Source organism: Lithobates pipiens, unplaced genomic scaffold, assembly GCF_037356315.1.
Source record: "Lithobates pipiens isolate NorthernLeopardFrog02 unplaced genomic scaffold, aLitPip1_a1.2 Scaffold_22, whole genome shotgun sequence".
Taxonomy (NCBI): domain Eukaryota; kingdom Metazoa; phylum Chordata; class Amphibia; order Anura; family Ranidae; genus Lithobates; species Lithobates pipiens.
The window spans coordinates 291,704,334-291,848,512 of record NW_027507784.1 but is presented as its reverse complement, the minus strand read 5'-3'; positions in this window follow the sequence as shown (position 1 = coordinate 291,848,512).

Below are 144,179 nucleotides of genomic sequence, written 5' to 3'. Positions count from 1 at the left end.
AGAATGGCACGGGCAGGCATATGGGCGTATATATAAGTCCCTGCCTGCCCGCGGGTGGGGGGCCCGATCGGGCCCCCCCCCGGTGCCTGCGGCGGTCGGCATTTCTTCGAGAGCGATCCGGGATGAGGGGGCGGCCATTCATTCATGGCCACCCCCTCGCGATCGCTCTCGACGAATGGAAATCCCCCGTGACATCACTTCCTCTCCTGTAATGTAAACACAGGAGAGGAAGTGATGTATTCTCTCCTCCGTGTCGGTATTTTCCGTTCCGACACGGAGGAGAGCGGATCGGTGAGTTGCACCAACACTCTACACACACAGTAGAACATGCCAGGCACACTCACACCCCCCCTTTACCCCCCGATCACCCCCCCAATTACCCCTGCCCCCCAGTCACAGTGACACCAATGTCATTTTTTTTTTTTTTTTTTTTTTTTTTTTTTGCATTGGTGTCATTTGTGACTGTAATAACTGTTAGGGCAGTTAGAGTTAGCCCCCTTTAGTTCTAATGTACCCCCCTAACCCCCCAATAAAGGTTTAACCCCGTGATCACCCCCCGTCGCCAGTGTCACTAAGGCTGGGTTCACATTGCAGCGGTTTATGAGAACGAATGTGATTCGCACCGCACTGCAGTGCAAATCACATCCGATCTCTGTGCGATTCGAGTTCAGCCATTCGCCGCACCCGCCGCACCCGCCACACCTGCCGCACCCGCCGCAAATTCGCACGGGACCCTTTTTTTGGCCCGCAGCAGAATCGGATCGCATGGGTGTTCACACCATGCGATCCGAGTTTGCAGATCGCACTGCGATATGCGAACTGATCTGGGGGTGTCAGTAACATTTCACTGACACTCCCAGCAGTTCGCATAGGGCAGTGTGAACTGCCGCCGGGAGGCATGCGATGCGGGAACCCGCCGCGGATTCGCGGCGTTTCCGCATCGCTCCAGTGTGAACCCAGCCTAATAAGCGATCATTTTTCTGATCGCCGTATTAGTGTCACAGGTGACGCTAGTTAGGCAGGTAGGTATTTAGGTTCGCCGCAGCTTTTTATAGCGCCAGGGACCCCCATATACTACCGCATAAAGCCCCCTGATTGCCCCCTAGTTAACCCTTTCACCAGTGATCACCATATAACTGTTACAGGTGACGCTGGTTGGTTAGTTATTTTTTTATAGTTTCAGGGCACCCGCCATTTATTACCTAATAAAGGTTTAACCCCCTGATCACCCGGCGGGTGTCATTTGTGACTAATAACTGTTAGGGCAGTTAGGGTTAGCCCCCTTTAGTTCTAAGGTACCCCCCTAACCCCCCCAATAAAGGTTTAACCCCGTGATCACCCCCCGTCGCCAGTGTCACTAAGGCTGGGTTCAGATTGCAGCGGTTTGAGAACGGATGTGATTCGCACCGCACTGCAGTGCAAATCACATCCGATCTCTGTGCGATTCGAGTTCAGCCATTCGCCGCACCCGCCACACCCGCCGCAAATTCGCACGGGACCCTTTTTTTGGCCCGCAGCAGAATCGGATCGCATGGGTGTTCACACCATGCGATCCGAGTTTGCAGATCGCACTGCGATATGCGAACTGATCTGGGGGTGTCAGTAACATTTCACTGACACTCCCAGCAGTTCGCATAGGGCAGTGTGAACTGCCGCCGGGAGGCATGCGATGCGGGAACCCGCCGCGCATTCGTGGCGTTCCCGCATCGCTCCAGTGTGAACCCAGCCTAATAAGCGATCGTTTTTCTGATCGCTGTATTAGTGTCACAGGTGACGCTAGTTAGGCAGGTAGGTATTTAGGTTCGCCGCAGCTTTTTATAGCGCCAGGGACCCCCATATACTACCGCATAAAGCCCCCTGATTGCCCCCTAGTTAACCCTTTCACCAGTGATCACCATATAACTGTTACAGGTGACGCTGGTTGGTTAGTTATTTTTTTATAGTTTCAGGGCACCCGCCATTTATTACCTAGTCTCACTAGTGTACCCCTAAATTTAGGGGTGTCTACTTTCCAAAATGGGGTCATTTGGGGGGGGTTTGTGCCATCTTGGCATTTTATGGCCTTCAAAACTGTAACGCCCTTAGAAAGCCTGAAGGCGGTGCTTGGATTTCGGGGCCCCGTACGCGGCTAGGCTCCCAAAAAGTCCCACATATGTGGTATCCCCGTACTCAGGAGAAGCAGCAGAATTTATTTTGGGGTGTCATTTCACATATGCCCATGGCATGCGTGAGCAATATATCATTTAGTGACAACTTTGTGAAAAAAAAAAAAAAAGTTTGTAATTTTCCCGCAACTTGTGGCAAAATATAAAATATTCCATGGACTCAACATGCCTCTCAGCAAATAGCTTGGGGTGTCTACTTTCTAAAATGGGGTCATTTGTGGGGGTTTTGTGCCATCTTGGCATTTTATGGCCTTCAAAACTGTAATAGGTAGTGAGGAGTGAAGTCAAATATTTACGCCCTTAGAAAGCCTGAAGGCGGTGCTTGGTTTTCGGGGCCCCGTACGCGGCTAGGCTCCCAAAAAGTCCCACATATGTGGTATCCCCGTACTCAGGAGAAGCAGCAGAATTTATTTTGGGGTGTCATTTCACATATGCCCATGGCATGTGTGAGCAATATATCATTTAGTGACAACTTTGTGAAAAAAAAAAAAAAAAAAAAAAAGTTTGTAATTTTCCCGCAACTTGTGGCAAAATATAAAATATTCCATGAACTCAACATGCCTCTCAGCAAATAGCTTGGGGTGTCTACTTTCTAAAATGGGGTCATTTGTGGGGGTTTTGTGCCATCTTGGCATTTTATGGCCTTCAAAACTGTAATAGGTAGTGAGAAGTGAACTCAAAAATTTACGCCCTTAGAAAGCCTGAAGGCGGTGCTTGGTTTTCGGGGCCCCGTACGCGGCTAGGCTCCCAAAAAGTCCCACATATGTGGTATCCCCGTACTCAGGAGAAGCAGCAGAATTTATTTTGGGGTGTCATTTCACATACGCCCATAGCATGTGTGAGCAATATATCATTTAGTGACAACTTTGTGTAAAAAAAAAAAAATAATTTTTTTTTTGTCATTATTCAATCGCTTGAGGCAAAAAAATAAAATATTCAATGGGCTCAACATGCCTCTTATCAATTTCCTTAGGGGGTCTACTTTCCAAAATGGGGTCATTTGGGGGGGTTTTGTACTGCCCTGCCATTTTAGCACCTCAAGAAATGAGATAGGCAGTCGTAAACTAAAAGCTGCGTAAATTCCAGAAAACGTACCTTAGTTTGTAGATGTGACAACTTTTGCGCAAACCAATAAATATACAATTATTGACTTTTTTTTTACCAAAGACATGTGGCTGAATACATTTTGGCCTAAATGTATGACTAAAATTGAGTTTATTGGATTTTTCTAATAACAAAAAGTAGAAAATATCATTTTTTTTCAAAATTTGCGGTCTTTTTACGTTTATATCGCAAAAAATAAAAATCGCAGAGGCAATCAAATACCATCAAAAGAAAGCTCTATTTGTGGGAAGAAAAGGACGCAAATTTTGTTTGGGTACAACATTGCATGACCGCGCAATTACCAGTTAAAGCAGCGCAGTGCCAAAGTGTAAAAAGACCTCTGGTCATTTACCAGCAAAATGGTCCGGTCTGAAAGTGGTTAAACAGCAGAATTGTCAGTCTGAATTTTTTTTTTAATTTTAGATACACTAGCGTATTTAGATGGAGTTGGCTAATAAATTAAAGCTGAACTCAAGCCCACCTTTTTAATCAATTACTTCAACAGTTTTATTTTTCCTTTTGGGATAAAGGTTTTACATAAATGAATAAACGCTCATTATTGCAAACACTTCTGTCAGTGTAAAAGCAGGACTAAAGTATATATTTTTTTTTAAATTGTGAGCAAGCAGACTGTTTATCGCAGAAGAGACATGCCATACCAAGATATTTACCCATAAGGCTGCGTTAAACACAATGTAAAACAACAAAGCTGTGCTCTCCTGTCTTTATTCTGTAGAATCTTCCTTACAAAAACATGATGGCTTCTTATTGATTCTGGGCCATTCTAAAATGTAAATAGCTAGATATCTGCTTTTAGTTTGTGCATTTTTCTAAATGTTTTTTCCACTATTGAGAAAGGATAATATATTTTTTTTGCTAGTTTTTAATCTTTGTTGTAATTTTTTATAAATAAAATCTAGCATTCTATGTTTGAAATGCCAACAAGACCTGTCAGACATTCAGTTTTCAATTTACAAATTTAGTAGGGGACCACGGCCTGATCCTGCTTTGCAAATGAATGTATTCCAGGCTCCTCAGCTGTTCAGTCTCCTTTCACTCTCTCTGAGCTGGCTTTGTCTGGACTTCCTTTCCCCAACGTCCCCTCAGTATAAAAAGGTACACTCCCATTGTGTAGTAATTAAAGGTTTCACATTTATTGCATAATATCCACTTACGGTACATTAAAACTTAAAACAGTGCGCTTTAAAAGATCATTCGACTGGGCAGGAGCCTTTTCTGCGTGCATTCCAGGAAATTTGTGAAAAACGCACCAAAACTCACGTCAATAATTCTTAATGGTAAATATACTTAGTAATCTATGCTGGGTATTCACCTCTCTTCTTTAGGACTTGTGTTCTGGGGTCATACTAATCTATTATAGGCTCTATTAAGATTTTTCATACCTTTCCCAAGGTTTAATTAATCTGAAAACCCTGTTTGGGTTTGTCCGCTATTTGGTAGGTGGATGTTTCCCCTATTACTATGGTGGCTTTTGGCACATATGGTCCAGGCATGCACGACTCTAATATGATTACTTTTTCTTCCCTCCAGCCGCTGCCTTTTTTACCCTCGAACCTAACTCCTGGGGGGAGATATTGTGGAATATTGCTCTAGTTTCCTTCTGTTCTGGATTGTGTGGATCCTGTGTGTATTTGGTGAATTATGTGCATGTCAATTCTTATATTTCTTCCAAATATATTTCTGTAAATGATTATGTTTATTGTTATTTTCATTATTTAAAGTAAACTCCCCTACTACTCCTGAAGAAGCGGGGTTAACCGCAAAATGCGTTGAGGCATCAAGCCCGTGGTGGAAGCCTCCCCCACAAGCACAGTTCTGTCTGGATTTCAATATTGTGAGTGTGACTGCTTAAAGCACTGTATGGAGTTATTGTAGGGTTGCCACATCAGCCCTTTAATTCAGGACACATATTAAAGCGGGAGTAAACCCAGTTTCAAAAAACACTTACATGCCGGAAATGCTAACTTTCACATTGGTCGTGCTCTCAACCAAACTTTCAAACCATTCAATGGCTGGTTTCATAACTGATCACATGTGCAGCATTATGGCAGTTGAAGAATCATTAGAGGCCAAGATGGCAGCTTCCTTGACTGAAAATGATAGAAGGGCTTACTTCCACTTTAATTACACAGGTTCTGAGGCTGATTTAATGCAGATAAGGCACCGAGTGAGTTTAATTACCACCTTAATCAGCCACAGAACCTGTGTAATTAATGTGTGGATTAAAGGGATGATGTGGTGGACCTGAGTGTGGGTGGGGGCGTGACCGGATGGAGAAGGAGGAGGTTGTGCATGTGTGAGTGAGTCGGAGCCTCGCCTCGCTCTCCCCTCCATGCTGGTAGCATACCGCAACGAGCGGCGTCTTTCCCCGCTGACCCGCCGACCCTCTCGCTTCTATCAGGATGGATGATGGCCGGGGAAAGCGGCGCTTAGCTGATCGAATGACCGGACATCCCCCCCTGCCTATTGCTACGCTATGCAGCAGTGAATGCGTTCTGTAGGAGTTCCGACGGAGGTGGGCGGTTTAGTAAAGGAGACGGCTCCCTCTCTGACTGTCACTGAAATCCTGGATTGGGCTCTGGAAGATGAGATCAGCGAGGGGAGGTGGAGAGTAAACTTCTGGTACGTGCAGCAGTGGAGAGACACAACGGGAGAAACATACAGACAAACTTAAGAAACTGGTGAGAGTGAACTGCCAAGCAGGGTGGTGAGTGTGAATTATCTATGCGAACTGTGACTAAGATATTGTATACAGGAGAAGGAAGATGGATAAGTTCTATTAACTCCCACCGTATATATTTACCTGCCTGATGTTTCTTCACTGCCTTAACCCTGAAACCTAAGAACTCTCTGCTTATAAGAATATTGAGAACTGTAAAATTCTTTCTTGGAAGAGATTCTTTACCTGTTTTAAAGTGCCTGTTTACATACTTAAACATATCGGTTGGAGCAGGAGTTACTTGGATCTATTGGGAACTATAGAGGTCTCGGTATAGTTCAGAGTGTACCTTATAGAGTGCAAATTACGCGGTGTGTGCTCTTCCATCTTTTGGCCCTTCTTTTCTCCCGCCCCCTGACGAGAGAGCCTGCTATTAACTCTTACCGTATAAATTTACCTGCTTGATGTTTTTTCACTGCCTTAAACCTGAAACCTAAGAACTCTCTGCTTATAAGAGTATTGAGAACTGAAAATTCTTTCCTTGAAGGGACTGTAACCTGTTCTAAAGTGGCAGTTTACATATTTAAACAGATTGGTTGGAGCTGGAGTTATCTGGATCCATTGGGAACTATTGAAGTCTTGGTATAGTCCAGAACGTGCCTTATTAAGTGCAATTTACGTTGTGTGTGCTCTCCCATCCTTCGGCCCTCCTCTTTTTCCCGCCTTCAGGTGAGAGAGAAACCAAATATACATATATATTTTGGGGATATTATCCTGGAGCAAAGTAAAGCTATTATGCCATCGCACCGTGCGACTAAAGCAAGTCAAGCAGCTGCAGCCGCAAAACTAGAAAAGTATGCCCATAATCCGGGTCAGGGGCTTAGTCAGACCCCCCCAAAGGGTCCGCAACAAGGACAGCAACTCCAAGCTAATAGGCTATCAGGTGCTAAAGGCACTAGGAAAAGCCACGGGCCAAGCCTTCCCCCAATGGCTTTGGAGGAAAACGAGGAAAGAGTTAATTCCCAGGGCCAGGTCAAAGATGTGAGTCTAGAGGGGGCAACTGGGTCACTAGAGGAGGGTCTGCAGGGAAGACTTGAACCAGAACCTGAGCCAACACTAAAAGAGGTTCTGATGGCAGTCAACCTTTGTAGAGAGTCCCTGGGAGGAATGAGCACCCAACTCATCTCCATCCAGGAGGAACTATCGTACACCAGACAGGATATCCAAGGGATCCAGGAAAGGACCACAGCCCTAGAGGATCGGTTGGGCCGGGTTGAAGATGATTTGGCCCCTTTGATACGGGAATTCAGGTTAATGCAAGAACAGTTAACAAAACAGGATAACAAATTAGATGAAATGGAGAACAGGATGAGGAGGAAGAACATCCGGATAGTAGGTTTGCCAGAACTTTGCGAAGGTTCAGATCCTATAGCTTTCCTGGAGAAATGGTTCAGGGATACGTTTGGCCAGGATATTTTTTCCTCATTGTTTACCATTGAAAGGGCACACAGAGTTCCCTCAAGACCTCCACAAATGGGTGCCCCTCCAAGACCATTTTTGGCCAAGTTACTGTTTTTTAAAGATAAAGAGACTATCACCCGCAAAGCTAGGGAGAGGGGTAAGATTGTATATAATGGCTCTCGAGTGTCGATTTTTCCGGACTTTTCTCCAGACCTTCAAAGAAGGAGAGTTAAATTTGGGGAAGTTAAAAAGAAGCTCCGCCAAATAAACATGACATATGCGTTATTATATCCAGCAAGATTACGGATAAACGCCCCTGAAGGGACTATAATATTTGATAATCCTGGAGGTGTGGAGGAGTGGTTGGAGACCCACCCCCGGAGACTTTAGTAGTAGTGGACTTTCGGATTTGATCTGTTTTCTGTTCCCCCCCCCCTCCCTGTTTTGGAGGGGGGGGGGAGAGGAATGTGGGTTCAAATGTATTCTTTTTTGGTATGTTTTCTTGTTTTTTTTTTTTTTTTTGATGTGGTGGAGGTGGGAAGAGGGAGATAATTTGTGAGATGATATTTGGAGTATGGGGGGGGGGGGGGAGAGGAGAGGGTGAGCTGAGGGAGGAGAGCTTCACGCATGCTACCCCTCTGGCTGGAGGGGTTAGCGGGGTGCTCCCCTCTTATATCAGTCGTATGGGGTAATATTTTTGTTTGGAGATTTTTGGGGGGGAGGGGAGGAGTGGGGAGGTGGTGTGGGCAGGGAATAGTGTATAAGGAAAAGATGTGGAGTGATTTACAGGCAAGGTGTGTATGGGAAGGTCACAGAAGGAGGCGCCAGGAGATGCCTAAAGAGGCAATGGGAGAAGTGTGTGAGAAGGGGGAGTGGTATGGGTGGAGAGAAAGAAGTATATGGTGTTTAAGGTTTGATTGGCAGGTGGGAGAAGTGTGGAAGAGGTTTATTTTAGTGAGAAGAGCATTATATAGAGCACAATTATTTATAATGAAACAATGGGTAAAAGTTTATCACACAAAATGGAATAACAAAGAAGGGTTACAAACATATTTATTTATAAGGAAACAATGGCTAAAAGTCTATCACATTAAATGGAATAACAAAGATGAGTTACACAAACCAGTTTTTAGGTATTGGCACTATAATTATCAATGAGTGAACGCACAGTGTTAAGGGGGAGAAGTCTTACTCTATACTCCTGGAATGTTAGAGGGATGGGAGATCCGAAGAAGAGGACAGCAGTTAAGTTAACGGCTAGGTCTCATGGAGCAATGCTTCTTTTTCTTCAGGAGACACATTTTACAAAAACTACTACTACACAGCTGGGGTGGGGGGAATATCATATTCAATACCATTCGTGTTATACCTCCTTTTCCAGGGGGGTTAGTATTCTTATTAAAAGGGGGGTTTCATTCAATTGCTTCCAGGTGAAGATTGATGAGCAAGGGAGGTATATTTTTTTATATGGTAAACTAGAGGGAAAGACTTTGATTTTGGCCAATGTTTACATACCACCACCTTCCACTATGGATATCCTATATGACTTGGTTGAGTTTGTGCTGGACAAGCCGGAAGTCCCATTGATATTAATGGGAGATTTTAATATGGTTATGGATAAAATACTGGATAGATTCCCCAATGGGAGGATTCAGCAAGGGGGCATAAGTGAGAACCGCCTATCGCAGTTCATGGGAGAAATGGGTCTGAAGGACCTTTGGAGACTCCAGAATCCAAAATCTCGAGCCTTTTCGTGTTTTTCCGCCACGTATTCAACCTTGTCAAGGATAGACATGATTATGGGGAATGACGAGGCAGTGGTACTAGTAAATAAAATAAGCTATATGCCAAGAAGCTTATCGGATCACTCAGCAATAAAGAGCTTCTTGGATATAGGAGAGAGAAGTCAGCAAAGAGGGTAGAGATTCAGTCCCACATGGTTGGAGCTTATGAGAGAACCAAAGGAAGTATTAAGCTTACTTAAAGAATACGTAGATTTGAATACAGGTTCGGCCTCGACAGGGATAGTATGGGATGCATTAAAAGCCTACCTCCGAGGTCTTTTAATACAACAGATTTCTAAAATTAAAAAACTGTTTGGGGAAAGGGAAGAGAATGCCTCAAGGAGAGTGGTAAACTCAGAAATTCAGTATATAAAAAACCCAACACTAGATAACCAGGGACAATGGCTAAAAGGGCAGCAGGAATATCGCCATATAATGCTGGAGAAGGCTGAAAATAAATTCATATTTCAGAAACAACTAGCATTTGGGGAAGGAGAAAGGGTAGGTCGGATGCTAGCATACTTGGTGAAAACAAATTCAACTCCGTCCATGGTATCAAGGATTAGTATGGTAGAAGGTAGGATATCCACAAATAAATCAGATATTTTAGAGAGATTTAGAGCGTATTATGAGGACCTATATCAATCCAACCAGGCCGAGATGAGGGAGGAAATGGACACATTTTTTAGCCCACTGGTAATCCCCCATCTTTCTAAAGAAGATGGGGATATTCTAGATGGCCCCATAACGGTTGAAGAGATTCGGCGTATAGTACAAGAAATGGCAGGTCAGAAAGCTCCAGGCCCAGATGGCCTCCCGGTGGAGGTTTATCGCCACTTTGGCGAGGTGTTAATCCCGGAGCTTTTAAAAGTCCTTAACTGGGCGATAGAAGCAGGAGAACTCCCGCCCTCAATGAGAGAATCAAATATAATAGTGCTGCCAAAGGAAAACAAGGACCCCCTTGTTCCCTCATCATACAGACCCATCTCCCTGTTGAATCTGGATGTAAAGATCCTAGCTAAGGTCTTGGCAAATAGATTGAACGGAGTGATAGGAAAAATTATTCATCCTGATCAATCAGGATTTATTCCTGGGAGATCCACGAGTACAAATATAAGACGGGTTTTTTTTAATCTCCAGATACCAGTGGACGGAGATGGCCAGAGAGCTGTTTTATCCCTAGACGCTGCTAAGGCCTTTGAATCACTAGAGTGGAGCTATCTGTGGAGGGTCTTGAGGGAATATAAGGTGGGCCCGGTATTTATAAAATGGGTTAAAATGCTATATAGATCCCCGGAAGCAAGGATTAGAATAAATAATGAGAGTTCAGCCGGGATCCGACTGAAGAGAGGTAAGAGGCAGGGGTGCCCCCTGTCTCCCCTCCTGTTTGCTATGGCGATCGAGCCCTTGGCTATATCTCTGAGATCAAGTATGAGGATAAAAGGCTTTAGGAGAGGGGAGGAAGAAGAAAAAGTAGTTTTATTTGCAGATGATCTCCTTCTGTTTCTCGGAGATGTTCAGCACTCAATAGGGGAAGTGATGTACAGAATTACTAATTTTGGACATCTTGCGGGCCTAAAAATAAATTGGGATAAATCCTGCATACTGCCTATAGACCCATTGGATAGCCCCCTACCGTGTGAAGCTGCACATATCCAGATAGTGAGTAAGATGAAATATCTGGGTATCTGCATTACTAAAGATCTTAAACAATATGTGGTAAATAACCTGGCCCCACTGTTATCCAAATTTAAACAAAAAATTTATATATGGAAGAAATTACCACTATCAGTAGCGGGTCGATGTAACCTTATTAAAATGATTTTTCTGCCGCAACTTCTCTATGTTTTACACAATTCTCCAGTATGGATACATAAGGACTGGTTCTACAAGATGGACTCCATATTTAGAGAATTGATGTGGAAGGGGGGACGAGCACGTATTGGGTTAAAGACTCTGCAACTTCCAAGTAACGGGGGGGGAGTTGCGCTCCCACACCCGTTCAATTACTTCATAGCAGCTCAGCTACAACATCTGGCAGGAGAGGATGTAGAGGGGGGGGGGGGGGGTGGAAAAAGGGAACTCCCCTCGAACAACTACTCGGAAGATCACTGGTAGTGGCAATAGAGGCAGGGGTTGTTATACAAGATGTCCCTACTCTAGGATTAATGACAAAGGTGTGGGAGATAACCAAAAGAATACTGGGTTATAGGGGATTTACAGAATACTCCCCCCTATTGTTAAGGAATCCAATGTACATAATGATAATCAGAAAATGTCTATTTGCTTATGTGTATACATGTTCCTTACTTATTATGTAGTATACAGATTGACTTTATGTTCGGAGCCAAGATGGCGTCTACCCCCCACATCCCCCGCGTTAGAAGAATTCATTTGAGATAACAGAACCAGTTTCAACCAAACTTCAAGCATCAAGTTTCTTCATTTCTCTTGTATTGTAACCAATGAGATGTACCAATTAGACTGACATAGCAATGACGTATCTTTCTGTATAAAATATTAACACCGCCCACGAATAAGTCAGTATTTAGAAGTAGCCGAGCTGAACATGTCTCAGAGAGTGTTTACTTCTAATGTGCATGCACATTTATACTTTTTAATTAGGAATAGCAGCAGATAACCAAGAACTAATTTATAGTTCTAATCCATCACACTATGGGCAAACAATAAGTTGGATGAGGTTTTAAAAATAGGACAAGTAAGGGAATGGGAAAGAAGGGGTATACATTTTGTTCACCAGATTTACCAGAATGGTAGAATGAAACAATTTCAAGAGTTAAGGAATCAGTTTCTAATTCCGAAAAAGTCCTTTTTTAGATATTTGCAGATCAGGCACGCTCTGGAAAAGCAGTTTGAGGGGGCAGTAATAGTATGGAGCGAGATACCCGTAATTGAGGACACACTGCGAGCAAAATCGGGGAAAGGTTTAATATCTAAAGTGTAAAAAATAGGAAAGAATGGGAGACTGATGTGGGTAACATCTCGGAAGACCAATGGGAGAGGATTCTCGAGTTGGCACCCTGGGTGTCCAATTCTCCATCTCAAAAGTTTTCACATTTACTTCTATTGTATAGAGCGTATTACACCCCTAAGAGGCTGGCTCAGTTTGGTAGAAGGAGTGATGCAGCATGTCCTAGGTGTGGAAGGACAGAAGGAGACATGTTCCACATGTTCTGGAGATGTCCTAAGCTACATCGGTATTGGAGGGAGGTGGTGATGATAGTTAGTAACGTTTTTGAGACGGTAGTAGAAATGGAACCGGTGGGATGTGTACTGGGATGGATCAGGGGGAGTAGTGACCCTAAGGATAGTAACTTAGCAAAATTAAGGTGTCTTTTTCAAGCTAGAAAACTTATAGCCCAGAAATGGCAATCCTCTACACCCCCTACGAGCGGAGAGTGGGTGCAAAATATGAACAGGGTTATCCTTAAAGAAAGAGTAGCATACATGAGACAAGGAGGTATTAAAAAATTTGACAGGATATGGTGTGTAAAAATGATGAATGATGGTATTTTTTAGCAAGAAGGAAGTATGAGGAGTGGGTGTGCATGAGTGGGGAAGGTGATGAATGTAGGAAAGGGAAGGGTGGGTGAGGGATATGTAAAATTGGTATTGTGTCCTTACTTGTCTTTTATTGGAAGGCTGTACGTGTTGTTTGAATTGAAAAAGAAATTAATAAAGATATAAAGTTAAAAAAAAAGGGATGATGTGGCAAACCTAAGTTATCGTCCGACATGGGTGATATCAAAAGGGAGGTTGCTGTTTTTAGCTTGCATTGTGTTTATATTAAGAGACTTGTCTTGAAGTTTTGTGTTGTTTTTAGCTTTGGTCTACGCCTTGGCATCTGAAAAATGCATCTTCCTCTATTCCAATTTTTGCTACAATTTGTATTGGCTCCCCAAACAAGGTTAGCAGTTGAACATTTTTTGCATCAAAACACGCATTACAAAAACAGGCTCACTGCCAAAAAAAACATGTTTGTTGTCTTTTGCTGAAGTCCATTGAGGGGCACAGGAATAGTAGTATTCATAGACAAAGGGGTTAAATGCAGCTGCATTCAGAAAATGGACACTGGAAAACACAAAAATAGGAAGGCTAGCCCCTTTTAACCCTGCCCACAGCTCAGTTTTAAGACCAAGCAGTATGTAGGGCCAGGAAAACAGAGAGATGTCCCTCAATGAACTCAAACAGAAGATTTTACGGTAAGTAAAAAAAAAAAAATTTCATTATCTTTCATTGAGGGACACATGAATGCAAGTATTCTTTGATGTATGGCAGAGATAGGCAACCTTGGCCCTCCAAGACCCTGACAATTACAGGCATGACTCCTAGAGGCAGAGGCATGATGGGATTTGTAGTTTCATCACAGCTGGAGTGCAAAGGTTGCCTACCCCTGATGTATGGGATGTCCAAAAGCAATACCACTGAAAGCTGGGCAATAGTCAGAGAAAAAAAGGGGGGCAACTGAAAAAATACATCAACAGATATACAGTCACAGTAAGTCAGAGTAGGTATGGCTTGAAGAAGGTGTTCTTTAAAGACATTTCCTACATTCCAGCCTGTAGCCAAGTGGCCTACACATTTGCACAGACATAAGTACCATGTGTGAGACTAATTTAGATTCCTGCAAGAGACCAGCAGAGCTGAAGTGAAGGACTTCCTGTAGCTTCCTGCTAAGTTGCAAAACACAAGAATTGTCCAAGGTATCAGGGAATCTCTGTTAAAGAGGAAGTAAACCCTGATGAGTTTACTTCCTCTTTCATTCCCTGTAAAGGCAAAGCATAATGGACTACTAGTAGTCCATTATGTGTCACTTACCTGACACAGGAGCCAGCGATGTCACCGCTGTCCCCTGTAGTTCCGAGCGTCCATCTTCTTGGTGGGTCTCGCTGCTCCGGCGCTGTGATTCACCGGAGCAGCGATGACGTCACTCCCACGCATGCGCAAGGGAGCCGAGACTCGCGGCATTGCCGTCATCAACGATGCCCCGCTCAGTGCGCCTGCGCGCCGCTGTCTACGGCGCATGCGCCATAGATAGCGGTGCCCGTCTTCGGGCAAATATCTCCTAAACCGTATAGGTTTGGGAGATATTTCTTGGACCTACAGGTAAGCCTTAATCTAGGCTTACCTGTAGGTCAAAGTGGTTTGTAAGGATTTACAACCACTTTAAAGGAGTCAATCTATTCTGACATATTTTGTAGACATGTGCATTCGTTTTCGTCTGAATGCATTTTCGGCCGAATTTCAGCTATTTTCGTTTTCGTTTTGACAAACGATAACGAAAGCACAAAATCCGAAAAACGAAAGATCCGACATAAATAAATGCTTTATTTTCGTTTTCATTGTTACAACAGTTCGATATAGAATAGGAGATTCGACATGACTCTGACGATAACAATCTGTCTATAGAACCTGTGGTCGAATGTGCTTAACCTTACCTCTATTAGTCCAAGATTATATAGAGAAAATATTCGACAGAGAAAAAAGATTTGACAGAGAGAAAAGATTCTGCAAGTTACTGTCCTAAAAAGTGTTTGGGGACCCGGGTCCTGCCCCAGGGGACATGTATCAATGCAAAAAAAAGTTTTAAAAACGGCCGTTTTTTCGGGAGCAGTGATTTTAATAATGATTAAAGTGAAACAATAAAAGTGTAATATTCCTTTAAATTTCGTAGGGGGGGGGTTGTCTATAGTATGCCTGTGAAGGGGCGCATGTTTCCCGTGCTTAGAATTGTCCCTGCACAAAGTGTCATTTATGCAGGAAAAAAAGTCCTTTAAAATCACTCGCAGCTATTATGAATTGTCGGCTCCCGTAATACAGAGAACACTCATTGAAAGTCATTGATAAAAAAATAAATAAATAAATAAATAAAAAAGCGTGGGGGTCCCCCAAATTCAATTTCCAGGCCCTTCAGGTCTGGTATGGATATTAAGGGGAACCCTGCCTCAAATTTAAGAAAAAATTTGACGTGGGGTTCCCCCTAAATATCCATAACCAGACCCTTCAGGTCTGGTATGGATATTAAGGGGAACCCCGCATCAAATTAAAAAAAAATTTGACATGGGGTTCCCCCTAAAAATCCATACCAGACCCTTTATCCGAGCACGCAACCTGGCAGGCCGCAGGAAAAGAGGGGGGGACGAGAGAGCGGCCCCCCCTCCCTCCTGAACCGTACCAGGCCACATGCCCTCAACATTGGGAGGATGCTTTGGGGGTCCGTGACCCCTCAAAGCACCTTGTCCCCATGTTGATGAGGACAAGGGCCTCATCCCCACAACCCTGGCCGGTGGTTGTGGAGGTCTGCGGGCGGGGGGCTTATCAGAATCTGGAAGCCCCCTTTAACAAGGGGACCCCCAGATCCCGGCCCCCCCCCTGTTTGAAATGGTAAGGGGGTACAAAAGTACCCCTACCATTTCACAAAGAAAGTGTAAAAAATGGTTAAATAAAACAAACACACTTTTGAAAAATTCCTTTATTAAAAATAAAAAAAAGATTCCAGCGGCGGTAATCCACTCTTGCTATCCAGCGACGGACGGTCAGCTCTCCATCGATGTCTAATGTCATCCAGCGCAGCGCAGCATCCTTCTTCTGTCTCCGTGGAGGAGACACTACAGACATTCCGGCGGCTTGACGTTTCTTATATAGGGTGGGCGGGGCCACCCGTCACCTGACCCCGCCCCCCTCTGACGCAAGGGGAAACCCGGGGTTCCCTGTGACGTAGGGGTGACCCGCACCCCTCTGATGTAACACAGGCAGGTTTCCGTTACATCAGAGGGGGGCGGGGTCACCCATACGTCATGGGGAACCCCGGGTTTCCCCTTGCGTCAGAGGGGGGCGGGGTCAGGTGACGGGTGGCCCCGCCCTCCGTATATAAGAAACGTCAGCGCCGGAATGCCTCCAGTGTCTCCGTGGAGGAGACAGAAGAAGGATGCTGTGCTGCGCTGGATGACATTAGACATCGATGGAGAGCTGACCGTCCGTCGCTGGATAGCAAGAGTGGATTACCGCCGCTGGAATCTTTTTTTATTTTTAATAAAGGAATTTTTCAAAAGTGTGTTTGTTTTATTTAAACATTTTTTACACTTTCTTTGTGAAATGGTAGGGGTACTTTTGTACCCCCTTACCATTTCAAACAGGGGGGGGGCCGGGATCTGGGGGTCCCCTTGTTAAAGGGGGCTTCCAGATTCTGATAAGCCCCCCGCCCGCAGACCTCCACAACCACCGGCCAGGGTTGTGGGGATGAGGCCCTTGTCCTCATCAACATGGGGACAAGGTGCTTTGAGGGGTCACGGACCCCCAAAGCATCCTCCCAATGTTGAGGGCATGTGGCCTGGTACGGTTCAGGAGGGAGGGGGGGCCGCTCTCTCGTCCCCCCCTCTTTTCCTGCGGCCTGCCAGGTTGCGTGCTCGGATAAAGGGTCTGGTATGGATTTTTAGGGGGAACCCCACGTCAATTTTTTTTTTAATTTGACGCGGGGTTCCCCTTAATATCCATACCAGACCTGAAGGGTCTGGTTATGGATATTTAGGGGGAACCCCACGTCAAATTTTTTCTTAAATTTGAGGCAGGGTTCTCCTTAATATCCATACCAGACCTGAAGGGCCTGGTAATTGAATTTGGGGGACCCCCACGCTTTTTTTTTTATTTATTTATTTATTTATTTTTTTATCAATGACTTTCAATGAGTGTTCTCTGTATTACGGGAGCCGACAATTCATTATAGCTGCGAGTGATTTTAAAGGACTTTTTTTCCTGCATAAATGACACTTTGTGCAGGGACAATTCTAAGCACGGGAAACATGCGCCCCTTCACAGGCATACTATAGACAACCCCCCCCTACGAAATTTAAAGGAATATTACACTTTTATTGTTTCACTTTAATCATTATTAAAATCACTGCTCCCGAAAAAACGGCCGTTTTTAAAACTTTTTTTTGCATTGATACATGTCCCCTGGGGCAGGACCCGGGTCCCCAAACACTTTTTAGGACAGTAACTTGCAAATTAGCCTTTAAAATTAGCACTTTAGATTTTGAACGTTGGAGTCCCATAGACTTTAATAGGGTTCTAAAGTATGCTATATAGTTAGCTCCGTCGAATCTTCTTTATACATTCGACAGACACCATAAGCCTTCCAAGACAGATTCGACCGTAATTCATGTGGATTTTCGGACGAATGCAATTTTTGAACGAAAAACGAAATAAATAAAAACAAATTTCGGGAGTAACTAAATAAATTAAGTTTTCAGACGAAAACGAAATTCCGAAACGAAATATTTTACTCTGCACATGTCTAATATTTTGACACAGTAGGGTCACTCCAGAAGAAAACCTAGAGACCTTCCAGTTGGCTCAAAACTGGAGATACAAAAGGACTCCGGCTGAGCATCAGTGAATTCTCAGAAGGTAAAGGCATCATTCACTAAGCTAAGGAAATGTTTATTTAGATGAAGGACTGGTTAGTCTATAGAGCAGTGATTCTCAACCAGGCTTCCGTGGAACCCTAGGGTTCCTCCAGAGGTTGCTAGGCGTTCCTTCAGCATTGGGCAATTTCTGCCTCTCAGATAAGTTCCCACTCACACCATTGCTCTTTTTAGCTATCTGTAAGGAGGTAATTCTTCCCAATGACCACAAATGTAAGGACCATTCTCCCCCTGACCATCACACTAATGTATCATGAGTTGTCGATTTTTTAATTTTTAGCAGGGGCTCCCTGAGACTGTAGAACTATTTCAAGGGTTCCTCTGTGTTGAAAAGGTTGAGAAAGGCTGCTATAGAGGGAAGAGACCAACTGTCAAGGAAATCCCAATAAAAATAGAAATAATTCCTGTACACATTCAGGCCTAGGATGCCTCCAGTCCTAAAATAGAAAGTTTTCCAGAAAGTACTGGAAATGTTCTTTGGTTAGAAGCAGATTTAAAAAAAAAATTCACAGGAATCCAAGGCATAATAAACCTAGTCAAAATTAAATGGGCCTAACCATATCTGGATCATCAATGGCACGATTAAACATAGCTCCTACGGGATTAGAATTCGAAGTGTGATTCTGAATCAGAGATACTGGAACACTCTAAGCCCTTGTACACATGGTCGGGCATTCCGACAACAAAATCCGTCTGATTTTTTTTGACGGATTTTGTCCGAAACTGGTGTTGCATACACACGGTCGGACAAAGTTGTGGGAAAATCCGATCGTTTGGAACGTGATGACGTTCGTTCGTTACGGTGTATCTACGTTGAGGCTAGTAGCCAATAGCTTTGGTCTCGTAATTTGATCTGAGAATGCGTGGCACTTTGTCCGATCGGAATTCTCTACAAGGATCATGTTGTCGGAAAATGTTATATCCAGCTCTCAAACTTTGTTGGTCGGACATTCCGGCGGAAAAAGTCCGATGTAACCCACACATGGTCGGATTATCCGACAGCATGGCCCGATCGGACCTTTTCCGTCGGAATTTCCGACCGTGTGTACAGGTGCTTAGGTGTAATGCCAGTGGAGCAAGGAACGCAAGCTACTGAAGAGGTAGATGGGAAACATTTAAGTCACTTAAGGACAGAATGTTCCATTACACTATTACAGACAGCCCAAAAGTAGGACATAAAGTAGATATGAAATACCCTAGACAGGATCACAGTATCAGATGAAGAGGAGAGTGTGTCAGAGATTAAAAATGCTTTAAATGGTGGATAGCATCTTGCAGAAGAACACTACTCAAATAACATTGGCCTGAAAGAAAGACAATCTGAGACATAGCTAACTAATCAGAGAGTGTACCAGTTGTCTGATAGAGAGCAACTTTTAACTAAACAATGTGATATTGGGGAATTCGGCTTAGTGGTAGAAGCATTTTGTAGTGAGTCTATGCCAGTCCGAACAGTGGTTTTAGGATTTTAATACTTGCCAGCCCACTTTTATTAAACAAATTAAAATAGAAGTTCAAAATAGGACAGTTACCCTTGCAGGGGAATTTCACCAGCAACCAATAACTCAAAATACCTAGCAACCTGGCACCCTCTTCAGCAGCAATGCTACCTATTTCAATGGTCCCTCAGACTGTCTCACCCAGCTTTTCTGACTCTCTGGGATCTCCTGGCTCACTCAGTCTGTAATTACTCCCTGGGCTCTCAAGAAAGTGTTTTCCTGACACCCCGGGCTCTCTCACTTCTCCAAGACCTTCGGATTCCCTTAGTGCCCTGAACTTGCCTAGTCATCTCAGCTCTCACAATCCTCCAGACTCCCTTAGCTGTTCCAACTCTCTCAGTCCTGTGGATAAGGAATCTCTCCTCCAACATGGAGAGCTGTCTCCTGAGTAGAGCACCTAAATGGGCGTACACCAGTTTCTTGGATAGAGAACACATCTGTCTCTTGGTAGGAACCCTGCGGTAAGGTCAGGTCTTTACTTATAACAAGTGTACATACCTGCACACTCACACAGCCTGCAGGTCTCCAATAAGACCTGGACACAGAACTGAAGACTCCATCTCACCCATGACTCTCTTTGAAGCCTTAGGACTCTGGACCCTGATCTTGAATTACAAAATCTGGAGAAAACTGAAACCCCAGTCTTCTCTGCTCAGACACAATACTCTGGAGCCTCTGCACTCTGCACTAGTGTAAACCCTATGTCACTTTTTCCTATACTCACACTTTGGCAGGGCCTAGCACTGCCACGGGTGCCCTATGGAAAAAACTATGCTCAACCTTGATAGTAGCCAGCATAACTAGACACACACAATAGTGCATACTCACAGTCCAGGTACAGAAAAAGCTGTATTGATATTCAATAGAAAACACTTTACAATTGACTGTACAATGCCAGCCAAGCATAATATTCGTTGTTTTATACCGAGACACAGATGCCAATTACAGAGGCATACTGTCCAGGGTTGGGACAAGGGGTGGGCAGGAGGGGAAGTTGCCCCTGGTGCAATGGTTTATTGCAGGGGTAGGGGGCACCCTGACCCTAACCCTAAGGGAAAAGGGGGCGCAGTTTGACATCTTTGCCCTGGGCACTGGATGACCTTGTCCCGGCATTGATACTGTCAAGGTGTATTTAGGAATATAGGTATCAGAGATTGTAGTACACTGAGCATGTATTCCACTCCACAGTACACAATGGTAAGGAAAGTGCCTCATGAAGAGCATAAGGCTCAATTTCATAGTTTTTAAAACGTGTTGGGATCAGCGGAAATACACCATACAGGTACTGTTGCTCTGAAGTTGAAGAGCACTCTGTGGCTGATTAAAAAAGTACACTAGGGAAATTGAAGATACACCAAAATGCACTCCTGCTCTAAAACTGAAGAACACTCTGCAGCTAGCTGACACAACGTCATATACTAGGACACTGTTTGCCCCTACAAAAGCATACTTACTGAAGTATACTTATACGTGTAATTATCAGAGACTAATTAAGTTTTTGGCTCTGCTGTACCCTGCTGAGCAGCAATTCATGTTCTAGGTGTAGACAGGTCTCCTTAATCCTGGTGGTTCATTGCTCTTGCCTGCCTCTGGAGGAAGCCTCCAGAAATAGAGTAAGCCACTTGGCTATGAATATTAAATTGACCTCAGCCAATCCCTGGGAGGTAGGCTGGGGAGAAGATACATATTTGGAGTGTCTATTCAGAGGTCTCTTTCTTGGAGACTCTTCCCTGGAAGGCAGCATGCGTTTCTGAAGAGCTGTTGCACATACACACGCACCCACACAGGTTGAACTGGATGGACTGGTGTCTTTTTTCAACCTTACCAACTATGTAACCATATGTAGCATGTGCTTGGTTGAGATCCCCAAGGAGTCTGGATTAATTTGCTGGAGGAAGCTGTCTGTGGAAACTTGGCTGGAGAGGTGGAGGTCATTTGGCCTGAAGCTCCAGATTTGAACTACTTTTTGATGGTAAACACCAGAGGTTGCTGATGCGTACTGAAACAGTTTTTATAGAGTTTTAGATAGCTGGCTGTCCCCTTTTTCTCTTACTGCTGTAACCAGGATCTTTAAGGAACATGTCCTTTTAGAACTGTGAGTGCCAGGCGTATCCTACACCCTCAACCATCTTCCCATCCGTGTTCACATACTACCTTAAATCTTCAAAAATAAACCACTAGGATGGGCCTGCATTTTTTTGGTGTCCTCTGGAACTGGTATCTGGGTCTGGCAGCCTCTGAACAGATAAGGGAGGCCTGGGCTTTTTCAAGCGGCCCCTCCAGGGGGTATGCACTACAGTGTGATGCACCAAGATGTACTCTTATGCCCCGTACACACGATCTGACTTTCCGCCAACAAAACCGTAGATTTTTGTTAGAAGGATGTTGGCTCAAACTTGTCTGCATACACACAGTCACACAAATGTTGGCCAACAATTACGAACGTGGGAACATGGTGAAGTAAAAGACGTATGGTGAGCCAAGAAAAAGGAAGTTAAATAGCAGTGCGGCATCTTCTGCTTGATTTCTAAGGTTGCGTGAACTTTTGTGCGTCAGACTTGTGTACACACAATCGGAAATTTGGACAACAAAGTTTTGTTGGCAGAAAATGTAAGAACCTGCTCTCAAACATTTGTTTAATGGAAAGTCCGACAGCAAATATTCAATGGAAAATACACACAGTCAGACTTTCCGACAACAAGCTCACATCCAACATTTCCCGTTGGAAAATCTGACCGTGTGCATTACTCTCTAAATTGAAGAGCAGTACACTGGGGTAAGGAGGGGACCATGCACAGGGTGTTACGTTTAATGTCACATATGAGGATATTGCCACTTATAGAGGCATATGAGAGATGGTGGGAGCAGACTTTGTGGTATATCAAACATGAACTTATGCTCTAAACTGTAGTGCACTCTGCAGCTAACCAACACAGTACATAGTGGTAAGGAAGACCATACTAACAGAGCTCATTGCCCCAAGCCCACATTCCAGTTAGACTTTAAGGCCCTCCAGTGGGCATTACTCACAATGGAGTGTTGAAAGGCAGGGTCACAACAGAGGCTCTTGGCCTGTAGAGCACTCTGTGGCTAGAAAGCCAGTAAATTAGATGTCTGGGGATAACTACAAGTAAAGTCCAGTGCCTGAAGGTCACAATAAAAACAGGTCAGGGGCAGCACAGTGGTATAGTGGTTAGCACTCTCGCCTAGAAGCAAAAAGGGTCACTGGTTCAAATCCCAACCTCGACACTACCCACCTGGAGTTTGCATGTTCTCCCTGTGCCTGTGTGGGTTTCCTCCGTGTACTCCAGTTTCCTCCCACACTCCAAAAACATGCAGGTAGGTTAATTGGCTTCTGTCCAAAATTGGCCCTAGTATATGAATGGGGACCTTGGATTGTGGGCTCCTTTAGGGTAGGGACTGATGTGAGTGATCAATGTACAGGGATAGAGACAATTGTAGACACTCACTCAGGTTGAACTGGATGGACTGGTGTCTTTATTCAACCTTACTAACTATGTAGGTCCCGCAATCTTCAATCCAGTGGGGTCAGTACAGTCTCTGAGCTATTGCTAAGGATTAGACAGTCTGGAAAGCTGTGGTGGAATGACTACCACAAACACCACACATGCTTGGTTGAAGTAATAGTCACTGTCACTAAATATTCAGTATGTCACAGGATAGTGAAGGCAGAAGAATCAGACTGATGAGTTAATCTGTCTTTAACTTGCATCCTATCAGTTTGTTCCTTATTAGCACATGAACAATGCTGCCTGTTGCTTCACCCTACTCATGTCTGTGCTCTGCTGTACTGGGGATTGCAAGAGGGTGTTATGAGGTTAATTTCAGGTGGTTAAACTGCTAAAAAAAAACTCTAAAAATACATCTAATTATGTATATAATGATTACAGAGCTGCATTCTAATGCATTATACATTTCAGATCTAATGCATTATAAACAAAAATGCCTAAATAGTGAAAATCACGTTCAGTAGATCCATATATATAAGCAGCTGAATGTAAAATATTGGCTGCTTGGGCCGGTCCCTAATTTATATCAGGATATACTGGTCATTGAGGACACTCATAACAATGAAGGGCTAATCAGTAATTCTACTTTTGCTAGTAAGATCAAGGTTTGCATATAAATTCAGAGGGCAATATCTTTGGATTTTCTGGTAGATACCTCTTCCTATATCTTTCTTTGCATAGGCTAAGTACTCAATGCTCAGGCTAGTGACAAATTTACTTTAAGGACAAATCTCCAAAAGTGTGGAATGTCTCAGAAGCTTTAACAATATAAATCTGTTTATTTATCATGGAGGACGCTCAGTCACACTGGATTACACTTGAATAATATTATGCTTGAGCTCATTTTAATAGGTTTTTAGGATTCACGGCAAAGTTCAGTGACAAAGACCATATCAATGAACAAGGCTACATTTATAAAGGTCATAACACTCAAGGTGAAAGCTAATGTCCCATGAATCAAATTTAAGCCATAATGTTATTTAAATCCATGTTAGTTAAAGTGGTTGTAAAGGCACAAGGTTTTTTTATCTTCGTGCATTCTATGTATGAAGGTAAAAAAAAGTTCTGTGCGCAGGAGCCCCCCCAGACACTATTACTTACCTGAGCCCCCTCTTGATCCAGCGATGTCCACGAGAGCCTTGCCTCTTCGGAGACTCACACTTCTGATTGGCTTTTGGCAGCAGCAGAAGTCATTGGCTCCCACTGCTCACAGCCAGTGAGCCAATCAGGAGATGGAGGGGCGGGGCTTGACCATGACTCTGTGTGTGAATGGACACACAGAGCCGTGGGTGAGGAGCATGCCTGCTTGGGTGCTTCCCTAATGGCAAGTACCTACAGCAAGCAGCTTGCTGTGGGGGCACCCAGCAGGAGAAAGGAGCCAGAAGCGCCCACGAGAGACTCGAGAAGAGGAGGATCCAGGCTGCTCTGTGCAAAACCACCCCATAAAATAGGTAAGTATAACATGTTTGCTATTTTAAAACAAAACAAAGCTTTAGTATCACTTTAAAGTGGGTATAAACCTCAGTCAAGGAATATGAGCAAAGCACATACATCTTTAGTGTTTACTTATCTCTCCCCAAAGCTCTAAGTGTAATTTCTCTCTGGAGCTTCCTTACTCTGTTATCAGCATGAGTCACTTCTGAGAAGTTTTCCGGACACATGAGATAAAAATTTGTGTTGGGGAGGGAGCTCAACACGGAGATTGTCTATTCATAGCACAGTTCTTCTGTTGTGTGAAGGGGGTGTTTTCCTTTCCTCAAATCAACTCTCACACACGATAACTGCAGCCTCTCCACCCCCTCCTCTATGCTCCTGACAGATGAAGAAAGATTTTAACACTTTTCTGCTCTTTTGAAGGGGTGTAGACAAGAGAAGACTTCAGATAAACAAGTAAAGGATTTGTTTCATCTCTGTGTATCATCTGAGGTTGTTCACTTCACTGGGTATATGTGAGGGTTTGCAACCACTTTTCACAGCCACTATCAAATTGACAGGTTTTGATAAAATATTTGTTTTCACATTAAAGCGGTTGTATACCCCCAACACCTGTAAGGCAAAATGCATAATGAGCTAGTATGCACCGCATACTAGCTCTTTATGAAATACCTTAGAACAAGGCTTCGGTAACTCACCAGGTTCACGCTGAGGGAGCTGGCATGTTGCCTCAGCATGTCTTCTGGGTATCGCGGCTCCAGCGCTGTGAGTGGCTGGAGCCGTGATGTGATCTATCCCGCATGTGCGCGCGGGAGACGTCTTTCCGGCAAAGTCCGGAATCTGCTGGGCTTTCAGCCGAGATTCCCCTGTGTGCATGCGCCGCTTAAGTCAGAGGCTCATTGCGAGGGGAATATCTCCTAAACCGTACAGGCTTAGGAGATATTCTTTTTACCTACAGGTAAGCCTTATCATAGGCTTACCTGTAGGTAAAAGTTATAAAATTTACTATACTACCACTTTAATATATTCTTTGTTGCATCTCAGTGCCATTGATTTGTTGCATCCTTTTTGCTAGCACTTCCTATTAAAGTGGTTGTAAACCCTTACAAACCACTTTGACCTACAGGTAAGCCTAGATTAAGGCTTACCTGTAGGTCCAAGAAATATCTCCTAAACCTATATGGTTTACGAGATATTTGCCCGAAGACAGGCCCCGCTGTCTACGGCACATGCACTGTAGACAGCGGCGCACAGGCGCACTGAGCGCGGCATCGTCAATGATGAAGATGCCGCGTGTGTCGGCTCCCGTGCGCATGCGCGGGAGTGACGTCATTGCGGCTTCGCCAAATGACAGCGGCGGAGCTGCGAGACCCCACCGAGAAGATGGATGCGCCAGACTACAGGGGACAGCGGTGACTTCGCTGGCTCCTGTGTCAGGTAAGTGACACATAATGGGCTACTATGGGATGCATAGTAGTCTATTATGCTTTATCTTTGCAGGGAATGAAAGAGGAAGTAAACCCATCAGGGTTTACTTCCTCTTTAAACATGCACTCCCTGATGGCTGCATTTTAAGGTTGGGTTTTCTGATGGTGACAACACTGGACTATGCCTGTGTCATGTATGTTGAAATGGCCACTTGACTTGTAGTCTCCATTAGAAACCTGTGTGAATGGTTGACAACACAGAAGCACAACTAGGAGACAGGAACAGAACATTGTCTACCTATATTATGTAGCGCCTAAGCAAGAATCCACATGGCAGGATCAACAGAAGTTATTTTAACGATGGCTGCAAATTAAAACATATGAAAAGAAATGACAGACAAGATATGAAAGAAATGAGATTAACATTAATATTAACTTATACTTTACTTATTGGGTTTACGTATACACTAATCATTTATTGGGTGCATTATTTCTTATAATACATAAAACAATTGCATACACAGGCTGGCAGGTTGCTAAAATTATGTCCTCCAATCTCTATGTAGTATTGCAAAATGTCCAGTTCACACGCCAGCTGAGAACTTCAAATGACAGTGGTACTTTCTGTTCCATTTGGTAGGGTTTATTTTAAGCAACAGCAGTTTAATGGTTATTATGTTCTAACTGGATAAACAGGCTGTTTATACAAAATAATTTACAGAAGGGGCCTGAGGGTGTATCATATACTCAGAGTGACTCTCCATACATTGGGGTTGTAATTTCTGCTAATTAATTTAATTTTTGTTGAGAGAAAAAAAAAGAAAAACTATGCCCTCTGGGTGATTAATGTACATTGCAAGGATTTTAACAAATTTTGTTGCAGATACCAACCTGTTTCTGTTCTGAAGGAATAATTCTTATATACCTCTTTGATTATATTAATGTCCATACTGATTCTGAATAGGAGTGACTTTTTCATTATTAATCATCTGGTGCTCTTGCAGTGTTCTAATGAGGAATATTTAGAAGTTATTACCTTTTGGGAGAACCATGCCAAACATGACATTTTTGTTGCAGAGGATGCCTAAAACCTAAATTGTATTTTAGTGAGACTTCTGGGAAGATCAGTGAGCCAATCACACAAGCAGGAAATTACATCTCTGGGGAAGTTATGTACACCAACTGTGTACAGAAAGCCTCCAGGTTGCCATAACGTATTGAATTTTGCAGAAAATTACAGCGCTGCAAATTAAAAAGGAAATGGAGTATGTAGCAATTGTATATGCTATATATTCTTTTTTCCTTTGCTTTTTCTTACATGAAAGTTATCCTTTAAGCAGAATTGAGAGGTTTAACCGCTTCAGCCCGGAAGATTTTACCCCTTTCCTGACCAGAGCACTTTTTACAATTTAGCACTGGGTCGTTTTAACCGACAATTGTGCAGTTGCTTGACGTTGTACCCCAATGAAATTTGCGTCCTTTTTCCCACAAATAGAGCTTTCTTTTGATGGTATTTGATCAGCTCTGCATTTTATATTTTTTGCACTATAAACAAAAAAAAGCGTCAATTTTGAAAAAAAAACATTTTTTACTTTTTGCTATAATAAATATCCCCCCCAAAAAAAAAAATGTCTTCATCATTTTAGGCCATTATATATTTTTCTACATATTGATATATGATTTGTTTGCGCAAAAGTTATAACATCTACAAACTATGGGAAAGATTTATGGCATTTTTATTATTATTATTATTTTATTTACTAGCAATGACGGTGATCTGTGCGACATTGAGATGGACAGATCAGACACTTTTGACACTATTTTGGGACCATTGACAATTATACAGCGATCAGTGCTATAAATATGCACTGAATACTGTGTAAATGTCACTGGCAGGGTACGGGTTAACACTATGGGGCGATCAAGGGGTTAACTGTGTGCTCCCTCAGTGTGTTCTAACTGTGTGGGGATGGGAGTGACTAGGAGAGGAGACATGTCGTTTTTCCTACTTAGTAGGAACAAACGATATGTTTCCTCTTCCCTGACAGCACAGGAATTTGCGCATTTACACACAAAAATCCCCATGCTGGCGGTCGTGCACGTGATCATGCGTGGATCCCCTCCTGTGCGGCGGGCGCTCTCTGGTGGCCGAAAAGCAGAGGGACGTACCCGTAGGGGGTTTCGCACAGGAGAGCCATTCTGCCGCAGTATATCTGCATAAGTGTAACCTGTTAAACTCCCTGAAATTTCTGTAATAATTTGCATTTTTCAGCATTTGCCATTTTGAAGTCAATGGGAAAGGTTTAAAAACAGACAACAAAAAGGAAATAAAATACAAAACAAAAAATAAATAAAAAAACACAGATACAAAGAAAGCTAAATTAAAACAGACGAAACTACTATAAATACCCCCCCCCCCCCAAAAAAAAAAAACTTGGCTCAATCAGGCTCACTTATGCAAAGAAACCAATGAGCTTCCAGGTTTTATTACCAAAGCTTAATTGAACAAGCTGGGGTTAGAAGCTCATTGGTTTCTATGCAAAAGTGAGCCTGATTTTGCACTTTCCAGCTTTAGTAATTAAACCCCATTGTGTACTTAAAAGTGGAGCATGCTTGTATTGTGTTCTAAACCTAAGCATATTTTTTTTTTGCATGGAGCAGAAAAGGATTGGAATCTCTGTCTGCTTTTTATTGCAGCTTAATTCTCATGACTTGCCATCAGAGCAGGAAGTGATGGGACATTTCATCAGTGGCAGTCTGTCCATAGGGGGCGTATGGGCGCCGCCTCCACTCCAGGCAGTCACAAAGCAAAAAAAAATACAAAAAAAGGTCCTTAAAGTGGTTGTAAAACCTTACAAACCACTTTGACCTACAGGTAAGCCTAGATTAAGGCTTACCTGTAGGTCCAAGAAATACCTCCTAAACCTACACGGTTTAGGAGATATTTACAAAAAGACAGGCACCGCTGTCTACAGCGCATACGATATTCCATTAGTGGCGGCTCCCGTGCGCACGCGCGGGAGTGACGTCATTGCTGCTCCATCGCTGTGAGTAGCCAGAGCAGCTATACCCGGAAGAAGATGGACGCTCCGTGCTACAGGGGACAGGGTTTACTTCCTCTTTAAGTGCACTGTGTTCGGACGCCATACATAGTGCACTATGGGAAGCACCACGTCTATGCAATCACAAGATTGCAGACGCTGCGCTTCATTTGCGGGCTTTTTTCCCACCTTGCGGTGCTTGCCGAAGTGCTGAGTAGCTTCCGTCCAGCACTCGTAGTATCTATTACTATGGCCAGGCGGTTTGATTGACATCTGAGTTAGATATCACTTCCTGTTTTCTTTCTCCCATTGCGCCCGAGAGAGAGAAAACCGGAAGTATGAGGAGCAGACTCCTCCATCCCCGCTGCCAGTGGAAAGAGACACCATAGGAGAGGACAACACAGCAAGATAAGTACCGCCGTGCTCCCGTGGAGAAGGGGGGAAGGGGGTTTGATGTGACACAAGCTGCATTAATGTGACACAGGCTGCATTTAATGGGACACAGGATGTATTTTATGTGGCACAGGCTACATTTTATGTGACACAGGCTGCATTTGATGGGACACAAGCTGCATTTCATGTGATACAGGGTGCGTTTGTTGGAACACAAGCTGCATTTTATGTGACACAGGCTGCATTTGATGGGACACAAGCTGCATTTTATGTGACACAGGCTGCATTTTATGTTACATAGGCTGCATTTGATAGGACACAGGCTGCATTGGATGGGACACAGGCTGCATGTAAGGATGGACTCCACTGGGGACACCTGATGGCATCTGGTGGCAGGCGATATGGCTATATGGCATGCTCAGGGCTCCCACTGATTCTACATTATGGTGAGTTGAATGGTTTCATTTTATATTACAATGCAATAATAGAAATTATGCGCTTCAATCATCCTGACACCATAACAACCATGGTGCCGGGATGATTGAAGTGCTAACACCAGATGTTTGGAGTATCTTTATCTGCTGATTGTTAAACTTTCTAGTATACACATATTTATATTGTTGTGTAGGATCTGGGCCTGCTGTCCCTCCACCCATCTCCCCCTCTCCCTCCATCCCTCGTTCATCTCAGACTCTAACCACACCACCTTAGAGCCACGCACACTATGTCGCTGAAACCATGCCCTTTTTTCACCAAGTGAGAGGGGTCAAAAAAGAAGGGCGGGGTCTGGCACCCCCACATCCTAAAACTTCACCAGCCGCCACTGCATTTCATCAATGGGGAAAAAGACAACACCTTTTTAGTAAAGTGTGAAGTGATGACATTTTTTTAACTGTCTTCTTGTTCTGGAGGTGATCGCATCCACCATTTCTTGTACAGGAACAGGAAATGAGGGAACATTTCCCCAACTAAGTTACAGAGAGAAAAGGCAGTGTAACAATTTTAACTCTACCCCGTATAGTAGTCCTACAGGAAGGGGGTACGCCCCGAAAGCTTGTCCTGAAAATTGTGGATGTTAGTTAATAAAATATCATGGACAGTACGCAATAAAATACAATTGTTCCACCAATAACAATGTGGGGAGCATCCTAAGTCTAGTGTAACTAAATTTCTTAAAAATCAGAAATTAAGAAAACTTTTCACTTTAGCACTATTGTTATTTTGATAGAGTGTGAAGATCATGGATTAACTCTTATTGTTGCCTTGTGTTGCCCTGGAAAAAAAGGTTCCTGTCATGTGCCCGCTGCTCTCTCGACTCTCCTTTCCTCTTCACCTCTAGAGGTACATGATCTTACTCAAGAACTGCGTGTAACTTTAATCACACTGTCAGTTTAAAGTAAGGACTCCAGCTACAAACCAGCAATTTCCCACTAAACACAATTTCTTCAGAATGTGTTGGTATGCAGTTTGAGTCTATTACACTTTTTTTCCCCATACGCAGTTGATGGGCTGCAATATTGATCTGTACCAGCTGTCTACAGTTAACTGAAGAAATAGATCTTCAAAGACAACGTTGCTACATCTAATGCATTTGGTGATCCCCATGCTGTCTTCTGAAATGCCATGGACATTTTTTAAACAAAGACTATTTTTCAAAGTTATTTCTTTTTTTGTTATTTTTTTCATTTTTTTCTTGTTTTCAACATTTTTTAACATTCAATTATTTAAACTAAAACATTTCAAATGATTTATTTTATCTTTTAAAAAATATATATTAAAATATAAATAGATCAGAACCCTTATTTGGTAATATACAGTATATTATGATATATAGCAGTGATTTGTGGTTATGATTTACATTGCAATGTGATTTTATACAGTTTTATACAGCTACATTTAAATATAAATAGATATTGTATATTCATATGAGTTACATTATTTTATAATTCCTTGTATAAATCTTTTGAGGGTGTTGAGTTCTCCCAGTAAAGACCTAATACAGCTTGGTGGCTTAAAACCCAACGCCAGAAACATTAAAAAATTCACCCTTGCAGTGGGTTGCTTGTTTAGTCTAGGGGCAGAAGAATAAGCCCCAGTTTAAAATCACATGACAAGTCACAACCTATATGTTCCTATGGAACTGTTCAAATCGGTGCAGACTTTCACCGATTTTGAAAACGTTTCCTGCACTATTTTTGGCGATTTCATGTGCGACTTACCTAGACATCTGTGCATGAAGTCACACAGATTTCCTCAAGCTGCAAATGAAATCGCAGTGACCGTTGACTTTAAAATTGTGCTGAAGTAGCACGATTTCAAAGCTGCATTCAGTAGCCAGCCTCCCAGTTGAATGACCTTCAGGATTGTTTGGAGCGACTCCATCCTGCATCGCTCCTTCTTCATGGACCTGTTGAGGTCCCTGAGGTCTATTACCGGCCTCCAAGTCCCTGAATTTTTCTGAACCAAGGGGTGAGTAGACCCCGGAAAAACTATCCTGTTGAGGAACTGCGACTATCGTTTCTTGCTCGAGTAGGATTCCGTATGTACTTCCAAAAGACATCCTTTTCTGGAGGCATCTTTGTTGAGACAAAGACTCTGCAGGGCTGCTTGAAGAATTTCCTGCTGTGCCCGTACCTGATGGTCAATATCACCCACGGATCCCTTATCCTTTTTGCCCACACTTGATGGGAACCTGAATAACCTGGCTCCTACCTGGCAAGTGTGAGCCAGTGGGTACTCAAAAAGACTTCTGAGGTTCTTGACCCAAGGAAGAGGTTGGTCTTCTAGATTTGCAGTTTTTCTCAGAATTTGGCCATTGCCGGCGAAACTCCCTTCCTGGCCTGTAGGACCTGGCGTTTTTGCCTCTAGATCTTGCCGTGTTTCTGAAGGTTGTGTTTTTCTCATGATGCAGCCTCTGATCCTGCGGGATAAATCCTTATTTCCCACCAGTCGCCTTTGTGATGGCCATGTCTAATTTATTCCCAAACCAGCAGTGACCCTCGAATGGTATCCTGCACCATCCCTGCTTGGATGCTGGGTCAGCCACCCAGTGCCTCAGACACATGGCTCTTCTAGCAGTTAGTGCGTTTAGCATAACTTTCGTTTGCCAGAATCTTGATTAGGTCGATGGATGCTTTGGTGATAAACTAAGCTGTTAGCTTCAAATTTGGCTAGGACCTCCTCTTTGCCCAGGTCATTCTCCACCGCCCCCTCGGCTTTGTGCATCCAGACCTCCATGGCCTTAGAAATGGCGGCCAACGCCATTGATGGCCTACATGCTCCGCCAGCCAGTGTGTAGATCTTGTTAAGATCTACATCTACCCTCCTATCCAGTACGTCCCTGAGGAAACTGCGCCATCCATTGGCAGGGTTACGTGTCTGGCGAGGCGCATTAGTGGAGGCTCTACTGGAGGCTCCTCCAGAACCTTCACCTTCTCCGTTTTAAAAGGATACAACTTTGCAATCCGATTCTTGGATATCATCCTCTTATCTAATTGCTTCCACTCATCATAGATCACTTCCTGGATCTCTTCCATGAAGGGAAAATGCACTGCTTTCCTTTTCATGTTTGCAAAATACTTCCTTTGTTTCTTCTGCGGTTCTTCTGCTGGATCTTCCAACAACAGGTCCTGCCTTATCTCTTTCACAAAAAGGTTGAACCATGGCAAAGTCGAATCCACCATACCTGGTCTCCTCTAGGGTGACCACATTTCCAAACTGCCATTCAGGGACAATTTTGCCAAAGACCGGGGGGCTGTTGAATGTAGTCTCCTCTTGACGGGGCTTTAGAGTGATTCAGAGTGATTTGTTGGGTGAATGGCCAGTTTTAGTACTTATATCATCCCAACACCATGCTTGAAATGTATTTCTATTATTACATTAAATATAGACCCCCCCCCTCCCTCAGTACATACCCCCCTCTCCACTAAGTATAGACCCTGCCCTCAGTACGGAACCCCCTCTCCACTAAGTACAGACCCCCTCACAGTACTGCCCCCTCCCCTTCCACTTGTGCTAATAGAGAACAACTGATGCCGTCCATGTTCTTCTTGCAGCCATTGAATGCCCGCTTTTAATCCTTTACCACCTGCAGGCATTCAGTGGCTGCAAAAAGAACATGGAGGGCATCAGTTCCTCTATATGTTGCCCCTCCTATACAGGTTTAGAGGGAAGCTGCATGACCCCCCTGGAGTATGAGGCTGGGTTGCAATGGCGACCCCTGTAGTTACACAGCTACAGTGGAGAAAAAAAAATTCTGTGAGGTTGAAGGAGCAATGAATGGAAATGCTGGCAAGATTCTGAGGCTGTGATAGTTTCAGATGAGAGATGGGCACTGCTGAGAGGATTGCTTAGCATACAGAGAGGTTAAGAAGACTAGTAGGTGAGAAGGTGGCAGCTAGGGGTCCACCACTGGCTGAGAAAGTGAGAGAGAAAGACAATGCAAAGGCTATTTTAGGGGGCATTAGATCAACCCAGGGCTGGGGGCAATTCTGGGACACTGTATTGTCCCAGAATGAGGGTGCCTGGGCCCCGGGACAGACATTCTAATTGCAGGATTGTCCCAGGCAATCCGGGACACGTGGGCACCCTAGTCTCCTCCTCTTCAGCAGAAGATGCATCTGAGACCAACGGTGCTTGGGCCTCTGGGATACCCTGAGCAGTTGGAAGTATTTGAGGTGACAGGGAGCGAGAGGTAGAAGGCACTGGAGCAGTTGAAGCCTGCGTCTGCATTGCAAACGACTTTGGTGTTTCCTCAAACGCCTGTTTCATTAATGATACCAGCTCCATCTTATCAGGTCCTTGGCTCTTTGTCACTTCTTTGAAGCAATCCACACAAGCCGTCTTACCTGCCATCATCTTTTTAGGGTAAGCCCAGCAATCTCCTGGCTTGGGCTGTTCATGATGCGCTTCCCTGCGGTGACACGACAGAGAACGCCGACACCTTGAAGGAGAGCTGCAATGAAAAGAATCTCTTTTTCCATTGGAGCATCGATCTTCCTGTGAGGATGAATGTCTCCTATTCCTTTCCAAGCTTCTATCCTCTGATCGCCGAGAAGAGCCAAGACTGAGACCTGAGGAGCTTGACCAGCACAGATAGGCGTGAGGAATTCGTCTGCCAACATAGGAGAATTTAACATGTGTATATTCCTTGGTATCTCCCCTACCTTCTTTGCGAGAGCTGATCTTTAGAGGGGGGTAGGCATTTTGATCCTGCTGGAGTAAAATATAAGACATGTTATGTCCTGGATAAAATGTTATAGCAGGTAATATGCAGGATTGAATCTTGCCATTTGTAAGGAATACCTGAGGGGAGGGGTGTAGAAGGCACAGGCAGCCTTGGGGTGCATAGAGCGCAGTCAGCTGTAACAACAGATGCTTCTTTAGTTCCACGCTGGCCCGCATCTCTAGCCCAAGGAGCACAGAAAGGGCATTGCTCGCCCCTAACAGGCACAGTGATCTGCCGCTCTAAGGAGAGAGACACAGCACATCACCCAGCTCCCCCCAAGATGACTGTTTAAGGCAGCATGCAGCCGCCTCGAGAATCAGCAGCGGGGCTCCCTGACAAGGTTGCTATTAGCAGCTTAGGAAGCAGGGACCGTGTCCAGCAGCAGACAAGTCCGGACGAAGAGCCAGCACTTTATACCGTCTAGGAGGGGAGACACCATTACTTCCAACCTAGGAGGAGGAAAAAGGACCGCTGAGGTGAGTGAAAAGTTTATAGTTAAGTCCTGATTACGTAGGAGGTAGGCGGGACCTCACCCAGCTGTGCTGACATGGAGCCACCAGGAAAAATATATGTACTGTAAAATCGAACTGCACTGATTACTGTGTAAATGACGAAAAGGGCGGTGAAGTGGTTAAGTGTGTCCTAGGGAGTGATTCTAACTGGGGGGGGTGGGCTACCACTGACATGACAGCGATCATTGCTTCCGATGACAGGGAGCAGTAGATCTGTGTCATGTCACTAGGCAGAATGGGGAAACGTCTCCCCGTTCTGTGGCTCTGTGACATGATCGCTGGACATCGAGTCTATGGGACATGGGACATGTGGTCAGGGACACGCTGTGTGTGGTGGGTGCCCGAAAGCCCCGCCAATTAAAGGGGACATACAGGTACGCCCATTTGCCCACCGCCGCCATTGTGCCGACGTATATCGGTATGCAGCAGTCGGCAAGTGGTTAAGAAGGTAGTTTTAATCTTGGTCAACCCTGCACATGTGTGATATATCAAACCAGCCCTGGAACATTGTAGGCTGTAGTTTTTTGGGCAATTTTAATGATGAGGATAAGGAGTCTTTAGATTTTTTTTTTTTTTTTTAATTTATAGAAATTTTTATATTAATATTCAGAAATTTACAGTGTGAAAAAGAGCCCTGCATTGGATAGTCAGTAATAATACACAAAGTCAAAAACGAGTGTATAAACAGGCAATGAGTGTCAATTGTCATTTTTATATTTCCCAATGAAGATGAGTCTGATGATCACCAAGTTTTTAGTAGTTTGATTGGTTAAAAGAAGAGGGAAGAAGGGGAAAGGGCATGACAGAGAAAGGGAGAGAGAAAAGAAATGAAAAGAAAAAACATAGAGCCAGAGAGGGCATCTGAGCTGGCCTTCCCTAATACCGGGAAGTGGAGTGTAATAAAAAGATACTTAGTATTGTAAGTATTCATCAGGCAATAGAAATGCTTCCCAGTGGAACCATCTAGCCCTATGTTCCTCAAATTTCTCCCGAAGGGCAGAAGTTCAATGCATTGTATATTTTTCACCCTGCCAAACCATGGGTCTGAGTTTTTTCATTTTTCATCGACTTTTTAAAGGAAATCTGTAGTCTAGCTTCCATATTATTTGGAATTCTGGATTTGCACATTTGTTCCAAGTCAGGACTCAAAGTATTGATGCAAAAGAGTAAGAACAATAATCTACTGCTCTCAAGAGTAGTGCAATGGTAGTGGATTGATCACAGGTCTTTCATACTTCCAAGGAAGGCACAGGCTTTGCTTCCCCCTAAGGTACGGGGTGTTCATTAACACCATGTGTTTGGAATAAATTGTTATATTACGATTGTTAATGCAACATCTTAGATTGGCTCTGAGGAAGAGGGAGATCTCCTCTCGAAACCCATCAGCCATCTATAAGGTCCTCCGGCGTGCTGGAACTCTTCTTGGTGACCTGGTTGTTGTGTGCTTTCTATGGACTTTGATATTCTTTTACCATTGAGTTGTTTGTGAATATACTTCTTTTCATTGGATTATTAAAGATACCACTTGAGTAATGTGCAAGGCTGATGCACCCTCTTTTCTCTGTCTCAAATTATTGGATCAGACATACAGTTCATAATATAAGACATCAGCAATGGCCGGCTTTAAAATTCTCTCCGATTTTAAAGCCTAACTCTAAATACATTTTTGATAGTTTTGGATAGATTGGGGAAGTGTTAAAAATTTTGTCTGTTTTTTATGTCTGCTTGTGACCCACAGTATGCACCAGGGGCAAAGGCATGCAACACACCCAGAAGTACCAAATACCTGTGGAGACTGGGGATCTGCAACAGGGTGGATTTAAAAGAATGATTTCACACTGACAGTACCTGCCCTTATCACTAAACCTTTTTAGTGGCGCTATAGCGATGCATATGCTGCACTTTTTCTCAATTTTCAGCCAAAAAAGGGTTAAAAACTCCCATTTTGCGGCACTTTCTAAACACTTTTCGGGTGCTTTGAAAGCGTTGCCCATTCTTTCCAGCCCTAATGATGCTGCCCGAGTGTGAAAAGTCACACTGAAATGAATGGGAGGCGGTTTCTCAGTCACTTAGCAGAGGCTATTTCCAGCACTTAAGTGCCTGAAACCACCCCAGTGTGAAAGGGGTCTAAGACACAAGCTACCAGAAGGTAAGTATGCAGCATCTTGATTAAATACATTTTAGAAGCGGCCGCGTCTGATGATGTCTGATGATGTCTGATGACAAATCACGTTGGTTGGAGCTTGGAGCCCAATCACGCCACTTCCGGTTTTAGCATATACGGTCTGTAGAACGCACGCTGTCCCAAACTTACGGATTTGTAATGTTATTGTCCCTGGCACTAGTGTAGTGAAAGTTTTCAAAGAAATTGTTTGATTGACGAAATTAACTCATTGATCGGAATCATGCTATGAGTGTCAGTCTTTCCCATCCATCCACAGGTGGACACAACCTATGATTTAACAGGCTGCGGAGGAGGCTATTCCACTGAGCACCAAGATCAAAGGCTAACCTGCTTATATGCGATTTACCCTCGCATAGGTGCTGCTATCTGGTGAGTGTGGAACGGAGAGGGGAGCGCGCGTGAAAATTCACTTTTCTGCACAGAAGTTGTGATTGATTTTCTGCACAAGTGACTTTGGAAAAACACAATATTAAGGACATTATTTTTAATTTTGTAATTTCTTGCTGCCAATATTTGGACTATTATTCTGCACCAGCGCTAAATATATGTGCTTTACTTATGAATTAATTGATGGTCACTTTTGTATTTTGTATTTTTTGCACATACTGCACTTTTAATTAGCACCTTTTTCTTATGACACTTTATGATTTATGAGTAATTATGAGGATTTTGATTTGACATTATTGTGGTCACTTACACATTTTAGAGTATCGGCAATGCCATCTACCCCTTCATATCTATACATTTTATCTTGATTAAATAGTTATCTTTAGATAAAATCATCATACGATCATTCTGGGGATGCTTTAAGGAGCACTAGCACTTCAAAGCCAGTATTGTGTTCTATTCCCTCATTTATGTGTGTCCCAATGTATTTCTTTTTTTCCCAATGGATCCCTCTCGAAGTATAACTGTCATTCTTTTACAGATGGGGTGCTCCCATTACACTCTTTATGGAATTAAGCATTCTGTATGCCTCTCAGCTCTTTTTCCTTTCGGCTATCTGCTGTTTAAGTGTCTATAAGGCTTGTTAGGCTTGCTGAAAAGGAAGAAAATAGATTCAAATGTATTTAAAATTATCAGCCTAAGGGCCAAGAGAGACCCTAAAATAATTTTTTTTATAACAAATAAGAGGAAGCCTGTTTGGTTTTAGCTTCAGGGCCCCCGTGGCTTTTAGCTATGCTTGGAAGCAGATCCCAGACCCGAACCAGCAATAAAAAAAAAGCACAATCGACTCATTAATATTTTTCTTCTATACTACGGTGTAGTAGGTAGACCTCTCATTTGACATATAGCTCCACAAAAGGTCAACTCTATTTAGTTCCTGATTATCGCATTATTGGGGTTCTAATAATGGGAGAAACTGCCCTGCAATTAACGAGCTTGTGATGTAGACATAAGTGATTGTCTTTTAAAGATCCCCCACCTATATGACACCTGAAAGGCAATTCAGACTCACTCGTGGTTTGATTATGTGCTCGCTGACGAGTGAGCTGAACGTCAAAGTCTCTAGAGCGCACTTAGCAATCTGTCTTGTTCTGCTCTCTATTACTGCAGATTTATTACAATGAATTACAAATGAATGCAAGAAGTACAGGACTTTTGCCCTTTTCATACTTGACTTTTTAAGAGAATATATCTTTTTTTTTATATGTAAACTTAATTGCCTTAAAAATAACTCCAACAAGTAGAAAAATAACCCTTGTGTGTCACTTATGTGTCCGTTTATAAGACATGAAATCGTTTTTTTCTTTGCGTTACAATGTGTCTTGGGCCGGTAGTTAAGTTGTCACATACCAGCTGAAAATCGATGTAAAACTGTGATTTGGCATGCAGGACTAAATTTTGCTAAATTTACACTCCCGTTGATACATTTATTTATTCTTATTCTACCATTAAACACATCTTTTTTTTTTTCTCCAGAAAGTTCATGAAACCCTTGTTGATTATACTTTTTTTATATAAAATTAAAACTTTTAGTACTGTTTAGCCCCGGAAGGATTTACTCCCTTCCTGACCAGAGCACTTTTTTGCTATTTTGCGTCACTTTAACTGACAATTGCGCGGCCATGCAACATGGCTCCCAAACAAAAATCGCTATAAACAATTTATTTATTTATATCGCAAACAATAAAAACCGCAGAGGTGATCAAATACCACCAAAAGAAAGCTCTATTTGTAGGGAAAAAAAGGTGTCAATTTTGTTTGGGTACAGCATAGCATGACCATGCAATTGTCAGTTAAAGCGACGCAGTGCCATATCGCAAAAAAATGCTATTTTTAAAGAAAATCCTATTTTGTTCTATTTCACTCTATTATAGTCTATTCTTTTTTATTCTACTATATTTTTTCTATTTTATTCCTTTATTTTCTATTCTATTTTATTCTTTTTGGAAATTGTAAAACAATTTGAATTCTAAAACTATTCGAAACTGATTCGAAAATGTTTTGAATCCATCCAAGTTCGAATTTGAAAATTCAAATCGATACGAATACGAAGAAAAAAAATTTATTCCAAAAATGAATTAAACTAATTTAACTAAACTAAGTTATGTAAATAACTAATCAAAACTAAACTAAACAAATTTTTTCGTTCTGCACGTCTAAAGTTCTCTTATGGGTCAATATTAATGGCAGTGTGTTTGTTTTTCAGCAGTAAAATCTCCAAATACCTTTTCCCAGCAGTGCTTCTGTGCAGTCACATGGTTCTCTAAGGTCTTACTCCCTAACACAGAGAATCCAGTGGGAGGGGATCGCATTCCTCTGCTGTTAGTTTCAGTTTCAGAAGGGGATGGGCAGGGAGGGGATCGGTTTCACACAGACCACGGAAATGACAGGAAGGGAGAGGTAGTGAGGGAGATACACATGCTACAGAGACAGCAGTATGATAGAAAGTCAGTTTAGTGACAGGGACATAGGAATAGGCAGGATCAACCAGGTGTTATACTATATGGAAAAGAATATTTAAAAAGAAAAAGAAAAGAAATTTACATTGCAAAAAATTATTAGTACAAAAATAATGAAGCAAGGAAGGATGAAAGTTAGGAAGGAAAGAAGAATCAATCGATCCAAGGAAGAATTGGTTGATCAATTGCAGGAAGGATAAAAGTAAGGAAGGATTGTTCAATTGATTGCAGGAAGGATCAGCAGATCGATCACAGGAAGCACCAGCTGATTGAAAGAAGGATCAAAGGATTAAATATAAGGTAGGATCAATCGATTAGAGGACGTATTAGTCAGTTGATCGCAGGAAGGATCGGCAGGTCGATCGCAGGAAGGACCAAAGTAAGGAAGGATTGGTCAAAGGAAGGATCGGTAGATCGTTTGCAGGAAGGGGCGGTCGGCTGTTTATCCCTTGTGAAAACAATAAAATTGATTTTAAAAAAGTAAGAGACAGTAAAAAAAAAGTTTAGAATAAAATAAATAATAAAATCATTTTTTTAAATTTAAAGCGCACTCACCCCTGGTGCTTACGTGTGCATGCGAATGCATAAGTAAGCCACGCACGCATATGTAAATGTTAATTGCACCACACATGTAAGGTATCACTGCGAATATCAGAGTGAGAACAATAATTCTAGCACCAGATCTCTAATAGGGATTTTTAGGTACCCTAGTTTGGCACCGTCCCATAGGCATACGCAATTTTAAAGCATGCCATCTTTAGTATCTTTTTACCCAGCTCTCCATCATATTTTATATTTTAACCAAAAAACTGGGTATAATATAGTGTTTGCGTGCAAAAAAAATGATTATAGTGTATTTTTTTTTTCAAAAAATTGTGTTTGAAAAACCAATGCACAAATACCATGTGACATAAAAAAAATGCAAAACCCACCATTTTATTCTCTAGGGCCTCTGCTAAAAATATATATATATATAATGTTTAGTAATTTTCTAGAAAATGTTTACATGTAGGAGAGAAATGTCAGAATTGGCCTGGGTGGAAACTGATTAACAAAGGAGGGTTGAGGAGTAGGTTTGGGGGAATAGCATTGCTGCATCTAGATAGGGAGGGATGGGGAGGAGGTTGGCTCACATACACAGACTACGCAAGAGCCAAGGAGAGATGCAGATGCAGAGGAGATAGCTGAATGATGGAGGTGCATAAACTGACCATGCTATTAGATCAGCAGCTGTGATTAATGTGGTGAGTTTACAGAGGCAAGAGAGGAACAGGCAGGATCAGCCAGGTGTTGTACAACACAGAAAGGGACAACTGACATAGCAAAAGCACTGAGCTATATCTTGTGCCTTAAAGGGACAGGAGCATGTTTTTTTTTTTTTTTTGTTAGGGTTACAACCACTTTAAGGATTTTATTACTTGCTACACAAGAGGAAGGAAGTACCTCAAGGAGTGTTCACGTGGACTGGAATATGTGGGCAGGACTTCGCGGCCACCCTAGGTGCATATAGGGGAACATCTGGGCAACATTAGAAAGAATTTTAAAGGACACAGCTTTTAAGACATTTTTTTACACTGTCATCAAAAAAATCTTTTAATACTTAAAATTATTGGTATAGATGTTCCCCAGTGGTGGGGTGATAATGTTAATAGGGAGATTTCTCAGCAAGAGACATATTGGATATATGAGTTGAGAGCCTACACTCTACATGGTTTGAATAGTAAGTGGGATCTCAACTGTTTTATTAATAATAGCTGAGATAGTGATGTGATTGCTTTTCCTCTTACTGATGAACTGAATATCTGCCTCATTATTTCAGATTTTTGTAAAAAATTATCATTTTATTTAATTTGGTAATGAAAAATATGCACTTGTGATGCTGGGGTTATGGAGCCCAGCACTGACATCAGCAGGAGGGTGGCATATGATTTTGGCCACTAGATGCACCTGAGTACAGTGTTGAAATAAAGAGCAAATGAATTCCTTTGTTGAAAAAGTTTTATAAATATTTTGTTTATTTTTGTGGGCCAGATATGCCTCTAGTAGAATATATGAGTGAGCGGCAGGTTTCCAAATAGTTTTTTGTACCATTTGTTTTGGCCCTGATACTGCTGTATGTCATTGTGAACTGCATGTTCCTGTATGTATGTGAGATGTCAGGAATGGCTCCCTGTCCCTGAAGACATGGTTTGCCAAGAAACGCATTGGGCCTAGCTAGTTTATTACATCATCGCACGCACTGCTGACGGTGTTGCTGTTTTTAATGCTATTACCAAACGAATGTTGTGAGTACCTTGTAAGTATAATAAACTTATTGGAGTCTACATAATATTGGGCTATGGTTTTGTGTTTTTTTCTGTCTGGGTGACTGGAGCCAGATCTCAGAGGCATGCTGGATCCCTGAGGTACTGAAGAGAGAGCTGCTGGGTGTTGAGTTAGACTGATGCTGTAGATTGTCTAATGAATGGTAATCTACTAGTTAACCTCTTATATTCTGGAGGCTACTAATTTGGTAAAAGGCCAGTTCTGGCAGTGGTGTTAACACACAGTGGTGGAATTGGAGTAAATCATGGGTCTTCAAACTATGGCCCTCCAGTTGTTCAGAAACTACAATTCCCATCATGCCTAGTCATGTCGAGTTTTACAGTGCCTCATGGGATGCGTAGTTCCGCAACAGCTGGAGGGCCGTAGTTACCTGTCTTGTATGACCCTTCAAATTTGTTGGACAAATGTAAAATTATGTAATTTATTTTGTTATACACAAGGGCACTGTCTTGTGTATAGATGCCCAATAGCACTTTTTACAGTGCCTCAAAAAAATATTCATACCCCTTGAAATTTTCCACATTATGTCATGTTACAACCCAAAACCTAAATGTATTTTATTGGGATTATATGTGATAGACCAACACAAAGTGGCACATAATTGTGAAGTGGAAGGAAAAGGATAAATGGTTTCTATTTTTTTTTACAAATAAATATCTGAAAAGTGTGGTGTGCATTTGTATTTAATCTGATACCCCTTACTAAAATCTAGTGGAACCAATTGCCATCAGAAGTCACCTAACTAGTAAATAGAGTCCACTTGCGTGTAATTTAATCTCAGTATAAATACAGCTGTTCTGTGAAGCTTTCAGAGGTTTGAGAACCTTGGTGAACAAACAGCATCATGAAGTCCAAGGAACACACCAGGCAGGTCAAGGATAACGTTGTGAAGAAGTTTAAAGCAGGGTTAGGTTATAAAAAAATATCCCAAGCTTTGAACTTCTCACGGAGCACTGTTCAATTCATCATCCAAAAATGGAAACAGTATGGCACAACTGCAAGCTTACCAAGACATGGCTGTCCACCTAAACTGACAGGCCAGGCAAGGAGAGCATTAATCAGAGAAGCAGCCAAGAGGCCCATGGTAACTCGTTTTAGTGGCGCTTTACTGCTGTTTACGTGTTTGCAACACTTTTCGGCCACTAGCAGGGGGCTCTTAACCCCAAAAAAGGGGTTAAAAACTCCAGTTTCGCAGTGTTTTCAAATCGCTTTTAAGGCGCTTTGAAAGAGCTGCCTATTCATTCCATGGGCATGGGCGTTTTGGCAGCACTAAATACAGCGCTCCCAACCCGCCTCAAAGATGCTGCTTGCAGGATTTTTTTCCTGTCCCGTAAGCGCACTGCCCCAGTGTGAAAAGGCACACTGGAATGAATGATAGGCAATTTTGAGGCGCTTAGCAGAGGCTATTTCTAGTGCTAAAGTGCCTGAAAACCGCCCCAGTGTGAAAGGGGTCTTAGTCACGCACTCCACAAATCGTTATGGAAGAGTGGCAAGAAGAAAGTCATTGTTGAAAGAAAGCCATAAGAAGTCCTGTTTTAATTTTGTGAGAAGCCATGTGGGGGACACAGCAAACATGTGGAAGGAGGTGCTCTGGTCAGATGAGACCAAAATTGAGCTTTTTGGCCTAACAGTAAAACGCTATGTGTGGCAGAAAACTAACACTGCACATCACCCTGAACACACCACCCCCACCGTGAAACATGGTGGTGGCAGCATCATGTTGTAGGGATGTTTTGCTTCAGCAGGAGCAGGTAAGACGGTCAGAATGATGGGAAGATGGATGAGCTAAATACAGGGCAATCTTGGAAGAAAACCTGTAATGGCGCATACACATGAGCGTTTTTTCTTTCGGAAAAATCTTGGATGGTTTTTCCGATGGAATTCCGCTCAAGCTTGGCTTGCATAAACCCGGTCACACAAAAATTTGCTGAACTTTCGACTGTCAAGAACGCAGTGACATACAACACTACGACGAGCCAAGAAAATTAAATTCAGTGCTTCCGAGAGTGTGTTGAATTGTTCCTGAGCATGCGTAGGAATTTTGCACATCGGACTGAAAAATTGAGAACATGCTCTCAATCTTTTGCTGGCGGGAATTCGGCCAGCAAAAGTCTGATGGAGCGTACACACGATCGCATTTTCCAACCAAAAGATCTCATCGGTCTTTTGCTGCCCGAATTTCTGATCATGTGTAGGCGCCATCAGAGTCTGCAAAAGACTTGATACTGGGGTGGAGGTTCACCTTCCAGCAGGACAGCGACCCTAAACATACAGCCAGTGCTACAATGAAATGGTTTAGATCAAAGCATATTCATGTTTTAGAATGGCCCAGTCAAAGTCCAGATCTAAATCCAATTGAGAATCTGTGGCAAGACTTGAAAAATGCTGTTCACAGATGCTCTCCATCCAATCTGACAGAGTGAGGGTTGAGCTTGCTGTTGCCATTGCGTCATTTTATTGATTAACAAGTGCTTGTTGAGTGTAAATCTTTCATTTCTTTAATAAATTTTGTGTTATGCGGATTAATGCTATGTGTGTTTTTTATTTCTTTTTGGCTTTATACGTTTGAATCCATGAGATGTTTTATATATCTTCGAGCCTCCCTTCTTGTCGACTGGTGGTCCTTGTGAGAAGATTTTTTTTTACCAAATTCTAACAACGCCTTTATATCCAGCTGGGCCTTATTATCTTTGGTGGAGAATCACTGACAATTCTGTTCGATTTACAGGGCATATGTCCTACTGAATCCACTTTTTCCAGTAAGCCTCAGTGTTATTGGTGGCAGTTCGGCACCCACCCCCCCCCTCCCTTTTTTTCATGCACATTTAGCGGTGGCTTCATAATTACCATTTGGGGCGCAAAGATACATATGTATTGGACATTTCCATTTTCATCAAACACTTTTTTCTCACTCAGTGGACTCTTTCTTTGTTCATTCATGTTTTCTATTATTGCTTTTGAGTTTATATTAAGTTTTTCACTGTATTTTATGTATATGGTATATATTGGTTTAATCACCTGACATCACTGCATTTTATATGCATGTTATACATCAGTTTAATCGCCTGTTATCATTATTTCAATATTGCACATGTATACTGTTTGATGTCTTCACAATTATTCAAATTTTGTTATATTATAGATGTGTATTAGGTCATCTATGCACTTTAGACTACCCATTGAAATGTTAAATTGTCACTAGCGCTGCACCATTACTTTCCCATTTTACTTTTTTCAATTGTCATTCATTTGCGGTGCTGGCAGCTCCCCCCCCCCTCCCTTTGGACAGCGCGGCAATTAGCTAATTTTTTTCACGACCCTAAACATACAGCCAGAGCTACAATGGAATGGTTTAGAAGAAAGCATATTCATGTGTTAGAATGACCCTTTCAAAGTCCAGATCTAAATCCAATTGAGAATCTGTGGCAAGACTTGAAAAATGCTGTTCACAGATGCTCTCCATCCAATCTGACAGAGCTTGATCTATTTTGCAAAGAAGAATGGGCAATAATTTCACTCTCTAGATGTGTAAAGCTGGTAGAAAAATATCCAAAAAGACTTGCAGCTGTAATTGCAGTGAAAGGTGGTTCTACAAAGTATTGACTCAGGGTGGCTGAATACAAATGCACACCACACTTTTCACTTATTTATTTGTAAAAAAAATTTTTTTAAATCATTTATAATTTTCCTTCCACTTTGCTTGCAATTATGTGCCACTTTGTGTTCGTCTATCACATAAAATCCCAATAAAATATATTAAAATTTTTGGTTGTAACATGATAAAATGTGCAAAATTTCAAGGGGTATAAATACTTTTTCAAGGCAGTGTATATATGAATTTGAAACTTTTGAATTTTTGTACTTAATCTCTTTGGTTAATATATGATTTTTTTTCCTGTGTATGAATTTAGTTTATCATGAATTGATTGCACTGGAGCACTTTCTGTCAATAGTGACATATTTAACCACTTGCCGCCCGCCCTATAGGCAATTGACGGTGGCAAAGTGGTTGCATAATCCTGATCGGACGTCATATGGCGTGATCATAATTATGAGCCGCTGCGCGCCCCCGGGGGGCGCGTATCGCGGCGATCGTTGTTGCGGGGTGTCAGTCTGACACCCGGCAACTACGATCTCGGTAAAGAGTCTCCGACGGAGACTCTTTACCACGTGATCAGCCGTGTCCAATCATGGCTGATCACAGTGTAAATAGGAAGAGCCGGTGATCGGCTTTTCCTCACTCGCGTCTGTCAGGCGCAAGTAGAGGAGAGCCGATCGGCTGCTCCTCTGACAGGGGGGGTCTGTGCTGATCGATTATCAGCACAGCCCCCCCGAGGATGCCCACACTGGACCACCAGGGACGGCACCAGACCACCAGGGATGCCCAGCAAAAGGTAATCCTCCCTAGACCACCAGGGATGCCAGTCAGTGCCACAATGGATGCCAATCAGTGCCCATAATGGATGCCAATCAGTGCCCACAATGGGCATCACTGATTGGCATGCATTATTGTTTGGCACTGATTGGCATCCATTAGTACAGTATAACATAATACAATGCCGCCTATGAGTGCCCACCTGTGCCGCCTATCAGTGCCCACCTGTGCCGCCTATCAGTGCCCATCCATGCCGCCTATCAGTGCCCACCCATGCCCATCTGTGCCGCCTATCCATGCCCATCTGTGCCGCCTATCCATGCCCATCTGTGCCGCCCACCCATGCCAATCCGTGCCAGCTATCAGTGCCAATTTGTGCCACCTATCAGTGCCCATCTGTGTCGCCCATCAGTGCCACCCATCAGTGCCGCCTATCAGTGCCCATCAGTGCCACCTATCAGTGCCACATATCAGTGTCCTTCAATGCCACCTCATCAGTGCCACTTCATTGGTGCCACATCATTGGTGCCCATCAGTGCCGCCTTATCAGTGCCCATCAGTGTAGCCCCATCAGTGCCCACCAGTGAAGGAGAAAACATACTTATTTACAAAGTTTTCAAAATGAAACAAAAAAACATATTTTTTTTTCAAAATTTTCCATATTTTTTTATTTGTAGCGCAAAAAATAAAAACCGTAGAGGTGATCAAATACCACCAAAAGAAAGCTCTATTTGTGGGAAAAAAAGATAAAAATTTCATTTGGGTACAGTGTAGCATGACTGCGCAATTGTCATTCAAAGTGCGACAGCGCTGAAAGCTCAAAATTGGTCTGGGCAGGAAGGTGTTTAAGTACCTGGTATTGAAGTGGTTAAAGGGATAACACAGCTTTTTTTCTGCACAATGTATTAAATAACACATAAACTGGGAATACTAGCTTGTAGCAATGGGTATATTGGCGCAAATAAAAGGGTTAAGAACTATGAGGCTGCTTTTATATTGATGCACTGTGGTTTACCCGCACTGCAAGGAGTTTCTGTGGGTTAGCTGCATTGGGCCATAGACTATTATTATATCCTGCTTGTTTGATGTGCTTTCTCAAAGCGCACCAAAACTCGTGAATGCTGGCATTTTGGTGCGACTTCAGAACGTGCACCACACCCACAAGATATAACAGAAGTCTATGGCAAAGTGTAGCTCACACGTACCAAAGCCACAGTTGCACTGTGCTGCACCTACGTTGTAGGGATCACAATGCATCAGTGTGAAAGCAGCTTATAGGGGGCCGTAAGGGCATGTTTACATTTGCGGCTTGGAGGGTGGTAAAACCCCATAGTTGATATGTGCTTTTACCACACACCCCCAACCACTGGTGTAGCGTCAGGGGTTGCAATAGCGACCCCGCCCCATGCTCCAGGGGCCCTGTTGGACCTCCCTGTTCATTCTGTTTTGCATTTGGACAGGAGGGGCAGCGGGGGCTCCTTACAGGAGCCAGGGCCATCTTTTGCACAGGGCAAAGGGGGCAGCTGCTTTGGGCCCAGTCATTGTTGTGGGGCCCGAAGCAGCTGCCCCTTGAGCCTGCACTGCCCCCAAATATTTGATTTGTGAATTCGCGAGGGCCCAAGAAAATGTTTGCCCAGGGTCCATTCAATATTAAAGATGGCCCTGACAGGAACCAATCCTCTCCATTTTCCTACTGCAACCACTGAAATAAACATAGTGGGTTATTTACGAAAGGCAAATTCACTTTGCACTGCTAGTGCACTTGAAAGTGCACTTAAAGAGCACTTTCAAGTGCAGTTGCTCTAAATCTAAGGGGTAGATCTGAAATGAGTGGAAGTTCTGCTGATTTTTTCATCCAATCATGTGCAAGCTAAAATGCTGTTTTTTATTTTCCTTGCGTGTCCCCCTCGGATCTACAGCAACTTTACTTCCAACTGCACTTTCAGTGCAAAGTGGATTTTCCTTTAGTAAATAACCCCCATGGAGTCTTTGTAAAAAAGGAAACAAAACTCAGTGTTCACGCTCGTGTCATCCATTCTTTTTTGTGATTGTGATTGAACAGTGGTTAAACATCCACCGCAGATTGGTCCCATGGAAAATTATGAGGCTGATTGTTGTTTAAAATCTTCAATATGCTATACTAATTTTTTTTTTAGAATTGGAATTCTGAACCATTTAATTTCATTGTGGCCCAAAACTGGTTACGCTTAAAGCTGAGGGCCACCCTATAAAAAAAAACTGCATTAATATTCTTAAAAAAATTACCTAAAACCAGTGTTGCTAGGCAGTCTTACTAATCTGCCTCTTCCTATTCCACGACGCTTCGTCCTCTTCGGCGAGCGGCCCCGTTGCCTTCTGGGACATGTATGTGTCCCAGAAAACAACATGGCCATTCACAAAGTGCCTCGCGACTCGCGCATGCGCAGTAGGAAATGGGCAGTGAAGGCTCCACTGCCTGTTTCCCTTCATTAAGATGGAGGCCCCGGCAGCCGATGCGATGGATGACCGGGGGCCGACATTGTGGACAGGTACGTTTCCTTATTAAAAGTCAGCAGCTACATTGTTTGTAGCTGCTGACTTTAAAAAAATATATATTTCAGTTCACTTTATGTGGCCCTCAGGCCGCGTACACACGCGGGGACTGTTCGCCCAACTTTGTCCGCTGAACAGTGTTTCGGCGGACAGTCCGTTCGTGTGTGGGCTTCAGCGGACAGTTTCAGCGGACAGTCTGACGAACAAAGTTTTTCGGAAATTCCGTAAAACTGTCCGCTGAAACTTGGTTTGAGCGGACAGTCCGCCCGTGTGTAGGCTTGTTCGTCAAACTAAGTTCCGCGCATGCTCAGAAAGGATTTACACGGCGAAGGTTGCATTGCAGTGTATAGGACGTCGTATTTCTAGTCCCGTCGTACGTGCCGTTCACGTCATCGCGCAAGTTTCAGCGGACTGTTCGTTCGTCGTGTGTGGCCAAGTCCGTCCATGCTAATTTTGAGCGGACTGTCCTCTCAAACTGTTTGGCCGCGTACACACGCGCGGACTGTTCGCCCAACTTTGTCCGCTGAACAGTGTTTCAGCGGACAGTCCACTCGTGTGTGGGCTTCAGCGGACAGTTTCAGCGGACAGTCTGACGAACAAAGTTTTTCGGAATTTCCGTAAAACTGTCCGCTGAAACTTGGTTTGAGCGGACAGTCCGCTCGTGTGTAGGCTTGTTCGTCAAACTAAGTTCCGCGCATACTCAGAAAGGATTTACACGCCAAAGGTTGCATTGCAGTGTATAGGACGTCGTTTTCTAGTCCCGTCGTACGTGCCGTTCACGTCATCGCGCACGGTTTCAGCGGACTGTTCGTTCGTCGTGTGTGGCCAAGTCCGTCCATGCTAATTTTGAGCGGACTGTCCGCTCAAACTGTTTGACGAACAAAGTTGGGCGAACAGTCCCCGCGTGTGTACGCGGCCTTTGACGAACAAAGTTGGGCGAACAGTCCCCGCGTGTGTACGCGGCCTCACTCTTCAAAAGGTTGAGCACCCCTGCTCTATGGTGTATTGTTTATGAGCTAAACTACGTAAGACACTTTAAAATAAGCACTGCTCCTTCTGGCTTAGAAAACTTTGACTGACTGCATTCTTTCCTGCCTGATATATATTCTGGATTTTTCCTTCTATATTCTGACTATTTCTCAAATAAAAAAAGACAGTTTTAAAAAAATTCATTCATGTTGTCACATCTCTCTGAGGTTTTTGTATATTGATTATCTATTCAGTGTTACCTGACATTAATTTTTATACTTACCGTATATACTCAAGTATAAGCTAAAAGTTTTTCAGCACATTTTTTAGGCTGAACCCCCCCCCCCCTCGGCTTATACACGAGCGAGGGTCTCAAGTGAACCTCACTGTGCCCATCTGCACCTCTACCTTTGATAACTAAAACAGCAGATGTCTCCCTCTGTGTCATGCAGTCTGTTCGGCGGCCGTCCACTGTAACAAAGCCCCGCCTCCTCCTTATCTGTGACAGACTGGAACACTGATACAGTTTCCCAGCATCATATCAGTGTTCTGTCTATCACTATCATTAGTTATCAAAGGTACAGCTGCAGATGGGCACAATGAGGCTGCAAATGGGCACAATGAGGCTGCAGATGGGCACAGTGAGGCTGCAGATGGGCATTGTTTAACCAGTAGCTTCTGCATTTCCTACCCTAGGCTTATACTAGAGTCAAAACTTTTTCCCAGTTTTTTGTGGTAAAATTAGGTGCCTCGGCTTATATTTGGGTCAGCCTATACTTGAGTATATACAGTACATTACTTTCGGTTATTGGGTATTTGGTTTTAAATATGACCCCAAGGAGGGGATATTGTACTGATATCAGATTGCTATGAAGATGCCTTTATGTTTTTTCTAGCTCTGATGAAGAGGGCACTCGTGGACCCCTGAAACATGATGAATACTTCTTGGTTCTTCCTCCTGACTTTTCTGAGAATAAAGCTGTATCTGGACATTTTAGCAGTGGTGTGGTGCTTCAATTTCAATTTTTGTTGCATTAAAATACATGACATTCTGACCATAGATGGCTCATTAATAGACATGCAGAAGTAAATCTTGCAGCACATAAGATATTAGTTTCACACGTAGCTGTTATGCTTCCCACCCTTCAGACTAGGGGGTTGATTTACTAAAGGCAAATAGTCTGTGCACTTTGCTCAGTTGCTCCAAAGCTTAGTAAATGAGGTAAAGCTTCATTTTGCAAAGAACACCTGATGACATACAAGAAAAATGGAAAAAAAAAAAAAAGCATTGCTTGCACATGATTGGATGATGGAAATCAGCAGAGCTTCTGCTCATTTACTAAGCTCTGGAACATCTATTCTTGCAAAGGACAACTGTACTTTGCAAAGTACACAGTCTATTTTAGGGTGACCAGATGTCCCCGGTTTCAGGGGACAGTCCCCGGATTGAGGACACTGTCCCTGGACCAAGTCTGTCCCCGGACTTGACTTCAACAGGAGCTGGGGCAATTTTCAAAGACAGTCAGTGAAGAATAAAAAAATTAATAAATCTGAATTACACCCCCCCCCCCCCACTCCTACTAGCTTGGGGGGTGTATTTTTTCCATTATGTGTGTCCCTTTCTGATTATTATGTGCTGGTCAGAGAGGAGGGAATATTTCTTCAGTTTCCGGCACATGCCCATTCAGCTCCGCTCACATGTTCTTCTGCCTGCTTATCTCCTTGCCTTCTCTGGCAGAGTAATTTTTCTCTGCTCCCCACCCAGTAGTAGTCGGGGCTCGGAGAGTGAGACCTGAGAGGCTGTGAGGCAGGTGGAGGAGGCGGCGATGGGCAGAGAGAGGCAGCTGAGCTCAGCAAATGATGTCCAGCAGCAGGAATTGAGGGGAAGCAGATCCAATGGTGGGGCTGCCAGTGCCTTCAAGGCTTCCACACAGGTGTGCTTTGGGGGTGTCTGTGAATAGACTACATTGCACTGTGTCTGTCTCTCTGGCATAATAGATGGTATCAGAACTCACAGGCAGCGGGCACTTATTGGTCAGAAGTTAACAACATCAGCACCCAGCAGCCATGTTATGTGACACACTGTGACAGAGCCAGCCAGAGCCATGATAGAGTGCCTGCTGCCTGTGAGTTATCATAATGCTGATGATCTTAATCAGTTGCAGATCACCTGATAGCAGATTTACTGCTACAGGGTGGCTGTGCTGTGCAGGATCACTTATATACGGGATCCTGCATTTCTGGGTATCAGAGCCAATCAGTGGATCCGGCGGACTCACCTAGTGGTCTGCCTGTGTAAACAAGGCAGTTTGCCATTCTGTCAGTATGGAAGACATTAATCCTGTGTTCCTGCAAAGCAGCTACAGGGATCTATGTGTTCCCTTAGTAAAAGTACCTCCCCTACAGTGAGAAAACACTAGATGTTATCCCCTTCTCAGCCAGTGTCATTAGTACAGTGACAGTGCATATTTTTAGCACTGATCACTGTATTAATGTCACTGGTTTCCACAAAGTGTCAAAAGTGTCACTTAGTGTCCAATTTGTCCACTGCAATATCACAGTCCCGATATGAGTCACTGATTGCTGCCATTACTAGTAAAAAAAAAAAAAAAAAAATATGTCCCCGGATTTCAATTTAAAACTCTGGTCACCTTAGTCTATTTGCCTTTAGTAAATCAACCCCAAAGGGTCATATCTTTAACATTTATGAACAGGGTTTTATTTCCCAAAGTCCTGCTTGGTGACAAGATGGGGGGGGGGGTGTTTTTTAAATGGTATCACACAATGCATTTCATGATATTTACAGGTCCCACTTCTTCAGGTTCTATGAAAAACTTAGGAATCCTGTCCATATTAAAGAAAGACGGTAACAATCTAGTTTTCTGCCAGCTCAGGCCCAATATTTCCTAAGGGGTTGCACTTAATCTCTCAGATGGAAGAGGCTCTGGATTTTTATACAACGGTCTTAATTCATGCAGCAGAATCGTATATCCTTAGATTTATATGTATGTGTGAGACAAAGCAACTATTTGCTTCATTAATTTGATTAAATACATATTTTTTCTCCCCCTACCCACTTTTCTTCTTTATCCTTTTATTTGCCAAAGAAATATGTTTGTTTTTTGAAGAATTGACCTTTCTTTTTTTTTGTAGTCTTTATTACAGAATTTTATTGTTTTTAAATATTGTTTATTTCGTTTTCCACATTTACAAAAAACAGTAAAAAATATTTCTTATACATACTGTTACAAATCACTTTGTTTAACATTCGTGGTATTTCAATATTTTCAACATTCATATAAAAACAGACAGTAAGAAAATACACATTGGGTGCCCGACCGGATCGATCCTTAATATACCGAAGAGAATGTATAAAAAAAAAAAAAAAAAAAAAAAGGGGGGGGGGGGGAGGGGGGGGACTGATCCTCCTCACCTCATGTGTTCTAAATTATCCTTTTGTGGTCTTATCTTACCCTTATTATTGCCTTTCCCACGTGATTCCTTTTCTTAATTCCAATTTGTGATATGTGTAAGGTGGGGATTCCTCTCCTTCCATCCCCACTCCCTTCTACCGTAAATTTACGTGAGAGAAAAAAAAAAAAAAAAGACCCGGAGGAAAGGTGTCCCTCCTATCCCCTCCCCCCATCCCCCCCCCCCCCCCCCAAGAGAAAAAAAAAAAAAAAAAGGGGAAAGAAAGAAGAGAAGGGAAAAAAAAAGGGGGGAGAAACCCCACCCCCCATGGGTTATGAAGTATATGCATCCAGCTTCCCTCCCCTAGACGCCCACTCCATCCCCCATAATTCCAAGATATGTTGAGGACTTTCTGAATTCCATCCAATTCCTCCAAGTATCCTGGAATCTCATTCCTGCTCCCCTTTGAATGTATATTAATTCTTCCATAATCCTCATTCTGTCTATTTCCCTAAACCAATCTCCTATCCCTGGTATTTCATTTACTTTCCAATATCTCGGGATCAGTACTTTCGCTGCGTTCAGCAGAAATGGAGTTAATGCTATTCTATATTTTTCCCTGGGGCCCTCGGTCGCATGAAACAAACATTTCCAGGGATCCAGTTCTATTTCTGTCCCATCAATCTCTTTAATTAGGCCCACCACTTTTTCCCAATATAACTGAATTGCGCTACATTGCCACCATATATGGGCGTGAGTTCCCTCCTTCCCGCATTCTCTCCAGCATAGGGGTGATAAATCCTGATTAATTTTATGCATTTTCGATGGAACATAATACCATCTAACCAATAATTTATAATTCATTTCTTGTATCTTTGTATCTATTGAAGTGGAATGGGTATAGTCTATAACTTTCCCTTTCAGTTTTTCTGAGATTGATTGGTTCAGTTCACCTTCCCATCTCCCCAAAGAGGGCATCGCCTCATCCTCCATTGAAGTTATTAGGGTCCTATATATTTTAGAAATCCCCTGTCTGCCCACTCCTCCTCGGTCAATCAATTTCTCCCAGGGATTTAAATTGTCGCCAGAGCGGAGAGGTTTTGGGAGGGACTCTACAAAATGTTGGAGTTGTCTATATCTCCATCCATCCCATGGTGTTCTGCCATATTTCTCTCGTAGCTCCACTAATGAGCATAGGCTATTTACTTTTAGCACATCCCTTAATCTTAATCTGTCCCTATGAGTCCACTTCAAGAACATTTTATTTTCTTTCCCCGGGGGAAAATAATTATTTCCTGACAGGGGCATTAGGGGGCTATTATTTTGTCCTACTGTACCTTTAAGTACCCCATCCCATGTTCTTAATGTTTCCATTGTAATCGGGGATATTCCTCTAGGGAGATCCCTAAACTTCATTGGAATCCAAATGGTCTGACTCAGAGCAACGTTACTCATATTATCTTCCAGTGGTACCCATTTTTTATATGGGGCGTTATAAACCCAATCCAGAATTCTCCTCATTACCGCTGGTGAATGGTATTTTTGAAAATCTAGAAGGGATACCCCTCCCTAATCCTTAGGTCTATTCATTATCTTATAGGAAACGCGACTTCCTCTTTTATTCCATATAAATTTCTGGATCAAGGATTTAATAATTTTAAAATAGGCCCCTGGGACATTTATCGGAAGGCTCTGAAAAATATATAAAGCCTTTGGAAGAATCATCATTTTAATTACGCTTATCCTACCAAACCATGACAGTCTATGTGCAGGGTATCCTTTAAGGTCTTGTTTAATTTTATTTAAAAGAGGGAGATAGTTATCTTGATATAAGTCTGCAACTGATGTCGATAAGTATACTCCCAAGTATTTCAGGCCCCTCTCTTTCCACACAAAGGGGAAAAGAGCTCTAAGTTCTCTTCTCTCCTTTGGGGAGGTATAGACATTTAGTATCTCAGTTTTCTCCCTATTAATCTTAAAGTTCGAGACACTCCCATATTCCTCCAACTCCTGCAGAATCCTAGGGAGGGACTGTTTGGGGTTCATTATATAAAGCATAATATCATCTGCAAATGCAGATATCTTATGCTCATTTTCTGAGACCTTTATTCCCTCAATTTCATGATTCGCTCTTATAGATGCCAAAAGAGGTTCTAGAGAGAATACAAAAAGTAAGGGAGACAGTGGGCATCCCTGACGTGTACCGTTATAGAGCCCAAAGGTATTTGATAAGGTCCCATTCACCTGAATCTGAGCTGTGGGGTTAGAGTATAAGGCCTCTATCCACCTTAACATTCTTGGGCCTAAACCAAATTTATGTAATGTCTGCAGCATATATTCCCATTCTAACCTATCAAAGGCCTTTTCCGCATCGACCGATAGGAAAAGGGAAGACTGTCTCCTCTTCCTAACTTCCTGCATTAAGAGGGTTGTCCTCAATATATTATCCCTCGCCTCCCTCCCAGGTACAAAACCTGCCTGATCTCCTTCTATACAATCTGGCATATGCTGTTTCAACCTCTCAGCTAAAATCCTTGCATAAATTTTTACATCCTCATTAATCAGAGAAAGAGGTCTAAAGCTAGAGCATAATGTTGGATCTTTCCCTTCCTTTGCTAGTATAGTTATAAAGGCCCCCAGAGCTTCCTTACGTATTTCCCTTCCTTCCCCGATTGAATTCATATACTGATGGAAATAAGGTGTCAGAGGTCCCATAAACTTTTTAAAGTATAATGACGTGTACCCATCGGGCCCTGGGCTCTTCCCATTCTTACTAACCTTAATTGCTCTCTCTATTTCCTCCTTAGAGATATCCCTATCGAGTATACCAGCATCCTCCTCTGCTATCCTCGGTAGTTCTACCTTCCGGAGATATTGTTCAATTTTTTCCCTTCTATTTTGTTTGTCCTTGGGGTCCTGGTTGCCATTTACCTTATATAGTAGCTGATAGTATTCTGAGAAGATGTTACTGATATCTCTTGTTGCGTATTTCATTACTCCCTTCTTATCTTTAATTTTTGCAATATAATTAAAATTTCTTCTAGGTTTAATTACCCCTGCCAGTATTCTCCCTGGTTTATTACCAAATTCATATTGTCTTTTGGCGGACTTTAAAAAGGCCTGCCTGGTTTCCTGCTCCAGTATATCTCTCAGTGCCTCCCGTTTTCCCATAAGTTCGGCCATTATTTTATGGTCATTTAACCCTTTATGTAACTGTTCCAACTCCTGGATTTCCTGTAAGATCAGTGATTTTCGCACTGACCTTATTTTCCTTCTCTTAGCTGCTTCTGCTATCAATCTCCCTCTCATATATACCTTATGGGTCTCCCACAAAACAGTTGGTGTAATATTCTCTACATTATTTTCTTTAAAAAATAGATTCATATCCCTTTCCAAAGCTTCAAATATTTTATGATCATGCAAGAGGGATTCATCCAACCTCCATACTCTTTGCCTGACCGGTATGTCCTCCAAATCCAAAACAGCCATAACGGGGGCGTGATCTGAGAGGGTTATTGATTTTACTTCTACTTCCCTTAACCCCTCCAGGAGCTGATGATCTAAGAGGATATAATCAATTCTTGAATAAAAGTGATGTACCTGGGAATAATAGGTAAAATCCTTTCCCCCTGGATGCGCAATTCTCCACACCTCCACTAATTGCTGTCGATGTAATTTTTGTTTAATTATCTTAAGGTATTTACCTTCTGAGCGTAGGTATGGGGGTTGGGCATCCAGGGTAGGATCAAATACAAAGTTAAGGTCCCCTGCCATAATCACCCCTCCTTCTTTAAAACATTCTAATTTATTCAATACTTTCCCAAAGAAGGGACAGGGGTGATAATTAGGGCAGTAGATATTAACCAACATATACATTTTATTAAAAATACAACCTTTGATAAATAGATACCTCCCTTCAGAGTCCGATTCCATAGCCTTTAAAATAAAAGGGGTATTTCTGTCAAACCCAATAGCAATTCCTCTTGCCCTTTTACTAGAGGAGTATCCATGAAACCAAGTTGGATAGTTTTTAGACTTCAGACCACTATTATGGGACCATTTAAAATGAGTTTCCTGTAGGAAAGCAATATTTGATGACCATTTTTTCAATTCCTGCAAAATCTGATATCTCTTATTGGGACTATTTAGCCCTCTAACATTATATGTAACAATCTTCAAAGGGGCCATCTTTCATGGAGATCGGTTATAGCCAGCCATAGACATTCCATCGTAAAATCAAAAGCAAAAAAAAACATATATTTTTTACCTAGATCGATCCAGTCGGTACACCCTACATTAATCAATGTGAAAAAAACATATTCTCCCCCCCCCCCGATATTCTCCTCCCTCCCTTCCCGCCCCCCCACCCTTTACACATTGAATATCAATGTTACCGTCCTCCAGGCTAGTGCCTATTTACCAGACCCCAGCCCTGGTTGGACCTTCCTTGAGGGAGTATAAGTGCCCGCGTGGGCCCCCGAGACTCACCCCCTTTTGGAGGTGGTCTCGGGGGAGCACGCGGGCACCGCCCCACCCCCGGCACATACCTCCCCTCTAAGCGAGCCTACTCAAAGTCATCCTTGCCCAGAAACTTTATTCTTTTTACTTTTCCTCCCTTATTCCTGCCCACCAACCTGTTATTATTTATTTGCCCCAATTTTACCTCTTCCACCCCCCTCTCCTCCCCCTTAATCAAAAAAGAGAAAAAAAGAAGAAAAGAGACCCTACACTCTATTCCAAGGTTGGTCTCTTAATTTCGTCCAATCTAGGGGTTTTTTCTCCCAATTTTCTAAGTTAACACATGGCATATTCAGTTTATTGCAAAATTCTTTCAAGTCCTCTGGGAATCTTAAGGTAGCTGATATCCCTTGGTTTTTAGCTATCAGACATGCAGGGAAGCCCCATCTATAAGTGATCTTCTTCTCTTGTAGTTGATTTATTAGGGGTTTCAATGCCCTTCTACGGCTCAGTGTCTCTTGTGAGAGATCAGAAAAGATAAGCAACGTAGCTCCCTCGTATTTAATGGTTTCAGAGCTTCTTGCATCTTGCTGAATTTGTTGTTTTATTTCGTATTGGGTAAATCTCACAATTACATCTCTCTCCGTCTCGGGTCTTGGCTTCTCTTTTGTTTGAATTCTATGTATTCTATCAAAAGCTATATGAGATGTTACTTCTTTTTTCATTATTTTATTAAAGACTTCTCGAAGCACAGTCTCCAACTCAGTGTTTTTCACTGATTCTGGTAGGCCACGGATTCTTAAATTATTTCGCCTATTCCTGTTTTCCTGGTCCTCTAATTTATATCTGATATTTCTCATTTCTATCCAGTCCATATCCGCCCTTTTTTGTAATTCCGAAATAGCTTTTTTATGCTCTTCTAATTGTATTTCTGATTCTTCTACCCTTTTTAATACATTTTGAATATCTGCACGAGTTGCCTTTCATTCGCCCTTAATCATCCCTTCCAGATGTGACATAATTTCTGCCATGTCCTGTTTAGTGGGGAGTGATTGGGGGTTAATTCCTTCTTTTTCTGGTTCCCACATCTTTCCTGACTCTTTTTGTTGATATCGTTCTTTCAAGCTTTTCTGTGGAGTTACACCCTCTTCTATGTTAGGTTTTTTGCTTGTCTGTCCTTCACGGGCAGGTGATGTTCCTTCTCCCCTTTCTGCCTCCCTTTCTTCCCTCTGGTCTACTCTGCCCTGGGCCATATAAGTTTTTATAGAGTTCCCTTTCCCACTTTCTATTTGCTCAGCTTTGGCTCCCCTCCTTACCATTATCCTTTCTTCCCCCTTCCTCTTCAGTTTAGTCTTTCAAATTTACGTTAATAAGCGTTAATATTATTTAACTCTATTACCAACCTAGTCTCCCCCAGATTATAATTCCTTCTGAGGAGCAGGCACTTTTTCCTTATTTATTCCCTTCTTCTTTTCCCCTTCCCTCTCCACTTCCCCCAATATACTTGTATACAAATCCATTTTCAATTACAATACATTCTTAATATTATACAATTTTTCCAAAACTATATGTTATATATATTGTGTGTCCTAACTCTTACAAAAAAAAAGAAGGGTTCTCTTTTTTTTTTTTTTTGAGATAAATGCAAATGATGCAAGAAGTGCAAGAAAAATGCACAAAGTGCAAAAAAGTGCTAGAGGTACAAAAATTGCAAAAAGTGCCAGAGTGTAAAGATGCTAAAAAAAAAAAGAAAAAAAAAAAAGAGGGGAAAATACAAAAACAAAAAAGTGCAAAGATTGCAGAAAAAAAAAAAAAAATTTTTTTTTTACTAAAAAAAAAAAATAAAAAAAATAAAAAAATAAATAAATAGGTGCAAATAATGCAAAAAGTGCAAAAAAAATGCAAGGAGTGCTAAAGGTGCAAAAATTGCAAAAAGTGCCAATGGTGCAAAAAATGCTCAATAAATAAAAGAAAAAAGAAAAAAGGGGGAGGGGTCCAAATACAAAAAAGTGCAGAGAGTGCAAGGATACAAAAAAGTGCATAAAATGCCAAGATTGCAAAAATATTCCAAAAAAAATAAAAAAAATTAGGGGAAGGAGGAGGTGATGGGATACACCCAGCAGCAGGGATAGGGAAGAGGGGGGGAACTTACAAGGGGTATTATTTCTTAGTTTATCTACTCTTTTTTTCCATCTACCAAAGCATTTTTAGTCCAAGCCATGTATCCTTTTTATTTACCCCTAAAAAAAAAAAAAAAGAAGGGGGGGGGGGGTGCAGGTGACAATGTGGAAAGGGGAGAGACAGGCAGGCTGTTGTATTGGGTATACAAATGTCTACCCTAATCCTAGTCTCTTAATCACTGCAGAAAGAGAGAGACAATGTCCAACAACTTTTAACTTCAGCTGTGTCAGAAAGAGAGAGGGGATTCCAGCACATATATCTTAATATCCAATAACTCCTCCTGGGCCACACTCTCTCTGTTTATAGTTGATTTGAAGAATTGACCTTTCATCGTAACATGTTATTCGAATTATATTGAACTAATTTCTCTAAAGATGTTAATACCCATTGTTTTTATTACTTATACTACATCATTTTTCACCTACTTATGGGCAAATTTTTTTGTGTTTTTAGGCTTCATGTAAACATAGCCTACTTTGACTGGTGAAATGCGATTTTACAGCGATTTTGCTGTATTCTTGTCCTGGACGGGATTCTGATACTCTCAAATTCAAGAAAGGGAGGTTGAACCTCTCCTGACCACAACCGGTCCTAAACTCCGGTAAAAAGATATGTGTACATTGACACACAGGATGTTATTTACTAAAGCAAAAACCACTTTGCACTGCAAGTGCAATTGAAAGTGCACTGAAAGTGCGCTTGGAAGTAAAGTCGCTGTAGTAGGAGGGGGACATGCAAGGAAAATAAAAAACAGCATTTTAGCTTGCACATGATTGGATAATAAAATCAGCAGAGCTTCCATTCATTTCAGATCTACCCCTTAGATTTACAGCGACTGCACTTCCAAGTGCCCTTTCAGGGCACTTTCAGGTGAACTTGCAGTGCAAAGTGGATTTGCCTTTCGTAAATAACCTCCATAGGCTTTTATGGAGTTGAGTTTAGGAGCTTTGGCAAAAAAACACCAAAAGCTCCTAAGCTTAAGTTTATGAGCTGTAGCGTACATGAAGCTTTACTGCAATTACCATGTTTCTTGAGGAGAACTTGGATTGGGTTATTCCCAAGCAACAAGCTCGACCTTCCCTAATATCTGCATGGACACAGAGGTATTCTCTAGTATCTCTACAAGTACTGTTCTGGGTTGCATAGACCATCTATATGATTGTCTGAAAGCTCTCCAGACTGCTTGCGTTCCAGATATCCATCCCTGGGCACAACCTGCCTTAAATGTTAAGAAAAGAGAGTCTCACCACTCCAGGAGCACACATGCAGATAGTGAACTGTTCTCTCGGCCCGGAGGCCACAGGTGCTGGCAATTGCCGATAGCAACAGACGAAAGTAGACTCTGGACTGCCGCACTCTTCAAAAAAAACACCTTTCTTTATTAAAAAATCACATCAAAACACAGCTTCACAAAAAAAGCTGACGTTTCGCACTAGCAGTAGTGCTTAATCATAGTCCTACTAAGCACTACTGCTAGTGCGAAACGTTAGCTTTTTTTGTCTGCTGTGTTTGCTGGGTTTTGATGTGATTTTTTAATAAAGAAAGGTGTTTTTTTTGAAGAGTGCTGCAGTCCAGAGTCTACTTTCGTCTGTTGCCTTAAATGTTAGTAACACTGACCAGTCCTGCCAGTCACAGCAGCTTTGAGCCTTTCATAGAGTTTTACAAGCTGCCGGCATCAGGGGAGGATGGTGAGCCTGTGTCTCCTGCCTAGACAAACAAAGATTTGGGGGGCACACCCTAAAAAAATGCATAAAAGATGGGGCAGTCATAAGGCCACACAGACAGAAAAAAAGATTACAGTGCACACATACAAAAATTACATTTAAATCCTGCAAAGCTATTTAAAACCACTTGAGCATATTCAGAAAATAAGGGGGTTTGGGCACACTATATGGTCATATAGTGCTAAGCCCACTTACTGTGACAAAGTACCCTGAATTAGTGGGTCCTACACTATCCAAAGAATGGAAGATCCTGCTTCTCTGGACTATAGCAGCATACACTCCTTTAAATGGGAGAATTAAAAGGGCTCCTCCTTTTTTTTTTTCTGTCTCCTGCCTGCCCCATATCACTGGAGGGAGTGTCATGCACTGGGACTAGATGTCCAGTGTCCATGAGGCCTAATTCTACATGCTCTCTCTATCTGTCTATTGTGGGTCTCTGCTGCAGGATGAAATGGCTGACTGCTGACAGAACACTAAAAAGGAACAAGTGCTGCCTGTTTGTTTTGGGCTACCCATTATGTCCTTCCCAGTCAGGAACTGACCTGAGTTCAGACAATGGGTTTTTTCATTTTATGATATGGCCTGGCTGTAAAAAAGTCCTTCTGCACCGAAGTTGTGTGTTGTCTTTTTGAATAACCATGCAGGACAAACCTGTTGGGACTGTTCCTGGGTGTCTCTGTCTCGTGCATGGTTTAACACTGGCAATACCATTTTAGACTTTCCTTATTATTAAATATAAAATACAAATGTGTGTGTGTATATATATATATATAAATATATATATATATATATATATATATATATATATATATATTTCTTATATGTAGTTTTTTTTTGCTATCACTGCAAAAACAGGATAAATAAATTTACTTTTAATTGTTTTGTCAAATCAAAGGAAAAGGTCAAATGGAATCTTTTGGCAGTAGAAGTGATTATTGGCTTTATGTCTACCAGCCATTGTGAATAATTACACCACACACTTCAAGACATTAAGAAATCTGCAGTGTGCTCAGCACCACTCCCAACTCTGTAAGTCCACATTTGACAGAATAATTAAAAAGAACAGATCAACAAGCAAGATACGTTTGAAATAAGAACATATATGTTTAAATTGAAGGCCTAACTCCGGCCAAAGTTCATCTTTAGCTTTGAATTGTAAATACATGTCAGGTTTGATTGCTGCCCGTGACGCCGCAGGAGAGTTGGGTCACACAAAGCTAAAAAGTGTCATCTCACTTCTGGTCACAAGACAAAAGTTTCTCTTCCTATTTGTGTTTTTTTTTTTAACAATAGATTATGTGGTTTTTACTACATTTGTGGATTGATGTACATGTAAATGCTAATCAAAAAATATTTCGAATAGGCTCTAATAGGCTTCAAAAAAGGTGAACTGCGAGCGCAGAGCATTGCACTTGCAGTTCACCCCGGTGTGTTAACAAAGCAATTATTCATTCAACACTGAACCACCTCTCAGCCAATCAGGAGGCATGGATCTAATACCGTCACCTGATTGGCTGAAGGCACAGGCGTCCTGATTGGATGCCTAACGGAATGGAAAAACGAGAGGGCAGAGAGCCATGAAGGACACAGAAGCTCACCGCCATCACCTGCTGCATGTCCCACAGCTCGCTGCTGTCACCCGCCACCAGGATGGGGTAAGTGTGTGCTGGTCAGATGACGAGCGGGGGGGTTACAGAGGCTGCATATGATGGGCACACAGGCTGCATATGATGGGTACACAGGCTACATATGATGGGCACACAGGCTGCATATGATGGGATGATGAGTCACAGAGGCTGCATATGATGAGCACACAGGCTGCATATGATGGGCACAGAGGCTGCATATAATGGGAACACAGCCTGCATATGATGGGCACAGAGGCTGCATCTGATGGGCACACAGGTTACATATGATGGGCACAGAGGCTACATATGATGGGCACACAGACTACATATGATAGGTCACAGAGGCTACATATGATATGCCCATCATATGTAGCCTGTGTGCCCATCACATGCAACCTCTGTGCCCATCATTTGCAGCCCGTGTGCCCATCATATGCAGCCTCTGTGACTCCCCCGCTCGCCATCTGACCAGCACACACTTACCTCATCCTGGTGGCAGGTGACAGCAGCGAGCTGTGGGACATGCAGCATGTGATGGTCGGTGAGCTTCTGCGTCCTTCATGGCTCTCTGCCCTCCCATCCTTCCGTTCCGTTAGGCGTCCAATCAGGGCGCCTGTGCCTTCAGCCAATCAGGTGACGGTATTAGATCCGTGCCTCCTGATTGGCTGAGAGGTGGTTCAGTGTTAGCAAAGCAATTATTCATTTGCTTTGCTAACCCACCTGGGTGAACTGTAAGCACAATGCTCTACGCTCGCAGTTCACCTTTTTTGAAGCCTATTAGAGCCTATACGAAATATTTTTTGATTGGCATTTACATGTACATCAATCCACAAATGTACTAAAAGGGACACAATCTATTGTTTAAAAAAAAACACAAAGAGGAGGAGAAACTGACTGAACAGCTGAACATATGTGATTTCTTTGGACTCTTGCAGCAATGCTCTGACCCCTCAGTACATATACAAATAATGCCTGTGACTATTTTTGGTCTTGTATCTAGATTATCCATTCAAGATTAAATAACTATTCTCTATTTTATTTTTATACAAGAACAACTGAGACCAATGCACTGTTTATGTTTTGCTTATTGTTTAAACATTGAGAAGATTAAAGCATAGGGTTTGCTTCAACATTGTAATCATATTGTAATCTTATCAACTTAACATGTTTTGCTTTGCTTTTGTTTTTTTTCTTATTGACGCCTTTTTCATTTTCTCCATAAAAACTCATTACAACTGAAAATGAAAACAAGAGGATTATAATGTATCAAAGTATCAGCAATATTTCCCAATAAATCCAAACAACCCAGTTAGTCACAAATCTCTTACAAAATGCTTTTACAACTCTAAGGGCCTAATCACATTTCCACGTCCTGGTTTATCGCAGCACACAGTAACATACATAACATGCATTACTGTGTTGCATCACTTTTTATTTTGAATGGCACCCCAACGCACTAAGGCCACACCCAGACAGGAGCTTGCTCCCACCCTGCAGCTATGAGCCATTTTTGTCACATCTACATGAACACAGCGCATGTCAAACATATCCTGTTGATCTTACTTGCAATAGACATGTGCACTGACAAAAAACGTGTTTGTTTTTGTTTTATTCTTTTTTTTGCTTTTTTCGGAAATTCTAATTTTTCAAATTTCTGAATTTCGCATTTCCAAATTTTCAAATTTCTGAATTTTGAACTTTTAATTTTTTGAATTTCGAAATTTTTGAATTTTAAAATTGCTAAATTTAAAAATTTCTGAATTTCTGACATTTCAAATTTTCAAATTATCTAATTTCTGAAATTTTCTCATTTCCAAAATTTCTACATTTCCCAAATTTCTAAATTCCGAATTTCCAAAATTTTGAATTTCTGAAATTCAGAATTCTCCAATTTTGGAATATTAGAATTTTCTAATTTCTAATTTTTGAATTTCTGAATCTCCAAAAACTCCAAATTTCTGAAATTCTGAATTTCCGAAATTTCTAATTTTTGAATGATCTAATTTCCAAAATTTTCTAATTTCCAAAATTTTCTAATTTCCAAAATTTTGCAATTTCCGAAATTTTCTAATTTCCGAATTTTGAATTTCCAAGTTTCCCAAATTTCTAAATTCCGAAATTCAGAATTTCGAAATTTCGAATTTCCGAGATTCAGAATTTCTGAAATTTAGAAGTTTAGAGTTTTCAAAAATTCAGAAATTTGACAATTTGAAAATTCGGAAATTCTAAATTCAGAGTTAACAAATATGTCAAAATTTGTTAAAAAACTAATTAGGAACTAAACGAATTACACAAGTCAACTCACCAAACACTGGAGGTATACTGTGCAGCTCGTTTTGCAGAGAGTGGCCCCAAACCTGGTCTTCTGGGGTCCCTCTGCGGCTGTCTCAGGTCCTCCCTGCAAGAACTAACCACCTTCATGTGAGCTCTCTCGCATGGTGGTTAGTTCTTGCAGGCGGGCTTCCGTGATATGGCCGGTGGCTATAGCCACTCACTGTATCACTCGGCCCTTGCCCCCGCTGCACCGCGTCATTGGATGTGATTGACAGCAGCGCAAGCCAATGGCTGCTCTGCTTTCAATCCATCCACTCTAGCCAATCAACGGTCAGGCTGAGTGGCGAAGAGGACATCGGGGGTAAGCGCAGCAAGTGAACGGGCTCAGATAAGGAAAATGGGGGAGGGGCGGTATTGTCGGATGTTTTTTCAGCTTAATGCATAGGATAAATTAAGGTGAAAAACGCGAACCTTTACAACTCCTTTAGCCATGATATATCTGAAATCTGTTGGCAATGCCATGCTTCGAAGGGAAATATGCTTCACATTTGGTGGGATTTCCCCTCTGTGTGGACATTCTGAAAACACATTTTTGATTGATATTGTAAACTTATGGAGACTTCTATCAATGCATCACCTGGGGTGGCCCGTCTGTCCATGATTTCTGGACCCCTAAATCAGCAGAAAAGGATGTCCTTAGTTAATTTCTCACTGCAGCCGGAGCAGCGATTCCCCACCACTGGAAATCAACTTCACTACTCTCCCTCTGGGAATGGGTAATCAAACTAGACTCCATTAGAGACACGGAATGGTTGTTGGCACAGGAAATAGAAAAATAACAGATTTTTTTACACCTTGACAACTTGATCGAGGTTTCGATACTCATCTAAATTTCTGACCTGGGCTAAAGAGGACTCTGCTAGTGTTTCCTCTCAACCATGATGGAGTGTTCCTGCTATTTTCAACCCCCCCCCCCCAGATCTTTACTCCTTCCCCCTTGCTGTTATTTTCTACCCTCATACTCCCCCCTCCCTTTTTTTTGTTTGTTTTCCAGTTGTTTCTTTTTACAAATTCCTATCCACCGCTAAGTGTGTGTAATGTGAACACACACATTTTACACAATGCAAATGTGGAACAATAAAAGAGTGGAACTACAGTCCACCTGTGCTTCACAAACCAAAAACACTATTTCATTCATGTTTAATATTCATAGCAAACTCATCCATCCATCCATGTCTCCATGCTTTATTTTGTTGCAAAATCACTTTGAAAAACACCCCGTAGCATTTATGGCCATCTTGAGTAAGGGCATTTAACGTACCTGGTCGGAGTGCTGAGAGGGCTCCCCTTACGGCTGAGTGCAAAGCACCCCTGAATGTTTAGCCAGGAGCAGAAGCAAGTAGCAGAATCAGGAACAATCCAGGGTCATATACAGAAGATCAGGTAGCAGCGGAGTCAGCAGAGCAGGTCAAGGTTATACACGAGCAATCAGGCAAGGCAGAGTCAGTAGAACAAATCAAGTGTCAAAGCCAGGGATGGAGACAAGACAGGTCAAAGGCAAGCCGGGTCTGTAGCCGGAAATCAATAACAGCATAAGCAGGAATATAGGAACTGGGGAGGGGGGTTGATGATCATCCAGCAACTTCTGGATCAGACTGCTGACTTCAAATACACCACTGGGCGCCCAGATCTGGCGCATTGCATGCACCAAGGCGCACACGCATGCACGCACGTATGCACTAATGTTTCGCAGCCACTCGGACGGATGCACATTTACACTGGCACACACCTGAGTGTCCGAAAACATCGTCTGATGCCCTGTTGAGTGTTGGCAGATGTGCTGGTTATTCTATGAACTAAACATGTTCAATTCGTTTATTTCCAACTTTACTAATTGATTCGGAAATATCCGAATTCTCGAATTTCCAAATTTATCCGAAGATTCGGAAATGAGAAAATTCTAAATGTTGGAAATTCTGAACTTTTCAATTTGGTCATTCGGAAATTCGAAAATCTGAAAATTCTGAAATTCTAAAATCTGTAAACCGGAAATCCGAAAATATGGAAATTCAGAAATGCGAAAATTAGAAAAATCGGAAATTCGAAAATCCGAAAAATCCAGAAATTCGCAAATTCGGAAATCCAAAAATATGAACGAAAATCCGAAAATTTAAATATTAAAAAGAATGAAAACTCGAAAATCTGAAATAACTAACTCAAAATAACTTAACTATTACTAACTATTAAATTATAGGTAGGGAACATAGCAAATTAATAATAATAAATAACAATAATAATAATAATAATAATAAAAAGGTATTATTATTTAGTTTCATTCCATTTGTGGCATTCCTTATTTTGGAAAAGAAGAAAGGTAACAGCACCCTCTGCAGGGACAACTCAATCCATACACCAGGCCCACTCACAAGTGCCGAGGCTCAATGTGTCCCAACACACTCCAATGCAACAGTAGTAAGAAGTGTCGTATATTGGTACATCAGAATGAAAATAAAACAATAAGCTGACGCATTTCGTATTAGTCGTAGCTATTCAATACATTCACTAAAGCTGCATACACACTATCAGATTTTATGCTGATTTTTTCTTCAGATTTACCAAAAAGGGCTGCCTGACTGCATACAAATTGAAATGCCTAAGGTTTGACCTCATATTATATGGTTTTGGTAAATCTGAAGGAAAAAATCAGCAGAAAATCTGATAGTTTCAGAATTTCCGGATTTTCGAATTTCCGAAAAAAAAACAAAAAACAAATGAAACAAAAACTAAACACATTTTTCAGCAGTGCACATGTCTACTAAGAACCATCCTCTGACAGGGCAGATGATTCATGTAGTAATTACTTCCTGGAAACTATCTGCCCTTAGCTACGGTATGCAGACAAGAGATATGCTGAGCTAACAAAATCCCTCCTCCCCCTCCTGAAGACTCCTGGGATGTATGACATCATTTGCCTAGGCCTGGAAACCAGGAAGTAACTGGAAATGGAACAAAATATGATATAATTTCTTAATATTTGCAAATGCTAGCAGCATAAGGATTAAAAATAGTCAACATTGATTGAGAGAGTGAAGCTTACTTTAACTGGTTGAACTTTAAACACTTGACCTCCAGAATAATTACCCCCCTTTATAACCAGGCCATTTTTTGCACTGTGTTACTTTAACCACTTATGGACCACCCGACGCAGTTTTACGTCGCTACTTTGAAGAGGAATATCACCATAACCCCGGTATCCTCTTCTTTAGTGCGCAGTCTGCTTCAAAATAAAAGTGGTCTCTGCCCTCTGCCGCTTACCGGATCTGTTGGTAGCGGTGGAGGTGATCGGGTCCGCTCTCCTGCTTGGTATGGAGATGAGTGAGGGGAAGATGGCCCCCACCCATCTCCATATCATCTCAGGACGGAGGAGACATCAAAATGTCACTTCCACCCATAACTCTTAAAGGGCCATTTTTTGCACTGTGTTACTTTAACCACTTATGGACAACCCAACGCAGTTTTACGTCGCTACTTTGAAGAGGAATATCACCATAACCCCGGTATCCTCTTCTTTAGTGCGCGGTTTGCTTCAAAATAAAAGTGGTCTCTGCCCTCCGCCGCTTACCGGATCCGTTGGTAGCGGTGGAGGTGATCGGGTCTGCTCTCCTGCTTGGTATGGAGATGAGTGAGGGGAAGATGGCCCCCACCCATCTCCATATCATCTCAGGATGGAGGAGACATCAAAATGTCACTTCCACCCATAGCTCTTAAAGGGCCATTTTTTTATTTTATTTTTTAAAGCGTTTGCGGACCAGCCACTGCAGTTTTACTGTGGCAGGTTTGCTCCGCTGCTCGAAATCACATTAATGTACATGATCTCGCGAGGCTTGCATAGCAGGCACACGGGCGCTGGCGGGGCGCATGCGCATGTGCCCACCGCAAGCTCCGACCACAGGTCCCGCAGACTTGATGTCTGTGGAGATACCCGCGATCGCATCACGGGGAGGAAGAACTTGTTTATATTAGCATCTCCTTGTTCTGCCTAGTGACAGTGTCACTGATCAGATCACCCTGTGATCAGGAGCGGTGATCAGTGTTATGTCACTCACAGCCCCTCCCCCCACAGTTAGAATCACTCCCTAGGACTCACTTAACCCCTACAGTGCCACCTAGTAGTTAACCCCGTCAGTGGCAGTCACATTTACACATTAATCAATGCATTTTTAATTGCACTGATCGCCATAAAAATTGCTGATCGCTGCCATTACTAGTAAAAAAAAATTATAAAAATGCCATAAAACTATCCTCTATTTTGTAGATGCTATAACTTTTGCGCAAACCAATTAATATACGCTTATTGCGATATTTTTTTTGACCAAAAATATGTAGAAGAAGACATATCGGCCTAAACTGAGGAAATTTTTTTTTTTATATATATATATTTATTGAGGATATTTATTATAGCAAAAAGTAAAAAATATGAGTTTTTTTTCAAAATTGATGCTTTTTTTTGTTTAAAATAAAAACCGCAGAGGTGATCAAATACCACCAAAAGAAAGCTCTATTTGTGGGGAAAAAGAGACATCAATTTTGTTTGGGAGCCACCTCACATGACTGAGCAATTGTCAGTTAAAGCGACGCAATGCCGTATCGCAAAAAGTGCTCTGGTCTTTGGCCAGCCAAATGGTCCGGGGCTTAAGTGGTTAAATGACAAAATTTGTCAAAAAAGTGTAAATATGAGATCTGAGGTCCTTTGGACCCCAGATCTCATATTTAAGAGGTCCTGTCATGCTTTTTTCTATTACAGGGAATATTTACTTTCCTTATAATAGCAATAAAAGTGACACAATTTTTTGTGTCAGTGTAAAAATAAAAAATAAAAGGTAAAATAAATAATAAAAAATGAAATAAATTTTTAAACACGCCCTGTCCCGCCGAGCTCGCGAGAAGAATTGAACGCATAGGTGAGTAGCACCTGCATATCAAAACGGTGTTCAAACTACACATGTGTCAGCAATAATTCTAGCCCTAGATCTCCTCTGTAACTCAAAACTTGCAACCTGTAGAATTTTTTAAACGCCACCTATGGAGATTTCTAAGGGTAAAAGTTTGCCATTCCACAAGTGGTCGCAAATTTTGAAGCGTGACATGTTGGGTATCAATTTACTCGACATAACATTATCTTTTATAATATAAGAAAAAATTGGGCTAACTTTACTGTTGTCTTATTTTTTAATTCAAAAAAGTGTATTTTTTTCAAAAAAAGTGAGCTTGTAAGACCGCTGCGCAAATACGGTGTGACAAAAAGTATTGCAATGACCGCCATTTTATTCTCTAGGGTGTTAGAAAAAATATATATCTAAAGTTTGGGGGTTCTAAGTAATTTTCGAGCAAAAAAAAGTTTTTAACTGTAAACAAATCTCAGAAAGATGCTTGGTCTTTAAGTGGTTAACTGACAATTGCGTGGTCGTGCAACACTGTACCCAAATAAAATGAATGTCTTTTTTTCCTACAAATAGAGTTTTCTTTTGGTGGTATTTGGTCACCTCTACTTTTTTTTTTGCGCTACTTTCTGCTATAAAACGTATCCAATAAGTGTAGAGAAAATCACATTTCTTCATCAGTTTAGGCCAATATGTATTCTGCTACATATTTTTGGTAAAAAAAAAATCCAAAAAAGTGTATATTAATTGGTTTGCGCGAAAGTTCATCTGCAAACTATGAGATATATATTTTACTATTTTTTTACTAGTACTGCGTTGATCATCGACTTATAGCAGGACTGCAATATTGCGGTGGATAAATCAGACACTAACTGACACTTTTCATCCTTTTTGGGGACCAGTGACACTAATATAGTGCTCAGGGCTAAAAAATATGCACTGTCACTGTACTAATGACACTGGCTGGGAAGGGGTTAACTTCAAGAACGATCAAAGAGTTAACTGTGTGCCTAGCCTGTGATTCAGTGTAGTGGGGGAGGTGCTTGGTCCTGCAGGTTTATCCATTCACCAGTGTTTTCATTGTTATTTTATGTTAATATGGCTTTTTTGTGTAAGTGGGACTCAAAGCGCAGAACTAACTTGTTACTAGCCACCCTGGAGCTCCCTTTTGTTCTCAGTTCTCTAAATTTTACAGAAGATTTGCTGAACCTTAATGAATAAAAAAACTGTGCAAATTCGGCCATCACTAATCTCAGGGCCGTCTTTAAGACAAAAGGCAAAAGGGGCAGCTGCCCTGGGCCCTGTTATTGTTGTGGGCCCAAAGCAGCTGCCTCCTACTTGCCAAATATCCCAGTTTAAATTCCCAAGTCCCTTGAGGTTTTAGTCATGTGCTGTGTCCTGATATCCCAGTGTGAAGTTTTGTTACTAATGCTGCCCAGCTCTGCCCTATTGTTGTGTACAGATGACTCACCTGCAGACCCTGTGTTTACACATTTAACTACTGGTATTGATATGTAAATAGCGGCAGCATTCACATGTAAATATCAGTGGGTCAGCAGCATTTATATGTAAATAGAGGAGGTATTCATATGTATATCATGCCCCCCTGCGGGCATTTCCACCATCACTTCTGCTGAATGCTGCTCACTGGTGAGATAAAGGGGCATGCTCGAGAGTCCTGCCTACAACTGTGGTCATTAAGCCTACCATCAGCCTGTTCTGCTAAGGTAAGCAAATTAGTCGGAGGGAGGGTAGTGTGGGGTGTGCAGAGGTAGGCAGAGAAGGAATTACAGTTTGGGTGCACAGGTGAGCAAGGAGGGGATGTATGGAGATAAGGAAGGTGGGTGCAAATATGAGCAGAGGAGGCATGTAGAGTTAAAGGGGAGGGGGATTGGAGTGGAGAGGATGGGGGTGGTTTGGGGAGGTTTTGGGGTGCAGAGGTTAGCATGGGTTTTAGGATGCAAAAGCATACTGACAGGGTGGATAAAGATGTAGGTCACATGTAGAGGAGACCATTCATTTCAATGGGCTTCTCTATGCGCTACAAATGTGGAAGAGAGTCCCAAACCCTTTTTCAAAATCACATGGTGCAAAGGCACATGTCAGAAGATGTGTGAGGGTGTCATTAACAATTAATGGCGCTGCTGTGTATCTGCTAAAGAGCAGCACTTTCTGGGGTGTTCTGGAAAGCAATTTTGCATGCGTTCCCAACGCACACAAATGTGAACGCAGGCTAAATGTCTCAGTTACATTGGTGGTCAGTGTAAATCTTATCATTACATTGGTGGTTACTGTGTATGCTTCTATTACATTAGTGGTCAGTGTAAACCCCTATTACCTTGGTGGTCAGTGTAAATCCCTCCTTACATTGGTGGTTACTGTGAATGATTCTATTACATTAGTGGGCAGTGTAAATCCTTCATTACATTAGTGGTTACTGTGAATGTTTCTATTACATTAGTGGTCAGTATAAATCCCTCATTACATTGGGGGTTACTGTGAATGCTTCTATTACATTAGTAGTCAGTGTAAACCCCTATTACATTGGTGGTCAGTGTAAATCTCTCCTTACATTGGTGGTTACTGTGAATGCTTCTATTACATTAGTAGTCAGTATAAATCCCTCATTACATTGGTGGCCAGTGTTGAAACTGGCTACCTGTCAGGGCTCTGCTCGCGCTTTGCAAACTAATCGCTGTGCGCGCATGTGCACACGCGCCGTTAGGCAGTCCAGGCATCGGCGCGTGTGTGTGCGCCAGTGTGCACCTCAGGTGCACGCTAGCGCAATTTGGCTTGCCTGACCAACCCTCTGCTTGTTCCAAGCGTTCTGAGTCCATCCAGGATCCACTGCTGCCATTCAGTGACTCCTTCTAACCGGTTGCTTTTGGTCCTCCTGCTCTGCCTACTTCTGCCAGTTCTGCCAGCCTCCTCCAGCCTCCACCAGTTCCTGCGGTTCCAGCCATCTGGATGACCATCTACACTGCCTGCATCCAGCTCAGACGCTCCTACCCCGCTGCGCTCACCATACCACTGTCCTCATTCCAGTGGGACCTGAACCAGAGTCGTAAGAGAGGTCTTCTTCCATCAAGTCAGGCTCACCACCCAGGTACCTAACACCACCTATATTAGTAGTCAGTAAAAAATAAAGCATTGTCATTGATCACACCCTCTCCTCCACCCAGCACTGCCACTGATTCCAGGAGTCCTAAGATTTCTGTCGATTATTGGGTGCCCTCACCTACCCAGTCCATGGTGTGCAGTCAGTGAGGAGATAATGTGCTGTAACCTCTAGAAACCAATCAGTGAGCAGTATTGATGTTCAATAATCTCTATCAACCAATCAACAGGCAGAAATCATGTTCTTTATCCTCTAGCAACTAATCAGTGAGCCCTAATGTGTACTGTAAGCTCTAGCAACCAGTCAGTGAGCGGTAATGATACACTGTAACCTCTGGCAACCAATCTCAATTGCTTTCAGGCTTCAAACATAAAGATATAACATTTTTATTTTTTGTGAAGAATCACCAACAAGTGGGACACAATTGTGAAGTGGAACGAAATCTATTGGACTTTTGTAACTTTTTTTAACTAATAAAAAAATGAAAAGTGGGGCGTGCAAAATTATTCGGCCCCTTGCGTTAATACTTTGTAGAGCCACCTTTTGCTGCGATTACAGCTGCAAGTCGCTTGGGGTATGTCTCTATCAGTTTTTCACATCGAGAGACTGAAATTCTTGCCCATTCTTCCTTGCAAAACAGCTAGAGCTCAGTGAGGTTGGATGGAGAGTGTTTGTGAACAGCAGTTTTCAGCTCTTTCCACAGATTCTCGATTGGATTCAGGTCTGGACTTTGCTTTGGCCATTCTAACACCTGGATACGTTTATTTGTGAACCATTCCTTTGTAAATTTTGCTGTATGTTTGGGATCATTGTCTTGTTGGAAGATAAATCTCCGTCCCAGTTTCAGGTCTTTTGCAGACTCCAACAGGTTTTCATCCAGAATGGTCCTGTATTTGGCTGCATCCATCTTCCCCTCAATTTTAACCATCTTCCCTGTCCCTGCTGAAGAAAAGCAGGCCCAAACCATGATGCTGCCACCACCATGTTTGACAGTGGGGATGGTGTGTTGAGGGTGATGAGCTGTGTTGCTTTTACGCCAAACATATCGTTTTGCATTGTGGGCAAAAGGTTCGATTTTGGTTTCATCTGACCAGAGCACCTTCTTCCACATGTTTGGTGTGTCTCCCAGGTGGCTTGTGGCAAACTTTAGACAAGACTTTTTACGGATATCTTTGAGAAATGGCTTTCTTCTTGCCACTCTTCCATAAAGGCCAGATTTGTGCAGTGTACGACTGATTGTTGTCCTATGGACAGACTCTCCCACCTCAGCTGTAGTTCTCTGCAGTTCATCCAGAGTGATCATGGGCCTCTTGGCTGCATCTCTGATCAGTCTTCTCCTTGTCTGAGCTGAAAGTTTAGAGGGACGGCCAGGTCTTGGTAGATTTGCAGTGGTCTGATACTCCTTCCATTTCAAAATGATCGCTTGCACAGTGCTCCTTGGGATGTTTAAAGCTTGGGAAATCTTTTTGTATCCAAATCCAGCTTTAAACTTCTCCACAACAGTATTACGGACCTGCCTGATGTGTTCCTTGGTCTTCATGATGCTCTCTGCGCTTTCAACAGAACCCTGAGACTATCACAGAGCAGGTGTATTTATACAGAGACTTGATTACACACAGGTGGATTCTATTTATCACCATCAGTCATTTAGGACAACATTGGATCATTCAGAGATCCTCGCTGAACTTCTGGAGTGAGTTTGCTGCACTGAAAGTAAAGGGGCCGAATAATTTTGCACGCACCACTTTTCAGTTTTTTATTTGCTAAAAAAGTTTAAAATATCCAATAGATTTCGTTCCACTTCACAATTGTGTCCCACTTGTTGGTGATTCTTCACAAAAAATGAAAATTTTATATCTTTATGTTTGAAGCCTGAAATGTGGCAAAAGGTTGAAAAGTTCAAGGGGGCCGAATACTTTCGCAAGGCACTGTATTTATTGTATGTCTCAGAGCAGGTGGAGAGCGAAATTGCATGTAGTCAATATTAAAGACGTCCCTGACTAATCCAAAGGTTGAAAAGCTAGAACATTATTCTAGCAGCATAAAGCTCTTAACTCTTTCATAGCCAATAATATTTTAGGTAAGAGTTTCTTTAGAAATGACACCTTTGGGGTAAAACTGCATGCCCTGTTTCGATCATTGAACAATAATAACGCAGTGCCCTGTCCCCAGCATCCTGCAGGCATCGCTGTATAACTTGTCATCTGTGTGGCTCTGCATCTGGGGAACTCAGCACAATCACCGACTACACATTTAATCGGAATTCATTACTGTTCCTCTTTTAATTGACTGTTCCTAAGCATGCAGTGCAATCAATTTGTAGCCTAATAATAACCGTTTTAACATAATACCTCTGCGGTGCTGAAGGCACCAAAAGCACCCACGTGGTAAGTGGAGCTTTATGAAATTAGTACACCCATGCACGGCTTTGTACACAAATTACATTTTTTTGTTCTTTAACTAAAGGATTAATGAACGGAAGTTCTGAGTCTCAAGGCTTTCTAGATCTACATGCATTGTTTACCAAGAGAGGCCATGAAAAACTATTTAATTATAGAGGGTGTTGGTAGACCACAACTGGAAACAGCTTTTATATCTCCTGTACAAAAAGCAGAAAATGGCTGAAAATCTCTTTATCTTTTTGGTAACATCTAAAAAGGACATTTAGTCCCAGTTCACATAGGTGCGCACTGCGAGAGAGCATGTGATTCGCACCGCACTGCAGTGCAAATCCCATTCGATTTCTGTGCAATGCGATTTCAGCAATACAGATAGTATGGCTGAATTTGCATCACATTCGGACCAAACTCACGCAGGACCCTTTTTTTTGGTTCGCACCAAAATCGGATAGCGATTCACATCCGAATTGTCAGTTCGCAGTGCGATATGCAAGCTGAAATGGGGGTGTCATTAACATTGTATTGACATCCCAGCAGTTTGCATATGACAATGTGAACTGCCTCGCAAGTCAGGTGTGATACAGGAACCCGCAGTGGATGGTAGGTTTCCCACATCGCGCAAGTGTAAACCGAGCCTTATGCCGCGTACACACGACCGGACTTTCTGGCAGACTTGGTCCAGTGGAGCGGAATCCGTCGGACAATTCAATCGTGTGTGGGCTCCAGCAGACTTTTTTTTCACAAAAGTCAGACGGACCTAGAAATAAAACATGTTTCAAATCTATCTGACGGACTGTTCATCTGTGTGCTAGACCGACAAGCCAAATAGGACGCAAGGGCAGCTATTGGCTACTGGCTATTGAACTTCCTTGTTTAGTCCCATTTACGTCACCATGTTCAAAGCGAATGGACTTTCAAAAGGACTTAGTCCGTTTGTCTGCGGCCAAGTCCGTTTTGTTCAGAAAGTCCGTCGGACCTCCGCCGGAAGTTCGTTGGGAAGACCGTCAGACCTAGTCCTTCAAAAAGTCTGATTGTGTGTACGCGGCATTAGTCAGAAAGGGCTCTAACTATAAAGAGAAAACCAAATGAAAGGGTTAGCCAAATAAATGATTGGTGGGCTTTTATTGTTTAGGCAGGATAATTACAGTGCAACTGGTTAATGATTCGTATGATGAACATGGAAACCCCGGAAGCTCTTTATCAAACAAAGCAAAACTCTAGAAGGAGTGCAGAAGTATGTACAGAAATATTATGTCCGATAGTCTGACAGGCACAGCAGTTATAGCATACCTCCCAACTTTTTGAAATGGGAACGAGGGACACCTATTAAAAAAAGTATGCAGGCATAGTATACACCCCTTGTCACGCCCCCTTAACCGCTTCAGCCCCGGAAGATTTTACCCCCTTACTGACCAGAGCACTTTTTGTGATTCTGCACTGTGTTGCTTTAACTGACAATTGTGTGGCCGTGCGACGTTATACCAAAACAAAGTTGACGTCCTTTTTTTTCCACAATAGAGCTTTCTTTTGGTGGTATTTGATCACCTCTTCTTTTTTTTTTTGCTCTATAAACAAAAAAAATCCAACGACAATTTTGAAAAAAAAGCAATATTTTTTACTTTTTGCTATAATAAATATCCCCCAAAAATATATTAAAAAAATTATTTTTTTCATCAGATATGTATTCTGCTACATATTTTTGGTAAAAAAAATCACAATAAGCATATATTTATTGGTTTGTGCAAAAATTTTAGAGTCCACAAAATAGGGGATAGTTTTAGGGCATGTTTATTATTATTTTTTGGCAATTTTTATTGTGACTGCGACATTATGGCGGACACTTCTGACACTATTTTGGGACCATTGTCATTTATACAGCGATCAGTGCTATAAAAATGCACTGATTACTGTGTAAATGACACTGGCATGGAAGGGGTTAAACACTAAGGGGCGATCAAGGGATTAAGTGTGTCCTAGGGGGTGATTCTAACTGTGGGGGGATGGGCTACCACTGACATGACAGCGATCACTGCTCCTGATCACAGGGAGCAGTAGATCACTGTCATATCACTAGGCAGAATGGGGAAATACCTTGTTTACATAAGCATCTCCCCGTTCTGTGGCTCCGTGACACAGTCGCGGGACACGGGCGGACATAGAGCCCGCACGACCCGCGGGCACGGTCACGCTGTAGCCCCACCAATTTAAGAGGATGTACAGGTACACCCATTTTCCCAAAGCTGCCATTGTACCGACGTATATCGAAGTGGTTAAAGAATTATACACAAAAATGATTAAAGTGCTTTATTACCACTATTATTTCTTTATATTGGCTTTTAAAATGCACAAATGCAGCAATTTAGAATTTGGATGAAAGGTTTAGTACTGTGAAAATTTTTGAAAGATAGTGCATTTTATAAACATCTATATAGGCCTCCAATCCCAGATGGTGCCAGTTTTGGTGAAACGCGTCAAAGAAGCTAGAGTGTGATGTCATCACGCATGAGTTAGTCGGATGGTCCCATGGTCATGCTCTGTTACATTGTGATTGTATTGCTGTATACATGTAAGAAATTTTTTTCTTTAATTAAAAGAAGATTCTTATAGCTGTATTACACTATGTGGCTTCTCCTTATATTTAATATGCATGGCTACTGATTGCGTGGCAATGGAGTAAGATACCAGGCATACACTGCAGCAGTGGGGATACTGTAGCTATATCTTACTGACGGGGTCACTTAGCTAACCGGATACCTGATGGTGAGAGCGTCAGCTATCCAGGAGAGATGTTTAGCGCTGTTTGATCTCTATAATTTGAGATCCCCCTGTCTGATAGAAGGCCAACTAGATCTTTTTGAAGAGCACATTATTTGCACTGGAGCACTTTACATATGTTTGGAGCACTGAGCACTTTGAAAGCACTTCGATATATCATGATCTAATATGAATTCATTAATGATGGACTTTTTTGATTGTATGGCCATTTATTTTGCACATTTATGAATTTTAGTAATGCACGCAAATTTATTCAATTAATTTGTATGATTTTATATATATAATATGTTGTTGCACTGGTTTGGTTATCCGATTTAAAGGGTTAGCACACTCTTTTTTTTTTTCACGATATAGATTAGACCAAAATGAGGGACAAATGAGGAGGAAATAGGGACAGAGGAACTTTGTTCCAAATCAGGGACAGTCCCTCAAAATCAGGGACAGTTGGGAGCTATGGTTATACGGTGCTTTATTACAAGATCAGGCATCCATAAAACAAGCAAAACACTGTTCCATAAACGTTAGACTATGTGGATCAGAAACAGAAGGATGGGGTGACCAAAAAAATCAAAAACATCCTAGACCAGTACAGCTGTCTAAATCCATCTGGAATTAGGAACATAGACAAATAACAACCAAAGGAACAGTGTTTAATGGCATGAATGCGTGAATGGGAATAGCACAAGAGTCAATGTTGTTCAAAAGAAGAACTATAATTTATTCAATAAAAAGTTAAAACCATAAGTAAATATGTTAAAAGAGCCAATACCACACAGGTTCCTTTGGCCATTGAGGGGTTAACTTCCTTAGACAGACTGGCCAATGAAACATGGAGGGGCGCCAGTGTCCATGCTGAGTAGATGGAAGCCTGGGCCGGAAAGGGGGACAGAGGAAGGCGAGCATGGGATTTAGGTGTGCCTGCCTATCACTGTTGAGTGATGGAAGACGTCCGGGGAAGGGGGCTGAAGAGTCGTGCTCCTCTGAATGTGGGAGATGGGCTGTCAGCCACAGGAGCCACACGGTGAGCCAAGCAGAGCTTGGTGTCAGCAGGAAGGAAGGAGCCCATAACCAGCGTGGAGCGCAGGCTTGTCTGTTGTTGTGACGATACGTTTCGCGCACATGCACTTTGTCTAGTATAAAGCAGTCAGGGTCTGGAGTCAGGCTTAGAGGCCTTAGGTCACCCTGGCTGATGACATGGGTTCATCTGAGGTGAGGGGTCTAAGTTTTAACTGGTATTCACCAGATCTCCAGATGGTGGAGATAGGATTTGGTGCATGTTAGTACCAGGCTGCGGTCCTCAAGATCGCCCCACCAGGAGGTGAGCAAACCAGGGTCTAGTAGCAGATATAACAGGTAGGGATCAAGCAGGAGCATAGCCAGGAAACAAGCCAAGGGTCAGTAATGAATGGTTTCAGGTTGAGATTAAGCAGAAGCATAGTCAAGGAACAAGCCAAAGGTCGGTAACGAATGGTAGCAAAAGTATAGATGGCAGCTGGAGAGACAAAAGCAAGATATTGGCTGAAGGGAGCACAACAATATGGCAAATGGGAAGTGCACAGACATGGACTAAATCAGGAGGAGCAAAGAGTTCAAGGTTCAAGACAAACAAAATTCAAGGCAGGAATTTAAGGAATTGAACAGGGAACTGCGCAGCATTCCAGGTAGCTCAGCAAGCCAGACACAGCAGAGGTCCCAGGTTCAAGTCCAGGCCCTGACAAAGGTATATCTAATGTCAAAAGGTTTTAGTGGTTAGCAAGCAGTCAGTTTTCAGTTAAAGGTGACTGTTAAGAGCAGCAGTGATCACCTGTGATGGGACAGAGAAAAGAAAACTTGATCAGATGAAGCTATGCTAAAGTGCCCTCAATACATGTAGGGCAACCTTAATATGGACCAAGGGCCACCAGGCCCTCTAACAACCTATGAGGCTAACACTAGAGATATTTAGTTTCTCTTTTAAATGCTCAATAAAGGCCACATTGTTAAAAACTACCGGTAAATGCTGTATTACATGCTGTTCATACTCACTCAGTAACTATGAGATTGGTTTTCTGTATTCTGCAAAAAACATGGTTGATCCTGCTGTTCTTTATCTCCATCTCCTGCCCATATCCCCACTGCAGTTGGGGATTTTGCAGATCACTGTTGGCAGCTAGTGCACATGCTCAAGTTTTCAGTGTATGTCTACAATGAGCATTTCCTCTCTATCACATCTGAGCAGCTTATGTGAATATAGAATCACACATGTGGGTGTATACATTCTGGTAAATGACAGCCTACCCCCTCCATCTCCCTCAATTCCCACTAACCAGCTAAACACAATGGGGGTGAGATATTATATCATCTTGATTGATGGAGGCTTCACCTCCCTGCTATTCTAGGCTGGAGGGGCATGACATGACTATGACTAGAAGAAATCCGCCCACACCATTTTACTGACAAAAATAATATAGATTTTCAAATATACCTTTGTATGACAATTTAAAACAGTTTACTGATATTAATTATTTATTTTTAGTTTAATAATTTGTGGATTCAAATAGAAAATAGTACAAAATATAATGTATGAAAGTAAACAGCATTAAATATCACCCTAATAAGTTATACCTCTCTCAGACATGTAACTCACGAAAATATAATTTAGTTTAGTTATCAGTATATTTCAAGTATACATATAACATATATTATCAATTACATAGAATGCAACTTGTTTTCCTTCTTTCCTTAACCACTTGCTTACTGGGCACTTAAACACCCTTCCTGCCCAGACCAATTTTCAGCTTTTGGTGCTCTCACACTTTTAATGACAATTACTCAGTCATGCAACACTGTACCCAAATGAATTTTTTGTCCTTTTTTTCCCACAAATATAGATTTCTTTTGATGGTATTTGATCACCTCTGGGGTTTTTATTTTTTGCGCTATAAATGAAAAAAGACCGAATTTTTTTTTAAAAAAACGCATATTTCTTTGTTTCTGTAACAGAATTATGCAAATTATTAATTTTTCTTCATAAAATTTGGCCACAATTTATACTGCTACATGTCTTTTGTAAAAATAACCCAAATTAGTGCATATTATTTGGTCTTTGTGAAAGTTAGAGAGTCTACAAGCTGTGGTGCGAATCGCACAAAATTGATCACATCTCATGTACTGGTGGCCGATCTCATTTCTTGTGACCCGAACAAGTCCGGAAAGTACAAATACCCCCCAAATGACCCCTTTTTGGAAAGTAGACATTCCAAGGTATTTTGGTAAGAGGCATGGTGAGCTTTTTGATGTTGTCATTTTTTTCCCACAATTCTTTGCAAAATTAAGATTTTTCATTTTTTTTATTTTTTTCCACAAAATTGTCATTGTAATAGGTTATTTCTCTCACATGGCACGTGTATACCACAAATGACACCCCCCAAAAAATTCTGCTACTCCTCCTGAGTATTACAATACCACATGTGTGGAACTTTTTCACAGCCTGGCCACATAGAGAGGCCCATCATGCAGGGAGCGCCATCACGTGTTCTAGGAGCATAAATTACACATCTAACTTGTTGACTACTTATTAAATTTTTGAAGGCCCTGGAGCACCAGGACAATGACACGTGACACTGATGACAGATGGCACTGATACATGGCAATGATGACACTTATACGTTGCACTGATGACACGTGGCACTGATGACAGATGGCACTAATACGTGGCACTGATGACAGATGGCACTTATACGTGGCACTGATGACACGTGGCACTTATACGTGGCACTGATGACACGTGGCACTAATATGTGGCACTGATGACAGGTGGCACTAATACGTGGCACCGATGACAGGTGGCACTAATATGTGGCACTAATACGTGCCACCGATGACAGATGGCACTAATACGTGCCACCGATGACAGATGGCACTAATACGTGGCACCGATGACGAGTGACACTGATTACAGATGCCACTGATAAGTGGCATTGATGACACGTGACACTGACAACAGATGGCACGTGACACTGACAGGTGGCACTGATGACAAATGGCACCGATATGTGGCACTGATGACAGATGGCACTAATATGTGGCACTGATGACAGATGCCACTATGTGGCACTGATGACACGTGGTACTGATGACAGATGGCACTTATACGTGGCACTGATGACAGATGGCACTGGGGACAAATGGCACTGACAACAGGTGGCACTGGGGACAGATAGCACTAACAGGTGGTACTGGGGGCAGGTAGCACTGGGGGCAGGTAGCACTGGGGTGGAGGGCACTGGGGGCGGATGGCACTGGGGCAGATGGCACTGGGGTGGATGGCACTGGGGCAGGATGGCACTGGGGCAGGATGGTACTGGGGGAGGATGGTACTGGGGGTGGCACTTTTTTAACTTTTTTTTTTTTACACTTACGGCCGCTGCAGCCGTTCATCTCTCCCCTCTCACACGCTGTTTGTGTGAGGAGGGAGAGTGGCACTGAGAGATGATCTCATATCTTTACATATGAGATCATCTCACATTGGACACACCAATCGCGCTGTAAACGGCCGCTGTGATTGGCCGTTTACAGCGATCTGTGTTTGCCTGTCTCCGGGGGACACGGCAAACACAGAACTTCCCCAATGCACGCCTGCGGCGCCGCGCATTGCGGAAGTAAACAACAGGACGTCCAGGGACGGCCTCCCGGACGAAAGCGCCTGCTCTACGGCCGTCATTTGACTATAGGGCGGGCGCGAGGTGGTTAAAAAAAAAAAAAAAGAAGAAAGAAAAAGAGAAAGATGAATATGGGAGAAAATAATATATATTCTTACTCCACAGGCTGTTTATTTTTTTGTTTATTTTTTATGAACATATGACCAATAGCAGAGGACTAGAATATCCTCCTGTCACTGTTTTCTGGGTCATGTGTTATTAGAAAAAAGGTACTTAGATTTTTATTAAAATAATTAAAGTGCCACCATCCACATATAGAAAGAGAATGTAAGTTAAACCAGTGGGGTTGGTTTACTAAAACTGGTGCAAAATCTGGTGCAACTCTGCATAGAAACCAATCAGCTTCCAGGGTTTTTTGTCAAAGCTTAATTGAACAAGCTGAAGTTAGAAGCTCATTGGCTACCATGCACAGCTGCACCAGATTTTGCACTATCCATTTTTAGTAAATCAACCGCAGTGTGTGTTTAGTATCACTTTAAGCAAATGCAAAGGTGCCTGCATGTGTCAAGCTCCATGCTAGAGCTGCAAAAACGCCAGACGCCAGTAAAAGCTTTTAAATGCGGCTTAACGCTGTATACAGAGCGTTAAAGTGGGAGTAAACAGGCTGACTTTTTTTTTTTACAACTGTAAGGGAAAAACATAATGAGCTAGTATGCACGGCATACTAGCTCATTATGAAATACTTACCTTAGAACGAGGCACCGGCATCTCACTCAGTCCACGCCAAGGGAGCTGACATGTTCGCTTGGCGTGTCTTCCAGGTATCGCGGCTCTGGCCTGTGAGTGGCCGGAGCTGCGATGTTGTCACTCTCATGCATGCATGCAGGAGCTTTCTTCCCGGCAGGGTCTGGCTTCTGCCGGACTTTCAGCCAACAATCCCCAGTGCGCATGCGCCGCTGAAGTCAGTGGCTCATTGCGAGGGGAATATCTCCTAAACCGTACAGGTTTAGGAGAGATTATTTTTACCAAAAAGTTGAAAATTGTTGAAAAAGTTGAAAATGGAACTATACAACCGCTTTAAGCCTTGTCAGGCATTTCTCTGCCTCTGTTCAAAATCAATGGTTCCCTATGGGATTTCATTGATTTGAATAGAAGTTGCACCTCTAAAAAAACACAGTGGAATGGAGTGTGGGTGGGCAGACACAGGGTAAGGGCAGAAAGAGCAAGAGGAAATCAAGCCCTCTCTCTCCGGTCCATGTTTGGTGGTGGGCCTGTATGCAGTGTGGTACTTAGTTACTTGGGGAACTGCAGCTCATTCTCAATAAGGTGTCTGGTGTTGTGATTAAAATGGTATTTCTATATACCTGACAAAGACCAGCTAGGTATAATTATGGCAATTACCACACTTACAAAACCCGCTCAGCACTGCAGTACTAAGGAGACAGCATTTTTCTGAACACAAGTAATTAGTCAAAGTTGATGTTCAAAGCTTATCTGGTTTAATTCTGGGCAGTTCTACAACTTATGTATGCTATTATTAGCCAATCATTGCATAGAACATGGGTGTGGTTAATACAGAGGTGTACATTATATATCATTAATTATGCCATCTGCTGTCATAGTCATGAATCCTGCTTCCCTATGTCATGTCTGGGGTGGACCAGACATATTGAGACACAATTTCTTTATTTAGACAGTACAGAATAAAACTGCTTATGCAAGCTATATTTTCTTATATGTATGCTTTATAGGAAACTGCTACAGTCTGTAAATACAGAACTTTAAACTAACTAGCAGATTAACCCAAGTTAATCTTATATGAACTTATAAAGATGGAGTCACTCCGGTTCAGCCATATCACAACATCCGGGTTTTAGGAGGTCTGAAACCTGGACACACGATTCCATACCCGGACTGTACGGGTGGACGTGTGGCAGCCCTAGTTTACTCACCTAAGCCTGCCATTTGGGTCCCTTGCTGGTGCCATTTGCAGAGGAAGTAATCAATCATGATATCCCACCCCTTATGCTCCATTGAGAGTCCAGACAACTACATGGCAGATGGGACTTGTAGTCTTACATTGAGCAGATCTAGAAAAACCACGCACAGCTGTACCAAAAAAAATACAATATGCCACAGAGAGAAGAATCCTGCGATTCAGATAGTGGTGGGGCAGCTTGAAGGTGGGGAGCTGCTTAATGGCACCATGCATCATGACACAGACAGATATATGGATATAACATAAAACATGGTGAGGAAGGTGGATTTAGCCTTTAAAGTATTTTTTGTTTCTTTTAATGAAAGCTATTAGTTAGAAGGGGGTGGGGGATGAATGGTACAGGCTTTAAAACTAAAAAAGTAACAACCTAAATTTTAATCACCAAATTCAGTTGATTGCAAGAAAACTAAAAGGCATGATTTATTCAGGAAAATAAAGTTGTTTTAAACTACAGGTGCAGTTGATCACCTTTGAGCCAGTATACGTAGAATATAATATTAGGCTGGGTTCACACTTGAGCGGCTACGAGAACCGGATGTGATTCGCACCGCACTGCAGTGCAAATCATATCCGATCTCTGTGCGATGCGAGTTCAGCCATACAGATAGTATGGCTGAATTCGCATCGCACCCGCCGCAAACTCGCACGGGACCCTTTTTTTGGTCCGCAGCAGAATCGGATCGCATGGGTGTTCACATCATGCGATCCGATTCCTGTCCGAGTTTGCAGATCGCACTGCGATATGCGAACTGATCTGGGGGTGTCATTAAGGTTTCACTGACACTCCCAGCAGTCCGCATAGGGCAGTGTGAACTGCCGGGGGGAGGCATGCGATGCGGGAACCCGCCACGGATTTGCGGCGTTCCCGCATCGCTTCAGTGTGAACCCAGCCTTACAGAAGATTTTAGCATGTCGGGGCTTGTTTGCTGCTGTTCTGCAAGCTAAACTAATTGCTGTCCAAGGTGCTGGAACGCACATCAGCTCAGTCTGTTGTGATGATCACAGGGCAATGTAAAAATAATGAATTAAATCTATAGAGAGAAAAAGTCAATTGTATTGGACACTTTGGTGCACTGAAAAGACCATGTTATAATTAAAGAGACCCTATCCTTTAGACCATTCATGACTATCCTCACCACCTTCTACTCACCTTTACCCACTATGTCAGGAACATGCTGCCAGCTGTCAGGCTGTTGTGCAGGCACATAAACATCGATGCTGCTTGGCTAATGCATGTGTGCATAAATGTGCACATTTCTGTGGACACAGAAGATAGACTACATATACATTAATGCTCACATGTACGAGTGTGCATCAATGGCTACCAAGTGGCCTTTTTAACCCTGAATTCTGCACAAGGTCTTTGCTGAATAGTCTTCGGTCTTGTTCCTGTTACTCAGCTTCTGATGCACATCTTGATCCTGTAATTGACCTGGCTTCCCCTCTGACCTTGCTCTCAGATTCTCCTTGCCTTCTCATATTTGCTGTCTGCCTCGTCCAACCCCAGACCTGGACTTCTGACTACACTTTTGCCTAGTGAATTTGTACCTTAATGCCCACATTGTACCTTGCTGATGACCTCTGCCTGTTCCTGGCTCTGATTCTGCTTGTGCCCTATCATACCTCCACTTGGCTATCACTTGACCAAGTTTGGGACTTGATTCCACCTTTAAAAGAGAAGCATGGGTTGTTGTTTTTTCAGAATCATACTTACCTAGGTCTATACAGCATCAGTCTGATGCTGTATCTGTCCCCCATCAGTTCTAAGACTGAGAACCGAGCGATCAAACACAGCCAATCGCTTGGTTCATTAGTTAGTTAGCTAGTTAGTAAGGTTGAATAAAGACACAAGTCCATCCAGTTCAACCTGAGTGAGTGTGGGAGCATGTCTACAAGTGTCCCTATCCCTGTACATTGTATCTCATTAAGATGCTCATCTATTATATTATTAAGGGTACCCATATAGCACTGTCAATTTACTCAACGCTCCATACATACATTGCACACTCACATCGGTCCCTACCCTCAAGGAGCCCACAATCCAAGGTCCCCAATTCACACTAACACACCAGGGCCAATTTTAGACAGAAGCCAATTAACCTACCAGCATGTCTTTGGTTCTCACAGCTCCTAAGCAGTGAGCTGGTGAATTTCAGTCAACACTGTCTGCTCTGCCCCCTCCTCGTTCATTGGAACGCTGGGCTGGGGAAGGGAGGGAGCTTCCGGCTCAGGCTCTCAGCAACTCACTAAGAGGTTATGCCGGGTGCCAGTCCAGGCACGCGGGCGGATTCCGACTTTATTGCTCAGCTCTAGTATATCAGTTGACAGCGAGCTTAGCCCGCTGTCTGTAGAAAACGGGTCACAGGAGTGCAGATTAAACTGCACTCCTGAAATCTACAGGAGAAGTACAGCCAAACGAGCTTCGGCTGTACTCTTCATTTAACTGGTTTTGTCTTCTCCATGGTGCATCGCCAGCTGTACTTCTGCTTGTCCATTAACAGCATTCCCACATTCCTGCTCACAGTCTGTACACTTTGGCTTGTTTGCCTTTTCTTCTCTCCTGCAGACCCTGTCTAAACTTCAAGGGGGGCTCTGATGGGAACTGTGCAAAAGGCCTCCCTTGTCATCTCAGGCGTCATGCTGCTCTTTCATTCCTGAAAACCATGGCAATGTACATGGATCACCCAGAGGGGATTGCTTTTTTTTTTGCTCAACAAAAATGGACTTATACCCTGTACACACGGTCGGACATTTCTGCGACAAAATCCACTGGATTTTGGCCCAAACTTGTCTTGCATACACACGGTTCGCACAAAGTTGTTGGAAAATCCTACCGTTCAGAACGCGGTGATGTAGAACACGTATGACGGGACTATACAGAGGGCAGTAGCCAATAGCTTTCATTCCATAATTTATTCTGAGCATGCGTGGCACTTTGTCCGTCGGAATTGTCTACACACTGTATGTTTCATAAAGTAGCAACTTTTGACTTTGACAGTGTCAGATAAAAAGGCAACATTAAAAAAAAAAAAAATGAATAAACCTCATCTTTTCAGAATCTGACACGAGTGGCTCGCCAAACAGATTGATTCGATGGCTCTTCTGCTGAGAAGCAATTTCCCTTCCAAATCTGGCCGATGAAATGATGATGCAAATCACAAAAAATAATACATAAAATGTTATTTCTTGAGCAAATGTTGGAAATATTCCTACTGCTAAAGGGCAGTTTGGTAGCGAATGCCATCTGTTTTTCCACAGATCATATCTTGCTCTGTGTGGGCCTAATTAAACAACAATTTGTGTGTGACCTGGCAGCTTCAAGAAAGAATTACATTTTGTTTAGAGATGCGGAGAGAGGGCTCTCTGCTAGGCGGCTGGCATTTTGCGACTTTTGACCCGTGCTTATTACAGCCAAGGTAGCCTAGCCTATGTGCATGTCTAAGGTAGGTAAATGTAATCTGAAACAATGAGTGAGCACGAATATCCATTGCGCTGTTCAGCACTAGGTACACTTGAAAGTATTGAAATAAAAAAATCAATTTTTGTTTAAGTACCTTGAAGAGTAGTCAACCTGCACATGGCAGTAAGTTAAGAGATTGCTTTCACCGGAGACTGATTGATAGGTCAAGAAATGTTATTTTTTTTCCTCCACTATTGAAGTTTAACGGGGTTCTTTTTTTATACCTGAGAACTGAAAAGAGTTATTACAATAGAATGGAAAAATTTTCAGTAAATGAGGAAAAGGTTATGATGAAGTCGAACGAGAATCAGAAAACGGGATGTGAATTATTTCCTGAAGTAGTTGGCTTGTGATCTAGAATGAAGATTCAGCAAATGAGACCTAGGGAGTCAATATTTGGGGGGATAGCTACCCAAAAATAACAGGTGGGGGAATGACTTTTTGTTCTCCATAGTGTTGTAGGTGCGTAGGGAAATGACATGGGGATAGTCATGTAAATGTCATACTTTGATGCTTCACTTTTTTTCCTACAATAGAATGTGAAAACGTTTCATTTGTGTTTAAGTGGATGTGAACCTTAACCGAATATAATTTAGTATGATAAAACAATATGTATCATACATTATCATATTTTTAGAGATCGGTAAAATAAAGTGCAGGTGTGAGTAAGAATGGGAAACAGCTGTAAATGGTCAGAGCATGTTTGGTAGGCCGCGAGGAGGCAATATGTCACTTCCTCAATGCCTGTTTTAACCATGTAAATGTAGACCCACCGCACCGCAGCTGTGCACATTGCATGAGGTTTCTGGGCATTTGCAGTGCACCCCCCACTTGGATGAGTTGCAAATGACAGCAGTGCCGCTTGATAAATTTAACCACTTGAAGATTTGGCCCCTTCACATCCCCCCAACAACCTTTGTGACCAGCCAACTTTTTTTGATACAGCACTGCGTTATTTTAACTGACAATGTCACGGTCATGCAACATTGTACCCAAATAAAATGTATGTATTTTTTCTCCCACAAATAGAGCTTTCTTTTGGTGGTATGTGACTACCTTTGTGTTTTTTATTTGTTGTGCTATACACAAATAAAGACTGAGCGTTTTAAAAATTCAACCATTTTTTTCTTACTTTCTGCTATAAAACCTATCCAATATATATATATTTTTTCAATTATTTATTTTTAAATTTAGAAAGCAAATATAGAGCTGAGCCAATAAACATTGAATCAATCAATTAAACTATCCCAATTATCATTCATTAATTAATATTACAACTAGCAGAAAGTCCTTCACTTATCTTGCATAATGAAAGTCCACACTCTTAGGCTTAATATAAGTGCACCACGGTGATTCCACACATGTATATAAAAGGAAGTGCCCGACCACCGAAACAAGATTGCGCTTACCAGATGGTAAAGCGTAAGGAGGGTTTAAGATAAATCCAACCGCACCCTCTTGCTTATACCAGGTGTCTTTACTCTCCCAGGGGCGAGACTTCATACACGGCAAGCCGCTATGGTGCTCCGCAATGTCGTACTTTAATGACAATGGGTATCCTCAAAAGAAAGAGAGACTGCCCATAGTGTAAAACCATTCACCTATTTTAATAAACAAATGAAATGCACTTACATCAAAAACGTATCAAAATTGTATAACAACAAGCCAGCCGGCAATTTCGGGAGCCCGTCCTCCTATCGTATGGCGTGGTGATGTCACTGTGTGGGAGGGCCCATATAGAGGAAACTTGCCTTTAAATTTTGTAACTTAGGGATGTGGGCCAGTTTAGCTTTTTTTCTGTGACCATTAGCACTTTTTTTAAATTATTCTGTTTGAGGATGCCCCACAGATGCTCAATAGGGTTTAGTTATAAACAAGGCCAAGGATAAATCCAAGGAAAAAAACAAGCTTAAATTGCTGACCAGTCCGCAGAAAACCAAGTAAACCTGTCTAACAGTATGCGTTAAAAGCAGGGGTTTAGTCTGCACACATTTGAAAATGCATACGTAAGCTACAGAGCCTTGCCAATCCTGGTATCTGTGGTACCTAACACTAAATTATAAGTGTCCCCACAGTGGAGGCACATGCATTCTGATGGATAGGTGAGAGCAGGTGGACTGAAGGGGAGCCACCCTTTTTAAAGGGACATGCTGAACACCCAGCATATAGCACAATGGCTGCAAAGGTGTCTTGACTGACCATAAAACACAGCAATGATACAAAAAGGGTACGCCACTTGCCCCCATCTATAGCTGGCTATCACAGTAAGAAGCATTGGAAGGCTAACAGCAGTTATAAACAAGGCCAAGGATAAATCCAAGGAAAAAAACAAGCTTAACTTACCGACCGGCACACAGACAACCAAGTGAACCTGATTGGCCGGGTGGAGGATCAGTGTTACAATAGCGAATATTCATTCACTGTTTAAAACACCTGGGTGGGCTCCGTTTGCATTCTCTGAGCCCACCCTATTTTGAAGCCTATTAGAGCCTCTGGCTCTAATAAGTTGCTTCAAAAAACACCCACTCCCCATTGGAACCCATGCATCCGGCGTCCTGCAATAGGCCGGATGCAAGGATAGGGGAGGCGATGATGGAGTGGGTGATGCTCGTGCGCCCTTAATGGACGGCCCTGTCCCCGTTCCAACCCAAAGGAATACAAAAAGTCAGCCTGACAAAGGTTAACCGCAACTAAAATATACATTTTGAGTAGCTTGATCACATGTCATAAAATATATAATTCTTAGCCCTTGTACACATGGTCGGACATTCCGACAACAAAATCCATCGGATTTTGTCCGACGGATTTTATCCGAAACTGATGTTGCATACACACGGTCAGACAGACTTGTCGGAAAATCCGATCGTTCATAACGTGATGACGTTATTTCATTACGATGGGACTACGTAGAGGCTAGTAGCCAATAGCTTTGGTCTAGGAATTTGATCTGAGCATGCGTGGCACTTTGTCCGATCAGAATTCTCTACAAACGATCGGACAAAGTCAGATCGGATCATGTTGTCGGAAATTTTTTTAGCCCAGCTCTAAAACTTTGTCGATCAGATATTCCGACGGAAACAGTCTGATGGAGCCCCCACACGGTTGGATTATCCGACAACACGGTCCGATCGGACATTTTCCATCAGAATGTCCGACCGTGTGTATATAGTGTATGTCATAGTCCATAGTCTGTATGTATTTGAATGTTGTTGCAATGTTGGGACTTTCATAGTATAGAGTAGGACTTTATCTTGAGAAGGTACCTTGATAGTCCAGAGTGGCTTCCATGTACTTAGAATATAATTGAGACATTGGTTTTCTTTTATATTTAAATTTGGGCAGTTTTTATAGCTGCCAAAACGTCATGGTAAGAAATGGCTTTCAATTGAACCTTCTTGTAAATCGTATCAGTTTTTTCTTGTCTATATTATTATCTGTTCTGTATTTGAATGTTGTCGTAATGTTGGTACTGGCATAATAAAATTAGGACCTACTCTGTAGGAAGCACCTTGACAGTGCAATGTGGCATCCATATACTTGGTGATGCATGTAAACGAGATCTCTGCTTTGTTTTATACTTTAAAATATTGGCTTACATTGGGTTCTTTTAGATAAAAGGCAAAACCCCATGATAAGAAATTGTTCTTCTTATGCACTTGTAGTGACTTGCCCCTCACATTTACCTTTTCCAGGTTATAAACCAATTGAGCAACACATCATATTTTTCTTTATAGAATAATTTCGAAATAAAGTTATCATTAAATGTGAAGACAAAGTATGCATATCAGAACAATGTGTATGTTATCTTGGGCAGCACAAATTCAATTTAATTTGTTTTTCAGATCTATCAATCTTGAAGACATTGCTCAGGAAAATATTGTAGGCTAATGTCCTTCTGATGGCCTATTGTTACAGCTAGAGGGTTCAGTAAACAGCTTGGCCACTGAGAAATTTGGCTCTTAGCGCTGTACATTTCCGTCAGTTCTCACAATTAACCAATCAGATTGCTCGGATTCATAGAGAGAAAGCATCTGTTGTGTAATTCCATTAGCAATTTCTTGTTCCCTAATCTTGTTATCCCAGTGCAGGAGTTAGCTGCTTTCACTGCTTAATTTTTACATTAAGGGCCATTCAGGCTAAATCAGTCTTCTGTGGCGTGCTCCGATTAAAGTAAATGCTAAGAAAAAAAAAAATCATTTCAAGTGTCGAACGGCAGGAGGATCTTTTCAAGAGTTTGCGTTGGGAAATAAAACACATGTGGCCTTGTTCTGAAGGTAAATATTAGACAAGAAAAAATCTTTTCAAAACTTTAGTACCCTTGAAGCGAAAAATAAAAATGCAGTTAGACCAAAACATTTTTTATATTATTTATTTTTATTGTAAGCTACAGCGGTAATTGCACTGAAGGATACATATAGGTTTATATAGAAGCATTGTGTAGAACAGGGGTCTCCAAACTTTGAAAATAAAGGGCCGGTTTACTGCCTTTCATACTGTAGCCATTGGAGGTAGAAAATTTCCTGCCATCGGTTGGAGTAAATAATGCCATAGGCTTAGTGGTCAGTAGGAGTAAAAAAAAAATACATTATTGGTTTCCATGGGAGGAATTGTGCCCCATTGTTGGTGTCAGTGGGAGGAATAGTGCTTCCTTGTTGGTGTCAGTGGGAGGAATAGTGCTCCCTTGTTGGTGTCAGTGGGAGGAATAGTGCTCCCTTGTTGGTGTCAGTGGGAGGAATAGTGCTCCCTTGTTGGTGTCAGTGGGAGGAATAGCACCCCCTTGTTGGTGTCAGTGGGAAGAATAGTGCTCCCTTGTTGGTGTCAGTGGGAGGAATAGTGCTCCCTTGTTGGTGTCAGTGGGAGGAATAGTGCCCCCTTGTTGGTGCCAGTGGGAGTAATAGTGCCCCATTTTTGGTGTCAATGGGAGGAACAATTGCCCATCATTGGTGCCAGTGGGAGAAATAGTGCCCCATCTTTAGTGTCGGCGTGAGGAATAGCTTGCTATAATTGGTGTCAGTGGGAAAATGAATCCCTATCTCTGATGTCAGTGGGAGGAATAGTCCCTCATATCAGTGGAAGGAATAGTGCCCCAAGAGCAGGATAAAAGCAAGAAAAGGTCCATATCTGGCTGCAGTTTGGAGACCACCTGGTATAGAAGAATAGGGTTCACTATTTCATCAAACGGCATGTGTGTGTTAACCTCCTTGGCGGTACGATTATTTCGGATTTTAGGTGCTAAAAGCGGTACCATTATTTTGTATGAAAATTTGGCGTTTTATATTGTAGTCCTGTAATTCTTAGCAATAACTCACTTAAATCTGTCCAAACCAGAGTCTAGCAAACATCCCGGGTATGATAAAGTTTGAAAAATGAAATCATAAATTATAATATAATAAATAACTATAAATAATTGTACCAAATAATAATATAACAATAATAAAAATTATTCAATAATGTAATCAAATCAAAAACACTGAAATTTGCTCAGTTGCAGAATTGTCACTGTCATTACTTTTCAGTATTTGATGATGGATCTCCCCACAAATTGCTATCCCTCAATTCTGCGAGTGATTACAATTTATTATCACTGTTTTCTAGCTGGTCTAAAACCATTTTTGATGTAAAATGACAGTTTGGTTGCTATGGACAATCTCCAGTTTCCAGGCATAAAGAACAGTTTTTATTATATAAAACTGCATGCAGAGCACTGGACAGACCACTAGGGACAAAGGGGATGTGAAATATTTACATACAGCAATGTAATCTGTAAGATTACATTATACTGTATGTATACTGTGTGTTTCACTTTTTGAATTTGGCGCCAATCTCCGTCCCCGTGCGCCGCAACGCTCGCAGGGCATGGAGATCGGCTCCGTGATAGATCGATCGAGACACGGCTCGCTTGAACAGCGGGGAGACACCGCTGGATCCGAGGGAGAAGGTAAGTAAATCTCCTCCTGGATCCAGCGATGCAGTCCCGAGTCTGTCTCGGGGTTACCGCTCTTGGTATAAAAATTCCACCCCAAGCCAGACTCGGGAATACCGCCAGGGGGGTTAAATCTAAACCCAAAAACAACAATTTAATGTATTGCAGCTTCCCAGTCCTTAGATGAGGTTGCTGCATTTTTATTCTTTTTTCCCTGGCTTTTTTTTACCTTTATTTTCACCTGGTGATCATGACAGTAACACTTCCCCTCCTTGGGTGGCTACACTCGCCTATCCACTGCCTGTATGGAGTAAGCCTTGGTTGGCACCCAACCCAGATTTCAATCATGTCTGCATTTTTTCCAGTGCCGGGACAAGGTCATCCAGCGCCCAGGGCAAAGATTCCAAACTGCACCCCCCTTTCCCTTAGGGTTAGGGTCAGGGTGCCCCCTACCCCTGCAATAAACCATTGCGCCAGGGGCAGCCTCCCCTCCTGCCCACCCCTTGTCCCGGCCCTGATTTTTTCATCCCTATTATATGCAGGATTAGTTGTTTACAGAAGGAAGATAACATTGTTTTGGGCTTCTTGTTCAGCTCACAGGAACTGAGAAGGACACTTCTGGGTGTTTTCTGTAGTTGCTAAAAATGTTCTTAGCCTCAGACAGGTAAGCTGCAATATACAATGTCTTTGTTCTTTGGAATACTTATCTTTTAATAATAGTTATCATAACACACAGATGTAGTATTGTCCAACAGACTGGCTATTTGTCCTACTTATAATACATTTCTTTTTTGTTTTTCATTCATTGCATCAGATTATGCTCACTGGATAACTGTGTTAACTAACAAATACAGTATATCAATGAATTACTTTTTCACCCTGGTCCAGAGTTGCAGAATCCCTATGATGATAGGTAATGTTAATGAAAAAATAAGGTGCACCTGAGGGTGAGATCTTAAATTTATTTGCTATGATGTCCACTACCTCCAAAGTAATGTTTTTGCATCTGCGCTGACCAATCAGTTCAGACAAATCAGAATCGCTGTGCCCTGAAGCCCTGAAAAAAGAAGAGGGAAAGGAGTGGGGATTTCAAATTTCTGGGCCACTACAGCATCTCTGTCAGAATGTATCAGTTTACATACTGTACTGTATATGAGACAAATCATTTAACACTGGCAGGGGTGCTTAACCACTTGCAGACCGGACCATTTTGCTGGTCAAAGACCAGACCACTTTTTGCGATTCGGCACTGCGTCGCTTTAACTGACAATTGCGCGGTCGTGCAACGTGGCTCCCAAACAAAATTGACGTCCTTTTTTTCCCACAAATAGAGCTTTCTTTTGGGGTATTTGATCACCCCTGCGTTTTTTTTTTGCGCTATAAACAAAAATAGAGCGACAATTTTGAAAAAAACGCATTATTTTTTACTTTTTGTTATAATAAATATCCCCCAAAAATATATAAAAAAACATTTTTTTCCCTCAGTTTAGGCCGATACATATTCTTCTACATATTTTTGGTAAAAAAAAATCGCAATAAGCGATTATTGATTGGTTTGCGCAAAAGTTATAGCGTTTACAAAATAGGGATAGTTTTATAGCATTTTTATTAATAATTTTTTATTATTTTTTTTTTTACTAGTAATGGCGGCGATCAGCGATTTTTATTGTGACTGCGACATTGTGGGGGACCCATCGGACATTTTTGACACATTTTTGGGACCATTGTCATTTATACAGTAATCACTGCTATATAAATGCAGTGATCCCTGTGTAAATGACACTGGCAGTGAAGGGGTTAACCAGTGGGTGGCAGTGTAGGGGTTAAGTGTTCCTAGGGGTGTGTTACTAACTGTGGGGGGGTTGGGCTTTCATTTAGTGAACACTGATCTCTGCTCCAATCACATGGAGCAGAGATCAGCGTCACTAGTTGCTAGGCAGAATGGAGAAATGCTGTTTACACGGCATTTTCTCCAATTCGGCTGCTCCGTAAAACGATCGCGGGGATGCCCGCGGCGATCGAGTCCGCGGGTCCCGCGACCGGACTCACGCGGGTCCCGACCAGCGCGGGAGCGGCATTGAATATTGGACGTACCTGTACGCCAATATGCCTGCCCGTGCCATTCTGTCGACGTACATCGTCGTGCGCTGGTCGGGAAGTGGTTAAAATGTGCTTAAAATTTCAGCTTTTATGTATTTGTGTAAAACCTTAATCTTAAAAGGAAAAAAAAATGTTTGCTGTAACTGATTATAAAGTGTGAGGAGTTTGGCTTCAGTTTGTTAGTGTGTTTAAATCTGCTAATACATTTGCCACTCCCACCCCCCCACCCCCAGACTGACAATGCCACAGTCTGCTCATTGCTCCAGAGTAGTTTCTCACTAATGCAGGAGATGTGTTACTGGCCAGATCTCCAGGTGAAAACAGAGGGGGAAAAAGACAAAGAAAAGAAAACGAATGCAGCCACCACATCTAATGATTGGTAAGCTGCAATAGTATTCATTTTTGTTTAGTTTTTTTTAATAATATTATTTGTTTTTGTTGGGTTTAATACCACTCTTAGCCCTTGTACACACGGTCGGAGATTCCGACTACCAAATCCGTCGGAGTTATTCCGACGGATTAATTCCGGACGAGGTCCGGAAGTGATGTTGCATACATACGGTCGGACTAAGTTGTCGGAAAATCCGTGATGACGTTATTTTGTTACAACGGGATTACGTTCAGGCTAGTAGCCAATAGCTTTGGTCTAGGAATTTGATCTGAGCATGCGTGGCGCTTTGTCCGTCGGAGTAGCCTACACATGATCGGAGTATGTCCGATCGGAGCATTTTGACGGAAAATATTTCCGGCAAGTTGGAAAAGTTGGTCCGATGGATATTCCGACGGAAACAGTCCGATGCAGACCACATACAGTCGGAATATCCGACAAAATGCTCCGATAGGAAACATTCCGACGGAATCTCTGACCGTGTGTACAAGGGCTCAGAAGCTTGAAAATCATAACCTACTGGTGGCCAAATGTTGCACCTTACACATCTTGCTACAGCCCCATGCCCCTGCAGTCACAGATCTTGTCCAAATTATCCTCAACCCTATGCACATGGACAGACAGGACATGGAAAAGCAAAAAAAATACAATAATAAAAAGTACTTTACAACAACTTGTTTTGGCAGTTCAAATCACTGTTTGGTACCAAATAGGTAAACTTACTAAAAACACTAGGTCCTTTAGAATTAGATTGTGTTCATGCTACTTATAAATAGTTTGGTCTTTCCCCATCAAGCTATTTACATCAGGTGACGGTGAACAATTTCTTTCTGGGCCAACATCAACTCTGACCCTCCCTCCCACCCTTCATATCTCCCGGCATTTTTTTGTTATTCTATCTGGGCTCTTGATATGGCCTTCAGGGTCATCATGGATGAGTGCTCCACCCTTTTCTTCCTTCTTTTTATGTTCTGTTTTTAAAACTACCAACTGTTTAGGCTTAAAACAAGCCCTGTATTCACCTACTGAACATACACTATATTGTCAAAAGTATTGTGACTCCTGGCTTTACATGTACATGAACTTTAATGGCATCCCAGTCTTAGTCCGCAGCATTCAATATTGAGTTGGCCCATCCTTTGCCCACCAAACTTACTCATCTATGTCTTTATGGACCTTGTTTTGTGCACTGGACCAAATCTTTCAGTGTAGGGGGGATTATAGTGTTGGGTTGTTTTTCAGGGGTTGGACTTGGCCTCTTAGTTCCAGTGAAGGGAACTCTTGAAGCGTCAGCATACAAGAAGACATTTTGGACAATTTCATGCTCCCGACTTTGTGGGAACAGTTTGGGGATGGCCCCTTCCTTTTCCAACATTACAGTGCACAAATCAAGGTCTATAAAGACATTGTTAAGCGAGTTTGGGTTGGAGAAACTTGACTGACCTCAACCCGATGGAACACCTTTGGAATGATTTAGAGTAGTAACTGCGAGCCATGCCTTCTCGCCCACATCAGTGCCTGGCCTCATGTATGTATGGTCAAACATTCCTATAAACACACTCCTACAGCCTTGCCAGAAGAGCTGAAGCTGTTATAGCTGTAAAGGGTGGGCCAACTCAATACTGAACCCTAAGGACTAAGACCGGGATGCCATTAAATTTCATGAGTTCATGTGCATGTAAAGGCAGGCGTCACATCAAGCTGTGATGAAGGCGGTTGTGCCGAAACAGTACCCTTTAAAGTGGAGGTCCACCCTAAAGTGGACTTTCCGCTCATTGGAATCCTCCCCCCCTCCGGCGCCACAATTGGCACCTTTCAGGGGGGAGTGGGGTGCAGGTACCTGTACAGTACAGGTATCTGCACCCACTTCCGGCGTAGATTCTGCAGAAGGTACGCCCCTTTCCACAGAATCTACGCCCCTTTCCGAAAGTTCCCCGCTGCCTGCTGGGAAACACACGGATCCCAGAGACTGCGGGGACCATCCTTATTGCGCAGCGTGACTCGCGCATGCGCAGTAGGGAACCGGGAAATGAAGCCGAAAGGCTCCACTTCCTGATTCCCATACCCAAGATGGCGGCGGCAGCACCCGAGAGACGATCGAGAGATCGGCTTCGGGTGCCGACATTGCGGGCGCGCTGGGCGGGTAAGTGTCGCTATTTTAAAAGTCAGCAGCTGCAGTATTTGTAGCTGCTGGCTTTTAAAAAAAAAACAAAAAAACGGCGGAACTCCCGGTGGACTCCCGCTTTAATGTGTTCCTAATAAACCATTTACTAAGGATTTGGAGTGCCAGCTTTTCTATTGGAATTTGCTTTCTACTTGCTGTCGTGAGGACATCGTAGCCTGAGCACCCTCCTGTGGACTGCAACTGATAGCTAGGATATTATTTCCTTGTAGAGCGCTGCATTTTGTTGACTGGTCGCAATACTTTTGACAATATAGTGTATATGTTGCTACATTTTTGCAGTGGTTAAATGTATAAACTGAAGGATTATCTGGCTTCATGCTATGGTAATCTAGCGAGGCCCTATGCATTTATGCCTTGTATTTTCTGCTGATATTCCTACAAAAAAAAGTATATTTAAAAAAGAAAAATAAATACGCTTACCAATTTTTTTTGTAACTCTAACCCTGTCTGCAGTTTGTGATGATTAACAATTTTATATATCTAAACAAAGAGCGGCTTATAATTTATGCAATTATCTTTAGCGTTTGCAATATCTTCATACAATGGAAGCATAACATTTCAATCCCATCATGCTTTTGTCTCATGTCTCACTCCCTCCAGTTTAGGATAATTGTGCATTTATGACATTTGTTTCCGTACAAGCTACATATTTCATTTAGCAATCTGCATTTTCTGCAGTGCGCAGAGCATAAATAATTCCTCATCGGGAATAAATGCTCAGCCTTTACTTGACATGAAATGTAAGATAGTGGTGCTCATTAATGAATAATTACAGGTTCTCTTTCCCTTTTTGTTTTGTTAGTATATGTTGCACGAAGCTTGTTAGCTGCCTGGGTTTTAAATACACATTAGCCAATTTTTACAGACTTAATTGTCTATAAAATTGCTTTCTATGGAAACCTCTTATTAGCTGTTCTGATTCATTTCTTTCCTCATACCCGCCGAGGTTTACCTGCCACCTCATTTACAGAAAAGCATAAACATAATGGCTACACACAGTGAACCACAGATCCAAAAATACACAGGACTCAATGATCTGTAGAGGCAGCTGGGAGCACCTGTCCTGTGGGGTTTATGAATTATTTAAATTGGCATTTTTTTTTTCTTTTTTACATGTTTATAATGTATAGGCTTTACATGAAGAAATTGAATTATAACGTTAATATTATAAAGTCACTTGAAAATTAAATCTAAAAAAAGAAGTCTACAAAAAAAACTAAAAACTTCTAATACCTATGGCCCTGGTGAATGGCCGGTCCTCAATTATTGTGTTTCCTACTTGACCTCCGGAAGATTTACCCCCTTCGTAACAGGCCAGTATTTGCAATGTGGCACTGCAGTACTTTACCCTCCCTGGTGGTATGATTATTTCTGATTTCAGGTACTGAAAGCGGTACAATGTTTTGCATGGAAATTTGGTGTTTTATATTGTAGGCCTGCAATTCTTAGGAATAACTCACTTAAATCTGTCCAAACAAGAGTCTAGTAGACATCCCAGGTATGATCAAATTTGAAAAACAAAATCATAAATTATAATATAATAAATAACTATAAAATATTATAACAAATAATAATATAAGAATAATAAAAATGTTTCAATAATGTAATCAAATCAAAAACACAGAAATTTTCTCAGTTGCTGGACAATCCACCCATGTGTGGGCTCTGGTGGACTTTTTTTCCCCAAAAGTCCAGCGGACTTAGAAAGTAGTTTTGACTCAAAAATTGTCAATCGGCCGTCTGTGTGCTAGTCCGCCGTACTTTTGAAATGAACAGACTTTCCCGGAGGAAAGTCCGTTCATTTGGAACGCGGCTCCAGGTAACCGGGACTAGCAAAGGAAGTCAATGTCGGCGGCGAGATTGACACGTCGCTGGCTCCGTCACTTGGTATGGACTTAAAGGGGAAGACCTACGGCGAAAAAACAGTGTGGGGATCCCCCCCAAAGTCCATATCAGACCCTTATCCGAGAACGTAGTCCGGACGGTCAGGAAAGGGGGTGAGGATGAGCGACTGAGCCGTGGCAGGGTGCGTACCCTCAACATGGGGGGGTGCTTTGGGGAAGGGGGGGTCGTGCGGCCCCCCCACCCCAAAGCACCTTGTCTCCATGTTGATGAGGACAAGGTCCTCTTCCCGACAACCATGGCCGTTGGTTGTCGGGGTCTGCGGGCAGGGGGCTTATTGGAATCCGGGAGCCCCCTTTAATAGGGGGCCCCCAGATACCAGCCCCCCACCCTATGTGAATGAGTATGGGGTATAATGTACCCCTACCCATTCACCTGTGAAAAAAAAAACACAACACAAGGGGGGTCTTTTCGCCGGACTCCTCCACTATCTTCTTCTAGCTCTTTTACTAGCGGAGGAGCCCGGCTTTCTTCTTCGTCGCCGCTCGGCGTCTTCCTCCAACTTCGGGTGTCTTGTCCCCTTCTTCGGTTCTTCTTGCAGGGCCTCCGCTTCCTTCCTTTAGCTCTTTTACTAGCGGTAGCCTGGTCTTCTGTCACCGCCGCCTCTTCTTCCGACTTCGGGGGTCTTGTCCCACTCTTCGGGTCTTCTTGCCGGGCCTCCACGCCTTTTTTTTAGCTCTTTTACTAGCAGTGGCCCAGTCTTCTATCACCGCTGCCTTCTCTTCTTCTTGTTCTTCTTCTTCCTTGAGATGTTGACTCAAAGCTCTCTCTGGCTGCAATGACAGGGACGCGGTGTGCGGCGACTTATATAGGGACATCGCCGGGTGATGTCTCCGCCCATTATGATGTCACAGTCCCAGCACCCTCCTGCGCTAGTCTCGGCTACCTTGAGCCATGTTCAAAATGAACGGCCTTTCATCCATGTGTGGGCAAGTCTGTTCATTTCAAAAGTACGGCGGACTCCCGCCAAAAGTCTGGTTGTGTGTGAGCAGGTCCGCTCTTTCAGAAAGTCCGGCGGATCTCTGCTTCAAAGTCCGGCGGTTTGCCCACTGGGCTAAGTCCACCGGACAGTCTGATCATGTGTATGCGGCATAACTGACACTTTTAAAAAATTTTGGGGACCAGTGACATTATTTTAGTGATCAATGCTAAAAAATATGCACTGTCACTGTACTAATGACACTGCCGGGAAAAAGGTTAACATCAGGGGCGATCAAAGGGTTAAATATATGCTTAAGTTGTGCTTACTAACTGTGGGGGAGGTGCTTTGACTGGGGGGGACAAAGATCCGTGTTCCTGCTTAGCAGAAACACAGGATCAATACCTTCCCCTCTGACAGAACGACAATCTGCCTTGTTTAGGCAAGTTGTCGTTCTGCCTCTGTACTGTCTTATTGGTGGGCTCCGGGAGACATTGTGTCCACTGTGCCCACTGCTGAGCTCCCGCTGTGCATAATCACAGCGTGAGTGGGTCGCCGGTGGCACTGGCTGAGAAGGGATTAACATCTTTGCAGGAACTTTAATAAGGAAATATAAAAATATGCAATTTCCTAGTCAACTACCTAGGTTTTTTCATTGCTTTGAGGGTCCAGAATAGAGCACCTAATGGAAAGGTAATGATATCAGCCAATTATACTCTCATGGCAGTTTTATTTTAAAATAAAATATACCCATGGTGTCTAAGGGTTGCAGAAAAACTATATGTAACCTATCCCAAGCACCAGTGGCGTAACTAGGGGGTGGCTTCTGGGGCTATAGCCCTGAATCTGGGGACGATAGCCCAAGTCTCTTTCAGGGGCCGGTCCAGGGGGGGCAATGGGGGCAATTGCGATGAGTGCCTGGTGGGTGAGCGGATGGGCAGACAGTCCAGGTCCCTGAGAAAGTAGCAGGTGGGCAGGACGGTGAGTGGCCTGGCGAGTGAGCAGGTAGGCAGGACAGTGAGCAGGCAGGCAGGCAAACAGAGAGATGACATCATCTCTTACCATCACTGCAGTTCCACCCTCACTGTGCAGCTGCAGGCAGCAGAGAGATTATATCATCTTGCACTGCCCACCCTCTCTCTGGGACACCAGGTGCACAATCACTGGCATGTGACAATCTGCATCTTGTGGCAAGTGACAATCCGCATCTTGTGGCAAGTGACATGGCAAGTGACAATCTGCATCTTGTGACAAGTGACAAGCTGCATCTTGTGGCAAGTGATGTGGCAAGTGACAATCTGTGTCTTGTGGCAAGTGACAATCTGCATCTTGTGGCAAGTGACAATCTGCATCTTGTGTCAAGTGATGTGGCAAGTGCCTATCTGCATCTTGTGACAAGTGACAATCTGCATCTTTTGGCAAGTGACATGGCAAGTGACAATCTGCACCTTGTGGCAAGTGACAATCGACATCTTGGGGCAGGTGACGTGGTAAGTGACGTGGCAAGTGACAATCCGCATCTGGTTACAAGTGACGTGCCAAGTGACAAGCTGCATCTGGCAAGTGACATGGCAAGTGACAAGCTGCATCTGGTGGCAGGTGACATGGAAAGTGACAAGCTGCATCTGGTGGCATGTGACGGTGGCAATTGACACGCTCAGGGCTCCCACTGATTCTGCATTATGGTGAGTTGAACTATTTCATTTTTTATTACATTGTAATAATATAAATAATGCACTTCAATCATCCTGACACCATACAAACCATGGTGCCGTAATGATTGAAGCGCAAATTCCAGCCATTGCCCTGACAAATTGCCAGGGAAAAAACCACCCTCCTCAGGTCTTGGCATAATTTTCTTCCATTCATCTGGTCCTCGGTGGCAAAAATTTTGGGGACTTCTGCTGTAGCGCATCAGGAGGCCCATGGGGAGATCACAAAGATCTCCCGTGAAGTTGATAAATGTGTTAAGACTGTTGCTGCTGGCTTTAACACTTTCATCACTTTATTTTCTGCCAGTGCTCCTCCCGAGACTAGACTCTGGATCCACCCCTGGTCTCTTTCCTGCTGCGGCAGTCCCGGTTCCTGCTCACCATTGACTGACATTCCAGCGGTGGTTGGTTGCTAGGACCGTCCAGCAACCAACCATGTGACTCTGCCCCCCGGCATTCATCAAAGAGCAGAACTTTCCTGGCTTGCAGTCCTTTCCTAGGCTGGCACACCTCCCGGCTCACTGTCTCCTCAGTGGTTGGTTGCTATCTACCAACCACAGTTTGTCTAACTCCGCTCCCTCCCAGTGTGGAACCTTCTCATTTAGACCTGGCTGCTGCAAATGCTCTGCCTTCCCCTTCACACGTTGTGAATTTAAAGATGGTAAGAAACTTTAGGAGGCTTATATTTAATGCTAGAGGAGGAGCAGCTCTGAGGACCCTGATGTAAGCGAGGGGAGCTCTCTGGGGACCCTGACGTGAGGGGAGGCTCTTTTGCAACCCTGATGTAAGGGGATGGTCTTTGGGGACCCTAATGTAAGGAGGGGCTCTCTGGGGACTCTGATGTAAGGTGGGACTCTCTGGGGATCCTGATGTAAGGAAGGGGCTCTCTGGGGACCCTTATGTAATGAGGGGGCTCTGGGAACCCTGATGTAAGTAGGGAGGCTCTCTGAGGACACTGATGTAAGGGAGAGGCTCTCTGGGGATCTTGATGTAAGGGGCGGCTCTCTGGGGACCCTTATGTAAGTGGGGGGCTCTCTGGGGACCCTGAAGTAAGGAAGGGCTCTCTGGTGACCCTGATGTAAGGGGGAGGCTCTCTGGGGAACCAGACGTAAGTGGGGGGCTCTCTGGGGACCCTGATGTAAGGGGGGCTCTCTAAGGACCCTGATCTAAGTAGGGAGGCTCTTTGGGGACCCTTATGTAATGAGGGGGCTCTGGGGACCCTGATGTAAGTGGGTGGGGCTCTCTGGGGACTTTTTTTACTTCACTGCTATGGGCTCTAGCCCCATATCTTTTTTAGATGTAGCAACGCTTGTGCCAAGCACCCCTGGCAGCTGGCGCTCTTCTCCTCTTTAACATTACAGGTTAAGAGTGGGTTAAACAAACAAGTGGTTACTGCCTCCACCTGTAACTGGTCATTGCAGCAAGGAGCATTGGAAAGGCAATGCATAGAAAAAAATAAACAAAGAAATTTCCAAGCTTAACTTACCAATCAGCTTGCGACCAACCAAATTGACCTGTCCAACAGTATGAGTTAAAAACAGGGGTTTAGCACAACTAAGAACTTTTTTTTTTTTTAATAGCAGGTTGAAGCTGGTCCTGCATTCTACATGATGACATCATAGTGCCTGCAGAGAGAAGTACATTTCAGGGGACCAGTGGTTCAGCTGGAGAAAGCCAACGAGAGCAAGGTCCATATAGTTACTTTTTATGTTCCCCTAGACCAAAAAAGTAATTCTCACAGTTTGGAGGGAGCCCCACTGCAAGGGTAATTTTTTACAGAGTTCAGCTTTAAAAGTCACAATGATAGTTATAGATAGCCCTAATACTAAGAAAAGGCCATACATAGATTGACCTCTTTGCTTATTAATCCTATAAATGAGGGTCTTCCTAACAGCTGGGTCACCACAAGCACCCAAACCACAGCAGTAATAAACAGAGTTACAAACTATTTTTATTATTAACAAAAGATTTAAAACAGGTTATGTTTTCACAAAAGTTCAGTTTTCACAATCATACTTCCTAGAAGATGCCATGTTAAAGGAATATTCATGTTGGTGGCCAGCAGCAGACAAGTCTCTCTGGAATTTCATGCTCAGCCTCAAACCTCATGGTGGTCAAGTAAGCTAGCTTCATGACTTGCATGAGCAGACAGACCCACTTTCAAGTGAACCTGTGTTTGTTCATGCTAAACAAAGGTACACTGTAATGCATTGCAGACCTCCACAGGCACACAGGAGTGAAAGCAAAGCCTGGTGTAAGTCACTGAAACATGTAACGGAAGGCCTTGATGTAAAGCGCATTTAGCGCTTACTCAAGTCAATATGTGTTTCTGGATTCATAGCTCACAAAGGGCTATGGACTCATTTGTGACAATGCTTATTAGACCAGTGGTGGGCGAGCAAGGGAAGGGTAAGTATATTCTGGGGAATAGGGGGATTAAAGTGTATATAAAGCAAAAAATATATATTCTGTTTTATAGTACATGATGGGCTAGGTATGCATTGACAGTTTTCAAACCAGCAGGTTGAACGAAAAAAACTTGACAGATTCCTGTACCAACACAAGCAATGTTGGTGATCTTCCCTACTGTTTTTTAAATTCTGACAGCAAGGGAAAGGTTACCCTGCCACCCATGTGCCAGAATTCAAAGACCAGCGCTTGCAGCCATTGACTGGTTTTCCAGCATGGCCCTTCAACAGAGGCTGGACGTTAGACAGGCTTCTGCTGAACAGACTGTGGTGCACATGTACTGAAAGTTGGCTGATACCTGCTGAACCAGCTGATTATTGGCCAGTGTGTACCTGGTTTGTTTGTTTCCTGTGTTCACCTGGGGATATTCACCCTTGCTTTCTGTTCTGGACACCCAACAGGAATGGAAATCACATTTTGGAGAGTTTTCAAAGACACAGAGGTTCCCACTGGAGTATTTTCCCTCAGCTACTGCTCTGAAGACAGTTTTTTGGGTGATTTCTAATTACTTTAACAATGGTCACCAGGTCAAATAGAGGAGTGAATATCTTTACCGGTGATACAGAAAACAAAATGTTTTGCTTTTACACTTTAAGAAAATGTGTTGCTTTGAATAGGCAAAGCACAGGTTTGCTTACAGTTCTCATTGTAATTTGAGGTATTTACTCTTTATAGCACAATTGGAGACAACATGTCGGAAATCTCCTTGGCCTATATACACAGACATGTTTCCACCAAGGTTAAAACAACGTTTTCTAAATATATCCATGAAAAGTCTCCTTTAAACTCAAAGCCTCTTGTTTGTGAGTCATTTCAGTAACTCTGTAAAAAATAAGATTGTTTTTACACAACTTTTTCTCATGTGTCCATTCTCTAAACTACAGTTTGGGTAACCTCTAAAAAGCAAGCCATAAAAGTTTCCTATTAAACAAAACCTTTTGAGTTTATGAAGTTACAGTAACAGAGTGTGACAGTCATACTGTGTGGGTCAAGAACTATGTTTTTGTCTCTCTGTGTGCCCGCGGGCGATAAGCACATGGCATTTGTTTAACAGGCATTGATTTGCTTCCCTCCGCCCTCAGTGATTTGTGGACAGTTCTCTTTTCCCTGTTTAAACTTGAGACGATATTGTTCAAGGACGCAGCCCAACGTTTCTCTAAATGACAGCTTTATAGAGCCATAGATGTTGATATGATATATGTGTTCTGATAATAAGACCTTTCCATACAGTGTTTGTTCCCATAAAAATGATTGGTTTTAAGTTGTTATTGTAATAATGCTGTGATTGTAGCATTGAAAGCAACATTCTATAGCTAGATGGGTATCAAAAAGCTGATTAATGGTAGGCAGTATGTTCCTGTAGCCTGGCTGGTTCTGTTCGGTAATCACATACGTTTTTTTTTTTTTCCAGAAACCATAAACCTTCCTCATAAGTATGGAAATAGATCTGTATTTAAATTTCTCAACAAAACATTGTACAATTTCTGTCAGGGCTTATTTAAATCTGAGCCCATGGCTCCCTGCTGTTATTGTATGAGACAAATGGACAGTAGTCAGCCTAATTAGGTAGCCAATAGCATTTATACAAAATGAAAAGGAACTCGTAATTATAGATGTGTATTTTGGTCTTTGCAGGAATCAAACTAATTTATAAAGATTGCCTTAATGGGAAGCTAAGCATTGCCTTCATACATAAGGTAATTTCATGCTATCACTTCCATCACCAATAAAAAAAAATGTATGTTTTATTTAAAAGGAATGTATAGTGGCTTTCTACATATTTGTTTTTTTTTATTATGGTCAGGACTACATTTTATGACTACAAATTTTTTGTCAGGTGAATATGAAAATTGGTACATGAATAATATACTTTTTATACTTATACCCAGACAACTTTAGTCTGCTTTTCGCCTGTTTATCCAGTTTCTTTTTATATTCTGATTACAGAGCTTAAAAGCTCAAGATGAAATATAGACAGTGAATATAGGAGTGACATGACTTCTCTCCCATTTCTCCACCATCTTCTGTACAACTCTATCTGTGGTTTCAATTTTCAATGAGAGACAGATGGCCTGAAAGAAAACTGCTTCTGATGTGCTGTATTTAATGCTTAAATATATATATACAGTTTATTACCTTTTAATATTTGTAAGTTTAATATTAGTAAGTTGACCTTGTAGTCAAACGTTCAAAAAATGAACATAAATAAGGGCTGCCACTTCTGCATTGTTCAATTCATATATATATATATATATATATATATATATATATATATATATATATATATATATATATATATATATATATATATCTCTATCTATCTATTTCTATCTCTATCTTTATATATATATATAGATATATACACAGTATCTGACAAAAGAGTACACCCCTCACATTTTTGTAAATATTTTATTATATCTTTTCATTTGACAACACTGAAGAAATGACACTTTGCTACAATGTAAAGTAGTGAGTATAAAACTTTTATAACATTGTCAATTTGTTGTCCCCTCAAAATAACTCAATAAACAGCCATTAATGTCTAAACCACTGGCAACAAGAGTTAGGACCCCCCTAAGTGAAAATGTACAAATTGGGCCCAATTAGCCATTTTCCCTTCCCGTGGTCATGTGTCTCATTAGTGTTACAAGGTCTCTGGTGTGAATAGGGAGCAGGTGTGTTAAATTAGGTGTTATCGCTCTTACTTTCTCATACTGGTCACTGGAAGTTCAACATGGCACCTCATGACAAAGAACTCTCTGAGGATCTGAAAAAAAGAACTGTTGCTCTACATAAAGATGGCATAGGCTGTAGGATGATTGCTAAGCCCCTGAAACTGAGCTGCAGCACGGTGGCCAAGACCATACAGCGGTTTAACAGGACAAGTTCCACTCAGAACTGTCCTTGCCATGGTCTACCAAAGAAGTTGAGTACACGGGCACAGCGTCATATCCAGAGGTTGTCTTTGAGAAATATAAACTTATGAGTGCTGCCAGCATTGTGGCAGAGGTTAAAGGGGTGGGGGTTCAGACTGTCAGTGCTCAGACCATACGCCACACATTGCATCAAATTGTTCTGCATGGCTGTTGTCTCAGAAGGAAGATGATGCACAAGAAAGCCTGCAGTTTGCTGAGGACAAGCAGACTAAGGACATGGATTACTGGAACCCTGTCCTGTGGTCTGATGAGTCTAAGATAAACTTATTTGGTTCAGATGGTGTCAAGTGTGTGTGGCGGCAACCAGATGAGGAGTACAAAGACAAGCGTTTCATGCCTACAGTCAAGCATGGTGGTGGGAGTGTCATAGTTTGGGGCTGTAAGAGTGCTGCTGGCACTGGGGAGCTACAGTTCATTGAGAGGACCATGAATGCCAACATGTATATACTGAAGCACGATCACCTCCCTTCGGAGACTGGGCCATAGGGCAGTATTCCAACATAACAACCCCAAAGCCACCTCCAAGACAACAACTGCCTTGCTAAAGAAGTTGAGGGTAAAAGTGATAAACCCTAATGAACATCTGTGTGGCATCTTTAAATGGAAGGTGGAGGAGAGCAAGGTCTCTAAACATCCACCAGCTCAGGGATTTCGTCATGGAGGAGTGGAAGAGGTCTCCAGTGGCAACCTGTGAAGCTCTGGTGAACTCCATGCCCAAGAGGGTTAAGACAGTGCTGGAAAATATTGGTGGCCACATAAAATATTGACACTTTGGGCCCAATTTGGGCATTTTCACTTAGGGGTGTACTCACCTTTGTTTCTAGCGTTTTAGACATTAATGGCTTTGTGTTGAGTTATTTTGAGGGGACAGGAAATTACACTGTTATACAAGCTGTACAATCACTACTTTACATTGTAGCAAAGTGTTGTCACATGAAAAGATATAATAAAATATTTACAAAAATGTACTCTCTTTTGTGAGATACTGTATATACCGTATATATAAATGGTGAAATGCAGACAAAGACTCAGAACTCATGATTTACATTAATGTTTTAGGTTAATTATTCAAAATATTAAGAAAAGAGGGTCAATTTAACAGTCAGGCAGCTAGCATTCTAAGAAAAAGAGGTGTTGCAATGGCAGCTCCTGTGATTATTATTATATGACAGTAGAAGCTAATGGATTCTGCACTTATTTCTAGTGGTATGCTTTCAATGACCTCTGTTGGTTTATCAATTTAAAGTCAGTTTAAATGTGACTTTAAAAGCATATTCATATATTACATATATTACAATATACCCATACAAATTAAATCTTTTAAGTGAAGCCGTTTAATGTCAGCTCCAATAACTGTACATATTTATCTCTCCCTCATTCACTTACCGTTCTATTGGGCCACTTAAAGGAATTCTATTCCCCATCTCTGCTTCATAGTATAAACCTGGAGGGGTTCAGCTTTGTACACTTCCAGGTTTGGAGCTATCAGTTCCTGGCCAGTGAAGCTGGGTAAACAACAGAACAGAGTCTCTCTGTCCCCAATCTGATAGGGCAGCGTGTGGAGGATACATTCGTTGTCTAATATACCCCTGATTTCTCTATAGAGAGAACCTGTCTTCTGGAAAATATTATCAAATCGGGAGCTTGTCAATCTCTTTTAAAAGTAGTAATGATAAGCAAAAACAAGCAAAAGGTTTATAAAAAATAAAATAACATACTTTTTGAAAAATGTTCCCACAGCCCATGCACATTATACATGCACATGTGTGCACATAGAACACACATAAATAATATTTGTGCAATAAAAATTGGGTTTCCCCACAAACCCCAGAGTGAGAAAAATACTTTTATGGACTATCATTTACAGTAGACTATATATTGATGAGCTGTAAAGGTGTTAAAGAGGAAGTAAAGGCTATTTTTTTTTAAAATAAAAAATGCAACCTGCAAGGCAAAGGCATATTGAGCTAGTATGCATAGCATACTAGCTCATTATGAATAACTTACCTGAGAACGAAGCCCCCGAAGCAGTCCTCCTTCTTCATCTTCGCCGCTGCCATGTATCCCGGAGTGACTTCCGGATCTCGCTGCTCCGGCACTGTGATTCGCCGGAGCCGCGATGACGTCACTCCCGCACATGCGCACGGGAGCCGACACATGCGGCATATCGCCGTGATCTGCGGCCTACTCAGTGCGCCTGCGCACTGCTGTCTACAGCGCATGCACCGTAGACAGCGGTGCCTGTCTTTTTGTAAATATCTCCTAAACTGTATAGGTTTAGGAGATATTTCTTGGACCTACAGGTAAGCCTTAATCTAGGCTTACCTGTCGGTCAGAGTGGTTTGTAAGGGTTTACAACCACTTTAACTGTAATTATCATAGTTTACCACTGTTCAGTTGGTGCACTCAGTTTTGAGGCTTAATATCTTTGGTATTTATTTACTATCAATAATCAATAGTAAATAAAATAATCTTTTATATTTAAAGCCCATCTCCAAGGAAAAGTGGGATTTTTTTTTAACATATACCTTGTCTTGACTTACCTAAGACTGTCATGTCACACAGGAAGTGATGTAGAGGACCCTGACTCTGGTACACAGAAGAAGCGAGAAAGCTTGAAATCCAAACGTCACATGACTGCAGATTTGGGTGAGTGAAAGGATAATTTAGGTATTGTATTACATTTTTATTTTTTAATGGTAGCAACTAGTTATAGGGGGTAAGGGTAAGGCTTGTTACAGGGTGGAGCCTGGCTTTAAGAGAATATTTGGAGATGTTTTTCACTAAAATTACCGAATTTTTCATAATTTTTTTACTGAAAATGCACAGTAGGTTTGTAAAAAAGGTTGAACAAATAACATACAACATAAAAATGCAATTCCTGCAATCTTATTCTGTACATTATAATGAAAAAATGTGTATCTTAGCATGTGTGTGAAAAATGTAAAAAAAAAATGGCCCGGGAGTAAAATAAAGTGTATTTAAATTTGCTTAAATTTTGGATAGAGTGGGGATGGTTTAAAACCCCTGTCAGGTGTATTCCTTGATGACTGCTCTCATTGGGATTAAATTGAAAAAAAATCCAAAATTTGTAGCTGACTACACCAGGAATAGAAGGGAAATATTCCATTGGGGACAACTAGTCAAGTGACACTTATGCTGCGTACACACAATTGGAATTTTGGTTGGAAAAAAGCTCTGATGGTTTTCCCAACGGAATTTCGACAGGGTTTCACTCAAGCAGTCTTGCATACACACGGTCACACCAAATTCAAGAACGCGGGGACATACAACGACAGGGCTAGAAAAAGGAAATTCAATAGCCAGTATCCAATAGCCTCCGTCGTAGTTGAATCTGAGCATGCATGAGTGTTTGCACATCGGAATTGCATACACACGATCAGAATTTCCGCTCTCAATCTATTGCTGGCGGAAATTCGGCCAGTAAAATTCCGATGGAGCATACACACGGTCGCATTTTCTGACGAAACGCTCTCATCAGTCTTTTGCTGGCCGAAATTCTGACCGTGTGTGCGGAGAGGGGATTAAATTACCTATGATAAGATTTTGTCTCCTTTTCTGTTGTGGCTACAGGACAGGAAGTGAAAAAAAAAAATGGGATACAGATGGCAAAAAAAATGGCAGGGTTTCCCTACATTATGCAAAATTAAAAGAAAAGCTCTGACTTTAGATATATTTTAAGACACGTATTGTATAACCCAGAACTGCTTAAATAATGTTCTAAAGCAGGCTATTCTATGCAATAAAACAGCTATTTTTTTGCTGCCGAATACCAATAAGGTTCATTAAATAACCATGTTTCTGTCTGTTACTTTTTATTGTTCAATCACAATGTGCATTTGACAAATAATTCTTGTAATTTAATTATACATGTTTAGTAAAGCAGCATCCAGATTATGAAAGAAAATAATGTCAAGCTGACCCAAATAAAAAAAAATAAAAAAAGACTCTTTGTTTGACAAAGACTTACAATTCTGTTGGTTTGTTGTTATCTTTTTTTTTTTTTTAGATAAATTTTTTTATAACTATGGAAACAAATTGGTTCAATTTTAGAAAAAAAAGCCATAACCATGGAAACCCAAAGAGAAAAAGCTTTTTTTTTTTCTTACAAAAACATTACAAACCCTATGTTCTGAAGCACTGCGAGGCAGTTAAAGGAATGTATAGAAATTGAAGACTGCATTATAAAGAATACAAGGTAAAACATTTTGTTATATTAAATATATTATACCGTATACTTTACTTATTATGTTATTTGTCCATGTCTACTTTTAATTTTTGAAAGCATTATTTGGAAGAAGCCTCTTACATTTTTATTATTTTTTAATTTTTAAGCATTAACATGTTTTTTTTATAGACAACTCAACAGTGAGAGCATATTTCTTGTGTGAATCATACATTCATCTAGGAAGCGAAGAATAGATGGACGGTTGTTAAGCCAGCTTTTGAAAGACCTGTAAAATATTAAAATAATAAATAATAACAAAATAAAAACAATAAACTCCAACTCTGATTTGTTTTCTTTTGGACAGGGCTGAAAAAATGTATATCCTCTTGTCAGATTTTTATTGCTGTCTGTGTTGTCATTGGACTGTTAATCTTGTTTTTGTTTAGGATTTTTTGGAGGGCTGATGTTAAAGTGTTACTATACCCAGGACCCTGCATTCACTATATTCTGGTCTCCCACAGTACACAAAACATGGAAATGCAATTATTTTAGTAAATATAAACTGCTAAATACCTTTTCTCATCAGCGGTATATAGCAGTCTTGTGACTCCTATCAGTGTCTGGTTAAAGCTTGTAGGAGAGGTTTTCATTCCACACTAACTGTCCTATCAGGATGCAGGTCCCCTGACCCTCTGTCTGGCCAGTGCTGATTGGCCCTGGGCTGATCACATGCACTCTCCCCAGAAAAAAAAAAAAAAAATATTTAGCAATACACACCAAACTGAGCATGTGCAGCCTGTCTCCTGGCTCTGTATTATCAGGAAATATATTGGAGGCAGTGGAAGAAGGAGAGGATCAGAGGAGACAGGATCACACAGCCTTTTTACACAATGCAGAGGATTAGGTTCCAGTGAGTATAACAAGCATGCTTTACTGCATATACACACTGATTTTACTGTTGTGGGTTTAGTAACACTTAAAGCCTCACCTGTTGTACCAAATTAAAGTATGCATATTTTTTATCATGTAAAAGTAATTTACAAAACTGATATTTATTTTTTTGTTACTTGAAGCTTTCTTTAAAATAATACCTGGGGATTCTGCCATGTTCCTTTTTCAGGCACTTAACAGAACACTTTCCCTGTCTCCCACTTGTGCCCCTGCATTAACATCCAATGGAAACCCTGTTATGAATAACCTTGTTCGGGGACTTCCTGTTATAGGGTGGGAATGCTCTGACCCATTCTACTACTTGTGCTCCTGAGTTGTCAACCTTGTCACATGTTCTTGTACTCAAGACTGTAAGCCACCATTGCACAAGCATAGTCAACTGTTATCATCATCAGGAAACTTGCCCCACTGGAGGAAATCAGCAGTAAGATTTACAGCAGTATTAACCCAAAACCAAAAATGTAATATATTGCAGTTTACCCATTGTTAGATGTGATTGCTGCATTACTTTTCTTTTTTTTAGGCTTTTTTTTCCCTTTATTTCACCTGGTGATCCAGCCATTAACACACCTCTTGTCTTGGGGTGTCTGTACTTTGAATGAAGAAGTAAAGCAAACAAAAAACACAAAGACACCGCACTGTTGTAGTCACAAAAATAACTGTGTGAGAGCAGCTACCGGTTTTTGTGATTCACACATACAAAACAAATAATCAATCAGTTAGTGCAGCACTGTACTCATTGATTGGCTATTAGTAAAGAAGACACCTTTGGACAGAAGAATTGCCAATTTTGGGGGAGGGGAGTGTTAGACTAGCAGATTTTGATGGATTTGAATAACAAATTGAAGCTTAACTTCAACTAACACTATAAGCAGTTACAGCAACTGTTTTTTTTTTCCTTTTAGGATAAAGGTTTTACATAAATAAATGAAAGATGATCATTCTAAGTACCCCTATTAGTGGTAAATGGTTTATTTCAACTCGTTAATTGCTACTTTGTCTGAACATCTTGGTCTGGTAATGGAAGTTGAAAAACATCAAACTTACTGGCTGGACCACCACATAAAAATAAAGGAAACAAAAAACTAATAAGATCTAAGAACTGGTGAGTTGCATGTAGGCAGTAGGGATGAGCCCGATGTTCACGTTCGCCTCGAACGTCGGGTGTTCGCCAAACAGCAAACAATATGCAGTGTTCGCAGCAGAATCGAAAGCTGCTGGAACATCGTTAAAGTCTATGGGACACTAACATGAAAAATCTAAAGTGCTAAATTTAAAGGCTTATATGGTCCTGCCCCAGGGGATATGTATCAATGCAAAAAAAAAGTTTAAAAACTGACTTTTTTTGGGAGCAGTGATTTTTTTTTTAATGCTGAAAGTGAAACAATAAAAATGAAATATTCCTTTAAATATTGTGCCTGGGGGGTGTCTATAGTCTGTCTGCAAAGTGGCGCATTTTTCCCATGTAAAAATGACATTTTTAAAGGAAAAATTGTCATTCAAAACTGATCATGCCTGTAGTGAATTGTCGGGTCTCGGCAATATAAATACAGATAATTGAAAAAAAGAGCATGGGATTCCCCCCCCCCATCCATTACCAGGCCCTTTGGGTCTGGTATGAATATTAACCACTTGAGATCCGCGCTATAGCCAAATGACGGCTACAGTGCGGATCTCCTTTTCCGGGACTACGTCTATTGACGTCGTCCCGTGTACGAGCGGCCTGCGCGCCCCCTGAGGGGCGCGCGCGGCGCGCTCTGTGATCGGCGAGTCCATGAGACTCGCCTGATCACCGATCCGTGCAAGGGGTCGATCCCGACCCCTTATTACGTGATCAGCTGTCAGCCAATGACAGCTGATCAGGTGACATAATGGAGCCGGCAATCGGCTAGTATTCCTCCTCGCGCTGACAGCGCGAGGAGAAAAAAAAAAAGCCGATCACCGGCGGCCATGATCGGGACATCAGTCCCGATCACGGCCAGCAATGCAAGCGCCCACCTGCCCCCTGCCAGTGCCCACCTGCCCCCTGCAGTGCCACCCTAATAAAAAGTAAGTGCCCCCTGTCAGTGCCACCCAGCAGTGCCCATAGTGCCACCCAGCAGTGCCCACAGTGCCACCCAGCAGTGCCACCCACAGTGCCACCCACAGTGCCCACAATCTGCCTCAAAGGTGCTGCAGCCCAGTGCCGCCCATCAGTGCCCAGCAGTGCCGCCCATCAGTGCCCAGCAGTGCCACCTATCAGAGCCACATATCAGTGCCACATATCAGTGCCCATCAGTCCCATCTATCAGTGGTACCTATCAGTGCCCATCCATGCCACCCATCCGTGCCACCCATCCGTGCCATCTTATCTGTGCCCATCTTTGCCCATCAGTGCCGCCTTATCTGTGCCCATCGGTGCCGCCTTATCTGTGCCTATTAGTGCCGCCTTAACTATGCCTATCAGTGCCCACCAGTGCAGCCTGTCAGTGCCCACCAATGCAGCCTATCAGTGCCCACCAATGCAGCCCATCAGTGCCCACCAATGCAGCCTATCAGTGCCGCCTAATCAGCGCACTTCAATGAAGGAGAAAAATGACCCGTTTGCAAAATTTTATAACAAACTATTAAAACATGATTTTTTTTTTTGCATCTTTTTTTGTTTGTTTAGCAAAAAATAAAACTCCGAGCTGTAACTAAATACCACCAAAAGAAAGCTCTATTTGTGGGAAAAAAATGATAAAAATTTAATTTGGGTACAGTGTTGTATGCCCGCGCAATTGTCATTCAAAGTGCATCAGCGCTGAAAGCTGAAAATTGGTCTGGGACTGAGGGGGGTTTAAGTGCCCAGTAAGCAAGTGGTTAAGGGGAACCCTAAACCAAAATTGAAAAAAAAATTGCTTGGGGTCTCCCTAAAATCCATACCAGGCCCTTCGGGTCTGATATGGAGATTAAGGGGAAACCTGCGTAAAATAAAAAAAATGGCATGGGGTCCCCCCCAAAATCCATACCAGACCCTTATCCAAACACGCAACCTGGCAGGCCGCAGGAAAAGAGGGGGGACCAGAGAGCACCCCCGCGAACCGTACCAGGCCTCATGCCCTCAACATGGGGAGGGTGCTTTGGGGTAGCCCCCCAAAGCACCTTTTCCCCATGTTGATGGGGACAAGGGCCTCATCCCCACGACCCTTGCCCGTGGTTGTGGGGTCTGCAGGCAGGGGCTTTAACAAGTGGACCCCCAAATCCCGGCCTCCCTCCCCCTGTGTGAAATGCTAACAGGGTACAAGTACCCCAACCATTTCACAAAAAAAGTGTTAAAATGTTAAAAAAGACAAGACACAGCATGGGACAAATCCTTTATTAAAAAATAAAAATGTCCCACGATATCCATTCATCTTTTTCTATTACGCCACCCGACCGACTGAAAGAGAAAAAAAAAGCCGTGACAGAACCACCTCCATGGGAGGCTCCAGCCGTGTGACGTCACTTCACTGTGAGAGTTATTATATAACTGAGGGCGGCGCCACCCGGCGATGTAACCGGGTGACCCTGTCCCCTCTGACGCTTTGTCTCTGTTGCATTAAAGCTACTTACCTGCCTGTACAGGGAGCCATGCACACACAGCCCACTGTATAAATTAGACAATGCCAAATCTGACTGAACTCCCATGCATGTGCGGTACTGATATCAAAAACAGAAACTGAAAAAATAATAATAAAGTAATAAAATAATAAAATAAATAAATTAAATATAATATATAAAAATAAAAAATAATAAACATGAAAATAATAATAAAAATAAAAATGAAAACACTCAATGATGGATATCAAAGAGGATACAGTGCATAATAACCAGATGATAAACTACACCTGACATGTAGGCTTAAGGAGATTCAGAAAAGATTGTCATTATGGACAGAATTACAGAGAACATTCATGGTGTAGGAAAAAACAGACAAATTACATTTGTTATTGAGCCCTGGGGGGTTGCATGCTCTCAAGGTTATAAATCCACATTTTTTCTTTCTGACATAAAATCCTGTCAAAATCACCCCTTCTCAGGGGTAAATTAAGACTGTGGATACCTTTAAAAAAAAAAGTCCCCTGGGGTCACTGTCATGAAAATGAATGAAATGCAGGGCAAATGGACTGTGGCTGATGTACATTGGCGACGTCTAGACAACTTCCTCTTCCCAGAGGCCCAGATGAAGACAGGCATAAGAGGGAGCCCAAGGGGCACCCATCGAGGTACCCCTGATTTGTTGATAATTGATACCCAAGAATTGAAAACAATTGTGTTCCAAAAGGAAATCAAGGAAATCAATAATAAACTAATTTTGCTAACCAAGAATTGGGAACTTCTTATCAAGGAGATGTTGAATGGCTTTTAATCCCCAATTATGAGGAATCAATGTGTACAATGACTCTACATTGATTCCCATTTCCCCCAAGTAGTGCTTCCGCTGGAAGTATCATGGTGTCCAAATGACATCCCGAGTATCTTGTACATAAGAGGAAAGATCGTGTACTAATTCCTTGATAAGAACATCTGTGAACTTCCCTATTTTCTCTAAGGGGCCATTAATAGCTGACACAATAGGTCTTCCTGGGGGATTGGTTAGAGATCCGTGGAGTTTGGGTATGATATAGAAAGTAGGTGTGATAAACTGCAGAACTTTCAAGTAATTAAATTCTTTTTTGTTTATCAAGCCCTCTTCAAGGCCTAAGTTCCGTTTATAATTAAGTGCTGTCACAATGAGCGGGAAGGTGTTGGAAGTGAGCCTGTCATAAGTAGAATTATCAAGAAGCAATCAAATCACCTCTTGTTCATATTTACCTGGGTAATTAGGACAATATTCCCACCTTTATCACTACCCTTAATCACTATATCGGAACCCTTTTCCAACTCCTTCCAGGCTTTTCTTTCTTCCCAGGTAAGATTGTCAATGCCCTTATATTTCCAGTTTACTTTGGGTAAGTCCTTTTTGACTTGATCCAAAAATAGCTAAATCCTTTTATGTTTTTATAAGGGTGGCATCTTAACTGACTTAATTTGAAGTCCAGACAGGCAAACATATTTCCCTCCGGTGTCAAATGTTTCAGTTTCAGAATCTGAATCAGCATTTTCCTGCAATAAGAACATTAAGACATCCAGAACTGCTACTTCTTCACTGTTTGACTGGTTTATTTTTTATCATGCCATTCTATATGTCAGTACCTGAAAATCACTTTTCTTAGGAAGAGAGAAACATCTTTGTATACCTCAAATTCATTCATGACCGATTTAGGTGAGAAACCTTTTTGCCCTTGTACACACGGTCGGAGAATCTGTCGGAATGAGTCTTATCGGACCGCGTCGTCAGATAATCCGACTGTGTGTGGTATGCATCGGACTGATTCCGTCCGAATCTCCGTCCGATCCAAATTTCCAACATGTTGGAAAGATTTCCCGACCAACTGGGCCGGACGGACCTAATCCGATCATGTGTAGAGCATTTTCATCGGACCAAGTGCCACGCATGCTCACATTCAAATTCCGACACGGAAGTGCTCGTTCAGGTAAAACTACTGCTCGTAAGCGATATAGCACATTCGTCACGCTGCAATGTTAAAAAAATCAGTCATCAAGCGCATTCTCTTGATCTTTAACAATGCTGCAAGAACGAACTTCTTTTGATGCTCATAGTCACACACACTTCTCCCGAACGGATTTCATTACTCTTTTTTAACCATTTCAGCAATACAATTTTAGTTTAAGTCACATCTACACAATGTTTGTTATTTTATTTTTATTTTTTGGATGTTTTTTTGGGGGGGGGGGAGTTCCCTAAAAAAACTCCTTTAACCACTTCAGCCCCGGACCAATTAACAGCCTAAGGACCAGAGGTCTTTTTACAATTTCGCACTGCACTGCTTTAACTGGTAATTGCGCGGTCATGCAATGTTGTACCAAAACGAAATTTGCGTCCTTTTCTTCTCACAAATAGAGCTTTCTTTTGATGGTATTTGATTGCCTCTGCGATTTTTATTTTTTGGCGATATAAATGGAAAAAGACCGAAAATTTTGAGAAAAAATGATATTTTCTAATTTTTGTTATAAGAAAAATCGAATAAACTCAATTTTAGTCATACATTTTGGGCAAAATTTATTCAGCCACATGTTTTTAGTAAAAAAAATGTCAATAAGCGTATATTTATTGGTTTGCGCAAAAGTTATAGCGTCTACAAACTAGAGTACATTTTCTGGAATTTACACAGCTTTTAATTTACGACTGCCTATCTCATTTCTTGAGGTGCTAAAATGGCAGGTCAGTACAACCCCCCCCCCAAATGACCCCATTTTGGAAAGTAGACACCCCAAGGAAGTTGTGGAGAGGCATGTTGAGCCCATTGAATTTTTTTTGTCCCAAATGATTGAATAATGACACAAAAAAGAAAAAAAAAAGTTTACAAAAAGTTGTCACTAAATGATATATTGCTCACACATGCCATAGTTATATGTGGAATTGCACCCCAAAATATATTCTGCTGCTTCTCCTGAGTACGGGGATACCACATATGTGGGACTTTTTTGGGAGTCTAGCCGCGTACGGCACCCCGAAAACCAATCACTGCCTTCAGGATTTCTAAGGGTGCAAATTTTTGATTTCACTCCTCACTACCTATCACAGTTTCGAAGGCCATAAAATGCCAAAATAACACAAAACCCCCCCAAATGACCCCATTTTGGAAATTAGACACCCCAAGGAAGTTGTGGAGAGGCATGTTGAGCCCATTGAATATTTTTTTTTTGTCCCAAGTGATTGAATAATGACACAAAAAAAAAAAGTTTACAAAAAGTTGTCACTAAATGATATATTGCTCACACATGCCATAGTTATATGTGGAATTGCACCCCAAAATATATTCTGCTGCTTCTCCCGAGTATGGGGATACCACATATGTGGGACTTTTTGGGAGTCTAGCCCTATGCACCCCGAAAACCAATCACTGCCTTCAGGGTTTCTAAGGGTGCAAATTTTTGATTTCACTCCTCACTACCTATCACAGTTTCGAAGGCCATAAAATGCCAAAATAGCACAAACCCCCCCCCCAAATGACCCCATTTTGGAAAGTAGACACCCCAAGCTATTTACTGAGAGGCATGTTGAGTCCATGAAATATTTTATATTTTGCCACAAGTTGCAGGAATTTTACAATTTTTTTTTTTTTTGCACAAAGTTGTCACTAAATGATATATTGCTCACACATGCTATGGGCATAAGTCAAATTACACCCCAAAATAAATTCTGCTGCTTCTCCTGAGTACGGGGATACCACATGTGGGGGACTTTTTGGGAGCCTAGCCACGTACGGGACTCCGAAAACCAAGCACTGCAACTGTTAGCGATCGCAGGGATCAGGCCTGACTCTGCGATCGCTGCAGTTATGTGTTTAGTGTTTTGTAAGTGACAGTGATCGATCGATACTGCACTTGGGTGGGCTGGGCAGAGGGGCAAAATGCAGGTGCCAGCAGGTATCTGGGCTGATCCCGCTAACAATGCGTTTTTTTGGAACCCTAAACTGCTGGGGATGCTAGTATAGATCTGATCTGATCAGATCAGATATTGATCTGTTCAGATTCTATACCACTACGGGAGGTTTATGCTTTGCGTGTGAGTGTTAGCGGTACTGGCACTAACCTAGCGCTGCCTGGGGCGATGCAGACCCTGACCCTAAAACCTAATTGATATCACTCGCCGGGTGATCAGGGGGTTAAACCTTTATTGGGTAATAAATGGTGGGTGCCCTGATGCTATAAAAGCAAACTAACCAGAGTCACCCGTAACACTTATACGGTGATCACTGGTGAAAGGGTTAACTAGGGGCAATCAGGGGGTTAAAATTTTTATTAGGTAGTATATGGGGGTCCCTGGCGCTATATAAAAACCTGACGGGGAACCTAAATAACTAACTGGCTAACCAGCGTCACCAGTGACATTTATATTGTGATCGCTGGTGAAAGGGTTAACTAGGGGCAATCAGGGGGTTAAAACCATTATTGGGTAGTATATGGGGGTACCTAGCGCTATAAAAACCTGGCGGTGAACCTAAAAAAATAACTAGCTACCTAGCGACACTAGTGACACTAATGCAGCGATCAGAAAAACGATCGCTTAGTGACACTGGCAAAAGGGGGTGAAAGGGTTAACTAGGGGCAATCAGGGGGTTAAAACCATTATTGGGTAGTATATCGGGGTACCTAGCGGGGTACCTAGCGCTATAAAAACCTGGCGGTGAACCTAAAAAAAACTAGCTACCTAGCGACACTAGCGACACTAATGCAGCGATCAGAAAAATGATCGCTTAGTGACACTGGCAAAAGGGGGTGAAAGGGTTAACTCTAGGGGCAATCAGGGGGTTAAACCTTTATTGGGGGGTGATAGGGGGCTACCCTGGACCTAACACTAACTGCCCTGACAGTTTTTACTTTTGCAACTGACACTGAATGCAGTGATCAGTAAATAAATGATCACTGCAATCAGTGACACTGTGACTGGGGGGGGCGATTGGCTGGGGGGTCGGGGGGGGGTTTGTGTGCCTGTGTGTACCTACATGTCAGTGTAGTGTTGGTGCACACTTACTTTCTGTCTTCTCCTCGTAGTCCGGTCAAAAAGACCGCCCCGAGGAGAATGACATCACTTCCTCCTTCCTGTGTATACAATACAGAGTGGGAGGAAGCTTCTCATTGGCCAGGAGCGATCGAGAGGGGATGGCCAGAAACCAACGGCCATCCCCTCATCACGGATCACTCCTGCAGTGAACCGGACCGCCGTATCCAGCGGGAGGGGGTCCGATCGGACCCCCCACCCGCTGGAAGGCAGGCACGTACATGTACGTGCTTTTGCCTGCCTGTGCCATTGTAATGACGTACATTGGCAATATGGCGGTTATTAAGTGGTTAAAGACACTGGTCATTTCTCCTTTTTTGAACTTTTTATTTTTGGGTGTAAACTTATAACAACAACATTATTGTATTTTTAAGATTTTATTTTTTAATCTACAGGAGGTTGTTTAGTGTTGGTACCCCTTGTTATTTACTTTACTTTGTATTTTGGAAATGTACCTGCCTGCTCACAAATAAACTCTACTTTTTGAAGGAAAACACATTACACAAGTATTTCATCAAACAAAAATAAAATTTATTTTTTTTGCTTGAAAAGAAAACTAGGAACGCAGCACTGGAGAAACTTATTAACTTTGGTGCAGCCTTTGGCCCCCAGGGCAGACATGACTAAATGAGATATAAAAAAATTGGTGGCCTGAGGAGTAGATATCTCAGGGAGAGAAGTCCGCTCCTGAAGTCCTCGAGAGCAGGAAATTCAGATGCCCAGGATGGTGATCTTGAAGAGGCTGCATCTTCTGGCACACCAGACTCATCCCAGGCCATCACTCTCTGGTCTTCCTTTGGGACTTCCCACCAGGCATCCTTCCAGGCTGTGGCTGGGCTCCTCTAGCTGGGGCAGGAGGAGGAGGGCGTTGTTGGACCTCCTGGCTGCCACTTGCCACAGCCTCCCCCGACTGAGGTCTTCCTGTGGACATTTTATACGAGATAGGGACTTTGAGGAAAACAAGGCCTGGTAAGGCCCAATAATTCCATCCCTAGGGACTTTAAATGATAACACGGCCTGGTAAGGTCGTGAATATCCATCCCAATTACTTAACCAACAAGGGGGGGGGGGAATAATTTACAAAGGAGGTGGGACTTTAAATGCAGCACATGGAAGCAAAACAATAAAAGGGCGAATGTGAAGGAGTTTTATTGATAGATCAATCTAAATATACAAAAATACATAATAATGGTACAAAATGAATGATTACAAAATAGTAATGCAAAATAATATACATATAATAATACATATGATAGTAAATTCATTAAAAATACACTACAATTAAGTGCATTTATAAAACAATATAAATATTGATAAAAATAATAATAATAATGATAATAATAATAATAATAATAATGATAATAATAATAATAATGATCATAATAATAATAATAATAATAATAATAATAATAATAATAATAATAATAAATTCATGTGATGTAAACAATAAAACATTTCCTCATTCGTCTCTAAAGGACATGGTATATGGCAATACTTGAAGAGGTAAAATCCGCAAGACCTATGGCCTCACTAAAACTGAAGGGGGAGTAAGAATTCTATAATGACATAGAGGTCTTAATACAATATGGTAAATACATAGAAACCGGTAGCTCTACGCGTTTCGTGGCTTAACCGCCACTCATCAGGAGCAAGCATATATGGGGTCTAGGAAAAAAAAAATGTTTTATATAAATAAAAAAAATTTAAATAATATATAAAGAAAGTTCTAAATATAATGACTAAAGAAGCAAGGTTGAATGAATAATTACCCCAACCAAAGCTAACTTAATAGAATTCGCTGTGTGGCCGATGCGGTAGTGGGACTCAAAAAGCGGTCCGGAAAACAGCTCCAACCGGGAGCTGAGGTGGACAAACACCCAGCACCGATATGGGCGATAGCCAGGTTGAGTGACTTGCAGGGACATTCTGAAGGGAAAGGAAAGAAATGAGAATAGGGGAGGGTGGGGGGGGGAGGGAGAAGGGGGCAAAGGAGGAAAGGAAGGGAAGGGAGGGGGATTAAAGAAGAAGAAGTAGGGAATTTACATGAATATGTACAAAGATATAGAGAGAGGGAAGAAAAAAAAAAGGGGGGGGAAAAAGGGAAGAGGTGAAGGATATGTAAGTGGTGAGTGAAACACAATAGTGTGCAAAAGAGGGAGTGAAATTTGTACAGGTGTAAACTAGAAACCAGTGAGTTAGAAAAATAGAGTAATAGTGTTAAATGAAAACAAGATACCTGGTAAACATGTTGGTCTTGGTGAAAGGAAGCCAAAAAAGTCAGATACTGGCTAAACCCAGTAAAGGTGGACATAGGGAACGCCCAGCTTGCCAGGAACACCTGGGGAACAGCCCAGAAAAAACATCGGTCACTGGGGAGTCCACCAACGCCACGCCAATTGACGAAAGGGAGGGCGCCGCGCGACAGGAACCGGAACCTCCGGTCCGTCGGCGCACAGCCCAGACACTCACCGCCAATGAGAATGGTGTATACAGGGCGTGGGCGATGAAGTCAAAAAAGACGCCACGCCCACAGCATGCAATAATCACCAATAATGAAAAATTTTCATTTCTTCTTTTATTTTAACTGGTATTGTGTTTAGTTTGCGCTGTGTTGGAGGGTGCGGGTTTGGGCTGCATTGTGGTCTGGTTTCTTCCTGTTCCGGGTGCTGCGACAGGTCTTGCGGGCCTCCTCCCCCTCCTTTAACTTTTGTGTACGGGGCGGCTAGAGGCGCCGTATACACGTGTCGACGTCACGCATTGCACGCTGTGGGCGTGACGTCTTTTTTGACGTCATTGCCCATGGCCTGTATATACCATTCTCATTGGCGGTGAGTGTCTGGGCTGTGCGCCGACGGACCGGAGGTTCCGGTTCCCGGCGCGCGGCGCCCTCCCTTTCATCAATTGGCGTGGCGTTGGTGGACTCCCCAGTGACCGATGTTTTTTCTGGGCTGTTCCCCAGGTGTTCCTGGCAAGCAGGGCATTCCCTATGTCTACCTTTACTGTGTTTAGCCAGTATCTGACTTTTTTGGCTTCCTTTCACCAAGACCATTATGTTTACCAGGTATCTTATTTTCATTTAACCCTAGTACTTTATTTTTCTAACTCACTGGTTTCCAGTTTACACCTGTACAAATTTCACTCCCTCTTTTGCACACTATTGTGTTTCACTCACCACTTACATATCCTTCACCTCTTCCCTTTTTCCCCCCCTTTTTTTTTTTTTTCTTCCCTCTCTCTATATCTTTGTACATATTCATGTAAATTCCCTACTTCTTCTTCTTTAATCCCCCTCCCTTCCCTTCCTTTCCTCCATTGCCCCCTTCTCCCTCCCCCCCACCCTCCCCTATTCTCATTTCTTTCCTTTCCCTTCAGAATGTCCCTGCAAGTCACTCACCCTGGCTATCGCCCATATCGGTGCTGGGTGTTTGTCCACCTCAGCTCCCGGTTGGAGCTGTTTTCCGGACCGCTTTTTCAGTCCCACTACCGCATCGGCCACACAGCGAATTCTAGTAAGTTAGCTTTGGTTGGGGTAATTATTCATTCAACCTTGCTTCTTTAGTCATTATATTTAGAACTTTCCTTATATATTTATTTAATTTTTTTTATTTATATAAAAAAAAATGTATTTTTTTTCCTAGACCCCATATATGCTTGCTCCTGATGAGTAGCGGTTAAGCCACGAAACGCGTAGAGCTACCGGTTTCTATGTATTTACCATATTGTATTAAGACCTCTATGTCATTATAGAATTCTTACTCCCCCTTCAGTTTTAGTGAATCCATAGGTCTTGCGGATTTTACCTCTTCAAGTATTGCCAATTTTCCATATACCATGTCCTTTAGAGAGGAATGAGGAAATGTTTTATTGTTTACATCATATGAATTTATTATTATTATTATTATTATTATTATGATCATTATTATTATCATTATTATTATTATTATTATTGTTATCGATATTTATATTGTATTATAAATGCACTTAATTGTAGTGTATTTTTAATGAATTTACTATCATATGTATTATTATATGTATATTATTTTGCATTACTATTTTGTAATCATTCATTTTGTACCATTATTATGTATTTTTGTATATTTAGATTGATGTATCAATAAAACTCCTTCACATTCGCCCTTTTATTGTTTTGCTTCCATGTGCTGCATTTAAAGTCCCACCTCCTTTGTAAATTATTCGCCCCCCCCCCCCCCCCCCCTTGTTGGTTGAGGTCTTCCTGTGTATGAAAAGGGGACATAGTTTTAGTTTTTTGATCATCAATCACAACATTTTGTGCTCCTGGCTTTTGCTATTTGACTGTTACCAAATAGAACAGACTATCATTCTGACACCAGCATTTTTCTTTCCCGTCCCAATCATTTTTGGTCACTACTGTCTATTGAGATGTAAACCACTTGGAGAAATCTCAACTTACTGATCAATAAGAACATCTAATCTAGTTAACATCATTAAATGTAACACAAGAAATATGTTCAACAATGCAATACCTGTCTCAAGCTGGGCCCCACCACATGGTGCTGCCTGGATGGCCCAGGTTGGTCATCAGAAGCCTCAGCTGGGGGTAAAGGATGCCTTGGAGGAAGCATGGAGAGTGGTGGCCTGAGTGGTGGCCTGGGTACCCCCTGGTCTAACAGAAAATGCAGCCTGTCAAAGTGCACCATCCTGGGGTAGTAAACAGCATCTGGATCTCCTGCTCTCAAGGACTCCAGGTGCTTCGTCCTCTCCCTGAAATATGTAAGCTTCATGGTCACAATTTTGCGATTCAGATATGTCATGTCTGCCGTGGGGACCCTGATCTGCACCAAAGCAAGCAGTCTCTCCAGTGCTGCGTTCCTCTTGGATCTGTCATAATAAAATTTGTTGTGGAACTGCCACAGGCAGGGCATCTCCTTGTATAGCTCGAGGAAGAGCCCCATAAAGTTGGGATTGGTGAATGGGTCCATTTTCTCTGCAAGACACAACACAAGACAAACCCTCAAATACTAATAATGCAATTAAAATCCCTCCTAATCTTGTCCCAACAGCGGCCTAGATACAAGCAGTCAAGTCTAGTGAAGCACAAATTTAAAAATGTTACCTTCGTTTCGACGTTCGCCGCGTCCGTGCCTCACACTCTCCTCCCAGATCGTACGGACGATACACATGTGTGGCGTTTTATATACAGTGCGCATGCGTGAAACTCCGCCCGCCCCTGACGTTCTTTCCAGACTATTCCCCGCCCCTTCGCAGTGGGGAGAGCACATGGCGGAGAGAACACATGTGCGCAATAATAGTTCCACTAACGAGGAGGAGGGTGAGGAAAGCCCGGAGCCTGAAACGTCCCAATCCAGGAAGACAAGATTTAAGGCCTCAAATATGTCTTTTGGAGAGATGTTGGAGATGGTCGACATATTGAACAGGACCGACTATGATGGGAAGTATGGACCTTACCCAAACCCAAATATCAGAAAGGCCAAGATCATGAATAAAGTTGTGAAGAGTCTTCTGAAGAATTTTGGGGTACGCCGATCCAAGGATCAACTGAGAAAACGCTGGTCAGACCTGAAACTGAGGGAGCACGAGCAGTACGTAAGGATCAAGCATGTTCTTAAAAAAAGTAAGTAGTTGTCGTGTGTTCATATCATTATTCTTGCTTGCATACATGCTCCATGTGCTTGGATTTCATGTTGTGCATTTTAAAATGGCCACTTTCAAGGTCATGGTTTCGTTCGTTCGTATGAAACATCATTCTGCAGGGAAGTATTCCAGCTTAACAAAGTGGAAGCAATAATGTTCTCACCTTGTAACTCGGCCCAAAAAAACAATTGGACAACACTTCCAAGCAATGTTTCATATTCCTATTTATGCCCTCGGTGTGCTAATTAATCTTTGTTTACATTCTCATAGGGGAGAGAAGACTCGGCAAGTATGAGGACACCAGGGACCATGAGGACACCAGGGACCACACCCCTCCCAAAGAAGGGCAACTTCCAAAAGCAGAAACAGAGGAGCAGGAGCAGGAGGAGGAGGAAGAAGGAGAGATTGTGGAGGTTGGCCAAATTGTCACCACAACAGGTGAGTGTCGGAGAACACAGCTTCCGGTAAGCTCATCAATGTATATCACCATATTTGGATTACATGGTGTGTTTTTTTTTTTTTTTTCTAGGTGATGTGGAGGAAGATTCCCGTTTTACCAGTGAAAGTGCCCAGATCTTGATCGGGGAGATAATGGTGTGCAATAGGGATTTGGAAATTGTACAACAAAACATCAATGATGTTAAAAATAAAATGAAGAACATCATTGATGTTTTGGGGAGAGTGTGAAAACGAAAAAAACTAGATAGGGTTTTATTTTTGTTTTAGAAAAAAAAAAGGTGGATTTAGCATAATTCCAAATTTGGAAGATGCACAGAGTGTGTAAACATGCGCTATCTCCCATCATGGGGGATCAATGTACATGTTTTGTGGAAAGTGTCTGAGATGAAGGGGTTGCAGCCCCAAAGCATGTACATTGATCCCCCATGATGGGAGATAGCACATATTGACACACTGTGTGCATCTTCCAAATTTGTATTTTTCAGGGGTCACACCCCATGTGATAAAGGCAATATCAGCCCAGTTTGTACATACTCAGGTCTGATATTGTCTTCACTTTTCCAAGTTGAACTTTGTAAGTTCCTGTGTTCTGTATTTTACGGTTTGATACATGCGGTTTGAGCTTGCTCCCTGATTGTGGCTTGCATGTGGATTTTGTGAACACAAGTGGATTTTTTAACTAAAGTGGAGAGTTAATAACCAGGAGTTGTGCTTTGACTGCTTCTGCTTGACTGCTTCTGCTTGCAAGTGTTGTTTTTGGGGGTGTTTTATTTATTTTTCTCCCCTCTTTTATTTGATACATTTGCTAGCAGTTTTTAAAAGACCTTTTTTTTTTCCTCTTTCTTCCTGCCAATTTAGGGGAGGGGTTAATTGTGCACAGGTGCATAAAAATGGGATTTTTATATACAGCTTACCTGTAAAATCCTTTTCTTGAGAGTACATCACGGGACACAGGAGCTTCATTACATAGTGGGTTATATAGGCACCTCTGGTGATTGGACACTGGTTGACCCTAATTAAGGAGAATTCCTCCCCTATATAACCCCTCCCATCTGGGAGGCACCTCAGTTTTGTAGCAAAGCAATAAGAAACCACGTAAAACCCAAGAGGGGCGGGGGCCCTGTGTCCCGTGATGTACTCTCAAGAAAAGGATTTTACAGGTAAGCTGTATATAAAAATCCCATTTTCTTGATCATACATCACGGGACACAGGAGCTTCATTACATAGTGGGATGTCCCATAGCAATGCTCAGATTGAGGGGAGGGAGACACAGATCATAATCATAGACCGCCATGGACCTGAGGACCTAAACTGCAGCCTGCAGTACACTACGCCCGAAGGCGATATCCTCTTGCCCTCTGACATCCACCTGATAGAATCTGGTGAATGTATGGACTGATGACCAAGTCGCAGCCTTACAGATCTGAGCCAGGGAGGCCTGGTGATGCACTGCCCAAGAAGCACTGACAGCCCTAGTAGAGTGCGCTTTCACCTGAAAAGGAGGAATCTTCCCCTTTAAGTCATAGGCCTGAGAAATAACTTGTCTGATCCACCTTGAGAGGGTGGATTTTGACGCTGCCTGACCCTTTCTGGGGCCTTCCGGCAGAATAAATAAACAATCAGTTTTCCTTATCTCAGAAGTTGCCTGAAGATAAACCCTGATTGCTCTAACCACATCCAAAGTGTGAAAAGACTCTTCCTCTGTGGACTGAGGGTCCGGAAAAAAGGATGGTAGGATTACATCCTGATTCAAATGGAAACCCGAAACCACCTTAGGTAGAAAGGACCTGTTGGGGCGCATAACCACCCGGTCCTTATGGATAATTAAATACGGCTCTTTACTGGAAAGAGCTGCCAACTCTGATACTCTTCTAGCCGTGGATATGGCTACTAAGAAGACCAGCTTTTTAGTCAGGAGAGCTAAAGAAGCTAGATGCAAAGGTTCAAAAGGTTGCCCCTGTAAGGCCGAGAGAACCAAATTCAGATCCCATGGGCATACCGGAGGTTTAACTGGCGGCTTTGTCCGCATGGCCCCCTGGATAAAAGCCCGTACCAGGGAATGTGATGCAAGTGGTTTTTGAAAAAATACCGACAGGGACGAAATCTGCACTTTGATAGTGCTTATGGCCAAATTCATTTCTAGGCCTGACTGGAGAAAGGCCAAGATCCTGCTAATGACATACTTTCTAGGATGCCACTTCCTGAGTTCACACCAGGAAACATATGTCCTCCAGATCTTGTAATAAATACGCCTGGAGGCCGGCTTTCTGGCATTGACCAGAGTAGAAAGGACTGGCCCCGAAAGGCCACGGTCTCTCAGAATGTGGGTCTCAGCAGCCAAACCGTCAAATTCAGACTGCGTAAAGCAGGATGGTAGATTGGACCCTGTGAGAGCAGAGCTGGCCGGAGAGGGAGGGTCCATGGCCTGCCTACTGCCAACTTCATGATTTCTGCATACCATGGTCGCCTGGGCCAAGCCGAGGCCACCAAAAGGACCGACTTCGTCTCCCTCTTGACCCTTCCCAGGAACCGCGACAGCAGCGGGCTCGGGGGGAAGGCATAGATCAGATTGTACTGATCCCAGGAAACCGTCAGAGCATCTGACCCCTGAGCAAGTGCATCTCTTGACCTTGACACAAACTTGTCCAGTTTCCTGTTGAACCTGGATGCAAACAGATCTACGTCTGGAGTGCCCCACTTGTGACATATGTTCTGAAACACGTCGGGGTGCAGAGCCCATTCTACTGGGCACAATTGCTGGCGGCTGAGAAAATCCGCCTGCCAATTTTCCACTCCTGGGATGAAGACTGCAGAAAGACACGGAACATGCTTTTCTGCCCAGACAAGTATGCGATTCACCTCCTTTTGGGCCACCAGACTTCTGGTACCGCCCTGGTGATTGATATAAGCCACTGCGGTGGCATTGTCGAACTGAACCCGAACCGGGAAACCTCGCAGTCTGTAAGACCACTCTATGAGTGCCATGTAAACTGCCCGAATCTCCAAGATATTTATGGGCAGTAGACTTTCGGTCGCAGACCATTTCCCCTGCGAGCACGTTCCCTCCAATACAGCTCCCCAGCCTGTCAGGCTGGCATCTGTTGTGATAATCTTCCATGAGAGGGGAAGAAAAGTTTTGCCTATCAGCAAATTCCTGGTTTGTAACCACCAGACAAGACTTTTGCGTGTCCCGGGGGATAAACGCATAGGAAGAACCAGGGATTGGGGCTTCCTGTACCAAGCCACAAGGATGCATCTTTGCAGAGGCCTTGAATGGAACTGGGCGAATGGGACGGCCTTGAAGGAGGCGACCATCTTTCCCAATAGTCTCATGCACAACCGAATGGAGGAAGATCTTCTGCCCAGAATCAGGCGCACCAGATCTCCAATGGCCAAGGCCTTTAGCCTTGGAAGAAACACCCTGCCCTGAGCGGTGTCGATAATCATACCTAGGTATTCCAACCTGGTAGTCGGTTGTAGGGACGACTTTTCTAGGTTTATAATCCAACCTAGGCGTTCTAGATGTTCTAGCGTTTTGGTGACGCTGCGACTTAGGAACGCTGCAGTTCTCTCTACGAGAAGCAAGTCGTCTAGATAAGCCATGACGGCTATACCCTGAACTCTTAAGATTGCTAAGAGAGGGTCCAGAATCTTTGTGAAGACTCGAGGGGCTGTAGCAAGCCCGAACGGCAAGGCCACAAATTGAAAATGGCGCTGCTCTACCGCGAACCTTAGAAATTTCTGGTGTGCGGGAAAAATTGGCACATGGAGATATGCATCCTTGATATCTATTGATGCCATGAATTCTCCCCCTTGTAGGGAGGAGACCACAGTGCGGATTGACTGCATACGGAAGGTCTGGATGTGTAAAAACCGGTTTAGGTCTTTCAGATCCAGGATAGGTCTGACACTTCCATTTGGTTTTGGAACGGTGAAGAGATTTGAATAAAACCCTGAACCCTGATCTTTCGGGCTCACTTCTACTATCACACCCTGGGATAGTAACTGATCTAAGGCCAGGAATAGCGGTTTTTGCTTTACTGGATCCCTGGGGATCCTGGACCTTAGGAAACGAGAAGGTGGAATCTCCTGAAACTCTAGCTTGTAGCCCAGAGATACTGAAGAGATCACCCACTTGTCCTGGATCTCTTCCCGCCAGGCGTCTGCAAACTGCAGGAGCCTTCCCCCCACTCTGCCGAGCGGGGGCGCCCCTTCACAAGGAAGTTTTGGGGCTCTGCTTGGCAGGCTTTCGCCCCCAAGTCTTTTTCTGTCCCTGGGCTCGGCCTTGAGCCCTTCTAGCAGTGGAGGACTGAGAAGGCCGTCGCCACTGTTTAGAGCTTGATGCTTCGGGAGAGAGAGCATGCCTAAATGAAGGACGCTTGCTCTTTTTGACTGGAAGGAGTGTAGACTTACCTCCTGAAATATTTTGGACGAATTTATCTAATTCTTCCCCAAACAAACGCTCCCCTTTAAACGGGAACCCAGTCAAATGCTTTTTGCATGACAGCTCAGCAGCCCAATTTTTTTAGCCATAGGGCCCTACGCATGTGTACCAACATGAGGGACAAACGTGATGCATGTTGGACAGAATCCAAAATCGCATCAATTATAAAACACAGGATGTGAGGCAATTCTGCATAATTTTCTACTTCCTCACTGGGAAGGAGCCCAAACATCTGTTTAACTTGTTCCTTGAGGAACTGACACAACCCCACGGCTGCGACTGCAGGTTGCACCACAGCGCCAGCCATGGAAAAGGAGGTTTTTAATAAGGTTTCCAGCCTTTTATCGGTTGGATCCTTGAAAACCTGCGCATTATCCAAAGGACAAGTTAGGTTTTTATTCACACAAGAAACAGCCGCATCGACAGATGGGACCCCCCACTTCTTGGTGAAACTTTCCTCCACTGGATAATGCATGGAAAACCTTTTGGGAGGAGTAAACAGTTTATCGGGATGTCCCCAATCCTCATAAATCAATTTATCCATTAAAGGATGAATTGGAAAGGAATAAGCAGTCTGTGGGGCTTTCCTGACTCCCAGGGAAGAAACAGAGGACGTAGCGACTTCAGCAGCAGGCATTCTGAATGTGGTACGCACCAATTCAGTATAATACTGCACCTGCTTCCTGAGTGCCTGGGAGGAGGGGACTATCTCCTCATCCTCTGACTCATCCGACTGCTCATGATCCCTATCCAAAGATAGGGATCCCTCCTCATTTTCAGAAGAACTATCCGAGAGAGGGATACCAGCAGAGGGAGGGGATCTACCCCTTTTCCTGCTATCTTTTAGGGAAGCAGAAATAAAATTCATGATTCTCCCTTCAAAACCCTCCAATGTAGCCCTGAGGGAGTCCTCAGTGACATAAACTGGGGCTGCGACATTAGGAGAGGCTGCAAAACCTGACAGGTGCACTGACTCGTCTTGAGAGGCTGGCTCCAGTCTTGCAGAGGGGGATGGTAATTTACAGGCACTCTTGGAACCCCTGGACCTAGGCGGTGACTTGTCAGTGCTCTAATTACCTCCCCCTGAGATCCTCTTACGAGGAGACATAGTACTAAGCTAAAAAGCAGAGGTACTAGTACAAGTGCGATCACTGTTGCGCTTAAAGTCTCACAATAAATAAATATATGCTTAAACTGCACAACCTGACGCTGAGTAGGTGTCTTAAGGTTTGCCTGGATCCAATCCCCACGGATGCTTACTGCCCACAGCTCCTGTGTCTCCAGTTACAGCCCCCTGACGCTCTGGGCTTTTTAAAATTGCCGCCTGGCGCCTGCGCAGTACAGCGCCGTGCACACTGACGTGCACGGCTCGCAACCACACCCCCCCTCCTCCATAAGGCCGGGAGCGCGCCCGGCGCGCGTGCACGAGGACCGCGGAATCCGGGGGGGAGGAGAACCCAAAACGGAGCAGCGTGGGACCCCTGAACTGCGTGGGACCCCTGTTTACCTTCATCTGTGGCAGGGACTGCAATGGAGACGTGAGTAGCTGAAGAACCAGGCTTTCACTGAGCGTGTGTATTGAAAGGCATGTAAGTATGCATCAGGCTGCTCTTACTCCCTCTAGTGGTGGAAACCAGGTAAGATATACAACTACTCACAATGAAGAAATCCATTCATATATTTAAATATATAGGATGACTTCCCTTACCTGTCCCCGCCGCAGGAATTGCTGAAACAGACCAATTCCAGCCTTCACCCATCACGGCGGGTATTGTTAGCCAACTTTCAGGTATATCTGGGGCTCTTACGAAAAGATCCTCCCACCTGGGCCATGTAAAAAGCTCTGCCAGAAACTTTCGGGCGCTCTGTATAAACAGTACCCCAAGTCTGGTTTTCCCAGAGCCCAGTCTTCCAATGGAGAGGACTTACAGGCAAAACCTCGCTTCTTCGGCAGACGAGGCCCGGGTACCATACCATCTTGGGAGTCAAATATCGGCCCGAGATATGGATCCGGTTTGATGTAGCCCTTCGGCCCGCAGGGACCTGCATAGAGCTCAAGTTTTACGTGACCATCACCCAGACACTGGCGAAAAAACTGAGGTGCCTCCCAGATGGGAGTGGTTATATAGGGGAGGAATTCTCCTTAATTAGGGTCAACCAGTGTCCAATCACCAGAGGTGCCTATATAACCCACTATGTAATGAAGCTCCTGTGTCCCGTGATGTATGATCAAGAAAGGTAGTTATACAAACTCCTCCAGGAGCTTGCTCCCTGATTGTGGCTTGCATGTGGATTTTGTGAACACAAGTGGATTTTTTAACTAAAGTGGAGAGTTAATAACCAGGAGTTGAAAACAGGAGTTAAGACAGGAGTCTCTAACCTCTATCCTACCTCCATTTTAAAGATCCCACTGCAAGGGGCAACCAGACAGCTCTCCGGAAATGTCAGGCTGACAGCAAGCCAGATTCACTGGAACCAGAGTGTTTAACGGGGACCACCGCAGCCAGGTAAGCTCGCACCTCCACTCCCCCCCCCCCAGTGATTGTTCCAGGGACTCCGTCCGACCGCCTACGGGGGTCAGGAAGGAATTTTTGCCCCACTGGTGCGTTTGGCTGCTACTGTCAGGGGGTTTTTCGCCTTCCTCTGGAACAATCAGGAACAACCGTAGGTTAGCATACCCCTACCTCCGGCCTCCGTTCCATTTTTCACGCTATCCTAGGACAACTATTCCAGATCACAGCCAGACTTCTTTTCTGAGCGGAGACCTTCACCTTAAGTAAAGGTAGCCGGAACAGCCAGCAACCGAATACAACAACTCCTTCCGCATCCATATAGGCATCCCCTGATCAACTTGCGCGCTAATAGCCTCAAGCACGGCGGCAAGTCTGATACCTAGCCCCTCCTCAGGATCAATACCCTTCATCAGCTTAGGCTCATAGTACCATCAACAGCATCCACAAACCATGTGCTACTTCAAATACTCAGCTGAAGTTCTGCACAGACTAAGGAACATCAACACCACATTACCATCTTCCATACAAAAAATACTTCAAAGAGAACAACTATTAAAAACTGGGCGACAAGCAGCTCCCAATCACAGGAAAACATCTACTCGACCACTACAATTAGATTGCGCCTTGATTAACGCCAGGTCTGCAGTCAAACATAGACTGGAAGTACACGACTTCATCATCGAGAACAATGTAGACTGCCTCTTCATCACCGAAAGCTGGTTAACCTCTGACTGCAACACCATCCTCACCGAATTGGTGCCGGAAAACTACAGGATCCTAACCGAACACCGGATAGGGAAAAAAGGAGGAGGCCTAGCAGTGATCTTTAAAGGTCACCTGGATCTCACTAAACCATCATCTCAGAACCCAGTGCCTTTTATGGAAACCCTGACGCTACATCTTCAACCAACACCCCATGACACCACTCATATTCTACTGTGCTACAGACCACCGGGACCAAAGTCCAATCTTCTTTCACCCCTCACGGAATCCTTTGCAATGCACACCCTAAAATTCAAAAATTTCCTGGCACTCTGAGATTTCAACCTTTGGGCAAATGAGCCTAAAGACCCCATTGCGACTGCCTGCATCAATCAACTAGAAGAACTGGGTCTCCAGCAACTGATAAAGACTCCCACGCATGGGTCAGGACACCCCCTTGACCTCATTTTCAAACAGAACATTGACGTCAACATACTCGACAACATAACTCTGCCATGGATGGATCACCACGCCATCAAATTCAAAATAGCTACCAACATCACCAACGAAAAACGGAAACCTGTAACAACAACGCACTGGACTAGATCGCATAAAAAACTGTACTCCGAATCCTTCAAATCCACTCTGTCCAACAAGATAACTACAATAACCTTAAACCACTCTACGGAGGAAACACTCAACTCCCTGAACAGGGCATTGCTGCAATCAGCAGACTCGGTAGCACCAAAACACAGGGCTCTCATCAGGAAGAAAAACTCTGGATGGTTTAATAGCTCCCTCGCCGTACTAAAGCAAGAACGCAGAAGAGCGGAAAGAACATGGAGAAGAAATACCACAGAGGAAAACCACTTTAACTACAAAGGTCTCACAGAGAATTATCGGAAAGCAATCTTCAAAGCCAAAAAAGACCACTTCTCATATACAATCTCAACGGCCGCAAACCAACCACGGGAACTGTTTAAACTGGTTAATCAATCAATGAATCCGGTGTGCCTAGAACCCCCAAAAAGCGAATCCCAGGATTACTGTGACAAACTGTCGGATTTTCTCATCGATAAAGTCAAAACCATCAGGGAAACAATTTGTCAGAAGAAAACATCCAACCTCAGCCAGCAAATACATAAAGAGGATGTCTGCACCAACATACCGCAACCGCCGAAATTTTCACTATCCCCAATTACCGTAGACACCGCAAAAAACATCATTAATAAACTGCGTGACAGTACCTCACCTATTGACATCATCCCCACAAAACTACTGAAAGAATGCTCCGACATCGTGGCTCCAACCATAACCCACCTCATAAACCGATCATTCCACGAAGGGATTGTTCCCAGCATCCTCAAACAAGGCATCGTCAAACCTCTACTCAAGAAACCAAACCTGGACCCTCAGGATCCAAACAACCGTAGGCCAATTACAAGCCTCAACACCATTTCTAAGATCATGGAGAAAGCGTTAGTACATCAGCTACAACTTCACCTGGATACTCACAAACTCCTGGACCCGCTGCAATCAGGCTTCCGCCCGGGTCATGGAACAGAAACAGCGCTCCTCAAGATCTGGGACGACGCCCTCGAAGCAGCAGATGACGGAGAGCCGTGTCTCCTCGTACTGCTAGACCTAAGTGCAGCGTTTGATACAGTAGATCACAATACTCTACTCGTCCGACTCACAGAAGTAGCCGGAGTCCAAGACATAGATCTCCAATGGTTCGCGTCCTTCCTAGGAAATCGGTCACAGACAGTGAAACTAGGAAAATTCCTCTCCGAAACTCGGACAGTCACCTGCGGAGTCCCTCAAGGCTCTCCTTTATCACCCGTTCTCTTCAACATTTACATTCGCCCACTTCTCCAAATCATCAGATGCTCAGATCTCTGCTTCCACTCTTACGCTGACGACACGCAACTTTATTTCCGGATCAATGGAGAAAAAGATCACCAACAACAACTTGAAAACTGCCTCAAATCAATAGAGGACTGGATGACCACTAACTCCCTCCAGCTGAACGAATCAAAGACAGAGCTTCTTATCTTACACCCAAATCATAAGCCCGCAACCAAAACCTCCTGGTCTCCACCAACCGTCTTTGGGCAGACTATCTCCCCAAAGACCAAAGCCAAGAGTCTCAGGGTTATTTTAGACGCACAAATGTCAATGGATGCGCAAATAGGATCTGTAGTCAGTGGATCTCACCATCTGCTGCGCATGCTTCGCAGACTCATCCCTTTTATCCCAAAGAATGACAAAGCAGTGGTAGTTGGAACAATCATTAATTCACGACTGGACTATGCAAACTCGCTTTACATAGGATTACCACAATATCAACTTGCGCGATTACAACTGATCCAAAACACGGCGGCAAGGCTGATAACAGGAAAAAAACCCTGGGAATCCATCTCTCCTTCGCTGAGAAGCTTACATTGGCTAACCGTAAAAAATCGGATCACGTTCAAGACCCTTTGCCTCACCCACAAATGCGTGCATAGAGAAGCTCCGCAATACCTAATGGAGAAAATAAATCATTACACACCAAACCGCAGTCTTCGATCAGCCAACAAAAACCTCCTCCTCGTGCCCAAAGCCCGGTATAAATCCAAGGGGGATCGGAGATTCGCTGTCCAAGGGCCTCGGCTATGGAATGCTCTACCAATCAACATCCGCCTGGAAGAAAATCACCTGGCTTTTAGGAAAAAACTCAAGACCTTCCTCTTTTAGCAGATGATCAAAGCTCGCCACAGCGCCTAGAGGCGATTCAGTTCGCATTGTGCGCTATACAAGTATTTCATTCATTCATTCATTCATGCCTGTTTACACAAAAAAAACTCAAAAATAAATATTATTAAACTGGGTTTTGGATACCCAAAATATCTTGGTTGTGTTGTAAAAACCTTTACTAAACGCACATATGAATGTGCTTGTTTTAAAAAGTTTCATTCTCAACAATGTGTGGCTTCCTTTTTCATTGGGCTTAAAATGTATTTGTAGTGAAATTTGAGTTTGTGCTGAGGAGTGTGATTTACTAAAGGCAACTCCACTTTGCACTCCAAGTGCAGTTTCAGGTGTACTTTTGCAGTGCACTTGTAGTGCATAGTGGATGTGCCTTTAGTAAAAAGCACCCACAGTGATGTGTAAATTTGGACAATCATGCAATTTTCCTGCCAGGGTGCTGAAAATGAGCACGATTTAGATCAGTCATGCACTACACATTAGTTAACAAAAAGAAGGTGTGTGTGTAGCAGACCCACAACATAATAAGATTATCTGAAGAAGAGACTGTCCCCTCATCTCACTCTGAACTTGGGTTTGCACTGTTGCTGAAAAAGGCACAACTTGACAAAAAATGGAAAAGTGGGAGGCCACAGTCTGCCATTCCTGTTGCGTTGAAGGACACTGTGTAGTGACACAAGAAAACAAACTAGTAATTTGACAAATCAACATTGCATGCAGATTAGACACCCACATTTTTGAAGACAATTAGTATAACATTTTTTTAAATGAGTATTTAAAGCCTAAAGTATAAGGTCCCCTTATGAGAGTCCTAACACCCCCACCCCCCCATCTGATGGGCCCTTGTTAAAAAATGAGGGGGGATGTTTAGGAGAGGTAACCCTCTCCACTTGATTGAGAGCTGAATGCCTAAATAATGTGTGATACTTTGTGAAGCCCCTCCTTAGTTAGACTATTGGCAGCCCACCGGACAGGTAAGAAGTGTCATAATAACAAAATGGAAGGACATTTTGACATTATGCTATTACATAGCAATAAAATGAATATGTTGAAAAAAAATAAAACTAGCATTTGAAAGTATTGAGGCAGGCCCTTACACTACATGCTTTGGTGAATTTGTCCATAAATGTGATCATGAAAAAAGTATTTAGAGTGTGTATTGGGTTAAGTCATGAGATAGAAGATTGCTATCAGCTGAGGTAACAGTTGGGGAGAGGGGGGTTACTAATGAGTTTGGCACAACTCCAAAAAACAATAAAAAGGTCACTTTGCATGAATTGAAGCACACACATCACATTTGTAGAGATTTTAGGGGGTGTTTAGGGAAAAGCAATACTATGGAGCTGCCAAAAGACATTGTCAAGTGACTAGACTCTAGTTTTAGGGGCCAAGAAGAGCATGGTGGGGAAGTTAGTGAGGCAAATCCGCATGAGGACAAAGGGGCAGAGTATATGAATTAGAGCATATTGCAATGATGGTAATTAGGGAACGAGGAAAGAAATGCAAGACATTAGCAATCATGAAATACATAGAATGTGATGTTTACAGTTAAAAATTAGCATAATATAGTCCTTCAGCAGGAGCTGAATGATGGCAGAACAGGTCTCTGGAATAATGATCCCCAGAGCCTGGGGGGAGATGCCTGTAGAGAACTTGAGGTCCTGAAGGTTCGTCTACGTACTCATCGTACAGTTTGTGCTGAGCAGGGGTTCTTACTTTGACTTTGACACAAGCCCTTTGGCTTGTGTCAAAGTCAAAGTAAGAACCCCTGCACAGCACAAGCTGTACGATGAGGACGTAGACGAAACATGTTTGGAAAACGGTCGGGTGGTCAGAACGGACACCAGAAAGCAACGCTAAACAGCAAGGCCTGAAAGGACGACCTGAATAGCAGAAGCAAGCAGACACTAAAAAATGCCTTTCAAAGCGTACTATACCAAGATAGAGTCCACAATGAGAAGCATTTTATAAATGTAAGCATTAACAGGGAAAAGGGAATTGGGGAGAAAAATAAAAAATATGAATAAAAGAACCTTCACATAAAAGATCTCAAAAGAAAAATTGTGGGTTCAGTTGGACTTTTCAGGCATAAAAGAAGTTGTGAACACAACCAATATATTCAAAAAGGGATTATTTCTATTTATTATTGAGACAAAAGTAGAAACAATAAGTAAAAAAACATTTTTTTCTTTTTACAAAAAAAGAAATATTTCCTCCTTATAACTACACATTTAAGACCTAATTGACATCCTATCAAAGGTAGTAAAATCCACTTCAAATTCCCAAAGGGGAAAAAACAAAATACATATCTATATGAATATAGAATCAAGGATATCAACCATACAGTCAACAGTTACATATATTCTGGTGCTCTACATGTTTCGCGTCTGGAAATGACGCTTCTTCAGGAGCTGATAACAGTGTTATTCCTTCACAGAGTGTGTCCCAGATGGAGAGACCACCGTTCCCGAAGGAGAGTAGGGAAGTTGGCACGATTTTCAAACACCCATTTCTCCACAAAGGAAAAAAGGGGGGAGGGGAGAAAGAATAAGCGTTGAGCAATAAATGTAGGTGTGAGTTTAAAGTTGGTGGGATCACTTCAAAAGTGTGTTGAGCCCTTAGGGCTTCGAACATTTAATTTTTAGTGGGTGTTCTTAAAATGTGGGTAGCCAGAAGTTGGATGGTAATGGGTATTCTGAGTATCCCCTGTGCTTAAAGTGCAGTGGAGCAGACCAAGTTCCCACTGGGTAAAGAGGGAAGGCAGAGGGGGAATCAAATAGGCAGGCTATTCAGCCCGTTCACCCCTATCGTATTTATTTTTGTAAAAGATGGCCGCCATTGGTCTGCTCCACTGCACTTTAAGCTCAGGGGATACTCAGAATACCCATTACCATCCAACTTCTGGCTACCCACATTTTAAGAACACCCACTAAAAATTAAATGTTCGAAGCCCTAAGGGCTCAACACACTTTTGAAGTGATCACACCAACTTTAAACTCACACCTACATTTATTGCTCAACGCTTATTCTTTCTCCCCTCCCCCCTTTTTTCCTTTGTGGAGAAATGGGTGTTTGAAAATCGTGCCAACTTCCCTACTCTCCTTCGGGAACGGTGGTCTCTCCATCTGGGACACACTCTGTGAAGGAATAACACTGTTATCAGCTCCTGAAGAAGCGTCATTTCCAGACGCGAAACATGTAGAGCACCAGAATATATGTAACTGTTGACTGTATGGTTGATATCCTTGATTCTATATTCATATAGATATGCATTTTGTTTTTTCCCCTTTGGGAATTTGAAGTGGATTTTACTACCTTTGATAGGATGTCAATTAGGTCTTAAATGTGTAGTTATAAGGAGGAAATATTTCTTTTTTTGTAAAAAGAAAAAAAAAATTTTTTACTTATTGTTTCTACTTTTGTCTCAATAATAAATAGAAATAATCCCTTTTTGAATATATTGGTTGTGTTCACAACTTCTTTTATGCCTGAAAAGTCCAACTGAACCCACATTTTTTCTTTTGAGGTCTTTTATGTGAAGGTTCTTTTATTCATATTTTTTCTTTTTCTCCCCAATTCCCTTTTCCCTGTTAATGCTTACATTTATAAAGTGATAACCAGGACGTGGCATTCTGTTTAAACTTTTCAGTGTATCCACAGATACCACCCTGTGACAGATACACATTTTCTCATTTAAATACACAATGAGAAGCAAATACTTAATGACTGCACGCACTGATTATCAGATAAGCAAAGACAAGCAGAAACTTAAGAGCAGTAGCGATCTGAATCACTAATCTGAAAAGCGCGAATCGTCTTTCACCAAACTTCTACTAAAACACAAAATCAGCAGAAGGAGCACAAAGGGTGCCGGATGTGGTGCTGAACTTCCTTTTTCTAGTCCCGCCGTACACGGCTTACGTCACCGCGTTCTTGGCAACCGCAAAATCAGACAACTTGGCCCGACCGTGTGTATGCAACAGTTTCGGGCACAATCCGTCGGACTCAATCCGACGGGGAAAATCCGATGGATTTGGTTGCCGAAATCTTCGACTGTGTGTACGTGGGCTTTGAAGTAAGGAGATAGGATGAGAATTTAAAGGAAATTTAGTGAGGTTCACAACCTTCATATCCTGCCTTGTTTCAAGACTCCCAGGATTATCAGTCAGTTGAACGAGTTGGCTAGGTTCTGCGTGTCCTGGCTCTTAATACTATTTGATTTTTGCCTATTTCTCTTCCTTTTCCCTGATTCACTGGATGTGTCTGGGGAATTGGTTTTGCCCTTCTGGTTGATTTGGCTTTTCCCATGTTCCAACCAAAATTGTCTATTGGGTCCTCTTTCTCTAAAAAAGTGACAGATTTATCTCAGTGC